Source organism: Peromyscus californicus, unplaced genomic scaffold, assembly GCF_007827085.1.
Source record: "Peromyscus californicus insignis strain IS unplaced genomic scaffold, ASM782708v3 Scaffold_15__1_contigs__length_86483966, whole genome shotgun sequence".
NCBI lineage: Eukaryota > Metazoa > Chordata > Mammalia > Rodentia > Cricetidae > Peromyscus > Peromyscus californicus.
In genome coordinates, this window is record NW_026294447.1 from 74,569,842 (window position 1) to 74,714,020 (window position 144,179).

Sequence of the window (144,179 nt, forward strand, 5' to 3'; positions counted from 1 at the left end):
GAGTTCTAGGACAGCCAGGACTACACAGAGAAACCCTGTCTTGAAAAAAAAAAAAAAAAGCCAAGCAATCAAGGCTATTGGTTACTCTCCACAACCTGAAGGTCCTATTGCTGAAGACCAAACTTACATATATCATCAAACACAGGGAAGTTGAGCTGGGGTCTGATTAGAACCATCACCCCTATTGACTAGCATTCAAGGTACTAGAAGGTGTTCTGCATGCTACCAGAGGGAAAAGTAACCATCAGTATCTCCCAGCTACGATCCCTGCAACCTACTACAACGGCCTGCCTGTAAGACATACTGGTGCAAGAGTGGTACAGATGTTAGAGGAGTGAACAACCACTTTCTGGTTAGCCTTAAGGCCCAGTCCATGAGATAGAACCCATACCTGACACTGATAAGGTGGCCAAGACCCTGAGACTAAATAAGCCACCGGCCTGGGGAAAACCTAAAACCACGATTCTGCTGAAGGAACGTGGCAGAAAAGTGCCTCCTAATGACTGCCAGACCCATAGATCAGTCAGTGCCTTCCATCAGCTCTCATCAGAGATGCTGTGGGATGGTCTGTATGTCAAATGTGTTGCTGATTGGTCAATGAATAAATCACTGATTGGCAGTGGCCAGGCAGGAAGTATAGGCGGGACTAACAGAGAGGAAAATTGAGAGAACAGGAAGCTGGGAGAGGAGACACTGCAGCCGCCATCAGGATAAGGAAGATGTAAAGTACCGGTAAGCCACAAGCCACGTGGCAAGGTATAGATGAATAGAAATGGATTAATTTAAGCTGTAAGAACAGTTAGCAAGAAGCCTGCCACGGCCATACAGTTGGAAACCAATATAAGTCTCTGTGTTTACTTGATCGGGTTTGAGCGGCTTGGGACTGGCGGGTGAGAGAGATTTGCCCTGACTGTGGGCCAGGCAGGAAAACTCAAGCTACACAGAGAAGCTGCTTCTTGCAGCAGACGGGAACTAACACAGACACCCACAACTAAACAACGTGAAGCAAGTGCTCCTTAGGAGCACTCACTCCTAAATAGGATGTCTTCACCAACCCCCCACCCCACCCCACCCCACCCCACCCTCCACAGGAGTCAGGGACCCATGTGGAAGAGGAGGCAGAAAGATCGGAGGGGCCAAAGGTGATGGACGGCTCCAAGGAAACAGCATCTTCCAGACACAACAGGACTGATGCATGAATTCACGGAGTCCTTGGTGACAGGCACAGGTTCAAGCCAGAGAGGGTCCCAGCAATAAGGGGGAGAAGTAGACATGGGCTCCCACCCCTGATCAAGAAGCTATCTACAATTAAAACCTGCTGGCAAAGGAAAAAATCCGTTTTTTCTAGAGAAGTCTCCCTGGGTATATTAATCACACACCTCAGGACAGGCCCATTTTCAGGAGGAGTTAGCCAACATAAAATGAACTCAATGGTGTTTTTGTAGACTTTTTGGTCTATTTTGCTTTGTTTGGGCTTTTTTTGTTTTTGTCTTATTGGTCTTTAGCTTATTTTGATGTTTGTTTTTGTGGTTTTATGGGTGTGCTGGATTTTTTTTTTTTTCTTTTTTGAAAGAGAGAGAACTTAAAGTTGAGTGAGTAGGGAAGTGAGAGGATCTGGGAGGAACTGGGGAAGGGAAAAACATGACCAAAATATAGTGTCTAAAACTTTTTCTTTCACAAAAAAAAAAAAAAAAGCCAAGCAGCAATGAGAAGTGTAGACTTGCTGAGGGTGGTGGGACTGAGACACACAGCAGTGCTCAACTCCATCCCTGCTCGGCCAGTTGGCCGGTCAGCACATAGCTGGATACATCGGTACCCTCATCTGCAGAGCTGGGGAGCGAATGACCACTGCGGGGGTCTGGCTTGTTTTTTAACACTGAAGTGAGTTCCAGGGGGTGAGGGATAACCACCTTCAAGCTGTCTTGGTAGAGCTAGTTTTGAGTGGTTTTCCATTCTTGCATCACGAGGCACCCTGGGGTTATGGGCTGAGTTCTCTGAGGCATAGATCAAGAACGTGGGCTGGAAGATAGTCATGTTCTAATCCATCGCTTCATAGCACTGTGACCTTATGATAAAGCACTTCTCAGTTTTGTTATTCATCATTATTGCAGTGCGGGGACAGACCTCAAGACTGTGCGCTTGATGGGCCGATCACCATCCCTCTTATGGGTTTCGTTGTTTGAGATAGGCACTTGCTATGTAGCCCAAGCCAGCTGTAAACCAGTATCCAGCAGTTACAACTTTGAGCCCACTTCATCAGGTGGACCAGCCTGCTACTACTGCCACTTCCCTATTTCTGCCTCAACCCCAGCAAGTTGCTGGGGACTAGAGGACTGAGTGTAGACTGAGCCAAGAATACACTCCACAGATACCTGGTTGCTGTCTTTTGTTTGACTCTCCCAATTACTTCTCCACCACACCTAAGTTCCTTTCTTTCTCTCTTGTGCCTGCTGAGTGACCTGACCATTATCACTTCTATAGCTTCTTGGGTAACAGGAATGAACCCCAGGAATGGACCCCTCTATCTATCTATCTATCTATCTATCTATCTATCTATCTATCTATCTATCTATCTATCTATCTATCCATCCATCCATCCATCCATCCATCCATCCATCCATCCATCCATCCATCCATCCATCCATCCATCCACTTATCTACCTACCTACCTACCTACCTACCTACCTACCTACCTACGTGTCACTATATATCCCTGGCTGGCCTGAGATTTGCTATGTAGGCCAGGATGGCCTCAAACTCAGAGATCTGTGTGCACCACCACTCCCAGCTCCTTGTATAATTCAGACCTCACTGCCTTCTTCCCTAAACTACAATTTTTCCTTGTGGTGCTAGGGCTCAAACTTCTGGGGCTTTAAGGATGCCAGGCAAGCAAGTGCTGTTCCACTGAGTCACATAGCCCTTGCTTTGTTTTGTTTTTTTAAATGGCAGGGTCTCACTGCATAGCCCTGGCTGGCCTTCAACCCCCAATCTTGCCTCTGCCTCTGAAAGGCAGTATTAAAGGTCTACAACATGCTCCTGGTCTTCCTGCAGTTCTTATTTCCCTCTAGCTTGCTTCTGCACCGCCAGCAGGTCTGTGCACCCTTGAGATGTCTATTTTCCCCCACATGTAGTCAACATTGGTTTTGTGTTCTTCGTGTTAACAAGTGCCTTCATAAATTTGCCAGTTTCTCTCTATCCCAACAGTCATCTCCCCAGCTTAGCAGTGTCTTATACCTCTAAATCCATTCTCTATATGCAGTTAGACTCATCTCCCAATCCCTTCAACTTTAGTTCTTGCTGAGACCTACCAAGGTGATTTCTATGCACGTAGGGTATGCAAACATCCCTAGTGGGCTGCTGAGGCTCCCCATTCTCCATAATATCTCCTTGTGTTCCAAGTCACTGTCCCCTCAAGTTCAGGGATAACTTCTTACACTGCATGTGCACATGGCTCCCTTTGTGCCTAAATGTGAGCTGCATCCCTGTCCAGGCTCACATCTATGCTCCTTCACACAGCTTAGCTGTATTTCAGTTCGAAGGATTTCTTTGAGTACCCCATCCCACCTCCTTGTAGGTTCCGGTTTATATCAATCACAACACACTTTTTCATTGTCTACTCTCCTGGCCCAATTGACACTCTATGCTGGCTCCAACCATATCAAGCTCCAATGTTCAATCCCAGCTTAAGTACAGTGGTTGGCACCCTGAAAGAAAAGATACTTGATCAAGAGACAATGGGCTTCCACTGATGATAGCTGGTGGTCCTTCTCCCAGGGCCACACTCCTCTGCACTGCCAGCAGTGGTCTGTGCACCCCCAAAAGCCCCCTCATCCAGTCAGTCACTAAACTGTTGGTTCTATATTCTTAATGAGTAGTTTATGAGTCTGTCTAGTTTCCTTAACCTTGTTGCCAGAAAGCCTCTTCACAGTACATCTCTTCATGAGCTCTTGCCCACATCTACTCTGTGTATGTGTGTGTGTGTGTGTACATACAGAGGCCAAAGAATGACATCAAGAGTCGTCTTCTATTGCTGTCCAGATTATTTTTTGGGGATAGTCTCTCACTGAACCTGGAGCTCACTAATTACCTAGACTGGATGGCCAAGCTGATTCTGTCCTCATTTCAGGATTACAGAATCACATCACTACACGCAGCTTTTTATGTGGGTGCTGGGGATCTGAACTCAGTTCCTCATGCTTAAAAACACTTTACCAATTGGTCTCTCTTCTCTCCTTCCTTTTGTGGTACTGGCGATTGAACCTAGGGCTTCTCACATGCCAGATAAGAACTCTAACACTAAGCTAGAGCTTTGCCTCTTATACCTATTCTTTTCAATCATCTAGAGTTCTGTAAAACTTTTTAGAAAGGACTACATCTCCCAAAACTGCCTTCATAAGAATTTTTATTATTATTTAGAAATGCAGTTATATACATAGAACAATTAAAATTAAATTAAACTTTGTACAAATATTAAAATACTATCTTCATACCCACTGCAATGTACAGGATACCAAAAAATATATATATAAAATAAAATAAAGCAAACCCAGATTGATTGACATCCTGCACAATCAATTATGCATGTGTTGTTTTAAACCATTACATGAGTACCATTCTGCAAAGGATCCCATAGTGGTGCACAACCTTAAGAAGCCAGGCTAGTGTGCATACAGCCATGCAGCCCACAGCCATTTCCTCTCCCTACTTGGCAATCTAAGTGCTCTATCCCCGCACCACACCCAGTGAGCTTTTTGGGGGGCGTGGGGTGGGGTGGGGGAGGGGCTTTGTTCAAAACTCTACTACATTTTCAACTGGAAATTAAGTCACACCTCAGAAAAACTGGCCCCGCCACTTTGGCTTTCCAGGGAACCAGCAACCACGTCACTCAGCCTAATATCTGCCAAGAAAATCATTCTCTAGGGCGCAGAAGACCCAGCAGGCCCCACGAGGAGGCTCCAGCCACAGTCAGGCGCAAACATACTTGGAACTAAGCTGTGCAGTAGACGTGCTATGTGTCCCTTCTAGCCCCTCTTTGCTCTGTAAGGAGGAGGGAGGGAGCAAGGATCTAGAAATGTTTGCAGCATATTCCATTTTCTATTCTAGAATGTTCCTCAGGAACAGAGGAGACATTGTTATGTAGGAAGCCAAGTGTTTCAAGAGCTCTGATGGGATTGGGAGGGAAAAGGCCAACTGCCACCTGTCCCCATTCGGCCACTTTACAAAGCAGGAAAAGTATACCTTTGTCTTGTAGCCTGGCTTCTCTACAGACTGTAAAGCTGGGGGTAGAGGGAGGAGGGCAAAGACGAACAGGGAAGACGGTGTTACTTTAAGTTCTCTTTGCAAATGGAGTGCTTGTCAAATGTACACTGAAATGCCTTATAAAAGCAAACAAACCCACCAAGTGGCCAGGACTCGGCCCATTTCACAGTTCTCACCCAGTGAAACAGGAATATGGAAATGTCACACAAAATATAGACCTGGGCAGACAGAGCCTACCTGTTAAACTAAGGCATGGAGGGACGGAATTTTCTATTTATTTATTTATTTCACCATTCTGGCCCTTGGAAATTGACAGACTGTGACAGCAAGTCACCAGGATATAAAACCTGCATTGAGTCAGCACAAGTGTGAAAAAGCAAAAACATCTCCCAAACCAAAAAACAAAATTAAAAAAAAACCACCTCTGTAGAAGTCCTTTGGTGCCGACTGCTTTTGGACAAGTCTGCAGGATGTCCCTGGAGGTGAGCCCAGCAAAGCAGGCTGCCTAGCTTCTTCCCACTTGCTCCAAGTTCCTTCCTGCCCAACAGCCTGGCACCTGCCACTGACCCTGTTTCTAGCCAGGCTCCACCTCAAGGCAATTCAGTCCCCCAGTCCCTCTGTAAGGTACAAAGTCCAGATGCCCCCCAAACCACAGCACATGGCTGACGGTTCGGAAATTGCTTTAGGAGAAAGAGAACAACACAGGAAGAGTCGCAGATGCCAGCAGCAGTAGATGGGAAACTCCAAGAACAGACTTTCTCGAAACCAGTGACAGGAGGGTGGGAACACGGCCTCATCCTCCAGTTAGATGGGCCTGGCTTGTGATCCCCAGAGAGCAGGTTAATGGATGGGGAGAGGGAAGGAGGCACCGGGAGGTTCTTTTACCCAAGGGCCGAGCCAGTTACCATGTAGCTAAACAAATCCAAAACAAAAAAGTGCAATCTGTTAAGAGGCAAAAACCCAGAGTAAAGATACAGAAAAGGGAAGGATCTTCCATTTTTTCTTTTAAAAACTCCTAGAGCAGAATTCAGATTTCTAGAAGAGCAGCAAGCAGAAAAGGAAGGCTCACTCGGAGGACTCCCACCCCTCTGCCCCACGTTTCTCTTGAGGAGGGTGGGCCCCACGGAGGGTGAAGGAGAGCCACAGTGGCTGCTGACAGCAACTGCTAAGAGGTGTGCACTGTCTCCATTGGGTTTCAATTTTCTAGTTCTAGCACCTTCTCCAGTCCAGGCCTAGCCAACCACACTGGACACTGGGCACAATAGACTGGCCTTCTGGGTGGGGGTGTGAGAGTGGCCAGCAGGGACAGCAGGCACTGCCCTTACCCTGAGAGGAAAGGAGATGAGGGTGGCAGGAAGGCAGGCATGCCAGGGACTAAAGTGCATTGTAAGTGGAGGCAGTGGGCAGTGGTGGGCTAGGGGACGGCATTCCCCTATCTGAGGCCACTGATGCCTGGAACTAACCCGTTAGGTCAGGACTATAAATACACTGGGCTTTTTATTATCTTTACCACCCCAGAGAGGCTCAGGGAGAAACATCATAGGTGCAGTCCAGGATTGGCTCTGACGTTTCCCAGCCTTGAGGCTTGAGGAAAAGAAAGGAAGGAAGGAAGGAAGGAAGGAAGGAAGGAAGGAAGGAAGGAAGGAAGGAAGGAAGGAAGGAAGGAAGGAAGGAAAGGGAAGGAAGGGTGAGGGAAGGAAGGGTGAGGGAGGGAGGGAGGGAGGGAGGGAGAGAGAGAGAGAGAGGAAGGAGAGAGGAAGGAGAGAGGAGAGATAGAAAGAGGAAGCGAGCGAGCGTCTAACGCCACATATGTCTTCTGAAGATGGCAGAAACCTGGTGGGGCTCAGCTACCCAGGTATTCAGTGCCATAGGAGGCCCAGCACAATGACTGGAGCACCCACCCCTTCAATGCCAGCACTTTCCCACTCCCGAGGCCTACTTCTCAGGCTTCTGGGTACCCACTGACCCACGATAGCTGGTAAAGCCAGGGGTGCTGGGAATCATTTCTCAGGCCTGCAGGACAGATAAAGAGTGGCTTGTCAGCAATGCTATGTGGAAGAGCGTGGAGAAGAGAGCAGAGTAGGAGAAGAAGAAGCAGCGGCACAGCGGGCCACTTCCTGGGCATAGTTACTAAGGCACATGACTGTGGTGAGGAGGATCCTCGGGACCTGGCCGGAGCTGCCCGCAGCCACGGGGGACTTGGCCTGTACCTCTTAACCTCTCCTCCATCACCACAAACCTAGAAATGGGCAAGCTGCCCAGACTGCCAAAACCCAGATGAGCTTTTGTTGGCATCTCAGCAAATCTTGGGGTTCTGTGGGATGCAAGGAAGCCAGAGCTACCTAGGACGAAGTCCAGGAGACAGCATGCAACTTCCCCTTATCCAGGAACAGAAACCCAGGCCAAGGCGGCCAACGCTGGAAGCAGGAAGTGAGAACTTGCATATTAGGAAGACAATCGTTATCTGACAACCTTCTTCCTTCCCATAGGTCTTCTGGGTGCTTCTTGGAAACTCCAAAGAGTCAGGAACCTGTACCCGAGCTGAACAGCTGAGTGCCGGGCAGGTTTGGCACAACTTCCCAAACCTTCTATCCTCAGTCAAGGAAGATGCCATCAGTGTCAACACACAGGGCAAGTTCAGGGGCCCACACTCTGGCCCCAATAAGAGTCACTCCTGCTTTGAGGGCCTGACTGTTCAATCTGTCTCTGCAGCCCCAGGTCCAGTCCCTGTGTACAGGTAGCGACAGCCACTAAGGCCTGTGGACAGCAACCCACCCGCACACAGGGAACCTGGACAGGGTGGGGGAAGGCACAAGTAAACACAGCGGTGCTCAGGCCCTCATGACTGTGGGGCTGCCACCAGAGAGCTGGCTGCAAGGGACCCAGTGGCTCGGGGGAAAGGGAGGGTTCAATCCAGCACATTCAGACATGTCCCTGACAGATGGGAAGGCTGGGCCAGGCAAAGAGCCAGGTCCTCCAGCTGTTCAGTGGGCAGATGGTGACAATCTTCCTTGAGTATCCAGCGGGATGGCCTGCAGGCCCTCAGGTACACACAGATACACAGGTGGCAGCTCAGGCATCCAGGTGGGGCAACTGGAGAGGACATGGTACTCAAACCCATAGAGGAGAGAGGATGGGCAGAGAGGAGAGACGATGGGCAGTCCTCATGCTTCTTTCAACAGGGGGATATCTGCAGAAAGATGGGGAGGAAAGGACTGGAGTTACCTAAGGGTGTCTCTCAATATCACCCAAACTCTACCTTAGGAACCCCCACACAGCCCCCACCCATTTAAAGAAATAAAACGTTCTGCTGCATACATCTAAGCTAGTCAGAATTTCTTGCTCTCTGCCTCATCTCTCCCACTCCCTTACGATAAAATCCCAATGCTGAGCCTGGCATTCAAACACCTTCTGGTCTCACCAACACAACCCTGCCTCTCTTTCTGCTGGTCTAGTTAATTCAATTCTCTAATCTTGCTCTAAGAAGCCACAAAGTCCTCCCCAAGTCCCAGTATGTCCTTAAAGCCACCTGCCATCTGTGTGAACCTGGACAAATCACTTTGTTTTTCTGGGTTCTGGTCTTCTCATATGTCACCAGAGGGGAGAAGGTTAGACCCATGTGTCAAGCTCCTGAGTTCCTAGGACATCAGTCTTAAGTATCTTGTTTTCTGAATACCTCATTATGGCATCAGTTCTTCAATTTTTATTTCACTGTTCTATTTTTGTTGTTTTGTTTTTTGAGACAGGGTTTCTCTGTGTAACAGTCCTGGCTGTCCTGGAACTCACTCACAGAGATCCGCCTGGCTCTGCCTCCTGAGTGCTGGGATTAAAGGCGTGCGCCACCACCACCACCGCCACCACCACCACCACCAGGCTATCATTCTATTTTTCAAACTTTATTTATGTTTTAAAGTGTGTGTGCATCTGTACACTGCAGGAAGTATGTGATGATGTGCATCTGTACCTACAGGTCAGAGAACAACTTTTCAGAATTCTCCTTCTACCATGTGGAGCCCGGGGATCAAATTCAGCTCATCAGGCTTGGTAGCAAGTGCCTTTACCTGCTGAGTCATCTTGCTGGTCTTATTTACTTTAGAGATAGGGTCTATGCACTTCAAACTAACCTGGACTTGTGGTCCTCTTGTCTCAGTCTCTGAAATGCTAGTATTGCAGGCCTGAGGCACCATATCTGGCTAGCACTACAATTATTGGTTCCATGATTTCTTCAATGCAGGCCCCACTGTCTTTTCAACTGATACTCCATGCAGCAGTGAGCATGCTTCCTCATTTGGCACCAAACACAGATGAGGCTTTCAAAGAGGTTTGCTCAAACCAGGTGTGATGACACATACTTTTAATTCCAGCAGAATATTTTTAATTGGAGGCAGAAGCAGGTCAATCTCTGTGGGGTTGAGGCCAGCCTGGTCTACACAGTGAGTTTCAGGCCAGCCAAGCCTACATAGTGAGACTCTGTCTTTAAAAAAAAAAGCCAGCACATGGTAGACCACTGTGATCAGAGACTTGGGAGGCTGAGGCAGAAGGACAACGGTTTCTAAGGCTATGCAGAGAGGCCCCGTCTCTGAAAACAACAACAAAATAACACAAAGGCCCCCAAACCAAAAACAAAAACAAGTAGCCATTAAGGAACAGGGAACCTCCTTGGCTCCTGAGGAAGGATAAAGGATGCCACGTGCGTGCCCTTAGCCACATCTCACAATACATGTGCCTGAGGGTCCAGGGTGCCTAACTGCTACATCCAAACTGGGTCAGTTATTACAGGGTCCTCGACATCTCTCTCCAACAAAGAGCAAAGAAGGCAGGCTACCGACAGACACATTTCTAAGTTAGACATAGACTCTATCCAGGACACCAGGATCTGTGAAGTTTCCTCTGGGATCTTTCAGAAAGACTGAAAGTGTTACTATCAACTGGGAGCTTCGAGGCTTTGTTTGGATCCTGAACTACACTGAGATTTCACTTATATGCTTTAAAGTGACAGATGTGAATTACAGTTCAACTCTCCAGGCTCCAGCAAAGGCAGACAGTCAGTAGGCAACAACCATTGCACTCTATGGCCAGTCTGACACAAAGGAGCTGGTTACCTGGGAGCCATCACAGCACTGTAAGGTTAAAAATGCTGGTTTAGAGCCAGTCATTCAGTTTTACATCTCAGCTGTCAATGACCAGTGATAAATGACAAGTGAGACTGGGACCCATTTTCTCCATCTGTAAAATGGGGACAGTCATAAATACCTAGCACTCACGGTCAAGCTTAACTGAGATGGACAGCAGAAGGAAACCAGCAATACACTCCTGTGTAAAACAAAGTAGCTGTCTTCTCTACAAGACATGCAGGCTACTATTTTCTCAGCAGTACACAAGTTCTCCTTGTTATTTTCTGCCTTTTATGAATACAAAACTTCTTAATAGCCCTATATCCTGTTGGTTTAGCAGAGCCTATGGCTGTGAATAGTATTAGACTCCAGAGCCATCAAAATTCATAGCTAACAATGAAGTCTCCCTAGGAGAGCCCAAAGCTCTACCTGGCATTCTGAAGACCAAATCCTACTTTGTAGGCTAATACTCTGGCTATTACCCCTTTTTTGGGGGTGGGGAGGGTGAAAATACACCAATTATCAGAGTGGCCCACAGGGCTTCCTCATTCTCAGTAAGGATTCCGACATCTAGTAATCCATGTTTAGCAGAGACGGCTTACCATCTGTGTACTCCTCTGATGTGAGGGACAAAAGGCTTTGTATGTCACTGTTCTCCGAGTCTGCAGTGTCTTTGTGTGTCAGCTGGCTGCTCCCTGAGCCGGCCACCCAGGAAGATGTGGTTGCCTGGTGCACCATCACAGTCTCTGAGCCCTGGGAACCCCAGGCTTCACACAGCCCAGAATGGCCCGGGGCCTCATCCTCTCCACCTGCAGAGGAGCAGGCCCCCTGGCCCTGCAGCTGCTGCTCCCTTGGCATGTTCCTCCCAGTAGGTGCAGACCCTTCCGACAAAACAATCTGTACTCTGGGGTCAGCCGGTGGCATGCAGTGACCAGAACTGCCATATACAGCTTCCTCGTATGAAGGGAGTGCAACCTGGACCCCATCCACCATGATGGAGACTTGGTCCCCAGAAACCCCCTGGTCACGCCTGTATCAGAAAAGAAAAAGACAAAAGAATCTGAGCAACACAGAGATGAATCAATAACATTGTTCCAACAAAATCCATCATTTTCCAACACTTATATGTCAGCAAGTAGGAAATGCTTTAAACACTTTAGCACACTGACTGGATCCTCCCTCACCTGAGTCCTTTCACGTAGGGATTCACCAAGCATGTGGGCTTGGCTCAGAGAAGTAGTGTAACTGCTTAGCAGTCAGAGAGCTGGTAAGGGAAGGACTTGGGACTGAATCCAGTTTTACATACTTCTAAAGACTTGTGTTCTTGGGCTGGAGAGGGTGGCTCAATGGTTAAGAGCACTGGCTGCTCTTCCAAAGGACCTGGGGTTTGCTTTCCAGTATTCACATATCATGCACAGACATACATGTAGGCAAAAAACTCATACATCTTGCTGGGCATGGTAGTGCGTGCCTTTAATCTCAGCACTTGGGAAGCAGATGCAGAAAATATAAGTTTGAGGCCTGGTGGTCTACAGCATGAGACTCTTGTCTTTAAAAAAAAAAATTATATATAAAATTGTGAATTTCAACACAAATGCAGGAAAGAACATGTGGCAAAGTTTACATACAGGCCCCTGCATGATCCAAAGGTGGCACTGGTGTACACTCCCACCGAGGTCGGGAACTGCAGCCCAGACATTCTGTGCCCAGACCAGTTCTTCCTACTGCCTCACTACCACAAGGATCTCACCACCGTGTCCTGACTTACATGGAAACCACTTCTCTGTTTTTTTTTTTGAGACAGGATATACACCACCACACCAGCTGATTTTGTTTTAAAGAGACATGTCTTGCTACTATTTAAGCTCAGACAAATCCTGAACTTAGGGTTACTTTACCTCAGGTTCCCAAGTGCTGGGATTACAGGCATACAATACTAGGCCTGGCTTACTCCCCCCACCAAATAATTTTTTTACTTTTATTTTACCTGCATGTGTGTCTGTGTGAGGGTATCAGATCTTAGAGTTACAGACAGTTGTGAGCTGCCATGTGGGTGCTGGGAATTGAATCTAGGTCCTCTGGAAGAGCAGTCTTAAACACTGAGCCATCTCTCCAGTCCTGCCTGGTTTACCTTTTATTTACTTATTTAGTTTTGTTTTTTTAAGACGGGGTTTGTGTAGCCCTAGCTGTCCTGGAGCTTGCTCTGTAGACCAGGCTGGTCTCAAACTCAGAGATCCGCCTGCCTCTGCCTCCCAAGTGCTGGGATTAAAGGCATTTGCCACCCATCACCCAACTCTTACTTTGTATTTAATAGTTTGACTATAACACAAAATCCTTCAACACTGGTTTAGCTTTAAATTTATATGTTTAGACATGTAACCCCTCTGGCTTCATTTTAGTGAACATTGTGAGATTTATTTACACACACACATTTTCTGGGGATCACTCTTGTTATATACACACTTTCTCCTCCTCTGGAACCATTTGAAAGGATGGTGAAGACACAATTTTGTATAAGCCTCAGGACTTCTTTCCCCATATAACTTACAGTGTTGTTACATTCCAAAAACTTAACAATAGTGTACTATATACAAACTTCCCAAACTGTCTGTAAAATTACCCACTGCTGCTCTGTTCTTTCTTTTTATCCAGAATTAAACATACTGTGCTGGCTAATTTTATGTCAACTTGACATAGGCTAGAACAGGGGTTCTCAACCTTCCTAATGCTGTGACCCTTTAATACAGCTCCTCATATGGTGGTGACCTCCAGTCATAAAATTATTTCGTTATTACTTCGTAACTGTAATTTTGTTACTGTTATGAACTGTAATATAAATATCTAATATGCAACCCCTATGAAAGGGTCACTTGAACCCAAGGGGGATGCAATCCACAGATTGAGAACCACTGTGCTGGAGTCATCTGAGAGGAGAGAATCCCAGTTGAGGAAATGCTTCCACAGACTGGGCTATAGGCAGTCCTGCAGAGTATTTCCTTAATTAGCAATTAATGTAGGAAGGCCCAGCCCATTGTGGAAAACAAGCTAAGCAAGCCATGAGGAGCAGCACTCCTCCATGGCCTCTGCATCAGTTCCTGCCTCTAGGTTCCTGCCTTGTTTAAATCTCAGCCCGCGCCTCCTTCAGTGCAGGGTTATGGCTGTGGAAGTTGGTCACAGCATCAGTGACCCTGAGACACTCACACTCTATGTTTAGTTGTCCTGTCCCTTTCATCTCCATTCATCTAGAGTCTCCACTGAGTTTATGACATTGACATTTTTTAAAAATTACAATGTGTATGGCTGTTTTGTCTGTATGCATGTCTGTGCACCACATGGGTGCAACACTGCAGAGGCCAGAGTAAGGTGTCAGATCTTCTGGAACTGGATTTACAGATGGCTGTAAGCCATCATGTGGATGCTAGGAATTAAACTTGGGTCTTCTAGAAGGGTAGCTAGTGCTCTTAACTGCTGGGTCATCTCTCCAGCCTTGAGATCCTGACAGTTTTTTAAGTGTTCAGGCGAGGGAAGATGTGTTCTTTCATTTTCCACACTGAGAGGCTGCTACAAGCTGTAGAAATATGAAGTAGGAATTCAGCTGACTATGACAAAGTCAAGGGCCTTCCAGAGGATAAAGCCAAGTCTTAAGGAGTCTTGGTGATATTGGCTTTTGAATATTAGCCGTTTCCTGCTATGAATTTCTCGTGTGCTACTGCAGTATATTAATCATTCTTTGGGCATAGTTTTTCCATATACAATTAAGGTATTTGGATAATAGTCACACAGGCAAGGCTTCCTTCTTCCTTCTTCTAGGCTTTTTGTTTCTCCTTTTTAGCATTAGAATCAGATCTCCTTTAGCTAGCATCCAAGGCCAGGGCCAGCTCCAAACAAAAAGCATTTTATCTGAGATACCTCTCAAACATCCAAGGACAAACGACAGACAGAATAAGCATTCCAGACAACCTGCTAGTCTCCTGAATTAAGGTAAATATCCATACAGAGACACTGCAAATTAAACTCAGACCCTCATTTCTTACACAGCCTTAGTGTTATCTTTAGACTTCCCTTTTGACATTCAAAACAAAAGGGCTTTTTTCATACCAGGTACATCAAGCTGTGACACAGGCTGCCTAGTTACCCTTGCCAAGTTTTACAGTAACAGTTACGGCTCCTAAAGAAATATAGGCAGTTTTATTTTACTCATGATCAATACTAACATTACAGACTCCTAACATTTTACCTAACCACTTCTAGGAATGTAGTTTAAGCACACAAATTCCCTTTTTTTGATATATTAACCGATTTTAGCTCTCAGTTGATCCCACTTCCTTTAACCACTCCCCTCTTGGGTTGTAAAAGAAAGCCTAACAGTCACTGCCTGAGGTAAACTCTTATCCGCTTTTATGACCCTGTAAGAATTCAAGCCTTGTGACCTTGCTTTGGCCAGAGAATTGCTGCTTTGCATGGGCATATAACTGAAAGCCTCAGAGACTTGAGAGAGGACTAGAAGAACTAGCTAAGATGAGGAGAGAGCTAAGAAGATGAATGAAAATAAGGAACGGAGATAGAACAATGAGAGGACATGAGAGGAAGGGGCAGAGAAGAGAACAGGGCTGAAGCTGTGCAGATAGATTTTTGACTCAGAAGAATAAAGTGTATGGACTAAGGAGTTTTGTGTAAGTAGATTCATTTGATATCCCTCAGATTAGTATCCCTGATGCTTGTAGTGTCTCCCCCTGGACTGGGAGAAATCTCGTCAGGGCAGGCACCTGAGGGGAATTTGATGAAAGGCATGTACAGATGCCAGCTTATACTGGCACTACCATTGCTCACAACTCTTGATTTCCTTACCTGCACCTGACAGACACAATCTACATTGCCCAATTCAAATAACATACACACTGAAGACAATTAGCATCCCTAAAAGTACCCAGAAATTGCTGAATAAAAAGGAAACTTAAAAAAATATTTTTTGCTGGGCATGGTTGTACATGCCTTTAATCCCAACACTTGGGAGGCAGCGGGATGCCAATACCTGTGAGTTCTAGGTTAGCCTAGTCTACAGAATGAGTTCCAGGACAGCCAGAGCTACACAGAGAAACCTTGTCTTAAAAAACAAAAGAAAATTAATTTATTTATTTAGTGTATGTTGTCCTCTGACCCCCACATGTACACCATGGTATGGCACATGTCCACTCACATAGTAAACATAAATAAATAGTTCCCTTCAAAATACCTCTCTAAGGGGGCTGGAGAGATGGCTCAGAGGTTAAGAGCACTGACTGCTCTTCCAGAGGTCCTGAGTTCAATTCCAAGCAACCACATGGTGGCTCACAGCCATCTGTAATGAGATCTGGCGCCCTCTTTTGGCATGCAGGCATACATAGAGGCAGAATGTTGTATACATAATAAATACATAATCTTAAAAAAAAACTCTTCAAAAATAATTGTTACTCCTCCTTTCTTCTAAACAAAACAAGAGGAAGAAGGAAAAATCATATTCCTATACAGAAATTAACTTGAGGGTAGTCTGTAGCTGTAAGTTCCAAATGTGGAGCATTTTATAGAATGTGGTTAGTCTGGACTGCCGTGCCTGAGAGCTAAGACAGTGACTAATGCAGGACTATGAATGAATCTAAACAATCTATTCTTCAAAGACATGAGGTACCCTCAAGAGTTAAGCAACTACAGAGGCCAAGTTAGGGCAGGAGAAAAGTCCCCTATCAGAGATATCCTCAGGACCATTCCCACTGGGGCACCACCATTTGCCACCTCATCTCCTGAGTCTAGGATGATTAATAGATAATATGCTATAAGAGAAAAAGGAGAATCTGCAGATAAGAAAACCCACTTCTTCTGATTTCAGAATGGTACTATGATCCTGGATTCTCACTACACATTAAAACTATCTGAGAAGCTTTCTAGAAAATGGTAAGGCCAGGATCCCACTCCAAACCGAATAAATTAGAATTTGGGGGAAGCCGAGGTGCACTAAGGATTAGAAACCAGGAGCAGGAAGAGGCAGCTTGCAAATACAACCATGTATCAGATCACTGTGCCTTAGCTCCAAAGTATCTCAGGAGTGATGCCAATGCTGCTAGACCCACACTCCAGAGACACGCAGAAATGCTACGGCTTTGAGGCCGGACAGATTTAGGTTCAAATCTCAGTTCTGCAATCATCCTGACATATAACGTGAATGCCTCAGTTTCTCTGTCTGTAATGTTCCCATCAGGATCAAAGCAATGTATGTGAACCAACAAGCACAGTGCCAGGCACACCCAGGAGTTTACACACAGCCGGACCCTCCTCTCCACTTCCCTAAGATACAGACTAGCAGAGGCTATAGGTCAACAGCTTCCTATAACCAGTCCAAGGTCAGTCTCACAGGGATGCTTGACTAACAGTGTGCTCACCTGCTATGATGGAAAGACTTCAGCTTTGGCTGCAGCAGTACAAACAGCACCACGAGGAGAAGAATGAGTGCTACAGAGCTGGCAGTGGAAGCCACTATGGACAGCGCAGGGACCCCGAGTGACGCGTGTGTTTCTTTGTCTAAGGAAACAAGTCATCACAAATATTTGGTACCCAGAAGCATAACACATGGCCTCTACAGATGATGTAGCCAAATATTCCCTACAGAATATAGAATATTTGACAGAAACATTTATTTGACAGCTGGGCCTTTTCGGGAAACTCTTATAAGGTGGCCTAGGTATTCCCTGAATAAGATATCCCCACCCCCACCCCCCAGATCAAGGGGTACCTAAACTCATTTAACTGGAGTTCTTAAAACACCAACAGCACGCTGGCGAACATCATTAAAGGGGCCACATCTTCCTACCACCTTGAGTTCCACCATGTTCCCCCCATAGAGCAGGATAATTAAGAAGTGGGCAAATAATAAGGTCCTGTTCTAAGGCCCTCAGCCTTCACTGTAAACCCCGTACTGTTTCCCACCCTCTTCTGAGGTGTTATGGGTTAAGCATGCTCTGGTCTTGAAGCCCAGGTGTGAAGCAGAGAGAAGGCCACACAACACACATTTCCTTTTAGGAATCTGCATTTTCCTGTCATGCAAGACAAGAAGAGGCAGAAAAGAAACAGAAGGATTCTGTACAGCTGGGCTGTAACTTCATAACAAAACTGTCACTTTCTATTCAAGGGAAAAATAAAATGGAGGAGACACTGGAAAATATGTTAGCACTGTGCTCGTTGTTCACTATGCTAGTAGACAGAACACAGCCTAAGGTCGTCAGCATCTGACTAGGCAAACAGAGATCCTGACATCAAAGGAATTTTACATAGTCAGGCAGATGCCTCAATAAAGACACAGAGCTTCTCAATGGTTCAGTGGAATGCAACGTGACATGCACCAGCAGCCCTAATGATATCCACAAAGACATGGAATACCAAAGAAAGAGAGACCAAAGTGCTTAACACAGCCAAGGGAGCTCTCAAGAAAGCATGCGCCATTCCCCAGAGACTGGGGAAAAAGCCAGCCCCAGGCAGCATCCCGTGTCACTTGTAGACTGACCTTCATTGAGATGACAGCTGACCTCCATGGCCGGCTTCCACTCGCCATCCTTGCAGGTCAGGTATTTGTAGTCGCCCTTCAGCATGTAGCCTTCTGCACACAGGTACTCGATGACACTGCCTGCTGTCAAGGGGTCTTTGCAGGGCCGGGGGTGGCAAATGTAGCCACCATTCTCTGGCTCTGGGGGCAGAGGGCACACTGCAAAGACAGAGGGAGATGGCATCACAATGAGGCTTTCAATGGGTATGTGCTCTCAGCAGCATGACCCTGAAATTTGAGGGGCATTAGAACCATCCTTGGAAAAGCCTGTTGAACTAGTATGGAAATAAGTTGTCACTGACAGAGGCTGAAGTGTACCAGTCAGTCTGGCTGCTTACAGCATCTCTCCTCCCCGCTGGCCAGCAGACTCCAGAAAAGTTCTGTACCTGCTCAATTTGGATCTGATTCTAACTGCGCCCACCAACAGTGAGTCAGACTGAGAGGGGATAAAACTCGGGCAACTCATTATGGCAAGTGTTAGGCTGTTTACAACATCAATGTCAGGAAGGACTCCGTGGTATAATCAAAGCATGAGTTTGGCTCCTGAGAAGATTTCAGAGAGCTTTCCTGGGAGGCTTCCCAAGCCCTGTGCACCTTCTCTCGTCTGCCAGGCTTCACTCGCCTCTGTCCCATAAACTCCACATTTCTCCTCCAGGCATGACAATCTAGTTTCAAAGTCATCTCATCTCTCAGGATTCTGTGCGATAGTTATCGTTTCTTTCCTCTGACAATGTGGACATTACATCCCACAAAGTGAGGCAACTTTTAGCCAAAATTAGGGTAGGGTGAATGTCAACTTGGGACCAGAGTCAGGTCCTCTGATTCTAACCCTGAGCTCATTTTCCCATGAGACACAATCCCTATCCCATGAGTCGATTGATTTGTAAAGCTTTGTGTACCAAGATCACTTCCTTTCACTCTCTGAGTCTGGTCAACTAAAGAGATGGCGAACAGGGTGTGGGTGTGGTGGGACTGTGGTTTAGAAAAGCTGTCATAGGATCACAGGAGCTGGAAGGTCTGAGCAGCTCTTAGGAGAAGGGAAACTATTTCTATTTCTGACAGATTACAGAACTGAATCCCAAGCCAGGTAGCGAAAGGAGGTGTGTCTAGCCACACTTGAGGTGTCCGGTGGGGGCGCTAAGGAGCCACTGAAAGGCTGGCCTGGGAGAAGGCAGCATGATCAGGCACTCATGACCTCCAACTTTCCAAATGTTTTACAAACACAAGATACAACAAAGATTTTTCCAAAGGAAATTCAGTTTTGCTGACTACATGCCAGCCTATCCTTGTATCACAGAGACATCTGTGTGGGAGTCAGAATGGTGGTTTCCTTTTCTCACTTCCTCCAACAGGCTCAGAGTGACTGGGAGTTACACAGGAGTGTCTGACTATCACGATAAGGCCCTGGCTCACTTCCATGTGAAAGCCCCACAGACCACATTCTGCAGCTGTACCCTTGCAGCCTCCCACTAGTTCTGACACAGAATGCTATTATGCAGGCTGACATCAAGTCTGGTGGGGGAAGGTACTAGATATAAAAAAGGTCCTCGCCCTCAGGCTGCACATCCCTAGAGATAGGTAGAAAATACATCATTTTCTTTTGTTTTGTCATTTAAGTACATTTATAATTTTTCGTGGTCATTTCTTGGGATTGAACCAGCGACTTGTCCATGTTAGATAGGCACTCTATCACTGAGACACTCCCATTTACTTTCCCATTTCATTTGTTCCTTTGGTAGTACTGAGAATTGATTTCAGGGCCTTATACGTACTAGTATATGCTCTACCACTGAGCTACAGTTTCAGCTCAACAATTTTTTAAAAGTTGCTAATTTTAAACATTGACAAAGGATCTAGAAGTCTGACAGCAACTATGAAACTAGAAGATGAATACAAACACGAGACCCTATCCCCTTGAAGGACACACTTCTGATATCCCTACCACACACCCAGCTCAAAGTCCCGAACAGGAGGGAAGTGAATGCAAACATTTCAAAGTGGTGGCTAGTCATTCAGGGAGCTGGCCAGCAAATCAGCTGCTTTACTATTTCATTTTCCATCTTCTGTTCAGAGTAGTAAGCCCCCACAGACCTTCTGACTGACTCTTGCTTCTCTGCAGACTGTATCTAATTGGTTCATTTCCTGGGCATAATTAATGCTGAACATTCTTCTGGGCAGCTCCTGAGAGTAGAGTAGGCAGGCCCACAGAGGCCAGTGTGCTTGGAAGAGGCTCTCAGAGGAAGGGTTAAGATTCTAGAGCCATGTCTACTCTGCTCCATGTTTCCCTCTGTAAATCCCATAAATAGATAGGATCTCAGTATATATGTGGCATAAAGTTAAAAAAATAAGATGTACAGTGAAAAGCCAGACATCTTCTTGTGCTCTGGCCAATCAGATCCCTCCAAAGACACTCAGCATGTAGTTTTCCCCTTATGCTTCCAAAAAATCTCCGCATGAAGACTTATTGTAATATGTCCCAAAGAATGGGATTCCTGCTTCAAGAGAGGGAGCGTTAGAGCAGCAGAAACAACAGCTTACAGGGGGCTCAGGACAACTCTGGGAGAAGCTGTGCCTCAGTGAGACTTCTTCTCATCAGGAGGGGAGGGGCAAGGGGAAGCAAACGCATTGAGATTGGAGAATGTGAGTTAAACCCAGAGAATCCAAAGTATCCCAGTTTAGCTGAGCTGATTAACAAAAACCTTAGAGAGGACCTTGACTCACAATAAGAGAGGCTTGTTCTATGTTTAAGATTCTTTATAAAAAAAGTTGAATCTAGTCTAAGGTGTATGGTGATATTTTATTTGTATTAAAATGTTATTTGTATGTTAATAAATAAAGTTGCCCGGGGGTCAGAGCTATTAGCAAGCCATAGGAAAGCAGGGCAGTGGTGGCGTACTCTTGTAATCCCAGCACTTGGTAGGCAGAGCTGGGTAAGTCTCTGTGTGTTCAGGGATACAGCCATTATTGGATACACATACCTTTAATCTCAATATCAATCATGGAAAACCTGGAGGCCTATACAGACAGGCCATGAGGAGGCGGTCATGTGGTTGGGTTTACAACCAATGAGAAGGCAGGACAGGAACTCTATATAAAGACTTTAACACGGGTAGCTCTGGTTCGGAGAGGTAGGACCACTGCAGGAGGAAGGGTAAGGTTTTAGCTCTTAGCTCTGACCTCTTGGCTTTCTTCTTTGCATTGGTTCTGTGTTTCTTATTTCTTATTTTTTTTTTTGAATTTTTTTTTTTTTTGGTTTTTTGAGACAGGGTTTCTCTGTGTAGCTTTGCGCCTTTCCTGGAACTCACTTGGTAGTCCAGGCTGGCCTCGAACTCACAGAGATCCGCCTGGCTCTGCCTCCTGAGTGCTGGGATTAAAGGCGTGCGCCACCACCGCCCGGCTGTGTTTCTTATTTAATAAGAAGGTTGGTTACATCTACAAAGGTGGATCAGATTATTTCCACAGTACAGCAAAAATAAACTTGGTATAAAAAATATTTTGTTAATCTATGAAAGTCACTCAAAGGCAGCAAGCTGGAATACAGCAGGTTCAGCATTAAGATAGTCAGACCAAGGTTCAAGGAAATAAAGAAGTGCCGGGCAGTGGTGGCGCACGTCTTTAATCCCAGCACTCCAGCACTCAGGAGGCAGAGCCAGGTGGATCTCTGTGAGTTTGAGACCAGCCTGGTCTACAAAGTGAGTTCCAGGACAGCCAGGACTGTTACAGAGAGAAACTCTGTCTCAAAAAACCAAACCAAATCAAAAACACCCCAAAAAAAGAAAATAAAGAGGTTTTAGAATGAAGGGTCAGCAAACAGAACAGGCAAGGTCACTTTGAGATATCAAGGGCACACATACACAAATATTGCTCTTTAGTCCAAAGAGGAGACTATGCGGAATGTGGCCACGGGCAAAAGATAAAGTATAGGCCTTCAGTGAAACCTGAAGTTCACAGGAAAGGGAAGAACATCCAGGAAAACCAAAACCCACAAAGCAAATGAAACACCCAGCAACTTCTGGGAGCCATGGTCCTGGCCAGGAGGCTGACAATTTATACCTCAGGTTTTCTTGGACAATTCCTCACTTAAAGAGGGAATTTCAAGCTCTGTTCTTAACCCTGGGAAGACAATGAACTCATCTGATTTGGTAATACTACTTAATTTTTAAGAGGAATAGAAAGCCAGATGACTTTACAGGGGAAAAAAATTCATTCTCCTAGCTGCTTCTACATTCTACTGTCTCCCACAGATACTTAGGCCCCTAGTGTTAAATGTTCTTTCTCCTCTAAGACTTTCTCTACAGCAACACCCAGCTCCATAGATTCTAAGTAAAGTAATATCTGAAATTGTCTTGTACCATGCCAAGTACATGACAGATATTGATAATTCTCTGTTTACTTTCACACTGCAAAGGAAACGGTCAAGGGGAGGGGCTAACCCATCAGAAGACAGTGTCTCCAGGGGAACGAACACACTGTGAGCATTCGGTGACCATCTCACCAGGCAGCAGTGGGAAAACACATTGGAGAGAAATGACCCGGCTGAAGTTTCCACTTTAGGGTCACCTTGACCTAACAGATTCCTCAAAAACCAACAAGAATTCTAAAGCCTGCCTTTCTAACTGTCCTGCTTTTGTTGTTTTGGTGTCCAGTCTTTCAGGAAGGAGACAAATTAAAACTCATTTTTGTTTTCTTGAGACAAGGTTTCTCTGTGTAGAAAACTCATTTTTATAATAGTTCAACAAGCAAAATAAAACTCTAGGAAAGACCTCGGGGAAACAGAACAAAGACTTGAACCCTTTCAAAACAAGTAGGAAGCTATAGAAAACAGGGGTATGCAGCCTCTGGGTCTTTAAGGGATTAGAGGTGAGAAGGGCCGGCATACATTTAAATATCTAGCGTATTTTCGAAAGACTAAATGAAAGGTTTCTGGCCAACAGCCACCAAGAAAACACTACCCTGTCAAACACAGGAGCCACAGGCTTAACCAACTGTTGTTCTGTGTTAACCGTTCACTCACAGGTCTGAAATAATACAGTTTCACACTAAAATCAGTGTGTTAGCATTTGGGATACAAATGAGCACAAAGAAATAGGTGTTTAGGTGATGGAGAGATGGCTCAGCAGTTAAGAGCACTGACTGATCTTCCAGAAGACCAGGGTTCCATTCCTAGCAGCACATAGGGACTGAGGATGGGGGAGGGGAAGAGAAAGAGGGTCCCAGGCCCAAGCATCAATTCTAGAGAGGTGATCACTGGAGCAGGGCTGAGGTAGTACTGTTAATGTCCTACTGAACTGTAATTCCAGAAAACAATTAGAGGTGTCCCTTCCCACATGTGTCCTTAGGAGGGCTGTAAAGACTGTAACAAGGCAGAGCACAACACTATGAATAGAGCCTAGGGTCCAAATTCCTTGGCTTGTTAGCAGTATGACCTCCTCCCTCCCCTTTCCCCACCATACACCCATCTCCTTTTTTCCTGGCTACCCCAGGTAAAAGCAGCTCTGTTTCATCATGTGTTCCCACTATGATTTCTGCCTTGCTACAGGCTCAGGTGACTGTGGACTGAAATGGTGAGCCCTTTCCTCCTGTTAACTTGTTTTTCTCAAGCATTTTGTCACAATAACAGAAAGCTAACTAACAGGGCTAGTAAAGGCTAATGTTAATGGTCAGCAGAGCCTTAGCGAAAGGAGTCCTTGGCTAAATATTGGAAGATAGGATTGTGGACCCAAAAAACAGCAGAAAGATCTATATGATGGTCATGAAATGTTATTAGGTGTGGTGGCCACACTCCTATAATTCCAGCATCAGGAGGCTGAAGCAGAAGAATTCTGAGCTCAAGGAAAGCCTAGGCTATACACATTGAGATGTTGCCCCCACCCCAAAAGCAGTCACATAAAAACCCAGCATTTCGCACAGAGGACCCTTTAAGGTTATTTAAAAGAGGACTTATTTATTCACTTGTCAAACTCTTTCTTGATACGTGAAGGTTCAATTTCTACTTCCAGTTTATTAGCAGCAGAGCCAGAGAAAAGAAAGACAAGGGGATTATAGAAAGTAAAGTTGTTCAAATATGCTGTTTTGTGCAGGAAGCAGTTACTATACACAGCTTTCTAGATGTACCAAGCACCTTGAGTTCCTTCTACATGAAGCATTTTACACATGAGGACAAGGAGACTCTTCTGAGTTGAGTGATTTTCTCCAAGGCTGACCTCTATGAGCCTGTTCAAAGGGAAGGTGAAAAAGCATCCCAGACAAGTTGGAATTAGAGCATTATAAATATAGAAAGGGAGAAAGGAGGAGGAAAAAAAGACCATCTGGTAGTGGTCAAAGGTTTCTGTGAGGTATCCTTCACAAGTTGAGTCTTAACAGCTTATGCTTACTGATATATGCCAGGCATTATTCTAAGGAGTTTACATGTGGAACTCCTTTATGTTTCAACACACACACACACACACACACACACACACACACACACACACACACACACAGAGGCACAAATTTGTCTTAAATATATTCATAACACAATACAGATGAGCAAATTAAGGAAGAGAAGTCAAGATACTTGTTCAATGCTAGCCAGCAGGTAAGGCTGGGACAAAATATCAGAGGGTCTCAGAGTCTAGCTTCTCCTCCAAACCTCAACCTGCCATAGGTGTCTCAGTGAGAAGTTCAACAACAAGGACAATTCGGACACTGCAAGCAGACACTGAGGTCATTTCTAGGCCTGTTTTAATATGCAAAGGTACTAAACTAAAACACCTCTGAGGTCACTTCTGACACTACAAAGCTGTCTGAAGTTGACTACATGGTTAGTTTATAAAAATCCTACAGCCAAGTGGTTTTAAATTGACCTCCGAGTATGAAGGGCTGGCAGCACCTTGTGTCCACGGAGGAAAGAGCTCCTTCAATGGAACAGATTGTTACCACAGGCTTGCTGTGGGAGCCAGAACACAGAAATCTCATTACTAGAAGACACCTAGGGCTGCTTCCCAATGGCTCTCCTGGCCTTCTGCATTACTGATCACCACTTGAGTAGTCAAAAGTCCAAATCAGGCTGCAGTGAGAGGGAATCAAGATGATTTCTCATGCCATTTGCAACCTTCTCATATAAAACAAATCTTCCAGCAGTCAGACAGGAAGCCCATTGTCCAGCCAGAATCTCTTTTCTTAGAGAACTTCCCACACACTGGGGGTCGGGCCAGCCTGCTATAGCGCAAGCCTTTCCCAGGACATGGATGGTGCTGGGATAGGAGAGCACAGGGAGGAACCACACAGACCAAGGCTGTCTCCCTGCATCCCTTCCCGGTCCCCATCATCTTCCCAAAGAAAGGCCTAGCTCAAGCCTTGCTCTGGGACATCAGCAACTGGCAGACAAGTCTAGCTAGAGACTGTCCTTGTTTTAGGACTGAACTCTGCCCCCCCCCCCCCCATCTCTTTTACAACGAGTAGCCTCAGAAGAAGGAGGAAAAGTATTTTCTTTTATTGCCTCAAACATGGCAACTCTTATTACAGAGAGAGGCACAAAAACCCCTTAGTCACTCAGAATAAAGTGTTGTTTACCTTGGCCAAGGGTCCTGACCTTAAAGCACACATACCCAGCTGAAACTCCCACTTTTACAAGGCTGTAGCTCCTGAATTCCTCTCCAGCCACTGCCAGAGAGCACAGGCTAGAATTTGTCAGTGTGGGTCTACCTTGTTTGTTGCCTTCAAAAGTTATCCATTATAGTCTTAGAAAGATCTATTCCTTGGTGTCCTCATCTAAAACAGGGGGATACAAAGGTATCTACTTCACATAGTTGTTGTGAAGATTAATTCCAATATATAGGACAAGTACCTGGTTCGGGGTCTGTTGCATACTCAGTGTTCAGTAAGCAGAAACTTTTATTTTTTCCCCGCTCTGTGTTCCTGTAACAACTTCATTCCTCCTGATAAACTACTACTATATTGTTTTTACATTTATTTTTCCACAGGCCACCCACCCTTCCTCCATTTCTCCACTAAGTGCCACAACCCATCTGTCCACACTACAGGATAGGGATGTGTTTTGTTCATGTTTGGTCCCCAATGCTTCATAAATAACATGACAGATAGTAAATACTTAGTAGAAAATGGTATGAGCTTGCAAAAGCCTGCCCACCGCACAAATCCTGTCTTGCTTCTAACTAGAATGGGCCACGTAATAAGAGAAAATCTCTCTGCAAGTAAACCTCTTATTCTCTAAATCGGCATCTAGCTAATCATGAAAATATACTGTCTGCCCAACAGGATCAGGCCACAAAGGATCAGAGCATGGTCTTAGATCTCAAACAAATGAATCTGAGTTTGACCCAAGGATCCACTCTGTGGCCTGTCAACTGCCCTGTTTTCCTCTGAGTCTTATTCAATAGCAGTATGTGGTTCTACCAGTGTGATGAGCTAATTAATAAAAACAATGTTCATGAAAATGCTTGTATCATGCTGCACATATAATGGGCACTAAAACATTTTTACATTTATTCCAGAGTAAACTAAGCCCCATATTTCTGAGTTTTGAATGGGGCAAGGCAAAGGCCTTACAGTAGAAAAGGACTATTTCAGAATTTGATGTTTGGAGAGCGGACAGGCAGAAAACATCAGGATGAAGCACTGTGGAAGCTGCTTCTTTGCTCTCTCTCTTTGCCCCATCTCAGCAGTTGCGCTAGCCCCGTTTCCACTCCCCCTTTCAGCTACAGAGCTTAGGCTGCACTTGGCTGACAAATGACCTCCATATGGCCTGCTACCCTTTTACCTCTTCTTGTTTTCACAGCTCAGGAGGGAGGGAAGAAGAGGCTGGCAGCTGGGCTGGGTCCTTTCCCCTTCCCACTGCTATGATTGCTAGAAGAAGGGGGCTAGGAGGGCATTCTCCTTTATCCTGCTACTCCAGGTCCAGGCCACCAGTCTCCCGGTTCAGTGAGCTATGCCCAGGACAGAAAGATGACCACAAAGATATTCTGGGTGTGCTAACATATTACTGTGCTACCTTTGGGTGATAGAGAAAGGTCAAGAGAAATCGGAGGAGTTTATATTTTTCCTCAGTAGCAATGGCTACCCAGTCTCATCTCCTCACCCTAGCTCCTACCTAGCTGTCTAATGGTATGCTTTAGCCCTCCAGAATCCCACCTGCAGGAGGACTCCATAGACAGCTGCTCAGACATTGTCAGAGGGTAACTGTGATAATAAACTGAGGGCTTCCAGAGAAAATAGAGTTAGAGGCCTGAGTACAAAGGTCAAAGTCGGAGCTTCATTTCCTCTACCATCTAAAAGCAATGTCTAGGCACGCCCACTTAAGAAGCATACACTTAAGTGTAAAACAAACAGTCTCTGTTGTCCCACGAGGTGCAAATGCCGAAGAGAATTAACATTTATCAACAGGCACCACATTGATCTTACTCAATTCTCCCACCCTACAAGGAAGGTGTAATGAGAAGTTAGTGAGACTAAAAAACTAAGACTCTGACAAATTTAGTAATGACCTGATAGAACATGGCTACTAAATCGTCAAATCTGTATTCAAATTCTGATTTTCCCTTATGTGCTAATGGAGTCTCCCTGATTACAAGATGTCTCAAAACAAAAAACAAAAACCTCCCCCCACTGCAATATATCACATGGGGATAAGAGACATGAATACAAGGTGCTGCAACTCCTGTCTAGAGTAGAGTGAAGATGGGTTGTTTGCTTGTGAACATAGAGGCCTCCTGTGTTCACATATCAGCAGGCAATATTCCCCAGCAAGGCGGGGGAGAAAAGGCAGTTCCCTTTACTACAGATGAACTTTTTTTTTTTTTTTTTTGGTTTTTCGAGACAGGGTTTCTGGAACTCACTTGGTAGCGCCTTTCCTGGAACTCACTTGGTAGCCCAGGCTGGCCTCGAACTCACAGAGATCCGCCTGGCTCTGCCTCCCGAGTGCTGGGATTAAAGGCGTGCGCCACCACCCGCCCGGCCAGATGAACTATTTAAAGATCACAGATACCAAAGCTACACCTTAGAGTGGTGGGGGCATTTTCAGAAGTGAAATGCAAAGTGATGTTCCCACTAAATGCAGAATACACAGGGCCACTGAGGTACTTCTACTGAAACTCAAACAGCCCTACCGTGTACCACCAGTGAACCAGGCAGTGCATGCTGCTTCCACTGGCTCACGAGGCACTGGTACTCACAGAGGCCTGGACAACCAGAACAATGAGGCATTCAGTAAATCCTAGTCATGGGTGGCCATAAAGCTCTGTTGAGGCAGTGGCTACATATCCTTGGTCTTTGAAAAGCACCCACAGGAACTAGGGGGTAGAGATCTGAACAGTGTTTTCTCAAGAAGGAGATGAGACTCAGTCTAAGACATACTATGAAGTGAGCTCTGTGCACTCTGCAGAGGGTGTGTGTCTGTCCACCCTCTCATGAGACAGGGATAACAGAATAGGAATGAGATGGAGGGTGCTATCAGGGGTATAGGCCTTGTCTTGTTTTTTTCAGAACCAAAACATCTCAGGAACAAGGCAATGAAAGTATATGGGCAGAAAGAGTCAAAAAGTACAACATCCCAAGATCTGGGTATTCTTCCTCTTCCACTTTACAGGACAGTGGTCTTGACCCTCACAGGGGTTGTATCAGGTATTCTGCATATCAGATATTCACATTGCTACTCATAACAGTAGCAAAATTACAGTTGTGAAGTAGCAATGAAATAATTTTATGACTGGGGGTCACCGCTACATGAGGGACTGTATTAAAGGGTCACAGTAATTAGATGGTTGAGAACCACTGCTGTCGGGGATGGAGTCTCAGCTTTAAATAATGTTAAGCCACAAGATTCTGAATCACCTTGTCTCACATATACATCACTATAAAAGCAGTTTGTCATGGTTTGATCTGCATGTCCCACATGGAGAATCTGTGCCAGCCGATCATGAACAGTGAGAGTATTTATATTGTTGTTGAGGGCTGTGAAGTCTTTTGTTTCTCTGTTGTTTTGTGCTGCTAAGAATTGAACCTAGGGCCTCATAATACTATTCAAACACTACCACTGAGCAGCCCAGTCCTGTCTGGTTTTGTTCTTGTTGTTCTTCCCTTCTGTCATCCAATGATGACATCCAACAAGGTGACCATCAGGCTGCTGTGCACAGGCTCAGAAAAATCCTTTACTCTTCCTATGCTCTTTCCTGGTACTCCTTGTTGTTCTCTGAGGAAGCCACACTTAGTTTTCATTTTAAATTATGTGTATATGTGTGTCTCTGTATGTGCAGGTGCCTGTAGAAGTGGTTGTGAGCAGCCAATGTGGGTGCTAAGAACCAAACTCAGGTCTTTTTCAAGAGCAGTAGGTGCTCTTAACTACTTAACATCTCTTCAGCCCCACTTAAGTTTCTCTCTCTTCTTTCTTTGAGACAGGGTCTCACCATGTAGCAGCGGCTGCCTGGAACTCGCTATGAAGTCCAAGCTGGCCTTGAACTATAGCCAGTCTAGTCTAAGCTCATGCAGCTTCCAAAGCAAGTGCTTGATCATTACCAAAGATCTAGGATTTGCCTGTTCTATGAGCCTGTACTTAAGTAGTCTGGCTTTGGAATGTGTCCCTTGACCATCATATGAAGCAACCTCAAAACGGCAATTTGTGAGCCTGCGTGGTGGCATAGATCTGTAATCTCAGTACTTGAATAGGCTGATACAAAGTTCAAAGTCGGCCTGGGCTACACAGTAAGATTTGGTCTTAAAAAAAACAAACATATACATACATACATTAAATAATCTGTCTGTATCTGATTTGTGAAACTTTGGGCCTAGACAAATTATACAGTCTCAATTCAATGTTTTATTTAGTATTATGGTTTTTGTTTGTTTGGTTTTAGTTTTTCAAGTCAGGGTTTCTCTGTGTTACAGCTCTGGCTGGCCTCAAACTCACAGTGATCCACCTGCCTCTGCCTCCTCCTGAGTGCTGGGATTAAAGGTGTTCATCACCACTGCCAGGCATAGTATTACGGTTTTTTGAGACAGAGTCTCTCTACGTCTGTCTGTCTGTTCTGGAACTCACTATGTAGACCAGGCTGGTACTGAACTCACAGAGACCTGCCTGCTCTGCCTCCTGAATGCTAAAATTAAAGGTATGTACTACAACACCTGGCTTATTTATTATTTTTAAGACAGGGTCTCACCATGTAGCCCTGGCTGGCCTAGAACTCTCTATGCAGACCAGGTTGGCTTTAAATCAGGCTGAAGACCATGACCCTGTTCCCTTCAGTGACTATTAAATCCTGAAAAGCCTTTTTTTTTTTTTCGGACTGGCTCGTCTAACAGTCCTGGTCAGGAGATATTAGCTGATGGAATCTCACCTACTCTGTGTCTACAGATGAGCCTTACCTACTCTATGTGTCTACAGACAGTAACATACAGATGCAACATTTAGTAAACAGAAATACTCTTTAATCTTATACCTTTGTAAAGATTAGATTTAATAAGCTTTATCTAGAAGACAATAAAAAAATTAAGAGTCTTCGTCCTATTGTTACTGGAAATTACTTTCCTAGCAGAAATTCCTTCATTAACTTAGAAATCATCTATTGAATACTTACTATGTCCCAGGGTAGTGCTACAAATTCAAGAGCAAATAATATAGCATCTCCTTGAAGAGAATCCAGTCTCTCCAGGGTTATAGACAGAGTCCTAAGTAGGTTACAGTAATAGTAACATCTCCTCTCTGTTTAAGCTTCAGAGTTCAAATAAGGATTACATGCATCCATCCATTCCCTTGAGGAGGTTTTACTAAGTCCCAAGCACTGTGCCAGGCAATGGAGGAAGGCAGGTAGAATGATGAAAAGGGCAGAGGCCCTACTCTCTTGGGGACTCCTGTCTAATAAGTGACCACAGCATAAATTAGTATGGGATACAAGAAGCTTTGAAAAAGGATTAACCCAATGGAGAAGTGATGAGAGGAGATGGAAGAAATCAGAGTTCCAAGTGGAGGGTAATAGGACCTGTGACCACAGGATAAAGGACCGCGACAGAGATAAGCAGAGCAGGAAGAACACACTGGGGGTGGAAACAGGGCAAAGACAGAGAAGCAAAAAGAGGTGGCTTGTGTACAAGAAGTAACAAATATGTCCAGTATTAGCAGGAGACAGAGATTTAGAAAATCAGTCTGGTAAACTAGGTGTTGCAGCATGTACCTTTAATCTCAGCACTGAGAAGCCTGAGCCAGGCTGCAAGTTCAAGCCAGCCAGGTCCACATAGTCAGCTCCTATCTTAGGGGAAAGCAGTACGAGGGATGTCAGGCTGGTGTCTGATGCAGATAATTAGGGAAGGCCCTAAATGCAAGACAGGAATGTGAACTTTTGGGTTCTTCTCCCAAGTGATGAGCATTCAAAGAATCCTTTTAACCCTAAAATGTAGAAGTGCACGGCTCATGGTAAAATGCAAGTCTGCTTTATGGTACCAATCCTCCAGAAGAAGCCAAGCGTATAAATCTGCTTACATACTCCTGAAATAAGTGCTTCCCGATGGAACTGGATGTGCAGGAAGGTAGAATGAGGAAAGGGGGAAGAACGGGGAAGTACATCATCCTGCTACTCAGGTTTGCAGGGGGACAGGAAAAGAACTGGAGGGTAATGAGAAAAGGAATATAAAGATGACTCGGGGTCAGTTTCTTTCCCAGGACCTGTCACATGGCAGCAGATGGAGTGCATCCCTAGAGGACTGGATTCCAGAAAGCAGCTGCTCCCCGTTCTAGTTCTAACAGCTGGGGTCACAGGTCCTCTTTGCACAAACTCATTGCCAGAAATCAATGGGTCCCATTGTGCCTGCATGTCAGACTCTCCTATCCCAGGCTTATGCCCTACATGTACTTGGAACAGAGGATTGGGAAAAAGGACATAACTTAAAGACTCCGTCTGTGAATTAATAGAAGATAAGAGAATTATAAAAGCCTAATTTTACATAAATTATCTGGAATTTTCTAGGAAAATGAGATGTTAATTGTCTCAGACTAAAAGAACGTGATCATAAAGCAGGGAGACAGAAGGATAGAGGATAACTAGATGAAAATCACTAAATGCCTCTGGTTCTCTTTTTCTTGTCCAATGCATTTTTTGCCTCCAACCAAAAAGCAGGCTAGACATTTTAGTATTAGAAGAGGGATTAAAGAATCCATAAAATGACGTGTATATACACAGAGGAGTATAACTGTATGATTACATAATTAAGCATATTAAAGTATTTATACTGCTGAGACTAAAAGCTCCTTCTCAAAGGCATTCCACCAAAGTTGAAGGGGGAAAAAGAAGATAGAATATACAGCATCTAATTGCAATCTTCCACAACGCCAGACATCCCCAGCTGGTGCCACAGCTGAATTCTCTTAATTAAAATCTTGTAACAGCAAGTAGGAAAGACACTGTATACATATCAGCTCTACTCAGTGACCGGGTAGGCACTGAAGAGGCTCCGAATACTATTACAATTAGAGATTTTTCTAGGACAATGGTAACCCAGTGTGGGATATTAATTAGTTTTTCCTAAAAATCTTATTATTTAAAGCACACACTTAACAACTCAATACTCACAAAACTGAGGACAAGGGCTAGAAATTAGAAAAGGTTCACAGTTTAGGAGTTGGTTGACTGTCTGATGGTCCTCTTGACTCCTCAAACTTGAGCCTTTTCAAGTTAGAGAACAATATTTGAACAGGGTAGCATTTATTTTAGACTTGAAATCATGGGTTAAATATATCTAAGTGGAATAAAGATGATAGAAATGAGTACATATGAATGAGTACAATGTGCAGCCATTAATACATGAAGAGGCTAGGTACCCACACAATTTATTTCAGTTCTGGAAAGGCCTTTTATATTTACAAAGAAGTTTTATTTCTGTATGACTTAAAGTTTTAGTAGAACCTGTCTCCCTACTTCCCGAATGGTCCCTCAATGCCACACAATGGACTTACATGTTAAAAGGAAGTCCTGTTCTCAGCCAGAAAAAGACACTAAAATGCCTAATTATACCCTGCCTCTTGACTATAACTGGGGACAGGACAAGTGGGTATTTCAAACAACAGTTCGTAGTTGTGCATGTGTTTTCTTCTTCATAGCTAAGCAGGGAAGCTGACTCACACTCAAGGAAATATTCTGCCCACACTTCCCTCCCCGCTCACCTCTGGCACATTCACTGACGAAATTCCAAATTTTTCAAGGATGTATGTCAACTTTATAAGACCTACCCTTTTTATAAGTGGAACCAGCAATTTCATTTACCATTTTCAGTTTAACCCTACAAAATAAAGGTTCAATTCTAAAAGATCTGCTGCAGAGTAGACAGACCAGCAACATAGGTCGGAGTATGAGTCTGCTTTCAAAGTATGATGTCGAGTTCTTTATCAGCTCCTGCAACTGTCCAAATTCAGAGGCATTTGGGTATTGATTTACAACAGACCAGAAAGCAGGTTGCTCCTAAATGTCCAGAAGCAAACTGTTCAGTTTTGCTCTGGAGGCCCTCACTTAGAAGAGCCCAGAGTCACTGTGATACAACTAGAGAAAATATACTCTTAGGTACCCTCAACAGCAAAAGAGGAATGTGGCTATGACCAAGGATCTCTGGCATTCAACATATACACCTGCATTTTCCAGAAAGCAGGCCTGTATCCATAGTCAGAGGTTTGCTGTGCCTCATAAGGAAAGTCAAGTTAGTCAGCGCCTATACAAGCCAGCTACTCTCTCATGACAGCTCATCCTGGGCTTCTCCAGCTCCTACACTTTGTTGAAAGACTTGTCAACTATGCAGATAAAGTCCTGAAGATGCTTCCAGTCAGGCATCCTGGTGGAATAGTATTAGGAGCACAATCATTTCTTCTCCAGCTGGGAGCAGCTCAGCCTATGGCAAACAGAATCAGTGTGCTCACTTCTCCATACAAGTGGACAATGTCCTCTGAGGTCAGTCCTTTGCCTGAGAAACCAAACAAAACCACTCAGCTGAAAAGGACACATATGTTTTAGGGCTGATTCTGGACTCTAGGCCTGGTGCTTCCTCCTTGAGCCCTTCCCGAGTACCCTCAATTTTCTCAGAGTAGGACAAAATTAGGCAAACTGCAAAGTTCTGTAACTCTGGCAGATGAGGGCTGTTAACTCAACCATGAGATACTTCACACGCAAACCCAAACAGAAGCTTTCAGGAGAAGAGAAAGAGTTTGCTCTTTAAGGACAGAAAACGGGGCAAATGTTAAAAACTCAGGGCTCGGGGTTGGAGAAATGGCTCAGAGGTTAAGAGCACTGCTTGCTCTTCCAAAGGTCCTGAGTTCAACTCCCAGCAACCACATGGTGGCTCACAACTACCTGTAATGAGATCTGGCGCCCTCTTCTGGCCTGCAGGGATATGTGCAGACAGAACACTGTATACATAATAAATAAATAAATCTTAAAAAACAAAACAAAACAAAAAAACAACTCAGGGCTCCTCCTTAGCACTTCTTTTGCCTTACAAGCCCCAAATTCCTTGGTGGAGCCTCATCCTGGCCTGGCAACAAATGGGGCTGATTTGCAAAGAAATGCTCACTTTCTAGCACTACAGGCCATGCCTTGGGTCTCTGCCAAGCACCTGAGCCAGGTCTGTAAGGGAGTGGCAGCTCTACCCAGGACCAGCAGCTGAAAGAGAAATGCATTCACTTTCTGTAGGAAATCATTTTACCTTCCCCGTTTCTATGAGGAATTAATATATTTTTGAGATGAATGTGTTTATGCTTGTTCATTCCTACAGAATCTCTCAATAAATATTAATTTTTCTAATTTCCATTTCTTACTAAGAGCAACAGCTACATTCTATTAAAAACACCTTCTTGCCAAACAAAAGTTTTATTAGCCGGGTGCTGGTGGTGGTCTCAGCACTGGGGAGGCAGAAGCAGGCAGATCTCGAGTTTGAGGCCAGCCTGGTCTACACAAAGAAACTCTGTATTAAAAAACAAAACAAGCCGGGCGGTGGTGGCGCACGCCTTTAATCCCAGCACTCGGGAGGCAGAGGCAGGCGGATCTCTGTGAGTTCGAGGCCAGCCTGGTCTACAGCGGGAGATCCAGGAAAAGCGCAAAGCTACACAGAAAAACCCTGTCTCGAAAAACCAAAAAAAAAAATAAAAATAAAAATAATAAATAAATAAATAAATAAATAAATAAACAAACAAAACAAAACAAAAAAATCCAGCTGGGCAGTGGTGGCACATGCCTTTAATCCCAGCACTCGGGAGGCAGAGGCAGGCAGATCTCTGTGAGTTCGAGGCCAGCCTGGTCTACAAAGCGAGTTCTGGGACAGGCTCCAAAACTACACAGAGAAACCCTGTCTCAAAAAACCAAAACCAAAAAACACCAAAACCCCCAAAATAAATAAATACATAAATAGAACACCTTTGACTTATCTCTTTTAATTTAGTCAAAACCCAAAGCTCCCCAAACTTCTTATTGAAAATTTGTAAGGGGATAGATACAAGGGAAGGCTGTTTCACTTAATGTTGGCTAGGGTTTTCAGAAACATTCTTTCATTGCCAACCATGTACGAGGTGACTGATGTCCCCAGGACCTGGGCAGTAATCTTTAGCCAAGCTCATCCTAAAATGATCACATTATGATAGACTCCACTGGAATTACTGGGAACTTCACCTCCACCTGGAGCAGGACCTAGTTAAAGCTTTACTCAGAGTGGTGGTACCCAACAGCTGATCACAAAGCCAGCAACCACCTAGGGCTTTAACTGCTAGGTCCCATGAGAGAAACTGGTACCACCACTGCACGTCACCCAAGACAAAGACAAAAGCAGCAGCCTTCTGTCAGCCGCCCCTCTTTCCCAACGCCTAACTTTAGCATTTCCTTCTCAGCTATGGGCAGTTGGCATCCTTTCTGCTACCTACAGAGGCACACTCCACTATGCTCTCACAGGCTAACCTTCTCCAAGTACATTTTCCCTCACGATGTTTCTTTCAGAATCTTTCAAATACTGCCAATTTCTTTCTATAAATCTCAGGGTTTCTGCCAAATATGTGCCTTTCCACAGTGAACTCAAACCCAAATCAAACACTAGATGTATCTTAGCATCTCCTTCAGAAATTTCCTTCTCTGAACTCGTCTCCAATCTTGACAACCAAGCACACAACCCTACAATATTATGTTCACTATTTTAAAGTGTGTGTGTGTGTCCTCCTTGTCCAGAAGCCATGAGTTACTCATGCCAGAACACCTACTTTCACCACCTGGAGCACATTAAAGCCACTGGACAAACACCAGACAGAACCTGTGTCCAGACGGCAGACACCTCTCATAGACAAGCCATGTGCTTAAAATACACCCAGGGGTTCTTGTTTTCCAGGGAGCCTCTCCTTTCTACAGGCCACTTCTGACCCAGTCCTAGCCAATGCTGAGACTTCTGCCTACAGACAGCTCATATTCCAACTTGCATCAAGCATCAAACAAAAGATTTCACAACCCCACCCTTGCTGCAGGCTCCAAAGCTCTTAAAAGGCACCCTGTTTTAACAAGAGGTGCTGTACATTTTTGAGAAATGATGAAGCAACTTCCCATAAGAGAAAGGAAAAAAAAGCCCCTAAGTGCAAAAATGGCTTCTTGGAAACCAGAACAGCTTCCCTGCCAAGGCAGAGAGAAAAGGATTTGACATCTAGGCCCTTCATCCTTGGCAAAGCTGCTATACAGGACAGAAGAGATGAGGCATGCAGGGAAAAACAGGAACTCTGTAATTTCCAGAATCCTAGCATAATCCGATGATGCATCTACCCTTCATGATCTCAAGTCCAGCCCCCTTTTCTCCTCTTTACATATCTTAAACAATGGATGTGGTCAAAAAACTTGAGTGCAAATGCAATCACATCAGAGATACATCACAGCACTTGTTAAATAAAAACAACTGTACAATGACTTTTTTTGGAGGGTGGTAAAATACTTTTGCTAGAGTCACACTAATTTTTTTTTAAGAGGAAAAAGAAGAGGGAGGGTACATTTTGCATTTCATATACTTGGTTAGATTATAAGGTGGTTTTCTCTTATTTTCTTTTTTATGTGCATTGGTGTTTTACCTGCATGAATGTCTGTGTGAAGGTATCAGATCCTGGAATTGGAGTTACAGACAGTTGGGAACTGCCATGTGGGTGCTGGGAATTGAACCTAGATCCTTTAGAAGAGCAGTCAGAGCTTTAAACTGCTGAGCCATCTCTCCAGCCCTGATTTTCTCACTTATATTAGAGTGGCTGGTTTCAGAGCAGGTACATGTATAAAACTAGAAAAAACAGAAAATTACTATCAATCTGCTTGGTATGCAAGGTTTATCAAATCCCCCATAATTTTACTTTTAAAACTACTATATTACTATGATATTGGAAATATTCTTCAATCAAGTAAGAAGAAAGAAAAACCATCACCCACAAAGGAAATTTCCCTCAGGTTCCTGTCTGCAACACTCCCCCACCCTCCCCACCCCGGTCTTGGTAACACTTTATACATCCATACAGCATTTGAGAGGGTTCCAATTCTACTTCTTTGGCATAAAACCTCTACCAAACCTGAGAATTCATTTTCATTTAGCCTGTTTGCCTGGGCTAGATGGCAGCTTGCAACACAGTGACCCCTAGCATTTTCCTGATGGCTGGAACATGTGACACCTCCTCCCCTTTAATGTCTCACTTATCTCATCTTTATAGCAGCTATTCTCAAGAATAATGAAAAGGTCATAAACAAGCTGCTAAAGAAAGCCCAACTCCATTGGATGTACAGAATTCCCACCAAGTGTCTCTGTAGGCCCCCTTCTCTCTAGTCCATCCTCCTCTACTGCCGCCATTTGGGCCCTAGACCATAAGTTAGGAGCTTCCTTTCTGGGTAACCACATGGATTCCTGCTACGAAACAATTTCAGAAAACAGAAGTTAATCTGCCTTAATTTTGTTACCCAAGTTTATTAAATTTTACTTTGAACGTTGCTGTACCATCCAGAATTCTTTCGCTGATTGGAGCCTTCCTTAAGGCAGCAGTAACTTAAAGACAACTCACACATCACTTTTTAAAATATACCAGATATCAATTATTACTTTTTTCTGTCGTCCCCCCCCCCCACCCTCCTCTGACAGGGTTTCTCTGTGTAGTTTTGGTACCTGTCCTGGATCTCGCTCTGTAGACCAGGCTGGCCTCGAACTCACGGAGATCCGCCTGCCTCTGCCTCCCAAGTGCTGGGATTAAAGGCGTGCGCCGCCACTGGCCGGCTCAATTTATTACTTTTTTTATTTTTTTATTTTTTATTTTTCGAGACAGGGTTTCTCTGTGTAGTTTTGCGCTTTTCCTGGAACTCACTTTGTAGACCAGGCTGGCTTCGAACTCACAGAGATCCACCTGCCTCTGCCTCCCGAGTGCTGGGATTAAAGGCGTGCGCCACCACCGCCCGGCTAATTTATTACTTTTTAAAATGAGCAGTATGTGTATGTACAGTGGGGAAAGGGAGAACTTAAGTGTTTCTCTGAGTCTGTTCAACGTGCCCCCTCCTTGCAGGCAAGCTACACTGAAAGACCATTTATCAGGATGTCTCTCCATCAGCTGCTTAAACTACAAGTAAAAAATCCTCTTTTCCTGCAGCTATTAAAAAAATTGGGCTGCAAAATGACAGGGGTCAACCCTATAAATAGAATTTACGGGAAAGAACTTGAGGGAAGGGTTAGAGATATATCATCTTTCTTCCTCTAACAAAGCCACAACTAAAACAAAGACAGAAATTAACTTGAAGGAGTTAGGGATTTAGTTCAGTCATGGTGCTTGCTTAGCAAGCACAAGCGCCACCCTGCCCCCACCCCCAGTACCCACGGCTAACTTGAAAGCTTTATTTTAATTGGACTGGCGGAGTTAACAGAGAGACTAAGGGAATCATCCCCTCAGAATGACACAGTTGAGTTTTGTGGGGTCTGAGAGACAAATGGAGAAGGACATATGAATTAGAGAAAACAGTGTAAGCAAGGCACAGGAGGCACAGGCCATGATGTATGATAGGGATGCAAGTTCTAGACAAAAGCTAGAAGGAAAGATGAGGGTTATGCTGCTATGGAATGTGATCTTATCATAGGTTTAATAAAACTGCTTGTGTGTAATCACTCCAAGCCTGAGATTTTAAGAGGTATTTTGGCAGCATAATAGAAGGGGATGTGTGGAGAGAGCAACGGAAATGATACTGGAGACAGGAAGACTAGTAAGAGGAATAAGACCTTGCATGTCAGCTATTTTCTTGCTTAGAGCGGGTTATCATTTGTGCCCTGCCTACAGTTAACCACCTGGCTGTGTGGCCACCTATCCACCCCACAGATACCACCAGGAATAAGAATACCAGTGCCTCTGGAATCTCTGTCACTGATAGATTCTGGCCTCTGGACAGCAAGCTACAAAACTAGGGATTCAAAGTGAAGAGTATGCATCACCTCAGGGATTCACTGCTATAGTCTGCAAAATGCCAGCTGTCTCTCTGTCTTTACAGACAGTCTGGAGAAAGCAGCAGAATCTCTGCACCCCTGCTCCCATCCCCACCCATATCCCATCTCCAGACCAATTTTATGTCGTGGGGGAAGACATAAATTAAACATTATTTCTAGTAATTGAAAGCCCTGGGAAATGGAAGGTGTCAGTTATAAAATATACTCTAAAACTTCTAGAAGAAAATATTAGAGGCTATCTTTATAAAACTAGGATAAGAGAGTATGTTTTCAAAAAAAATGGTTATTAGGGTGTGTGTACACAGACTGTGTGTGTGTGTGTGTGTGTGTGTGTGTGTGTGTGTGTGTGTGTACACATGTGCTACAGTGTTCCTGAGGTCAGAGTGGTTCTCTCTTCACACCAGGCTTGCATGGCAAACACTTTACCTCCTGAGCCATTTCATATATCCTGAGAGAGTATCTGAAGCAGGACAAAGAAAGCACATCCCAAAGAGAAAAAAATACTACCAAAAGCAACAGTTAAAACAGCGTTGGTTCTCAGACTCTTTATTCTCAGAGTTATTAAAGGCATCAGCAGTTGCGCGGGGGGGGTGGGGGGGGGGGGGTGGGGGGTGGGGGGGGGTGCGGGGGGTGGGGGGGGGGGTGGGGTGGGGGGGGGTACTATGCATGCATATGTAGGTGAGATGTTGTGGTGTGTGTCTGTAGTTCTTGCTACCCTGGAGGCTGAAGTAGCTAGGTAAGTCACTTGATCCCAGGAATTTGGGGCCAAACAGTCTGAGCAACACAGTGAAGGAATACCTCTTACAGGGAAAAGGAAAAAAAAAAAAATCAAAATCATTAAGGACCCTGAGCCACTAAAGCAGAAACTGTTTCCATGTAATCATATTGAAAAGTTAATTTATTTATAAATTCTTAAGAATCTCAGCCACAGAAAAAGTTAAAATAACTTATAAACTAGGAAAATGATAAAGAGAATAAATTAAAGTCTCATAAAGATTTCATTTCTTATTCATTAGATGGGCAAACACAATATAAGCTGTAACAAGTATGTTGAGAAATTGAGAAAAAAGTAATTTTCTTATACTTCAGTAGAAGCATAAACTACATAAAATAGCATAAACAACTATTTTGGAGAGCTAACTGATAAGATGTACAATGTAGGAGTCATAAACTTCCCACAATCCAACAGCCCTGCTGCTAGGGGTATATGCCCTGTATACATAGCTTTTCTGTTTTTGTTTGTTTTGAGACAGGACCTCACTGTGTAGTTCTGGTTGGCCTGGATTTTGTTATGTAGACCAGGCTGGCCTCAAACACAAATCTTACCTGCTTCTGCCTCCCTAAGGCTGGGATTAAAGTTGTGCACTATCATGCCAAGCCCTGTATATACATACATCTTAAGACACATGGACAAGGATGTTCTTTGCAGCATTGTTTAAAGAATGGAAAACAAAATACCTACAGATAAATCAATGACAATTTTATTTTATTAACACAATTATATATTACAATTATAATTTAGTTGTTAATGATAATTACAAATAAGTACAATGTTACAACTATTAAAATGTGAAAAGTTATAAAAGCTTACTACACTTTAAAACACATACAGGGAGCGGGGCAGTGGTGGCCCATGCCTTTAATCCCAGCACTCAGAAGGCAGAGGTAAGTAGATCTCTGACTTCAAAGCCAGCTGGTCTACTCAGAGAAACCCTGTCTCCACTCTCCCAGCCCCCCAAAAAACACTTTTGGGGCTAGAAAGATGACTCAGCAATTCAGAGCACTTGTTGGTCTTCAGTGGACCCAGGTTCAATTCGATTTCCAGCACCCACATGGTGGTTCACAAACATTCACACCTCCAGTTCCAGGGGATCTGACATACTTCTGGTCTCTCCAGGCACCAAGCAAGCATGTGGTGTACATATATACACACAGGCAAAACACTCACACATTAAAATAAAATGAACAAATCTAAAAATTTTAAACACACATAAAATCACTCTACATTACTGAAGAATATATGTTTAAGTGCACAAAAGTCTAGACCCCAGGTGTGATGACACTGGTCTGTTGTTTTATTTCTGAGATTGTCTCTCACTTTTGGGCTTGAGCAATTCTCTCAGCTCATTTTTCCAAGTGTAGGGACTCCAAGCACATATACTATCTTGTTTTGTTTTTAGTGTTCACAAATTTTTGGAGTAATGGCAGATTTAAAAGTAGCTAATATCTCAAAGATACTACATATATAAGTATTCTTTTTCATCTACAATATTTTTAACCAATAATTTCTTATATTTTCAGCAATGTTGCCACAACTCTGTGCAGTTCTTCGAGAACCAGGTCCAGGTGAGCTGAGACCAGGGCTTGGCCCCTCTAAGGGGCTAACTCTTCTTCAGCTATTGCCTCAGGTTACCGGAGGTGACCTGAACATTCTTTATAGATGGTATTTTGCAATGCCCCCAAGCTAAGACATATCATTTCTCACCAAGGCATCTGGGAACTTGAAAACTGTTTTCTAATCTTCAGTACCCCAGGTCCCATTTGGTCTCCAAGTACAGACAGAAATCTTAAGAACTCACTGAGACTGCCAAGTCCTATGGTAGACCTATTTCTACCAATGCTGTGACTGACCTTGCCCCTCTCCAAAACACTCTCATCTGAAAGCTAAGACCTCCGATAGGATCCATCAGAGTAACACAAGTAACTATAGGCAGGCTAGAACTTTGCTGAAAGGCCCTCCACCTCAATGGTCTACTATCTGCCTTTCAAGTGAGGCCAGCAACTGCCCCAGCCGCTGCAGTCAACTTTGTGTATATCCTTTCTTATCCTCTCCCCTACAGTCACTCCTCCCATTTCCAATTAGGCCTCATGATGGCAAGCTTTATGATGTAAAAAGCCAGATCCTTGATCTCTCATGCTTTCTGAAAGAAGGCACCAGAATGTTTTTGGATTAGTATCTTGGTGTGGTCTACCCTCAACAACTGCTGAAGAATGAAAGGGGAATGGGGGTGAAGTTTCTACCTCTGAAAGAAAAAAAAATGCAATCAGTTTCTTCAGTGAAGAGAAACTGAGGATCTGAGAAACTGTTTCACATTTTTATTTTCTTAAAAAAAGAATGTGAGTTGCTGCTGGTCTGCTCCTCAGGTCTATATAGGGGTAAGAATCTGATTTTAAAAGCACAGCAAGGGTAGAGAAGTGCTGGGGCAGATGAAAGGGATCCACCACTCCCTGGGGCACTGGGCAGGTGTTAAGCACTGTTAAAGTCCCTGTTAGAACTAATGGTATGTTTTTTTGAGTTCTTATTATAAGCATTCCTGTAAATAAGCAAAGATGGTAGGGGAATGAGGCAATGTGACAATTTAATTGGCAGCTGTTAAACTTTCTTTCTGCCCTGTCTACCTTAAAAGAACTGTCAGTCTTTTATAGCTAGCCCAACTATCTTATATCAACTCTAGCCATCTACAACGTTCCAGCCTTGAGAAAATTGCAGCTAATGACCTGGGATCCTAAAGGCTGAGCAAGGGCAGTTTCAAACAGTTTTTACCAGACTTTTTGCTATCACAGCCTCATTAAACTCTAGATGACCTTGCAAACCTAGGCCAGAAAGGAAGTACTGCTAGTGGCCTAGCACAGAAGCTGATGACTCGTGCTAAGGAGCAAGGTTGATTAGTTCAATAGACAAGCCTCAATGGCAGTGATTAGTCCAAGCACCTCTTCCTGGGCTATATAAGCAGGCTGCTCAGGCTCACTTGGTGAGCCAGTTGGAATCTCTCTCCTATGCTGCCTCCTATTAATTTTGCAGCACCAGGGAAAAGTTTCTCTCAAGTGGTCTTCTCTTGCCCACTTTTTTTTTTTTTTTTTTTGGTTTTTCGAGACAGGGTTTCTCTGTGTAGCTTTGCGCCTTTCCTGGAACTCGCTTTGGAGACCAGGCTGGCCTCGAACTCACAGAGATCCGCCTGGCTCTGCCTCCCGAGTGCTGGGATTAAAGGCGTGCGCCACCACCGCCCGGCTTCTTGCCCACTTTTAGTAGTGCAGGCTGAGAACAGTTGTATGGAGAGAGAGCCAAACAGTTGGCAGGACTAGCTGTGAAAACAGTAAGGTGGCCGGCTACTTGACAGATGAACAGTTCAAGAGAAACCAGGGCAGGAAGAAGGGACACAGAAGGAGAGAGATGACAAGTGAGGGCAGACAGATGAAGCTGAAGGACACAAGCAGTTAAGGAGCCAAGAGGAGAAAACGCAGGCTCTAGTTGCCAGAGGAGCTCAGCGAGTTGTCTAAGGGCTAAAGGTCTAGACCTTGGAACAAGAACAGAAACACAGGCCAGTGGTAAGGGCTAAGGAATCCTGATACCACAGCCTTCCTGGAAGCCGTAATGCCAGCCACAGCCAAGAACTGTGTGAGCATACTGTATGTACATCCCGCATGGTGAACATATATACATGCAGACTAAACATGAGTACAGATGAGAGGTTCTGGATTCAAATCTGTTTTCCAACTTCCTGGGACCACACAAGGTAACACTTGTAGAGCTGACAGTCTAACACCCGAAGCCTATAGGAGGACTGCAACAATGCAAAGTGCCACTTGCTCCTGCCTGGCTACCCACAATTTCTACACAGGTAGTGCCTTTAGACCCCTACCATCACTACAGCCCAGCAGACTGGTAAAAGCATCACCTCAAATGACATTGTTTTTGTAAGTCTAATGAAAGATGCAAGCAAACCTCAGCATCTTTCCTACACCCCAGAGTGCCAAGCAGTGAACTAATAACCAAAACTCCCGTTCTCTGAAACCTTCTGATCTGGGCCTGCCTTTCTACCAGCCCCAGTTAAGTTTCGGCTCTTCTCAAAGCTCTGCTAAACAGAAGCCATTCAGTGTGTGAACTACGCCAGAGAAACTAAGATTTTCTCTATCTTATCCTACCCCCAATTATACTGTAGGACCCTCCTTCCTGTGAGAGGACCCAGTACATAAACACAAATGATCCATGATACCCCAGTAGCTGGGGTAGGGAACATGCCTTCAATTCCAGCACTTAGGAGGCTGAGACAAATTTGAGAACACCTCGGGTCTCAAAATAGCAAAACATTTTACGTTATTAAAACAATACTAGACAATGGCATGAGAGGTCAGTGTTAAAAACAAAACAGACAAAATGATGTAGCACAAAAAATGTTCAGAGGCCTGGAGAAATGGCTTGCTGGTTACGAGCACTTACCGCTCTTGCAGAGGACTAGGGTTGGGTCCCCAGCACTCACAAGTCAGCTCACAACCACCTGTAATTCCAGTTCTAGGGGATCCAACCTCCTCTTGTGGCCTCCACAGGCATCAGGAATGCACATGGGTACATCCATCATGCAAGCAAAACACTCACACAAATAAAATAAAAATAAATAAATCTTTTTTTTTAAAAGTATTTGATTTACAATGAGAGGATCTGGGTTCAAATCTCAGCTTCATCCTTTATAAACTGTGTCATGCTTATTACAAAGATAACAATATAATAAAATATGCACAAATCTGCTCTACATTATAGTTGTGACAGACAGCTATCACTTTCTGTTATGTCTCTGGCTTCCTGAGGTGGTTTGTATTATTATTTTCTTTAGAGTCAAGAATGGAAAAGCACAGAAACTAGAACTACAATTGTGCAAATGTTTACAGGTGTTACTGCAGGCCCAGGGATCCCTGTGCAGCCAGCACCCTGCTGGAATCTGAATTGCTGAAGCTGCTGCATTCCCACACAGGCTAAAGAGAGGTACTGGGAACATGAACTGTGCATATCACATTCCAGGAGGTCTACAGATGTTGAGTGCTAAAAGTGAGTGATGAAAAACTTGCAGGTGTACTTCCTGGGACAAGAGAGAACTCTGTGATAGGACCCTTCTCCACCTGTCCCACCTAGGCTCCAGGTGAGCGTCAACTTAATCATAGTAACAGCCTCAGTTTTTGGAAATCCAGCCAAAGCCAGTCATTAAAATCACCTTCAAACCACACTTGCAGCAGATGAAAAAGCAGAATGAGGTACCAAGCTGCCTAGATTAAAGCAGTGTGGTAAGGGAAATGAGAAACAGCCAGGATTTCCAATTACTGCTAACAAGAGGGTGTTCAGAAGGGAGTAAATTAATGAAATCATCAAAAGACTGGTGATTTTACTTAAAATGAATGAAATCAACCTTAGTTTTTCCCTGTTTCAAGAGAGATCTTGGGCTAGTCAGTTCTTGAGTTCCCTGAAAGCTGCCCCAGCTGGATCAGAGAGGCTAGCAACAATGAACAAGGGCTGGGAAATCTTTAGCTCCCTTGTCACAGGGTAGAAAGACAGGGCCAGACAATGGTTCTGAGGCAGTATGTTAATTCCTTTCAAGTCAGAAGTCCTTTAGCTTGCCAATACAAACATCACTAGGCTCCAGCAGGAAATAAAGGCAGAAAACAGGGTCAAACTCAACTTGCAGAACAGCAAACTCTTTTAGGACAAAACATTCTGTAACTCATAGCTACCCAGAAGAACATGGACAGAAAAGAGAAGGGGACTGAGAGCCCTGAAGAGACACGCCACAGTTATTCAGGGTCCCTGGTGATCAACTTGTGTATGCTTCTAATACGCTCACTACATAAGCAGCTCTAACAGAATGGAAGGAATTACCATGAGTACAGGCGGTAAGGAGGGAAGGATGGAAGTGAACAGGCGAGAGGAAGACAACTGTACCAAGTTTTATTAAGGGAGAAACGACAGGGAAAAAGAAGGACATAGATACAATTTCCTGTTGCCACAACCCATCATAACACAGCCCACACTGTGCCGACAGTGGAGAATGTGGGCTAACAATCCCATGCATCCTGGAAATAAGAACAGATAATCAGCCTGTGAGGCATTAAGTCATTCCTCTCTGGAAGCAGGAATTAGGAAAGCAACACACACACAACTTGTTTTCACTTTTGGATAGCTAGTCTTTGAATACCATTCTGATTCAGTACTGCTTATCAACAGTCCTCACAGGAAAAATGCAAAGCAAGTAACAATTATCCTTAAGTTTCTGGTATAGGGAAAGATCTGTCTTATCATCACAGGCCATCTGGGCTAGTGTCCCTGGAAATGGGACTGGTGGCAAGTACCCCAGATCAGGTTCTTATTCCTTCATACCATAGAGCCCAAGCTGAGGAAAGGCTCCCTGTAATGCATGCAATACAGCCTTTTAGAGCTCAATCTGCCAGGAAGGGCAGAATAGTACTGGGAGGAAATGGTCACAGTAACCCAGGTCAGAGATTTATCAAGACCAACTCCTTTCTGTTGGATAGTTTGCAAGAGCCAGTTCAATCTGGAAGAGGCAAGACAAAGGCCTGCAGACCCTCCCTTAATATTTAGATTTTTCCTAGTTTTAAAATTAAGTTGGTGAGTAGATTCAGGATCTTCACATCTTTCTTTCCCCACTTGACCAAAATTTGCTCTTAAAAGGGTAGGATAGGGGGCTGGAGAGATGGCTCAGCGGTTAAGAACACTGGCTGTTCTTCCAGAGGTCCTGAGTTCAATTCCCAGCACCCACATGGTGGCTCACAACCATCTGTAATGAGATCTGGCGCCCTCTTCTGGCCTGCAGGGATACATGCAGACAGAATACTGTATACATAATAAATAAATAAATCTTTAAAAAAAAAAAAAAATGGGTAGGATAGGTTCATTCACCCCATGTGTAATTGGTGGTTCTTACCATATGATTCTCAGACCAGCAGAACTCAGGAGAAATGTAAAAATTTCAAACTTTATCCCAGATCTACCGAATGAGAAGCTTTGTGCAAGCCAATAGTCTACATTTAATAAACCCTGCAGAGGGTATGAACACTCAACTCTGAGAGTTACAGGTTATTTACTGGGATAGATAACCTGTAAGGTCAGCTCATCGGTGCCCTCACATGTAAGCCTCTTTACATGAGTGACATCTAGAATTTCTAGCCTGGAGCCCACATAACTGCCACTAAAGTTAGACTAGCCTCTCAACTCAGCATATTCTTGTGTTCTGTAGGTTCAAGACGTCACACAAAAGAGCTCACCATGGGTGGTGGTGCCGCATGCCTTTAATCCCAGCACTTGGGAGGCAGAGCCAGGTGGATCTCTGTGAGTTCGAGGCCAGCCTGGGCTACAGAGTGAGATCCAGGAGAGGCACAAAGCTACACAGAGAAACCCTGTCTCAAAGAAGGGGGGGGGGGGGGAAAGAGCTCACCAAGAGCTGAGCTTGGTGTGGTGGCTCACACCTTTAATCTCAGCACTCAGGAGGCAGATCTCTTTGAGTTCGAGGCCATTGAGTGCTCAAAGCAAGCAAGTTGAAGATGGAGGGTAGAAGCATGGACTTGGAAAGGAATCTGATGCCTGACCCCCAACCCCACTTGAAGGGCCTCACCTAGTTATTGATCAAGCAGGACTCTCCATACCAGCTTTTGGCTGGAGAGAGAGACCAGCTTCCAGATGGGTAACAGGTGGGTCAATGGACCTAGGCTTCTCTATGACTAGAGATTTGACATGAAGCCATCCTGCCCAAATCCTATCCATGGCAGCTAAGTACTTGTTCTTCAGCAAGACTGACACAGACATTCACTGAGGAAGAATACTACTCCTATCCATCAGGGGTTTCACCATGGAAAGTGTTATGGGCCCTCTGATAACACCCCGGCACACACCAGAGGAGAGAGTGGGTTTCCATTGGTGTATACCAGGAAGTCAGTACTGTAGTACACAATCCAACATCCCAGATACTGTCAACCAGAGCCTAAGAGAACAGAGATAAAAACTCTGCTGGCACCTTTACTCCACACACACTTTTCTTGGCCTCTTTTTTCTCCAGCTCACAACAGGACTCATTCCCAATAGGAAGACGGATTCAGACTCAACGCCCTGACTACAATTCCCTTCCAAGGTCCCCAGCAGCTGGCTATGGTCTGCCACCTCAGGTGACATACTGAAACAGTGATACTATTTGGAACATTTAATCTTTGCCACCACCGTACCTGGTGTGTGCAGTACCATTTCAACATTACAGACTCAACCACTGAGGGCAGAGTTTGAGAATCTAGTTCAAAATTACCAACCATGTTCATGGCTGAACTAGGATTTGTACCAGCCACCCTGGCTGAAGAAGCAGCATTCTTAACCTTCCCGTGCCATCTTGCCTCTTTTGCCTACAAAGTCCTGTTTGCCTTCAGGTCTCAGTAGACTTCTCTCACCCAGGAAAGCCTCACAATGATCACCCCATCTTTGTTATGAGTCCCTTCTATGTGTATTCCAGTCAGCGCTCAATCCCCTGACCAGAGCAGATGTCACATGGAACCATCACAGTGCACAGTAGTGCCACATCCTAGCCAAGCACTCACCACATACTTGTAATCAGAGTGCTGTATCACAGCTCTGCCTTCATCCCAGGGCAGGGTACTGCTCCTGGCTGCCACTGATCATCTCACAGGCTGACAAGTGACAGCTTCCATCACAACCCGGTTCAGTATCTGGCTCCCAGAAAGTCCTCCACTCCATTACACACCTCTTGCTGTGTCCCTCTCTGCCCACTTTCTGTCAACACACACTTGCTAAACAAAGGCCACAATGCTGATTATGAAAATACTAACCCCAACTGTTTCCACAGCAACTCTGGGTCTATTAGTTACTTGTCTTGTTGCTATGACAAAATACCCGACAAAGCGGCATAAAGAAGAAAGGATTTATTTTAGCTCACAGGTTTGAGGGACTAGTCCATCGTGGCTGTTGGCAGGAATGTGATGTAGCTGTTTATAATGCAACCAGTCAGCTGCAGAAGCAGTCAGGTCAAGCAACCAGTCAGAGGCAGAGAGCCAGGGGCACTGCTGCTCATTTCCCTTTCTCCTTTATTCAGTTCGGGAACTCTAGCCTACACAACAGTGCCACTCACATCTAGGGTGAGTCTTCCCACCTCAACTAGAAATTGATGTAAAAAACCCCTCACAAACACGCCCAGACATTTTCATGGTGATTCTAAAATCCCAACAAGTTGATAATCAAAATTAACCACCACTTGGTCATTAGAGTTTGGAGCAAGTTTCTAGGATTTTAATATAATGTATTATAATACATCTTCAAAACAGAGAGTTCAGGTCTTCTAAGTTCAGTTTCCTAAGTCTTATCAAACTGGCTGATCCTTTCAAATCAAAGACAGCCAAGCATTAGAATTCTATTCCTAAGAAAATGCTGAAAAGAAAGGACCAGGACTAAAGACTCTTGTTAATTCCACTTCAGCACAGACATACAGTACAGCCCATTTTTCTTCCTTAGATGCTATTAATTCTCTTTTCTGCTGCTGTGATAAAATATCATGACCACAAACAACTTAAGGAAGAAAGAGTTTACTTTGGCTCAAGGTTCCAGAGGGATGAGTCCATCGCGGTGCACAGGCAGTTGGAAGGCACGGCAGCAGGAGTAGGAAGCTGAGTGATCACACCTTTTACCTCAAGCACAAAGCAGAGAGAGGCAAACTGGCCGAAGAGTGAGGATGAACTCTCAAAGCATGCCCCGCCCAAGTGATGCACGTCCGCCAGCAAGGCTGCACGACTTAAACCTTCCCCAATAGCACCACCAAATAGGAACCAAGTGTTCAAATACCTGAGCCTTTGGGGAACAGTTCTCATTCAAACTCCTAAGTGGTAAGGGACAGGTGGTGTCCTATAAAAAAGGTGACTCTGAACCAGACCTTGTAGGATAAAGAGAAGTGTGGGAGGGCAGGGAGGCAGGTGGGATTCTAGCCATGGAAAGAATAGGATGAGAATAGGCTTCAAGGTGCTAATGTTCAAGTAAAGAGGAATAAAGACGCTCCTTAGCATGACCTTTAGGGACAAAGGCTATGTGGACAGAAGAAGAGGAAGCTGTGGGTAAAGATGTAAAGCCAAGTCTATTCAAAAGACACTACCCCACCCTCACTCTTCAGTGCGAGGAAGTGTTCAGGGATGCCATGGTTTTCACTTACACTCTTCTACTGACCTCTCCCCCCACCTCTGGGAACAATGAAGGTCTTCCTCTTCTTGTTCTCTTTCTTTTCTCTTCTCTCCTCTCCCTTTTCTCTACTCCAGAACTAATGGGATCTACATTGGACTTTAAGATCCCTACCCAGGCTGGAAATCAACCTATTCTACAATGGATTCTGGGATCTGACTATATCCTTTCGCCTCCACCTGCATTCCTGAAGCCTGAAAATATCTTCATGTGCTTCTAACTTCCATGTCAGAATGCTGGAGACAAACGCCTCAACCAGGAACCATAAACCAACAGGGAGGTCCCCATGCTGCTACTCCTCATGAGGCCTTAGACTTTCAGCTTGTCCTCATAGAGAGGACAACCCACAGTGAAGTAATTCCACCCACGGTGGACTTTTCCCCAGGACACACTTATGATTATTATTAGCTTAGGTATAGCAAAGAAACAACGTATAACTTTGCCACTGCTTTCAATAAGCTTAAGGGCAAATACATATAAAACCAAAAGAAAAAACAATAACTGAAGACAGACTTAAGTATAAATGATCTCAAAAACCAAAAAGCTCAGATAAAAGCTAAGAAAACAAAAGGGTTTCCTCTGTAAGGATATAAAGCAGAGAGCTAAACAACCTAAGAAAGTCTCTAGCTAACTGCAGGAATCGGCAAGTATGAATGACTGTGCACAGCTATCAAGGGCTGAAGTGAGCTAGAGTGGCTCCAAACATCACTGGGTCCTCTGCAACCAGCCTCCAGAAGTAGTGAGCAACGTCAAAGAGGCTCTTCTCCCACTTGACCCTACATCTCTCTGAACGTAGGAAACACAGACAGGCTGCCATCATGACCACTCAGTCCTTCTCTGTAGGCAATAATCTCAGCTACACTTTTGTGCCCCAAGCCATTCCTAAGTCAACAAGGCTGAACTATCACAATGCAAGCCAGTGACAACACATGTCCCAAGCCCTCTGGAGGAGATATGTGTCTACTACACCTGTGGAGCTGACCTCACCCTCTACATTTCATAAAGTGTTCCTCGTTACTCAGAATAGTAAAAGCTAGAGCAGATTTTGTAACCCTGCTGTACTCAGCCCTAACTTCCTGAAACCCACTTGTGCCCCACCCCCGAATAGTTGAAATGTCAAAAATACTTTCTACATTCAAAAAAGCTCCGTGAAAAAGAAAGACAGAAGAAAATTTATTTATCTTCCTTGTATTGCTGCCTGGAATTTTGAATGGTTAAACACTTGTACTTTAATATGTGGCTACTGGCAAAGCTAACAAGGCAAGTCAAACAAAGGGAAATCTCCATTTCTAGAATGTCAAAGAATCTAGGTAGGAAAGGAAAAGTTCTTATAACTAGAAATGCTGTGTTGGAAAGATGGCCCAGTTGTTAAAGTGCTTGCTGTCTACATGTGAAGATTGGAATTTGGATGTCTAGAACCCTTGTTAATGCTGGGTGGGCATGAAGGCCCACCTATTAACTCCAAAGTTGGAAAAGTCGAGATGGACTAGCCACCAGATTGGGATGCTATTGTTAAGTGAGGAGAGAGCCTGGCCCGATGAATAAAGTGGACAGTAATCAAGGAAGATGGCAAACATCAACTTCAAGCCTCCATGTGCATGTGCACTCACATACACATACATGTACACTACACACACGAGAAAATTTAAAAAGGAACACCAATAAACACAGGATATTCAAGTAAGAAAGGTAGAAGCCAGATGTTACAGGTCTGCTTCTGTGATCGCAGCTTTCAAGCTGTACAGCAGGAAGACTCAGGGTTTAAGGCCAGCCAACAAAGACCCTGTATCAAAAAAGGAAGACAAAAAAACAACCAAGCAGAGAATATAGAGATTATTTCTTTTTAATTCCAATTCTTCCAAGTATGTGTTGGGATCTTTCAAAATGTAATCCTTTAATTGTATCACTGTGCTTAGTGAAATAACTGTCTTTAAATGAAAATATCCTTGGCATTTTGAAACTTAACATATAAGGTTTCAAATATGACTCCCAAGCTCCTAACAAACCACAGCTCTAAAATGCCAACAAAATACAATCTCACTGAAGGAAAGGCTTACTCTCGTGAAAAGACACTAACAGCTCAAAGAGGCACCACCTGCGATTTCATAGGTATGTTAATCTTACACAAGATGCCAGCCAACAAGCGGCATCTGATAATTTAGACAGTTAAGGAAACTATAAGGGGTATAACTCTACTCACAACTGTACTTAATGGATTCAAACAGAATGTTAAAAGACACAGAAGGAACAAGAAACATCTTACCTCATATATGATTGGTCTGAACTAATCAGCTGATCCATCATAAAAGCTGAAATGTACAATGGCATCAACTGGTGCTTGAATCTGAATTCCCATAAGGTTGCTTCTCTGTGTGCCAGGCAACGCTCCATGGGCCCTATACATGCCATTTTATTTAATCCCTACAACGAATATGTGAAGTTTGGTACTATCATACACCATTCTGGGGGAATACAGAGTAGGGTCAGGAAAACTACTCCAAGTAACACGGATAGCAAGGAACAGAGGAAATACAAGCACAGATAACCTGGCTCTAGGATTCATACTTTTAATGACTACGGTGCTTCTCTAAAACAGAAGGTGGGAGGCAACGCCAAACGACAGCTACATATAATAAATACAAAGCTACACTACTAACCTCAGCGGCTCTACAAGAGCTACTACTGAAGGTATACACAGATTGAATTCATCCCACTAGTTCACACTTCTATGAAAAGAAATTGCTGAAACAATCCTCTTTTTTAAAAAAAAGTTTTAATCTTAACCTTAGCTTCTTGTGAATTCAGATCTCCTTGTGTGTAATTTGCTCAAGTGAGTTGGATGAACAAGAGCTGAGGAAAGCTACAATGAAGCTCTCATTCACAGGGTACCATGGAAAGCCTGTCTTCTGAACACTGCTGTCCCTCTGAGCCCCAAAGGTAAACAACAGGGAGGCCAAAGTCATGCCTATCTGACCATAGCCCTGGCACCCAGCCACAGCAACATAAGCCACCTGGAGTGGGAAGCTGCTCACACCCTCTGGAGGTTTATACTCCTGAGTGACAAAGAAGAATGGAATCTTCCAGTAGGTAGGAAGTAACACAAAAAGTTCATCTAGAAACCTACTCACAATCATTACAGACTCTGATTACCAACTCTATTTTTCCCCTTTAGCACCCTGTAATCTCCTTTTGATGAAAAAGATGGACAGGTAAGAAAAATAACCTCCAAGTTAACAAGTTAGACCAGAGTAAAAGGATACCATTACTGAACAGATGGAAGTTTGTGTTTAATGAGGATTTTAAACCAAATGAGATTCAGCCAGGTATTCAATTTGGTGGGCTCAGGTCTCATTTGTTAGAAAGACAGTACAAAGGTAGTAGCATGTACCTGAATGTTCTAAACATGACACAATTAGTCTGTGGAGAGTAATTTTTCAATGTCTTTTCATGACACAGGGTTCAACAAATCCAGTAATGACCTATCCAGCCTCCTACCACAATCCCCAAGTCTTTTTATAGTCACAGGTAATTACCCCATGGAGAGATTACATCACTTTTGTCAGTAGGGTTTGCAGCTGACAGGAAGATGCTTTGAGGATGTTTTGGGAACTACATCCTCATTTAGAAACACTTTGCTATGGCTCTCATTGTTCCTTTCCAAGAATAGAACTGCCTTGGCAAACCCTGTTCTAAACTCGAACCAAACAACCAAAAGCCATTGTGGATAAGAACACAACCTCAGGGGGAAACATGGTAACCCAGAGATGACTCCTGTATGATTTTTATCCACAAGGAAAGAACACAGACAGGGTCTTTATCCTATCATCAGAACAAGTCTCTGAAGGCTGGTCTGAGTCTTTTAATCAGGAAACTGAGAAATGGGTCCAACGACACCTACCATTCAGTACAGGTAGGCCGATGTCAGCAAAGTCATGAGCGGAGTCAGACTTAACACAAATCCCAGCCAGTTCCACCACATGCAATTATGTGTCCAAGCAAGCTACCCAGCACCCAACTCAGTTCATCTCTCACTCAATGTGGCACAGAAATGGTGTTCCTCATCTACGTTTCCTATCTGCTGCCCTACTGTCCCAGATCAGTGTACATTATCTACCTCCAGGTCCTTTGAGATTGGGAGGTAAGCCAAGGAGGCCTGCTGACACCTCTCTGGTACAGTAGTGCTTAGGGCCAAAGCCACATCTTATCACAGAGAACCTGGTTCTTAACAATTTCCATCTTCAACACAAACTAAGTTCTTTCCTTTCTTACTCTGCTATGTAGACATGCATGTGGCTGCTTTCCCCACTATCTTAAAACTGCATTTTGTGTGAACTGTGATGCTTAACATGGTCTTAGGCGTCATAGCAACATGGGGAGTAGGTGATCAGAAACAAAGATAATACTGAGTTTGTCAGTAAGTATTGTCAGGACAGGGAATACAAAGCAAAACTTAGATCTGTGCCAGCAGGCCAGCTCAATTGAGATCATCAAACTGTGCAAATGTGAGCTTTTGGGAAGACAAAAGGAATTCCTCAAGTAATCAACCCTTCCTCCCTGGTTAAATTTAACACCTGCTCCCAAATCACTTAATCAGGACAAACACTGACTCTGCATGTTCAGTTCCGTGTTTTCATGAGAGCAAAGGTGTTGTCTTCACAAAGTCTCCTGTGCAGTGACTCAATGGCAGGTCACTTAACAACTCTGTTGTTGTTTAGAAGTTACATCATGTTTTATATGTCATGTGCCCTCCAATCATTTTCATTAGTCTATACGACACACCAACCTGACATTTGTTTCTCTTTAGTAGCAGCATGGGGAGGTCAAGTGATTTGCTTAAGGTCATACTTCAGATTTCTTCAGATTAAGCAGACAGAGAGAGCTGGGAGAGACTGTCCCACAGCTGGGCCCTAGTTCCTCTCTGGTCCAAGAAAGGCAGTTTGAGTAGCATATATACAATTTTGTTTTTTGTTTTTTTTAAAAGGTTTATTTATTTATTATGTATACAGCATATGTAACTGCAGGCCAGAAGAGGGCACCAGATCTCATTACAGATGGTTGTGAGCCACCATGTGGTTGCTGGGAATTGAACTCAGGACCTCTGGAAGAACGGCCAGTGCTCTTAACCTCTGAGCCATCTCTCCAGCCCCCACAATTTTGTTTTTAATTCTGGTCTTCTCACAGCATGGTGTGACTGCAGAACAAGAGATGCTTCCTCTGCCATACCTGAAAAGGAGTCTCCAATAATCTTCTCTGCTTAAAGAAAAGAAAACAGAGGAAACTCTGGCCCTTGGTTAATGCTTCTCTAATATTTTTCCTAATATAATTCCAAATCCTGAGCTACAGATAAGAGGCTGGGTATGGTAACACACAGCTGTAATCCCAGCACTTGAGAAGCTGAAGATCACTAGTTCAAGGTCAGCCTGGCTACACAGTTGAGACTGCTTCAAAAAAGGAGGAGGAGGAGGAGGAGGAGGAGGAAGAGGAGGAGGAGGAAGGGAGAAAAGACAGAAGAAAGGGCAGGCAGGCAGAATGGCTATGGAATTGAAACCCCTCAAAATAATGAAAATGTACCCTAGAACTCTCAAGTGCCTCTTTACACATGATTCTTTTCTGTTTAACCTGAGACTATAGCCAAGACTGCACAAGATGTTTATAATCAAGAGACTAGGCTTGCCACCACTTTAGGAATTCTCATAGCCATGAATGTATGTGACATGTGAGCATGCCTATTATCCACTAGGGTACACTGGTAACAAGGCCATATATCTTACTAACATTCATTTTAAGATATCTCTGAGGGGTTGGGGATTTAGCTCAGTGGTAACCTAGCGCAAGGCCCTGGGTTAGGTCCCCAGCTGGGGGGGGGGGATATCTCTGAAATGGGTATTCAGGAGCAGCTACACAAACAAACAAACAAACAAAAACAGTAAGAAATCAAGAAGGTGGAGGTCTGGAGGAGATGGCTTAGTAAGTTAGGGTCACTTGCTATACAAGCTTAAGGACTGATGACCTAAGCTAGAATCCCTAGCATTCACATAGAAAAAGCCTATAAAATATGTGTCTATATTGTGGAGTGGAGACAAGGGGATCCCAAGAGTTCACTGGCTGGCCAGCTAGCCAAACAGAGCTCCTAGTTCAGTGAGAGGCGTCTCAAGTCAGTTAGGAGGAGGATGAAGGAGGAAGACACCAGATATCTTCTGGCCTCCACATGCATGAACTTACAAATTCACATGCATGTAACCACCCCCTGGCCCCACACACAAAACACACACACGAAGAGGAAGCAGAGGCTCTTCTTCTTGAAAGGAACTGCCTTTCTTTAGCTTCACTGTATCTGAGAGTCTTGGTTTTCTGGTGAGTATACTTGGCACACTGCTCATGGCAGGCATAGCCATGCAGGTGTGCTCTGGGTTTTCAGGCCAAAAGGGTGGGTATCACCCTCCCCTAGAAGTCACTTCATAGAGGGAAACATTGGCAGCAACTTGGCACACTGGATCTTAGTAATGGTGAAGGCCCTTCTCCCTGTCTGCACTCGGCTCCCAGATAATACACATTTTATGAGGAATAAAAATGACTTGAATGTTAGGGTTATAGGAGAGGAAGGAGTCTTTGCAACAGGGAGGGGAAAAATAGCTTCAACTTTTCCATTCTAATCTGGGTCCACATTATACACAGATAGTTTCCCCACATTGAAAAATAATAATCCCTTTATCTAGCCATTCTGAAACCTTGGGTGGAAAGTAGGGAAGGTGTTGAGTATGGGATGGGAAATGGAAGGAAGAAAGCATAGAACCAATAAAAAGAATGGTGGAGTGGGTGAGATGGCTTAATGAAACTAAAGGGGCTAAAGACTTCCGATACTCTGCTACCCACACTGCTGCTTAACATGCTAGGGCAGCTTCCAAGAGAAATCCTGGGAGGGGCAGGTTTCAGTAGTGTCCCAGGCACTAGTCCAGATTCTGTTCCTGGCCCGACCATTAGCTCTAAGACCTCAGGCAAATGTACCACCTCTGAAATCGGGCTGAGACTCTTACCCTTCCTTCTAGCTCTGACAGCTAGTTGTTCCATTCAAGCACATACCTACTGAGCACCATTTGTTCTAAGCTAACTGTGGGGAGTGGGGCAGGGGGATACAAAACTTCGGATAAAGAACCAAATCTTTGGTTTGTCTGTCTGATGCAGAGTCACACCCTGCAGCCCAGGCTGGCCTTGAACTCACGGACAGTCCTCTTACCTTGGTCTCCTAAATGCTGGGATTATAGGCAAAGAGCCAAACAATTCAGATTTGGTCTTTACTATATCCATTTAATTTTTATCATTATAGCATAAAAGTAGTCACAGAAAATATATTCAATAATGAACATACCATGTTCCACTCAAATCTTACTTATAAGCATTGAAATTTGAATTTCATATAATTTCTACATGTCACAAAATACTACTTTTCTGCTTCTTTTTCAACAAGTTAAAAATAGAGTTAGCATAGGACACACAAAGCAAGTAGCAAGCCAGGCATGGTGGACATACCTGTAATCACAGCACTAAGGAGTTAGAGGAAGGAGGACCTCAAGCTCAAGGCCAATCTGCATTACAGCATTATATCAAGTTTTTCAGACTAGCTCTGGCTAGATAGTTGGGGGGATTATCATGGGGGCCATAGCTTGCTAGCTTCCACTCTAGAGTTAAGAGCAGTAAGCAAGACAGCTATTCCACTATATTTCTGTACCTATTACTTCTAGAGGCCTGGTATAGTCAGACCTTATTTTCCTTTTTATACAAGCATGATCCCACACCATGGAGTCCTGATCATCAATGGTACTGGGGCTCCTCATGGCTAGGAAGGAAAGGTCTGACCCAGAATAAGGTGGAAGGAGGGGAAACAGAAAAGGAAGTATGTGCATGACAGGGAAGGCTATAATGGAACAACAGAATCAGTAACTATTTCTTTCAACAATTCAGAAGAATGTTAAAAGTAGGCAAACCTGCTCCATCATCAGTATATATGGGTAAAAGGGTAATAGAAATGGTAAGTAATGGAAGAGAAAGCACTGAGTTATGGGAAGTCCACAGTCACAAATAAGGTGCCTCATCACTGTTAAGGTCCTCTGTTGTGGGATGTGTGTACACTGTGTGAAGCTATATTGCTGTGATTGGTTTAATAAAGAGCTGAAAGGCCAATAGCTGGGCAGGAGGTATAGGCGGGACTTCTGGGGACAGAGAGGACTCTGGGAGGAAGAAGGGCACAGATGCAAGCCTGACATGGAGGAAGCAACATGAGTAGTATGAAGAGATGAGGTGATTAGCTATGTGATAGAATATAGATTAAAATAAACGAGTTAATTTAAGTTATAAGAGCTAGTGAGACAAGCCTAAGCTAAGGCTGAGCTTTCATAATTAATAAGAAATCTCTGTGTCACTATTTCTAAGCTGGCGGCCCAAAGAAAAATCCGACTACATTTGGCGCCCAACACACTGCATGTAAATCCACATAGGGCCTCAGAAAGTTGGAAGAAGAAAAAATGTTCCAAGTAGGCTCAGTGCTTGCAGCTCTTTTAATAGGGTTTATGAGTAGTGGGCAGCACACTACTTGGTGCACTACTCAGTGGTGGGAGATTAGGTAGAGCTGGGGCAGATAGATCAGCCCCAGGCTGGGGCTGAAGGCATGAGGTTCCGTTCTCACCATGTGCTAAATGGAGCTACGTCTAGCCACCACTTACCAGTTTAAGGTTTGGCTCACGTGGTCAAAGAATGCTGCAGGAGCTTAGTATAAAGCCAGGCCCAGACACAGAAAACCTCAAAAAACGTACAGTATGTTTAAAAGTGTGCTTAGATGCTAAAGAAAGAAAAGAAAATGGGTATAGACAGTCATAGAACAAATTGTTTAAAATAATAAAGCAAAGTCTTTAAAGAGAGAGTAAAGTAAAATAAAAAAAATAAATAAATAAAGCCACATAAAGATGGGAAATACACAGGGCATCTGGATCCCAAATGGTGCTTTGTTGACTTTAGGTTTTTTGAATGCTAATGAACAGAGAAGGACAGCTGCTGAGAGACCCTGGATTGTAGAAGGGACTGCTGAATTAAACCAGCCTAGATACTTTAGGGATGTCTTGGCTTCAAAACGGAAGTTGGACAATGTGTTGTGTTAGGGGAGAGGTTACGCTTTTGTTTCCATAAGAAACAAAAAGCTATGGATTCCTTCAAAGTTAATCGAGATCAGATTTGACTGGGGGAGACCTCCTGAGGATCTTGGCTACAGACATGAGGGAAAGAGCCAAGAAAGACTACAAGTCAGGTGATGTATAAACTGATCCCTCAACATGAGAACAGCTCTGAGACTGGATGAAACAGGATTGATCTTATTTGCTACAGAATTCTCATGACTTATTACTACATGCCATCCTGTCATATAGCATGGATAGAGGTTTGGTAATACAGTCCAAATGGACTTATAAAAGTTGACAGATGCCTTTTACCTGCTCAAACATAAAACAAACAAAAATCATCTTTAGTTCACTTGTACACACTTCCATACTTGTGTTAATATGGATATATATGTTACTTTTAAAAGTTTATATGTTTTCAGAAAAAAAGAACCAGACACCAATAAAGACAAGTAGTACAGGTGATCTAGCCTCTCAGAATGCCTCTGTTGCAGTTTCCTCAAAATTCTGTATCCAGAACAACTTCAATGTTGCTAGTTGAGATGGTTCAGCCTCACATACTACTCCAGTCAGGACTTCAGATAACCTCTATACTTTCCCATCACACTGAGACTAAACAACAACTAGCTCTCCCAGGACTTGACCATTATCCCAATTTTCTCAGAGTCCTCAAAAGATGCTGTTACCCCCAGACAACAGGAAGCAGTCTAGAGAACACGATGCTCACATTCTCAAGAGGTGGGGTGGGTGGTTTTTGGTCATTCAGTGGGTTATGAATGTTTTTCATCATTTAGAGGGTTGGTTACAAGTTGTTATTGGTAACAGTCAGAAAAAGAGCTGAACAAAGGAGATTAGATTCAGGGATCTCTTTCCCCTATAGTATAGAAATGATGGGATAAAAGGGTAGATTGTTGAGTCTACTTTTGAACAACCATTAGTCTCAAATATTTTACACTGATACGTATTTTTATATACTGATACAAATTTAAGGCTATTTTTGTTATCACACACACACACACACACACACACACACACACACACACACACACACTCTTCTACTTTTGTTTAAAGTATTGTACCCATGCAGCTCATTTAACAATGCAATGTAAATTTCTAGTCCTTGAAAGTTATTATTACAAACTATTTAGGATAATTAAGAAATACAGGCTAGTAGTCATCTAACAATCAAATCTGTGGCCATGTTAGGTATGTTTTCAAGGTCAAACAGAGATATATTTTAGACAGACGGATGGTCTTCAAACACTTCAGAGACCTACAGAATATGGCATTTAAGGTGTTTAATAACCTGAGGCTTTTCATGACAATAAGACACATCTGCTCCTGGCAGCAACAATTTACTTGAAAAAAGAATGATGGGCATTGAAGAACCTCTATATGGAGCTTGCTTTTATTGTGGCTAAGTTAGCCACTGGGCAAGAAATTGACCTTGCCTCAACTGCTAACAGTATGCTGTCCAAATTGGTCAAGCAGGACACAAAAGAAGGTAAATGCCAAACTTTGCCAAGACAAGGTAGGACAGGCCTTCAAAAATTTCCTACTTCACAAAAAAGTCTGTCAGATATTCTAGGCCTGTAGGACGTAAAGATAAATGCCCCAACGTTTCAGAAGAACACTGGATGACTGTCCAGGCAGCCAGATGTTGTTTCTTAGTTTTGGAAGTTGCTTGCTCTGTACTTTCTGTTTACTCAGGTAATAGTATATCCTTCTCAGGTCTTTGATGGGGTTACAGATTACACAGTTAAATAGTTACAGTTTTCCTTGTTACCAAATTCAGAAAAGAAACTCACAAAAAAGGTATAAAGTATATAAGGTTGAAAGACATAAAAGCTTAACTTATTTATCTAAGATAATATTTTAAGGCCTAAAAAGATAGTTTTGGGTTGGTAATACAAGTTAGGATAGAAAGTAAATTAAGTACAAAATTTTTGACTCACCAAGATAGAATAAATTGTTAGGATTCTGCCACTCCTCCAGCTGCATGACCACACATGCGCAGTTTAGTAGCCAAGTAAGGGGCCTTACGTCTTACATCATCCATGAGCAACGTGGTCACGCAATCTGCACATGCGTGGCGTAGCTCTGGAAGCCCACATGCGCATGTACAGGGAAATCCTTAAAAAGCTGGTCACAGACTCCTCCCTTCTCTTCTGCTCTCTCCACCTCCCCCACTCTCTCTCTCCCTGCACCTGTCTTTCACTGGCCTGGTCACTCTCTTTTGTCCCCCGCTTCTCCTAATAATGCTCTGATACTGGGTTTTGTTGTACCTCGTGACCTTTCTGCATGGTAATAAGCACTGCATTTAATTTAAAACCAACATAAATAATAAAATATTTTTTCTGAATTTGCCCAAATACAGACAGATTGGACATTGTAAATGTAATTCTTACCTGATAATTGTTCTTATTGCATATAGGTTTACTATGTTAGAATTAAAACCTTTCCTTTTTATTTAGACAAAAAGGGGGAAATGTTGTGGGGTATTTGTACACTGTGTCAAGATACATTGCTGTGATTGGTTTAATAAAGAGCTGAATAGTCAATAGCTAGGCAGGAGGTATAGGTGGAACTTCTGGGGACAGAGAGGACTCTGGGAGGAAGAAGGGTGGAGCCGTCAGAGAGACATGGAGGAAGCAGCATGAGCAGTATGAAGAGATGAGGTAACAAACCACATGGTAGAATGTAGATTAAAATAAATGGGTTAATTTAAGTTATAAGAGCTAGTGAGACAAGCCTAAGCTAAGGCCGAGCTTTCACGATTAATAAGTCTCTGTGACGTTATTGGCAGCTCAAAGAAAAATCCGACCATAGTTCCCTTCCAGATCAGCTTTGTGGTCCCTCTCCAGGGAACATGTCCAAGAAAACTGCCATCTAAGTCTTTCTAAAGAACTCTGGCAAAGATTCCATTACTGTTAAACATCAATGTTCATGTCAGGACTCACAGATACAGAGATAGTTCTGGCATATCATCCAATGGCCTGCTGAGTACACCCAAATACGTGTTTTCTGGAAAGGATGCCAGGTCTGGATACCACACAAAGTGAAGTAATAAGGGACTTTAGAGTACTGTCAAAGACAACCAGGATCAACAAATTCAAAATGGCTCACTCCTGAATTTTCAGCCTCTCTTAGGAACATTTCAGCTTATCATTCTCAATCAAAAAGCTCTTAGTCTATTACAAACAGTGCTGCTATGATCTTTGTGGTATGACTGAGCATTCCTTGGGTATATGCCCAAGAGTGGTATGGCTGGGTTTTGAGGAAGATCGATTCCTAATTTTCTGAGAAACTGCCATACTGATTTCCACAGTGGCTGTACAAGCTTGCATTCCCACCAACAGTGGAGGAGTGTTCCCTTTGCTCCGCATCCTCTTGAGCATAGACTGTCATTAGTGTTTTTGATCATAGCCATTCTGACAGGTGTAAGGTGGTATCTCAGAGTCGTTTTGATTTGCATTTCCCTGATGATTAAGGATGTTGAGAATTTCTTTAAATGTCTTTCAGCCATTTGAGATTCTCCTTTTGAGAATTCTCTGTTTGGCTCTTTAGTCCATTTTTTTAATTGGAGTGTTCAGTATTTTGATGTCTAGTTTAATCTAGATGCCCGTCAACTGAAGAATGGATTAAGAAAATGTGGTACATATATACAACCGAGTACTACTCAGCAGAGAAAAACAATGACAGCATAAAATTTGCAGGCAAATGGATGGAACTAGAAAATATCACCCTGAGTGAGGTAACCCAAACCCAGAAAGACAAACATGGTATGTACTCACTCATAAGTGGATACTAGATATAAAGCAAAGAACAATTAGACTGCAACCCACAGATCCAGGGAGGCTACATAGCAGGGGGGACCCTAGGATGACTGTGGCTTATAATAAGTTTTGGTTTTACTCAATTACTGGGCAAGCCTCAATGAGACATTTCACTATTAGGATAAGAATTTGTACTGTATCAAGCTGATAATACAAAAATAAAAAATAAATAAATAAAAGGGGGAAAAAAAGCTCTTAGTCATCAAAGTACAGACTGAGGAGCCAGAAGTAACCTTTGTTTAGCACATAAAGAAACTGAACTATGGGACAGTTAGGTGGCTTTGTCCAAAATTCAATGTTAGTGGTCGTTACCAGGCCCTATTTTCACAAAGATACAGAATCTCAACTATGTACCTGGTCTGAGAAGAGGCACAGAAAAACAAGAAAACAAAAACAAATAAAGAGTGAGCATCCTTAAGTGTTTACTATGCAATATATTAATACCTTTACAATCTTCAGTGAGGTAGGTACTGTTACTAACCCCCTCTGCAGCTGCGGAAGCTAGAAGCTCACAGTAACAGAGTGATTTGCTCAGGATCATAGGTGGTAGTAGGAATGGGCTCTGAACACAGGCAATCTAATCCCAGTCTTTTCCCTTCCCTGTATATCATATGTCCTGGATCCTATACCTCTCTCTTGCCTGAAGATGTCAACAGCTAGAAGAAAGGGAGATAATGTAATCACCAGCAGGTTCCCCTACCTCTTTCTATTAGCTCATTAGGCTCCAAAACACTAGCTCCCTCCCGTACCAGACTAAAAAAGAAAAAAGTTCTTCCCAAACTGCCCGACAAAAGGCAAGTCCCCTACCTCAGGCTCCAGAAGAAACACTGGTATACAGTCTTCTCCCCCACACAGAGAAGGCAGGTCTGGACTTACCAGAGGTTAATCCATCTCCAAACAGAGTGCTAAGGATCACCAGCTGAAGGAACACTCCATGCCGCACGGAGGTCACGACAAACGCTGAGCTGCTCTTTGGTGCTATCCTGCCATGGCACATCTTTTATCCGTCCAATGTTTTTTATTTATTTATTTATTTATTTAAAAAAAAAAAAAAAGACTTTAAAATCCAGAAGTAAGAATCCTAAAGCCAGCCAGGAACAGCTTCACCTGTAACAAACAAACAGACAAAAAGACTTAAGTAAAGGGAAAATTTCAGCCATAAGTTGGTTAGAAACAAGCACTCTGCAAGGAAGCCGCAATCCCACACTAAGTTGGAAGAATTCTAGCAACTGAATTCTTACTGCCAAGAGAAGAGAGAAGCACAGAAGTGGGTTTTCAGCTCCTCCTGGAGAGCTGCCAAAGCTTGTTGCCAGCTGTTGTCAAAATCTGGTCCAGGAGCCAGACCCTTGCAAAAAGGATCAGGACTCACCTGGACGTCACCTGCATGGCTAGCCAGGTCAGTGCTGCTTTCAGAGACTTCTTCCTGCTCTGCCAGGACCACTGACTTATGGGCTCCAGCAGAAAGCAGCTGCTGACACGGAACTGCTACGCCTATGTCACTTGGCCTCAAAGCAACTTCAGCTAACCAAAAGGAAAAACAGAGTGAGCACATGTCTTAAAGGAATAACCACACCGCCTAGAGAAGGAATGCAGCAGCAGCAGCCAAGGTCACAGAGGCCTAACCTGTCAGAGACTAAGGAGTCCTGAGGATCTGACTCAACAGCCATGAATCTCAAAACTATTCAAGGCTCAACCCATACACCTGTGACAAGACACCTGTGACCAGAGGGGTGACATTCTATTGACTATGCTTGACAATGATGGGGATGTGAAAGATAGGCTGTAGTTGCTAATTGGCCCCACCATCCACTCTGGTTGAGGCTGGCTTCTGAATAGTGGAAAGTATTATTTAGAAAAAAAAGAGAGAGAGAGAGAGAGAGAGAGAGAGAGAGAGAGAGAGAGAGAGAGAGAGAAAAGGAGAAAAGAAAAGAGGGAGGGAGGGAGTCAGGGAGGGAAGAATGAATCAAGTCACGTGTGGTGGCACACACCTTTAACCCCAGCATTCTAGAGGAAAAGGCAGGGAGATCTTTGTAAGTTCAAGACCAACCTAAGGCTCTTTTCCCTTGAGCCTTTAAAGCTATAGACAGAATGGTTCATGGAGAAGTCTGTATGTCTGTGCACACGTGGAGTGTGTTCACATTTATATGGCTGTAAGTGAGAGTTAGGATGCCCAGCTATGTCGAATATTTGCTCCTCATGGCTCTTAGCCCCAGTTTCCTCTGTGAAATAGCTCTGATGTAAGTTTTAGACTCAAAGTGCCCAGCCCTATTGAAGTCCTCAACTGTCACCGCTGTTATAGTCACCAATAAGACCTGAGCAGGGGGATCTTTAAGCTGCTTTTCTTGCAGATGCAAAAAAAAAAAAAAGGGGAGGGGGGAATGTTCAAAGTCAAAGATGTTAAAGGATATGCCCAGGGCCCTAACTGGCTAATGACAGATCAACAATGAACCTATGGTGCATCCACACTAGATAACCCTATGAGGCATTCTTTAGTCATCTCTTCAAAGCAACAACTGGGAACCATCAAGAATGCCAACTGCATGTGCCACACCACAGCACGTGCACAGTACATATTTAAGTGTTGAGTAGAGACATGTAAGGTAGTGCCTTAGGTGTTCTGCACATGAGTATCAGGAGTCAAACAATACTACCCAGAGGAGCTAATGCTCAGCTGAGTCCTAAATGATGTGTAAGATATGGGGGTGGGGTGGGGGGCAGAGTTACCATATACAGGTGAATCAGAGTACTCCTGGTAGAGGTTCAGAGGAAGGTTAAGACAAGGAGCTGACAATCTACTCTGAAAAGCAGGTAATACTGACAAGGACATTAAGTAGGGAAGTTACAAGAGCAAATTCCTTTTTGTAATTTTATTATTTTAAAATTATGTATACATGTGTATATCTATGTATAGATACGTGCATGTTGAGTGCAGAGGTCCGAGGAGGTCAGAAGATGGTGTTAAATCCTCTGGAATTGGAGTTACACACACTTGTGAGCTGCCTAATATGGCAGTTTCTGACCTCTGGAAGAAGTATCGGTAGCATGTGCACTCTTAACCCCTAAGCCATCTCTCTAGCCTCAATTTTATTTTGGAAGGGATTTTAAAGAATTGGTGGAGACAGAATATATATATATATTTGGTTTTTCAAGACAGGGTTTCTGTGTAGCCTTGGCTGTCCCGGAACTTGATTTGTAGACCAGGCTGTCCCTGAACTCACAGAGCTCTCTCTACCTGCTTCTGCCTCCCAAGTGCTGGGATTAGAGGTGTGCGCCACCACCACCCAGCTGACAGAAGATAGTCTTAACCTTTTATATTTTATATATAATGCCTTTGGAAGGCAACTTAATGATGTAAGGTCCAAAATAGTATATATTCTCTGACCTATTGATTCTAATTCTAGATCTGTCCTCAGAAATCACACGTGTGCAATAACATATACATGTGTAGGGTACTCGGAGCATTGTTTAGAAAGGGAAAAGACTGGAGCAACTGAAAGTTAAAAAGGAGGTTGGTTAAATTAGTTAGAGTATACTCAATAATATTGTTCAGTTGCTTAAAAACAGGGCATTCCAATCCTTGTTAATATGAAAGGTTTCTAAAATTAATGTGTGAAAAAAATTTGAATGCACATTTGTATTTTTTTTAATTATTAATTTATTTTAGCTTTTTTTTTTGTTTTTTTGTTTTTCGAGACAGGGTTTCTCTGTGTAGCTTTGCGCCTTTCCTGGAACTCGCTTTGGAGACCAGGCTGGCCTCGAACTCACAGAGATCCGCCTGGCTCTGCCTCCTGAGTGCTGGGATTAAAGGCGTGCGCCACCACCGCCCGGCTATTTTAGCTTTTTAAGATACAGTCTTTGTAGCCCAGATTGATGCTGATCTTGGTAGGTAGCCCAGGCTGGCTTCTAACTCTCCATCCTGCTGCCTTAGCCCCCCGAAATGCTAAGATTACACAAGTGTATACCATTATACACAGCCCAAGCTTGGGTTTTTAAGGGATGTATGTTATCCACTAAAAAAACCCTCAGGAATAATGCGTAAGAAACAATGCCTTGCTGGGTGGTATACACCTTTAATCTCAGCACTTGGGAGGCAGAGACAGGTGATCTCTGAGTTTGAGGCCAGCCTGGTTTACAGAGCAAGTTCCAGGATAGCAAGTGCTATGCAAAACAAAACAAAAACAAACAAACAAACAAAAGAAACACTGCCTTTAGGAAGGAGAACTGAGTGGTTAAAAATCAGGAAGCAAAAACTAAAATAAAAAATTCTTACTATATATATGCTTACTATATGTTTTCTCTCAATTTTCTTAAGCCCTGTACTTTGTACCCATATTAATTGTTCAAAGAGATAAAATACAAATCAACTTACTATAGCAAGACTTTCCTGTCTAGGGGCATCTCCAGGAAGAGTCCTTTCCTGACACTTCCTATCATGCCTATCCCCAGAACTAGCTCCTTGGAACCCTTTACTACTTCAACTTGAACAGGCTAGTACAACTATTTGTTTATCTGCCTCACCTTAGTGAACTGAGAGTTCCTTGAAGGCAGAGACTGTAAATCACTCATTTAGGAATCTTTCAGAGCTAGCAAAGACCCCAGCACTTGACAGGAGACTGCAAATGTTTGCCAAACTCTTGACTACTGTGGGAAGAAACAAAGAGTGGGGAAGTGGAGGAGTACAAGTTCCTGTTTTGTTCTGTTTCACCCACTGCTGGCTTCTCTCGAACTGCTGAAGCAGCTACCTGAACCAAGGACCAACGAAACCAAATACATGGTCAACTATAGAATGCAGAGAATGGTGGAAGAGTGAATTTTACAAAAACGGGGCGGGGGAGACATAAATGGAGTGCTATCAAGGGAGTATTTATGTAAAGGATGGTCAAGGTTACTGCTTCAGAAGTAAAACAGGAAAAGTCAACTTCCAAGACCCCAGAGTACCACCAGCTATAAGAAAACCCAGCTACTGTGGAGAAAGGGTCATATAGTAAATCAAATCTATATAAGGAATTATCTGCTTTAAACAGAAGTTTAAAAAGTCTTTAGTTGGGTATGGCTCTATACACCTATAATCTCAGAACTCAAGAGACTGAGACAGAACTGCTATAACTCCAAGGCCAGCCTGGGCTACAAATGAGACTGTTTCAAACATCACCAAATTGGAAGAGGAGGCATCACTTTCTTTAGTAGTGTAGCTACTAAAAAGTCATCCACACTCCTGTAAATAACTTCCGACCCATGGCCATGCAGGCAATCCTAAACTCAGTGGGTCAGGCATATGCATGTATATGTATACACACACACACACACACACACACACACACACACACACACACACACACACACACACACACACGGGTAGGGAGAGGAAGGAGAACATTTTAGCCCACACTTGCAGGTACAGTTATCACTAAGGGATGTCAAGCAGGGATTTACACAAGAAGGAACCTGGAGACTAGAGCAGATGCAGAGGCCATGGAGGAATGCTGCTTATTGGTTTGCTTCTTATGGCTTGCTCAGACTGTTTCTTATAGGGCCCAGGGGTGGCACCACCCAAGTGAGCTGGTCATCCACATCAATTATTAATCAAGAAAATGCACCACAGGCTTGCTCACAGACCAGTCTGGTGGGAGCATTTTCCTAAGGTTCCCTCTCCCCAAATGCCTCTATTTTGTGTCGGGTTGACATAAAACTAGCCAGCACAGTATCATTATCCCTAGAGAAATACTAGGACTTAAAATGTTCAAAAAGGGGGGAAGATCCATTGCACATCAGTATTCTTTTGGTAGGTTACTGACCATGTGATTAATTAATCTGTTTATTTTTGAGATAGGCCTTCCCTGTGTAGCTCACAATGTCTTTGAATTTACAGCCATCTTCCTGCCTTGGCCCACTGAGAGCTAGAATTTGGAATTACAGGCATGCACCATGGTACCACCTGTCTACATCCTCCACTTTCTAAAATATTTATTTTTATTACTTTTAATTATATATACTTGTGTGTCTGTAGGAAGTATATGCAGGTGCACGCAGGTCCCACAGAGGCCAGAAGCTTCAGATCCCTTGTAGTTAAGAGTTTTAGGCCGGGCGGTGGTGGTGCACGCCTTTAATCCCAGCACTCGGGAGGCAGAGGCAGGCGGATCTTTGTGAGTTCGAGGCCAGTCTGGTCTACAGAGCGAGATCCAGGAACGGCGCAAAGCTACACAGAGAAACCCTGTCTCGGAAAAAAAAAAAAAAAAAAAAAAAAGAGTTTTAGATAGTTGTAAGCTACCTGATGTGGATGCTAGGAATTGAACTGGTTCCCCTGGAAGACAGTATGGGCTCTTAACCACTGAATCATCTCCAGCCTTCTATCCTCTATTTAAAAGACAAAAACAAAACATACAATATGATTGAAAAGATATAACTAGAACAAAGCCTCAGCTTTCAAAGCTAGCACTCACCCACCCTCACAGGAATGTAATAACTGAAGTTACAGGTGGGCAGAGTTGAAGGACCTGAGCCTGCTTCTAATTCTTACTTCTGCCCCAGGCAGCAAGGCTTTCTGGCTTCTATTTCCATTTCTAGGAATGATTCTCAGGTCTCCTCTCAGCCACAGAATTCTTCCCCATTGTTTCTACATTTCTCTTTGTGTAATTCAGGTCTTCCTCAAGTAGTGCTTTCCTTTCAAAATATAGGGTAGGAGAAAACATGGAAAACCTGCATTCATTATTCTGGTTTCCTTTCTTGGGAACCCAGCTGCTGTCACCATAAGAAGCCCAATGAGCTATAGACGGCTAGCCCCACAAGAACACAGTGCTAGCCCTTCACATCTGTGAACTAACAACAATAAAACCTAGGGGACTGCATCCTGCAGAATGTGATGAGCACTCATTTCTGCCACTAAGCTTCCATAGTGCCCCTAAGCTATGATTCTAACTTTGGGGGAGTCACTTATCTCATCTTTGCCTCTTTCCTCCTTTATAAAGTGGGAGAGGAGTATTGTTTGCTTTGACTATCTCACTAGGCTCTGATAAAGCTTAGCCAGTCCAAAAAAGAAAAATGAGGAAAAAAAAATCTGTAAACTAGACCTAGGGCTTCTGTGCAGTTTTAGCCAGAATCTGCAACTGGAGCCCAAAGTTCATATGGCTTACTTGCTTGTTGTTATCATAAATGCTTCCAGGTTAGTGACACAGCCTGCTAAAAAGGTTAAAGGTGCCCTAAAGTCACCTTCAAATCTAGCTCAATACTTGAGAAAGCAGCAGCGGGTGGGGCAACCAGGAAACAGCATGCACCTGTTCTCTAGGCAGCCAGGCACACATCATCTTTGTCCATTTGTCCGGGTGCCTTGGAGAACACAACACCCCTGTGGAGAATGCCAGTTTTGCAGGTGTGTGTGTGGTTATGTCACATTGAGCTCTCCTCTCTGGAGTCAAAGGGCCCAACTCAGCAGGCCTTGACTTCCACATACTGGAAGGCTAGTCAGCTTCAGTTCACAGATAATTTTTAGAACAAATTATTCGATAAACCATGGATCATTTATCCATTAATCAGGAAAGGGAACTGAGAAGAGAAAACAAATTTGAAAGCTTTTCTCGTCTCAGACTAACATAAAAAGGAATGGAGAGAGTGTAAGAGAGTCTAGAACAAGATAGCGTATTTCTTTGACCAACCATTTACACCAACCCTCTCCTGCCTCATGAGAAAGAACAAAGACCAGTTCCTGAAGTATGATCAGAATGTAAGCAGCACATTACATTAAAGAATGTCATGATAAGAAGTCCAAAGTTCCCAGAGGAGAATAATCAGAAAGTGACTCCCCTTCCTTACCTCTCACCTTCTTAGAAGTGACTGCATAACATTCCCCCTTTCACTCCCATTCACCTGCAAACCATCGGGACCTCCTACCACACCCGACAGGAAATACAAAGGTTTTTGGATGCCTTCTATTTCTTCTTCCTCCTGTGAATCTTTCTAGTCACAAACCTATTTCCATTGAACCACTAACACTTCAGTGCTTCAACTGCCACAATTTCTTCTACTGGGGTTTGAGGAACATATGGCAGAAAATTACCTTATCCATTTCAAGGCAGATATGGTGGGGTGGCAATGGAGAGGGGGCTCGTCAAGGTAACCCAGGTTGGCCTTGAACTTGTAATGCTCCTGCATCAGCCTCTCAATTGCTGGGATTATAGCGATGCTCCACTATTCCGAGCTAAAAACTAACTTTATTGAAATTTAATCTACTCTTATAAAAATTACTCTCAGCTTTCCTCTTAAGCCACCTAAAAGTTACTAGAACACATCAGAGATTTTCTTGAATTGCTTTGATATTTTTTTATACCCCTGTGCTGCTCCAGAAGAATTGCTGTTGATACACTCAGGGCATCACACTTTCTCCCAAGATCCAGGCAAGCAGGAACACCAGTAGATACACTACCATATCCTCCTTCAGTCCTCTCTTTCAATCTCCAACCTTTCTTCTAGGACCTAGCAGCAGTTGGACTACAGCAGGGACCTGACACAGGAGACAGCTAGGTCTAGCTTCAGCATCAGGCAGTGGTTCTGACCTTAAGCAAGTCACCCAGTCTTCCCAGTGCATAGGGATGGACCTGGATGGTTCCCAAGGCCCTTTTAGGTCTAAGGAATTCAAAGTCCTCTAGAAGACACCCAAAAGTATTTCCTCCAAAAAAGTAAACCAACAAAAGTTCTAGCTAAAAGGAAGAAATGTTCAATCTGTCCTAGTAGATCTTTCCCCCTTCACCTTCCAAGACCAAACTGAAGTATCTACTGCCCTCTGCAATGCAGTAAACGCAGGAGAGTCTACTTTCCCATTGAGAGCTTAATCAATCCACCAGCACATCTGTACCCACCATCTAGAACACAGTGTTCCTGATGTGCTTTCCAAAGATAACAAACATCTAACAGAGAGAGAGAAAAAAAAACAAAACAAAATACAAAACTAAAAAGCCAACCTCCCCAAGTCTGGACACACAAGGAGCACTGCAGCACTGCAGGAGCCTAGGGAGGGGAGGGAAAATGCAGGAGGAAGGAGAAGGGGAAAGCAAAGCAACACGGACTCTGACAGGAAACAAGGAGAGCAGGGAACTCCGCCTTCTAAGTTTCTAATCTGTAGTCGGGAAGCCAATTTTTTCAGGGCAGAGCTTTACCATGGTCTGATAGGCTGACCTGTGACAAAAACGTCACTTCCTGTGCTTCTATTTCCTTATCAGTGAAAGGAAAACTGTTCCACTCAGTATCTCTCATGAACAGTCTGGAAGACCAGGCCAGAATCTCTGCTCTAATTAGGCGGTATTAATTGGGTGGTCCAGGGAAAGTCATTTTCGGTTCCCATCTGCAAACTGGATGACACTGATCCTACTGGACTATGTGTGGTGAAAAAAAATAAACACGAGCTACAGGGTGGATCTGAAACTGCAGACTTCAGTTTACGGTGGTGAGGGCCCTTTCTTCTATCATGCTATGGCTGATACTCACTGGACTCCCAAAGGGCAGCCTTTGCATGTGGTTTAGAAACACCCTGAAATCAGGCTCAAGGTCAATTCAGATTTTAAAAAATAAACAAAACGAAAAACAGCCAATGAATTAAAGAGAATCTTCCTCAACCTTAAACAAGGCTCTTTCTGAATGCCAAAATATTTTTAAGGACTCTTTACTAAGCACTACTGCTCCACAAAAAATTAAATACCTATTTGCCTGCTGAAGAGTGCCCTGCTCTTTTGTTTTCCAAATAACAGTTTTATCTTTGAACTCAGATTCACCTGTCTCTGCCTCCTGAGTCAACTCTATCTTGAGACAACCAAGTATATCACCCTCCTTGAAGCCACACAGAAACTACAGGTAATCACTGCATAAAACAGGAGAGAAGGGTCATATCAATCTTCAAGTTTTGACCAGGTAGCAAAACATGCTTGGCAGAAACAGCAGCAATTGGTTTCTAGGCCCCAGAGACAGATCCTTTGTCATCATACCCTCTTCATGATTCACAGCAGAGCTGAGAGGAACAGGATCCAATACTCACTTTGCAAATAAAGTTCAAGAAGGTGATTTGTTCAATCTGAACTCTTCAGGCTCTGTGTTTCCAGGTATTACTATACTGCAATTCAGCAAATCTTTATTTAGCTGTCTTCTACGCAAGGTTTGGGTAATCACAGATACCAAATGTGGTATCTTACTCTTAAGGAATTCACAGTATTATGGAGAAGTGCATGTTATCTCTAGCACTCAAATTGTTACTAGGACATTTTATAGTGCTAGGAGAAAACAAAGGAGTTAAGAACAAAGACTTTTGATGTGTATGGGGGGCGGGGTAAGCTGTACCCTGTACTTAAGTACACACTGAAGATGACACTTCTAGGGCAATCTTTAGCATGCAGAAACTACTTACCTGAATCGATCAAAAACAAACAAACAAAAAACTAACACACACACACAAAAAACCAAACAAACAAAAACAAAACAAAACAGAAGACTAAGTCACTAAAAAGAATGAAGAGGGGTACAATCTATTTTGTCTGCCTAGAATCACAGAAGAAATAAATACCTATCTATCTAAATAAGTCACAGGAAAGGAAATTTAGGAGCCTGATTTTAGTGTTCAAAGTAGCTATAGCTGTGCAGGAAACACCTCCTCCATGCCAAAAATAGCAAGTCCAAAGGAAAAGGCTGTTGCAGTTGTGTTTACTTTTTACCATCTATGTGGATGGCTTTCCAAAGGCCCTCAAGTGGGATGATATAAACAGGTCTGTGTCACTTCCTGGTTCTCAGGCCTTCTGCTACATTCCCAGTCTGTCTGGAAGGCTGCCTACTTAAAAATAAACTTTAAAATCTCACCAAAAACTCCAAACTTAAACCATCTTTCCCTCTATTTCAGTCAATTTCACTGAAATTAAATGGGGTAGAGAGCAAGAAAGAAGACAAAATATATCACAGAGAAGGAATCTTCAGTTCAAAATAAAACAAAAAAAGTGTGCCCAAAGGAAGTCAAAGACTTGGGTTCTACTTATGTATCACCTCTAACTGGAAGAATGACCTTGAGCAAACAAAAGCACTTCATCTCTGCACAAGAGGTGCTTCAGCAGTCATAACCCCAACATCTGAATAATCCAACCTGTCTGAACCTCAACTTCTTTATCTGCATACCTATTTCACAGAGCTTTTCTAAGTACTATATAGGGAAAGGAACACAAAATACTTGGAATAATGCTAGCACATTGTCAGTTATAAAAAATGGTAGTTACTATTACTGTTAGGGCTGGTGGCAGTCTCATTATCATCAATACCTATCATCATTAGTGTCATCATATTTGAAACAAATGGTTGAGACAGATAAGCGCTACTTGAAGAGCATCTCTGCTCCAAATCCTATGATTCTTTTTTACTTTCTCTTCTTTTTCTTCCATTTTTCTTTTAAGAGTGCTAGACAAGAAAGGGAGATAAATTAGGCAAAGCCTGACAAAACAAACATCCTCAGCCTCTATGTTGGAAACAATAAGAAACGGTCAACCTGGAAGGAAATCCACAAGTAAGTTAAAATGAGATATATCACTTTCCAAAATGGAAAGCCTTGTGTATTTTCTTTTATTAAACTCATAGCATTGTGACATATTCACCCATGCGGCACTCTCATGAATGCCAAGGACAACATTCCCCTCCCTAGGCCAGCAGAATCTGACTTTACCCACTTCACCTTTCACTACATAAAGGTTCCCCAGCAGCTTTTTAAGGAAGTCCTAAAAGATAGACAGATAGCACAGTATCCAGTCCCACATTTCTAACAGTGATTAATCCTACCACCAAGTTTTGTTGTTGTTTAAAGAGTCTTTTAACACACACACACACACACACACACACACACACCCCTCTCCTAGGAGCTGAGGGTGTAGCTCACTTAGTTGGTATAGGGCTTACCTAGCATGTACTGATGTATTGAATCCTAGCCCCTGGATTCAGTCCCTAACACTGCATAAAAACTGGCCTGACAGTACATACACCAATAATCACAGCACTTAGGAGGAAGCAGGAGGATCTTGAGACGAAGGTCATCCTCACCTATATTATCAAGTCCCAGGCCAATCTGGAACACACAGGACCCTATCCTTCAAAAAAAAAAAAAGAAAGAAAGAAAGAAAAAAGATTGGAGATTATTGGTGGTCTTGTTAGAAGCAATTTCATTAGCATGATACACATCGGTCATATGGATTTTAGCATGAATTCCAAGGGGGGAAAATGAATAAAACAGGACAAAATTATTAATTGGGAAGAGGGATTGGAAAGTGAGAAGACAGACTGGATGGCAGGTGTTCTAGTTGGCTTTCTATTGCTGTAACAAAACACTCTGACCAAAAGCAGCTTGGGGAGGAAAGGGTATGTTTTAGTTTACAGTTACCATCCATCACTGAGGGAAATCAGGGCAGGAACTTAAGATCATGTACAGCTACCCTTCTTATATAGCCCAAGTTCACCTCCTAAGAATGATGCTGCCCACATGGGCTGGGCCCCGTGCCCTCCTGCATCAACCATCAATCAAGACAATCTCCAGACATGGCCATAGGCCAATCTAAACAAAGCAATTCTTCAGTTAGGTTTCTTCTTCCCAGAGGACTCTAGGTTGTGTATAGTTGACAAGAAAAACTAACCAGCACAAAGGCTATTGGAGACTTGTGCCTCACAATTATTTTAGTCACAGCTCCCTGAACCATCCAAATAATAACTCAGAGAGCCCATTAGGAAGAGTCTCTCTGAACTAGCAGTTACAGCTGGCAAAATCTAGCAAGGGGCTTCTGGGGTTCTGTATTAGAGAGGTACCCACTTTTTAGTGTTTAGCAACAAAAAAAGCCTTTCCGACCCACCACATCTCCCCTGAGAGCTCTCTTTGGCGGGATTTATTAGTGAGAAAATGGACAACCTAGGGGTCTCTCAGGTACACAAATATGACTACAGTTTCTACTATTTTTCTCCTTCCTACTCATAGTTAAAGTTTAGCAGGTAGAAGCATGTTCTTTACCCCCATCTACTAACACTCAACAGCCTCAAGGAGGTAGCACTCAAGTCAAATCAGCCTCTGGGTCCAAAAAGTCTCCATCTTGTATGAGTTCCAGCAAGCCTCCTAAGTAAAGCATGGTTCTTCTGTCTTCTTCCTCACAAACTACTCAGATTTCTTGTGAGCTACAAAGCTACAGAAACTTGCCAACTGTTCCCTTTAATTAGTCCCACGCCACTGCCCCCAAAGACTCTACATGACATCTAACTGTATAAAATCTTTCACCAAGATGGATCCAATATGTTTTAGTTCCAACTGAAATCTTATTTCAAGTTCCTTCTAGGTGGGGTCTTCACTCAGGAACAGAGTGAATCTACATCAAGGGACATTCCCTTAAATATCTAAATGGAGACTTCGAAAGTAATCTTGAATTTGTCAAACTTCAGGCAAAGGCACCAAAAGAAGTCAGCCCCAGTATATATGAAAGGTAAAGAGGATCACAAGCTCAATGCCAACCTGGGCTACAATTCCTGTCAAAAACAAAACGAAACAAAACCAAACAACTTGGAAAAGACCCGCAGTGTCCTAGAAGACAGTGAGCTGGCAAGACGGCCCAGCGGGGAAAGGTGCTCTTGTTGCACAAGCCTAGTGAGCTGAGTCTGATCCTGAGGAAGGAAGGAGAATCCACTTCAGAGTTAGCTTCCTCGGACCTCCACTCACACGACATAAGATGCACACATGTGCACCCCCACACCCCCATACACACATACACAAAAACATAAAATTTAAAATGCAGGAATGAGGGAGTGAATAAGATCAAAATACACTGTATGAAATTCTCAAAGTATAAAAAATATCATTAAAAATGTTTTCTAAAAAGAGGGATTAGGATAAATACACAGCCCAAGGAAAAAGCATCTTAAATTATTGGAGATATTTGATAATTCCCCTCCAGGACAGGCTTCTGAACTCATTCCTACCACACTTTCCGAAGGGACTTACTGAGTTAGTTTATTGAACACAAACTGAGCACCTTCAAGTACTAGATTCCATGAGGGTGCAAAGGGTGAAAGGATGCGTTCTTTTTTTTTTAACCTCCTTTTTATTTATTCTTTGTGTCTTTCACATCACGCATCCCAATTCTACTTATCTCCTGTCCCCTTGCATCCACCCTCTGCTTCTGCAACTCCCTCCCCAAAATAAAACAAAATAAAATTTAAGAGAAAAAAGGAAGTAAAAAAGGAAGAGAAAATCTCGTCATGGAAGCTGTAGTGTGTAACTCAGTGAGTCACGCAGTAAACCCCTTATCCATACATCTTTACATGCAGGCATTTACCACAAAGAATCACTGGTCTGGTTTGAGGCCCCTAGTCTCTGCTACACCATCAACGCCGGGCCCTCACTGGGACTCTTCCTGGACATCCTGTTGCTACTCTGTATTGTGGAGATCCTGTAGCCCTGGGTCCACAGGACACCCTCTCCCCAATACTTGAGCAGATCACAGATGGGGTGGATGTTGGGGTAGGCCAACACATAACCCTGGTTCTGGGCCTAGGTAGTTGCAGTGTTGGTCAGTCCACCAGCTCTCCTGTCTTCACCACCAGGGTGAGCTCTCTAGCATTGCCCTGGCTATGGCTAATTCACCTCTTGCAGTAATGAGCAAGTTGGGAGGGGGGGGATTCTCTTGCTTTCACATCCTCAGGGTTGGTTCTCCCACACCTACATCTTCAGGGCCAGTTCTACTGTGCTGTCCAGGCAAGGTGCAGGGGCCACTCTCCTGAGTACTGCAGCTGGTGAGGGGCAGGGACAGTTCTCCTGCTCTTGGGACCTCAGGGCCAGCTCTCCCACCTGCCTCAGGCGTTGATGGGGGAGGGGGAAGAATGACTTCTCCCCTGCCCAGCCACATGAAAGATGAATAATAGGAACAGCTCTCCCAAAGCATGTGTTATTAAAGAGGTAACAGATCTCTGTATATTGTGTATGTGTAAGAAACACCAAGAATTACAATATGAAATAGAAAGTAAAAAGACATGAGAGACATGCCATCAACATGTCAAAGACAAAACAGGAAGGTGAGCTGCATCCCAGAAGAGAGAAGTGAACAGATAACTATAGGATCAAACAACAGTCTAATAACTCCTATGTGGCTTTTATGGTCATACAAATAGAGGTCAAATCCTGATTCTTGCTTCTCTTAGGACTCATGCATGCTTACTGCTTAACAGATAGGAGTTTTGTCACATATAAATTTGGAGCACCTCTGGGTACAGTGGTGCACACCTTTAATCCCAGAACTTAGGAGGCAGAGGCAGGCAGATCTCTGTGAATTGAGACCAGCCTGTTCTACATAGTGAATTCCAGGAGCCAGAGCTACAAAGTGAGACTTTGTCTTGATGAAGAAAAAAAAGAAAAAAGAAAAAAAAAAAAAACAAGCAAAGGAAAAAGTAGAGTACCAGCATTTGCTTCATAGAATTACAGAGTCCAATGAATAACTTTTTTTTTAAAGTTCAATATATTAGCTGGTATAGAGAAGGCAAGGTAAGACAAATAGGTCAGCCACGTAAAGACTTGAATACCCACTGAGCCGTCTGGACCTAACTAGTGAATAGGCAGACAGTTAAACATTTGCTGTCTGCTTATCAATTGTGACTTGTTAGTTCAACTGACTGTCTAGGTTTAATGGTACCATCTTCAGGAAGTACTAGAAGGCAGCTCCATATATATATACATATGTTACATTCATCCCAGGGTAATACCTGGAAGCACACAGTTGGTCTTCTAGTAAGAATGTGCAGCATCAGAATACAGGCAAAGTTACAGATTATACCATGTACAAGACAATACTGAGACATGCTCATTCTTCTGGACATAATGGGTGTTCAAGAACAAATTAACATAATCCGAAATTGAATGAGTTCTCAATAAAATATGTCTAAGTGGATGCATGTGTTAACAAGTGAACCCAGAAGGAAAATAATAGCTACCGTTAAAAATTCATCTGGGGTAACAGCCTGAGGGACTTCTACTTTATTTATGATAGAATAAGAGAGACTGGCTTTACTCTCTTCTGTGCGTGGGTGGGGGTGGAGACTATGAATGAATATGCAAGTGTGTATGTGCCATAGCACATGTGTGTATGTGCCATAGCACATGTGTGGAGTCAGAAGACAACCTTCGGGTTATTGGTTCTCACTTTCTACCTTGTTTGTGAGACAGAGTCTCTGTTGTTTTACTTCTACAGAGACTAAGCTAACTGGTCCATGAAGTCAGGGATTTTCCTGTCTCCACCTCTTATCTCCCCACTGGATACTGGGATTTCAGATACTTGTGCAACATGTCTGGCCTTTACCTGGGTTCTGAGGATTAGAACTCAGGTCCTCAAACTTACATGGTAAGCTCCCTTGCCCACTGGACCACCTTACTAGCACTTTCTTTAAACAGCTTGAAAAATAGATGAAACAATGGTTTTCAGACATTAATGCAGTAAACCTTCTGTGCTCCAGCTAGTGCCCTAGAGGTCTTAAGTTAAAGAGTACAGCAGAAAGAAACCAGAGTTCAGCAATCTTAGTGGGTGGAGCTGGGAATTTGGAGGCGGACAGGGGGTGGGATTTGCAAGGCAAAGTAACTGAGAAGGGGTTTCAAACACAAGAGCCTCAACAGGTGGTGGCAAACACCTGTTAATCCCAGCATGTGCCTTTAATCTCAGCATGTGGGTGGCAGAGGCAGGCTGATTTCTGAGTTCGAGGTCAGCCTGACCTACAATGGGAGTTTCAGTACAGCTTTTGAAACCCTATCTCAAAAAACAAAAAACAAACAAACAAAAAAGTAATAAGAGAAACTATCCTAAGTAAGATAAAAGAAAAGGGGAGTTTTAAAAAAAAGTGTTACAGGGCAGTATCAAATAGCCTAAGATAACTGGATTGAGGAGTGGAGAGTCAAGTGAAACAAAGAAATAATACTTTAAGGACAAAATGGTCAAAGATTTTTAAAAACTGATGGAAATTTTTAAGCCACAGATTTAAGATTTTCATCAAATCTCAAGAAGAAGCACCAAAAGAAAATACAAGGCACATCATCATCAAAATATTGAAAAACAAAGATGAAGAGAAAACTTTAAAAGCAACTCAGGGTGGGGCAAGGATAGACCCACTACATACAGAGGAACAAAGATTTACAGCAGACCTACTGTTAGAAACCAAGCAAGCCAAGAGGCAATGGAGGCTCCACCCTACCAGTAACAATTATGTGTTCAAATATTTTCCATGGTGCTTACAATTGAGCACAAAGATTCAATAGTCTGAAAAATATTTACAACTACAGTATCCTCCAAGAAGTGAAACAAGATGAAATCCTTTTACGATCATACTAAAGGAAATTACCTATGTCCTTTAACATCCCAACCTGCAACCCTGTGCCAGCTTACAGTAACAATGGAATACATTAACACACTAGAAATGAGTCAGAAGGTCCTCATCCCATCACAAAATAAAATCAAGTTAAAAATAAACATTAAGGAATTAGATCAACTAGCATGTCATGACAATGTCTTCTTCAAGTGTTAGTATGTATGATAGGCCTCTACAAATTCAGATAATTTTTTTCAGAACAGAACTGTTCTGTGAGCAGAAACAGAATAACTCAAGCTGGAATATGAATTATTAAGTTCTTAGCTATGCACTCTAGCCCAGGAAAGTACAATCTTATCACATACTCTGCTTTGGTGACTTGTTCTTTATGATCCAGCCCAGGGTCTACATAAGAGAAGGCATAAAGCTGGTAATTTATTTTTCCAAGAATGTTGGTTTGCTTTCTCATATCAATGTCTGGAGGTAATTCTGGCTGTCACAACTTGGGGAATGGTATCTAATGATTAGTAATACAACTGGTATCTAATGATTAAGGTCAGTAATACTGCTAAACACTCTACTATATTCAGCCAGCTACCCAAAACAAATAATTACTTGACCAAGGTCAAAATTCTGCAGTTAAGAACTATGGTCAAGTGAATAAATGCTGAGCTGAGCTGCAGACATACCAGGCGATCTATTGGTGGTACCAACTAGTATGAAGCCTGCTCACCACAGAAAAGCCTTGTATCCACCTTCAGGTTCCCAAAGACACATTTTTATCCCCTCTTCCTAACTCAGGGCTGTCGTCTCTCAAGAGAGAGGAGCTTCAGAGCTGGGGAGGTGGCTCAGTGGTTAACAGCACTGGCTGCTCTTCCATTGAACCCAGGTTCACTTCTCAGCACCCACATGTCAGCTCACAACTATCTCTAACTCCAGTTCCAGAGGCTCCAACTCCTTCTTCTGGCCTCTGTGGGTATCAGGTATACCTATAACACACAGAGATAGACACACATAAGGATAATGGAATTTTCCCAAGTTCCTGCCCTGAGAAAATTCCTCCCAGAGCTCTGGGAAAGATGCTATGTACGGTGTGGGGTATCTGAAAGAAAGGAATCTATGTACACTACACTCTTTTGTCCATTAACTTTATTCCTCTATCCATATAGCTTCAGTTTGTCCTCACATTCAGCTCCTCTCTGTGCCCAGTTTTCCTGTCCTCATAGTTTTAAAGCTCCTACGCTTTTGACCTGATCTTTGTCTGCTGTTTCTTCGTCCTCCATCTATCCTTCCTGGCTCCTCACCCCTAGCCCGGATAAACTCTACAAGAGATCTACTTTACCCTCTACAGAAAACCTCTGTCTTCCTCTCCTGTCTCTGGCCATGGTTCTGTGTCTGCCTGTGGAATTCTGCCCCAGTCCTTACTGCACCTGGTTATGCCAAAAGCCCTATTGTCCTCAGTCTCTCTGCCACGCCCCTAGGCCCGAGGGAAGGGGGATGGTACAAAGCTATGCATCTAGGAGCCTGCTTGTCTCCTAGGCTCAGTAGGAGAGTTACCTAGAAGTTCAGCAGGTCTGGGAAGCTTAGCTGTTTGCCAAATGGTCTATAGTATTTGGGCACACAAGAATTTCACAGTAGAAGACAGCTGAAATATTAAAAACTGGATAACACCAAATATTCCATAATAAATGGCTTGCCTCTAGAAAAATACCTTGAAATTTCTAGGTATAGCTTTAATATCCAACTGAATCTCTATAATATATTCTTGTGGCCTGCAAGACACACAGACAAAACATCCATACAAATATATATATATATATTTGTTATATATATATATATGGTTTTTCCAGATAGGGTTTCTCTGTGTAGTCCTGGCTGTCCTGGAACTCACTCTGTAGACCAGGCTGACCTTGAATTCACAAAGATCTGCCTGCCTCTGCCTCCCCAGTGCTGGGATTCAATTAATTAACTTTTGAAAGCAAGGGAGAGGAAGAGCAGAGCAGACCTTAGGAATGAAGATATACAGTTTGCTACTTCAACTCAGCCACTAAGTGTAACTCTAGCATGACATGACATTTTTCTGAAACTATTCTGTTAAGAGTTCCTCTGCGTTGAAAATTCTATTTAAAATCTAGGTTTAGTATCTGTTTACAATAAATCACAAAAAAGGGGGGAAGATTCCCATACTCTGTGAAGGTCAAAGTCAAACTCAATGAAGAAAGCATGAAAAAGTCAAGAGCTCAGATAAGAGGGAACCAAGGAAAGCTATCAGATACTGGCTAGTCCTGAATGTAAAACATGAAAATCTGTACCAGCCCGCCCTCCTCAATCCTTCTGATGGGAAAAACAAAGGCAAAAGAAGGACAAGGCTTTGCTATTCCCACTAAGGTTCACCCAAGCATAGCACTGGCATCACCTGACAGCCTTTCAGAAACATTAACCTCTCATCCTTCATCCCAAATCTACTCAATCAGAACTTGCACTTCCTAAGATTCCCCAGATAATCATCTGCACGTTAACATTTGGGAAATCTTGCTTTATAGTATGCTAACTTTGAGTCACTGCTCTGTTGCTTCTTCACCTAGGAAAAATAATGATTAGCCGGGCGGTGGTGGTGCACACCTTTAATCCCAGCACTTGGGAGGCAGAGCCAGGCAGATCTCTGTGAGTTTAAGGCCAGCCTGGGCTACCAAGTGAGATTCAGGACAGGCACCAAAACTACACAGAGAAACCTGTCTCGAAAAGACCAAAAAAAAAAAAAAAAATGTTTAATGTTTTGCCCAATTTCCCTTGATAACCCCACCTCCTAGTAGTTTACACACACCATTTTATGCCAGCTCAGAACCTCCAGACTCAAGATTACCAAGAGTGATGGGGGCACATTACTTTCCCCTTGTATTTTTCCTTCTCTGCACAAAGCTAAAGAAAGGCAGACTTGACCCACAACCTAAATTATAACTCTTCCAGGTAAGTAATTCAGCCTATACATATTGTTCGAAGATATCCCAAGAGGAAAAGTGGAAAGCAGGTGATGAACCTAAAGACACAAATTGACAGGTAGAGGCTCATCATTTACATCTGAAAGAGATCCTAAGTTTCATTTCTGAAGGTTTTTATTTTCCTGGTTTTTCTTCCTGCTGTGCTACTTTACATAACATGAAGATTCTCAGGGACCAGAGCAAAGGGTAAAGTACTCACAGAGTAAACAAAAACTAGCAAGTGTTCCCTAGAAGAGTGATTAGGGCGTATAACATGCATTGCAACAGAAGTCAGCGTTGAGGAGGGAGCCCTGGACCCATCCAAACAGTTAGTCTCTGAAAAAATAGGTTGTTGCTCACCCTACACCTCTTCCCCTGCTCAGATCACTCACAAGCAACATATGGCCCCAGCCCCAGGCAGATGGCTGAATATGGAGCGGACAAAACTAAGGCCCATCACTGCTTACAAGAGTGCCTGGGGGTTAGCACAGCTCAAAATCAGTAGCATTATTCAAAGTTCTCCAGCACCCACGGAGCTCAGAAAGAGTCTGGGTAAGGAGTTTGGAGTTAGGGGAAGACCCAGCACAGCTCCCAGGTGGCACTGAGGTATGCCGGTCTAGGGGGACCATTCATTTATTTACTGTGAATATACCACAATCCAAGCAGTGTGCAGCAACAAGGGAAACAGTGACAGAGGTGGTGACAGAAGACAATCTGTTCTTAGGAAGTTCACTGAAATACCAGGGTAAGGAAGTAACAGATGGCAATACAGTGAGGGAGGTGCTGGGAACAGGGCAAAACAGCGGTGTAAGCAAGGGACACCCAGAACACGGAATCCAAACCGACGCCTTACAGGTGTGTTAGCCAGACATAAATGAAAGAGGCAGTGAAAGGCACAGGGGCCATTCCAAAAAGAAACAATTTAGAGGCAGAAGAGAATCGGGAACTATCCCACCTTTGCTACTAGCATGAGACCCGAACCATTACCGCCTAAAATGAATAGTGGGGCCATCTTTTCATGTCCTGTCTATCCAATTTAATAGCAAACTGTGACCTCAGCATGAGTTGTAACTTGCCCAGGCATACAGGCCTTATGAGTACCTAAACCATGGCCAGAGCCCAGTTCTCTCACTCAACAGTTTCCTTGGGTGTTTCCCAATCAGAAGCTGGCTGCTGACTAAACCCTCAAGGACACAGAATCAGCCACAGGTCTGCTGCCCCTGGATTAGGTGTATTCGGAGCACCTCTGGAAGGGCTCTTACCCAGGCCTCTCTACCAGATGAGGAACTCAGTAACACTGGCCTCCAGGAAGGAATTCCAGTGTGGCAGGAAGAACTCATAAGGAAACAGAAGTAGGTACCAATCTGTCTTTTCAGGAAAGAGCAGCAGGCATTTGAAGCAGAACATAAGAGAGGCTGTCTCTGTCTGTGTAGGAACATGAGCATGTATACACACACACACACACACACACACACACACACACACACACACACACAGAGAGAGAGAGAGAGAGAGAGAGAGAGAGAGAGAGAGAGAATATTTTTAAAAAAATGGGATCCCCTGGAAATGTAAGAGCTGAGGGAAGTCCACCAGTACAGAACAGGAAGTGTATAGGCAAGCTTAATTAAGACTCCACAGCCATTCCCCAGGAGCCCACCCTCCTTGTCTGGCTGGTCACACTAACTTAGCTATGAGAAGCAATCACTATAGTGAAGCTAACCTTGGGGAGGGGGGTGACCTATCAGTCCAGGGGCCAAGGCCCTAGTGTCAGGGCCCAGCTGCCCTGTTCATCTCAATCTGTTTTCAATAGCAATCGCTCTGTGGTTCCCCAGCTCTCAACCAGGTTGCCCACTCTGCATCAGACTATGTGGAGGGTGGAAGAGAGCATTCCTTAACTTTTGGAGTTTAACTCTCTCTAGACTCTAAACAGACAGTAAGTACGGCTGTTCAACTGCCAAAGCGTAATTTCTCCTCTGCTTACAACAAAGCAAAATTACATGTCAACATTTGGCTAGCTGGTTAAAACTGTGTAGAAAAGGGGATGGTAAGAAGGCTCAGTTGGTAAAAGAAGCATGTTACCAAGCCTGACAACCTGAGTTTAATCCCTAGGACCCACAACACCATGTAGAAAGAATCGACTCCAGGTTGTCCTCTCACCTCCAGGTACCCTGCCCCATGCACACAAAAGTATTTTTTTTAATATCCAGAAAGAGGCGAATAGGGGTCAAATCTATTTATCTATTTACTACCCCATTTACTGCCTGGTGGTCATCTATTTCAAGACCTTGAAGCAAAGGTATGATGAGAACAGCCTTTGCTGCCTCCACTGCCCTCAGATTCTTCCTCTGACCACATACTCCAGTGCAATTGCCAAAAGACGGCTCTGAGGGCTGAGGGTGTAGTTCAGCACTTATGTATCATGTAAGATGAAACCCTGGGTTTTGTCCTCAGGACCACAAAGTCATTACAAAGGCTTTCTGATCCTGGCCTTCAGGGCCAGAACCAGCTGGAAAGAGCCAGGGCACGTAAACGGCCTGACAAAAGGACTGACTTGTGCAGGGACTGAAAAGCCACATTCAGGCCTCGTGTCCTGAACTTCTTCACATCTACCCTGAAAAGGCTCTGGGTGGAGGTGAGGGTTTATTTCTGTGTGAGATGACTCTATCCAGACTTCCTTCTCTCCATAAAAATCAGCCTCTGGACCTTGAACTCCTAAAAGGGAAAAACAGTTCTAATTTCCAGAACTTTTTCTCTGCTTCTTGAAACATATGAATGTTCCCATAAGGGAAGGGCAGCTAAGGGTAGGAGGGGATGACTACTGTGAGTTCCAGAGCCATTACACTTTTGCAAAGACTTCCTCAAAAGAGGCAAAATACCCATTCCAAACAGAAAACACATTTCATTCAGATTACTTCTCTAAAGTGTACCACTTTGGCAGAATACGTCCCTGTCCTTACATGACATTAAAACTCTCACATACAATGTATACAATTTTCTTCCTAGAAATAACTAGTTTGCTGTTGATTGTACACACACACACACACACACACACACACACACACACACACACTTGTATTCCCAATATTGAAAAAGAGACAGAAAAACTGTAGGTTTTGGCCAGCCTACATTACATAGTGACTTCAATGCCACTCTGGACTATACAATAATAACCTATTTTGGGGTGGGGGAGAAGGTACCTAGACATGGTGGCATATACGTTTAATCCCATTCTCAGGAGGCAGAGGCAGGTAAATCTTTGTGAGTTAGAGGAAAACCTGCTTGCTCTACACATCAAGTTCCAGGACAGCCAAAACTACATAGTGAAACCCTGTCTCAATAACAACAACAACAAAAAAAAAACCACACACACACAAAACCAAACAAACAAACAAAACAAAAACAAGAAAGGAATGAAGGAAGGAAGACAGATCTCCCAACTGATTTCTCAAATAATTAAATAGAACTTCTATACGACCCAGCTATTTTACTCCTAGTCATATATCCAGAGAACTCTATGCCCTACCACAGAGATATTTAAGTCCTCATGTTTATTACTGCTTTATTCATTATAGCAAAGAGTTGGAAACAACGTAGTTATCCATCAACAGACTAATGGACAATAAAATCTGATACACACATGGAATACTACTCTGCTCTTAAGAAAATGAAGTTTAAAATTTTGCATGAAACAGATGAACTTAGAATGTATAATATTAAGTGAAATCACATATCTCAGAAAGAAAAAGAATGCATATATGCTTATATATAGAATCTAACCAATAATGTACAAATACATAAACAAATGTACATGTGGAATACAGTATAACATAAAGAAAAGAGAATAAGAAGGCTAAATATAAGGAGGTCAGGAAGGATTGAATGCAGGTAGTGAACACAAATTATGAGAGAGGATATAAAGCTAACTGTTTTTCTAGTTCAAATTCTGCCACTGAGTTTTTGTTTTGGGTAGTACATAAGTGCAAAGTGTAAAATGTAAAGCTCCACAGTTTCCATTCTGAATGACTACTTTAACTGTATAGAAATCAGTTGAGTAATATAGACTTCAGGTCTGGTTAATTTTGGCATGTGATATTCCTATTTGCAATTTTTAATAATAAAGTTTATAAAAAATTTAAATTATTAAGAAAAGTAATTTTTACAAAGTAGTAATACTAGTTCACAACTCAATCGGTGCACCTGGTACTGTATGTCACCATCACCACCACCAAAGAACTAAACTTCACCACAAAATGCTGCAACATTTAGGTAAATTCAAGTGATCTTTTTAGGCAGAAAAGAACAGGAAGAGGCAGCAGCATTTTTCAAAGACACAGGATTCTGAGAATCACTCACTAGCTTATCCACCACAACATAGTAGAGTTGCCACTCCAAAGTCCATTTATAAAAATAAAGGATTGCCGGGCGGTGGTGGCGTACGCCTTTAATCCCAGCACTCGGGAGGCAGAGCCAGGCGGATCTCTGTGAGTTCGAGGCCAGCCTGGGCTACCAAGTGAGTTCCAGGAAAGGCGCAAAGCTACACAGAGAAACCCTGTCTCGAAAAACCAAAAAAAAAAAAAAAAAAAAAGGATCTATAGAGGTAGAGAAAGGTTTGGAGAAGGTCTTGTTGTGAGAAGAAAATTGACACTAGTTTCATTTCTACAAGAATGACGATTCCCTGAGTTTTGTCTATGCAACCACATTTTCAACCTCATTTCAGCAAACCTGGATATACCCAAGGACTTTACCTTACCTAGCTGAAGCTGGTCCCTGACCACAGTTGTTACCAAATGTTCCACAGTCTTGATAGTTCAGAGAAGAGGAGAAATGGGGGTGGGCATAATCAGTGATGCTTAAAACTCTACCCCCATGTCAAAAGTAGAAGGCACTACTTTAAATTTTATCTAAGACTCTATTATTTGAATTAAAAACCTAACATAGGCCTATAAGCCCCACCAGTGACAAAGCAAAGAAAAAAATGCTGTTTATACTTGCACAAGTTCAAATCTCCAAGCTGCCCAGATAAAGTCAATACAAATGTCAATAATACATATAAATAAATCCTTAGTCTAGCTTACTTGTGCTCCTATCTGGTCCCTGTGACTAGGCATCCTTCACACCTTCTACTGGGGTGATTCACCACAAAAAGAAACTGGATCAAACAGAGGCACTTGCTCTTACCACCATTCCAACAACCCTAGCACTGTTCTAGAATAAACTATTTTCCACTCAAACCTTTCAGCTTCTAGGAGAATCTCAAGGTTGGACAAACTCTTGAGATGCAAGTGTGACCCTGCCTGTACTCACCAGTTTCTCTCAGGTCTTGGTTCCCAGTTCTCAACATCCTAAAAACTCCTGGATGGCACCAAGTCTCCAGATCCTTGCTCTACCCTCTGGGTCACCTGAAATTGTTAAGAACCACACTCCCTGTTTTATCATGTCCTAACAACCTTCTCTATACAGCTTGTAAAGTGCACAGAAGGCACAGACCTCAAATCCACCGGAACTTTGAATAGCTAAGGAGGCTACAGATTCAGACAGCAAACCAAGACAGGAGGATCTATTTCAATATTCTATGTGGGTGCAATAAATGTTGAACTGTGAAGTATAAACAATGAGAAAACGAGGAAGAATAAGCAACAGCTACTTATGAGTTATGAACAAAATAATGAAAAACAATAGAGAACAAAGAAATCAATCTGAACCAAGATAATCAAAGAAGGCCTTCTAAAGGAAAGTAAAGAGGTTGAACATAAAAGCTTTGAAGGCTGAGAAAGTATAGAGAGGCAAGTCTGTCACAATGGTATAAAGCTGTAATCCAGCTCTTGGGAGGCTGACACAGGAGGATCACACATTTGAGGCCAGCCTGGGCTACATAATAATTCCACGTCTTAAAAACAATTAAAAAGTATCAAGAAGCAAAGAGGCGGGGGGGCAGGGGGGGAGGACGACACATAAGAATGTTGGAGCAGAACATTCACCTGAAGTTAAGCATCCTAGATGGGGAAAGTTCAAAGATCAGGGAAGAACAGAAAATAAATTCCATTCTAAAATCCTCAGAACAATTCTTACTGGTTTCCCTAGTTTCTGTCTCCTGGCAGGTTCTGGTTATTCCACGAAGTATTAAGCATTCAACTAACTCTTCAGGTAGGGCCAGCTTGGAAACTCACCCTTGGGTCAGTAGGCAGTGAGAAACAACTGTTCTCGAACAGGAAACCTGACCTAATCCAACTTCACAGCATTAACTAGAGGCCCCCCAGGAGCACAGGAAGGAAAGAACAGGGGTGCCACACCCTGACACACAGTTTTTATTCTCTTACCTACTCCCCTGAGATGCTAAGCACTGTGAAAGGGAGCTAGCTGACCCTGGCATGAGCAACTGCAGCACCCTGGAAGGCTAGTCAAAACACCACAAAAGAAGCCTCCTCAGGACACTGGTGACAGGAATCTGCTGAAGGTGGCACACGAAGGGCTCTGAAGGAGGAGCACTGGGCAGATCTAGAAGATTCAGGTTTCCATCTCCAGATGGTGCCATTATCTTCAGACCTCGATGCTTTGGCTCGGCTGACAGATGCCAAATGCTAAGGTCAGTCAGCTCAGCGCTCTGCTTGCTTCTGGGAATGGGGGTTACACATTCCATCCTTCCCATCTGTCTGTGGTTTCATATGCTAGCTGTGATTTCCTGTAAATCTTGTTTATAAGGGATCGATGAGAAGATAAGGACAAGCACAGGCAACTCCTCCGTCCATCACACTATGACAAACACATCTCAAGAGTCCTGCACTACAGTTACTGGTAACTCCAATTATGGGAAGAAAAGAAAAGGGGAAGGAAGCATCTTGCTTTGAAAGCTATAAAGGAAGTACCCTTCTTACACAATCAATTTCCCCTTTTGGCAGAGCCTTCCCAGAATGCATTTAGTGGGAAGGGAGGAGAACCAACAGTTTCCAACCCTGAGCCCTGAGTCCTGACTGGTTCCTGCACAGATGAGGAACCCAATATTCCTTACTTCCTTGCAATGTGCAAAATGAGTACAAAACCAGAAACCAAGTGTCAACATATGAGGCCAAAAATGCTTCCAAGTACACAGCATCCTTGAAAACTGGGTGACAGCCTTTCACAGTGACAACTCTGAGGGAGAGAGGACACACAGACACTGCAAAAGGCTTGTCTCAAAGTAGACCAAGAAGACTGAAAGTTAAAGGCCAGACTGGGATATAGGAAGACCTTGTCTTAAATAAACAAACCTTACTTATAACTTTTTTTCTTTTTCTTTTTGCTCTTTGAGGTAGGGTTTCATATATTTCAGGCTGGCCTGAAACCTACTTTGATTTTTTTTTTTTTTCTAAACAGTGTCTCTCTATGTAGTCCTGGCTGTCTTGGAACTCCCTCTGTAGATCAGGCTAGCCTCAAACTCAAAGAGATCCACCTGCCTCTGCCTCCCAAGTGCTGGGATTAAAGGCATTCATGACCAAGCCAGGCTTTATGTGATGCCAGGAATCAAACCCAGTGCTTCAGGCATGCTAAGCAAGCACTTTACCAACAGCGCTGTATCACTAGCCCTCAATCTCTGATTTCTAAAAGATTTTCAAGATCCGGGAAGAACCAATTTCAGATGTGTATCTTCACACAGGAAAAGTGCATTCCAGTACTTTTCTAACTATGAAATAAGCATAAGGGGGAAAGAGAGCAGATTGAAGGAAGAACAAAGTGTTGTTAGTTATAACGCGGGGAGTTCTCTGACATTTTCTAAACAAGTACTTCCCTCCCACCAGCAACAGATTCAAGCAACCCAGAACAGTCACACTGTATTCTTCCACACAGGGGCCTCAGAAAACTAAATCTAGGAGACGACCCAAAAATACTTGTTACTGCATGATTTTTTTTTTCCAGGATCAGGCCTCCTATGGATGCCAAACAGTCGTTTACAAGATCATGGCCTGGCTGTGTTAGTGGGGAGAGGGACATTTTGTCATTCTCTATAACTGAGGTGGTCATAATTCCATCCCAGGATACTCAAGATAAAAATACCATTATTATTATATTAACTAGCATTTGACTGCTTATCTGCTGGGCATGAATCTAAGCACTTTACACTTATTATCTGATCTAGCCCTCACAACCACCTTAAAAGGTAAGTACTAATTATTATCTCCTATTTTAGGCAGGGAAACCTAGCAGCAGAGGTTAAATAACCAGTCTAAGGTCATACAGAAAGAGATTGGGTGAGATTTCAAACTAAGCACTCTGACCCCAAAGCATGCAATCTTGGTAGAGGTATAAATTTGTTTCATGTCAGGTACTGTAAATTTTAAATGTTAACATCATGTTGGACTGAACAGATAGATGGCTCAGGGGTTAAGAGTACTTGCTGCTCTTCTAGAGGATCTGAACTCAGTTCACAGCAATGATGTCAGACAACCCACAACAGCCTGTAACTCCAGTTCCAGAGGATCCCAACACCCTCTTCTGGCCTCCTCAAGCACCCACATACATGTGGCATACACAAATGCATACACATTAAAAAAGTAAATCTAAAATAAAAACTGTAGATTAGGATGCACCTTCATAAAAAGACAAACAGGAAGTTCTAAAGTTTGTTTAGACTGCTGTATGCAGCTCTGCAATCTCCTGAGGTGCTTGGAACTTCAGCAGATGAGCAGAGGAAATCTTGAACACATGGATGCCAGGGACCCAACCATGAGAGCACTGACTTGAAGGGCTAGAGTGCTACAGTTTTATCTTCCCGTTTGTTTTTTTTTTAATTATTAGTGTTCAATACAATGAGTTTCATTATGACATTTTCATTATTATTGTATCTTGTCCATATTTACCTCATCACCACCTTCCCCATCCTCCATTTCGTCTTCTGATTTAGCACATTTTGTCCCCCAAAATAGTCTCCCTTCTAGTGGCCTGTGTGGCCTCAACCCTGTCCTCCACCCACTGTCAAGTACAATGACCCATTCCTCTGAAACCTCAGTGTTAACCACATCCCTGTCCCAGCATATGACTAGTCACTTGGAGAGACTCAACCCACAACAGCTCAGCCCCACAGTGTCCCTGCGTTGAGAGGGCAGCGCAGGGGTGTGGCCCACCAACCCCAGCCCAAACCCCACTCCTAGCGATGGTCTGTGCTTTTTAACAGTGTTAAATTATGGAAGCTCCCAGAGCCTTCCTTATTCCCTTGAACCTCTTATTTATACTAAAGTTCCTTGTTTGCACAGACAAAAAAAGTTCCCTTTCTCTGTTCATGTCATCATATGACCGACCATGTGATTATAAAACATACTTCAGGTGATACTCTGGGGTATTCTAGGGGGGTTCTGAAGCTGCTGCAAATGAGACGGACAACCACTTTCAGTCACAGACACCACACATTATGAAAGCCACAGCACTGACACATGGAGTCGAATGTACTGGAAATTCAACGATACTAATTCTGACAGCTCTAAAGATATGAACCTACCAGCATTTGCTTTTTCCAATGAGCCTGATTTCTCTAGAAATTAACTGCCAACGATGGATACTGCATAGTGATGATCCAATTCAGACATTCTTAATAAAAATATATACAGAAATGGCTAAGAGGGGAGGGCTTTTGTTGTTTTGTTTTGGTGTGGTGTGTTCTTTAAGAGTCTAAACACAAAGCGTATTGCTGGGGTCTCTGCACACTTTAAGGTTGTGCCTCTGTGCTTTAGCCAACAACAGTCAACGTCCATCATGTACTGTGAGCTCACATCATTACAGCATGTGGCCAAGAGTTCAGACAGCCTGGTTCTGCTACCTATAAGCTGTGCCAGTGCAGGCAAGGTTTTTAAACTCTTTTTAAGCTAGGCCTGGGGCACAGGCCTATCATAGTAGCTACCTGGGAGCCCGAGGAAGGGAAATGGCAATTTAAAAGCCCTGCCTGGGCTGTAAGAATGAATCAAGGCCAACCTAGGCTACTTAGTGAGACCCTTTCTCAAAATAAAAAGTCAAAAAAGGACTGGAGAGGTAGGGATGTAGCTCATTGGTAAGGCACGCTAGCATGCACAAAGCTCTGACTGCAATCCCCAACACTATATAAGCAGAGCATGATGATGCACACCTGCAATCCCAAAAATTGGGGGAGAGAGGCAGGAGGATCAGAAGTTTAGAGTTATCCTTGACTATATAGAAAACTTGTGGCCACCCTGGTATATAAGTTTCTGTCTCAAAAACAAACAAAATCCAGGGGGTAGTGGAGCACTCCGCCTTTATTCCCAGCACTTGGGCGGCAGAGACAGGTAGATCTCTGTGAGTTTGAAGCCAACCTGGTCTACAGAGCGAGATCCAGGGCAGTCAGGGCCATACAAAGAAACCCTGTCTCGAAAAACCAAAAACAAACAAAAAATAGAGCTAGGATGTAACACGGTGGTACAGCATTTGCCTAGCATATAGGAAGCCCTGGGTTCAATACTCAATACCATCTCCCCCCCCCCAAAAAAAATCTTTAAACTATAAATAAGTACAAAATGGTTACAAACAATTTCAAAGTTGCTGGGAAGATAAATTAATACATAGAACAAAACAGCAAGAACAGGGTCTACCACAAAGAAAGCTTTCAACAGTATGATGGCACATACCTGTAATCTCAGAATTCAGGAGAGTGAGACAAAAAACAGCGAAAAAACCAGCCTTGCTATGTTACAAGTTTGAAGCCACTTTGGGCTAAATTTCAAAATGCTGACTCAAAATGAACAAAACAAAAACATCGTTCTGTACATGTTGGCATTTAGTATCATTCTACCTTATTGTATTAATTTAGTTCTACATGAATTTGGTTTTTATGCACTTTAAATGTGATTTAATCCATTGTGACTATATTCAAGCCTTACAATACCCATGTAAGTTAGATCAGACTCAAAGCTTATAGACAGTTCCTGCTATAAGGAAAAACAACTAGGCAAAGGGTAGGAACTGAAATACACAGCAATCTCCCTCCTTAGTCCAGAGACCTGTCTCCATCATCTCTGAATACTCTCCACCCCTACCCCACACTATCACATATCCAATAAATCCATGTTAAAGTAGACTGACTGCACAGTTGTCAGGCTATGAACAGAACAACCCCAGCCCTGTAGCCAGAGGATGGGGAACAAACAGGATTCATCATTCCTGGGCATTCCTAGCCAGCCTGAACAGACAAGAGGGCTACTATTCCCAGGCCAGACTCCAACTCATTCCTGAGAGGGAAGGGAGCAGCCAGAGGTCACTTAGAGGGAAATGTCAGTATTGCCCCTGCAGAAATGACCTCTGAAGCAGCAAGGAATAAGGCTAATGTAATGGGACATTGTTCAGGCCCTCCCACCAGGCTAAATGGGGATCCATATATGCTTCAGAGGCACATAATGCTGCCTTGCTAATTGAAGGGGGAGTTGCCTTTTACAGAACTTAGGCCAGTCTATAAATACCAGGGACTAAAAGGTTTCCTGTGGGGGCTCAACTGCACCTCTCTAAATAGAGAGACTATCTGGTCCTCTACACCCCAAACAAACCCCAGGGAGCATCTCTCACAAAAGAACTGTCCTCAAATAGCGCACATGCACCCCCAGAAATATACCTCGACTCTCTATTTCCACTCTAGCCTGTTTTTATTGGCCTTTCCTTTCCATACCCTCCATCTAAACAATCCACTCCTAAATACCCTTGCATGGTCCTACCCTCTTTTCTTCAGATAATTGTTTTGCCTCTCTCTCCAGCTCAACCCACACTTCAATATTCCTATCCCCACAGACTTTGTCTGCCATGAAAGAAACACTGGCTCTTAAATCATTGCAATTTTAGTTCTAGCTGCAACACAGTAAATTACAGTACTTCATGTTACTGAGGTTGGTGTCCTGACCTATCCAATGAAACCAGATTGCCTAGGTCAAACACCCATCACAGTGCTACCCAATAGTTCTTGCCTTATCCTACTCCCCAGAGGACTGTCCTTCTCCCCTTACTCTACTACTCACTCAAGGTATCACACCTCAACACCTCACAGTCTTACCCTAAACGAGTGACATCACTCTGTGATGTTATCTCTGTAGTAGACACATGGTCCTATCAGCAACCTTCTGGTCACTTTGCATCTACCTCCTTAATCAGAAGGGATGGAAATGAAGAGTCACTAAGTCTCTATATGGTAAGAACAGACCTGCCACATGTGACCAAAACTCCTAAAGCAAGAGAGCACACAATCCCACATTTACAGGTTAATTTTATGGTCATAGCAAGAATATTAGTCAGTTTTATTAGAAATACCACCTGGTTCATTTCTTTAAAAAAAAAAAAAAAGTTTTAGCATTTATTTATTTATTTGTAAGAGGGGACATGAATATGGAGGCCAGAGGATAAACTATGAAATCAGATCCTTCCACTGTTAAGTAGGTTCCAGGATCAAACTCAGGTGATGAGGACTTTTGCTCACTAAGCCATCCTACTGGTCCCCATCTGGTTAATTTTTGGTAAGATCCGGCCATGAGTTTTCAGAGGCCAAGAACTGCCTATAATTTGATTCCCAAAAGGTAGACTCCTTTATGACAGCTCCAAAACATTGTGCCAGGTGTCTCTTCCTGGTGTCCTAAAGCCGCTTCAGCAAACTCATCATTAGCCTTGAAATAAACCCACAACCTGGTTCTTTTATAAGAACCTTGTCCGAAACTTTCAGTCATCACCCTTAAAGGCAGAATTACTTTAAACAGACTATCTTCAAAAACCAGATCAATACCAGAGAGAAGGGACAAAAGTCCTCAGCAACTTGTGCTTAAAAAGGGACTCTTGACAAAGAGATGAGGATGCTTCTCCTCTAATGATTCTTATTTTTGAAATGAGCTACCAGTAAGAGGTTCTCTTTCATGAGGCCTTCCAGAGCCTCCTAAGACCCAAGCCAAAAGGAAAGCAGACAGACTTGCCTAAAGAGGTACAGGCACCTCGATGGTCTGAAGTATGAAAAACTTGGTACCTCAGGGTTGGCCCTTAAACTTTTCAGTCACCAACAATAGGCAGATAACCATGGAACCACAAAAGTGGATTGAGAGGGAGGTCTTCCCCTGGAGAAGCTCCACCTGTCTTGTGCAGGCCTGTTGGGACAAAGGGGGAAAAGAATGTAAGCACAGGTTCAGTACTGTGGTGTCAGGGTGGCCAGCAGCAAGTGAGGGCAGCAGACAGACTAGAACGGTCTGGACCTGACAGAGTTCAGAAAACAAGGTAGATGTGGAAAGGGGAAGAGAGGAAACAAGTCCCACCCTTTAGTAACTCAGGATGTGGGGAAAATGATGAGGTCCAAAACTGGCCACAGTCCCATCAAACTTGAGCCGTGTTAACCCCTGGGGCCAGAACAGTGGTGCTCTACTATGCCCCTGTCCACAGCCCTGGCCAATACATACATGGACAGCTCCCAGACCTCCAGTTTGCCACAGTCCACACTGCAGAACAGGTGCTTCCAGACACCACATAGGCACCAATGCTATTTCTGCTGTAACCCAACATCTGGCCTTCAGAGAGCCTTCCTAAACACGAAACCAGGTGTGGTGGCTATAGAGCAAGATCCTATCTAAAAAGAAAAGGAGAAAATGAGGGAAAGAAGGAGGGTGTAAAGGAGGGAGGCAAAGTCACTTAATCACCCTGTGCCTCCCCTTCAGTGACTTTAAAGTGTAATTCCCACCTCACTTCAAGCCATTGCCATGAGAATAAGAGGTGACAAGACCGACGTCAGCTGAGTCCTTCCCAGGTGCTGGACACCAGGCACTTCCTGTTCTCACTGCATACAATCTCAAAACCCACGCCTGTGGTACATGCAATTATTAACCCCTATTTTCGGATGAAGAAGCTGAGGCTTGGCAAAAAGAATTACTCACAGCCACGTACTCAGAAAGAAAACTAACGGTATGAAAGCAAGGGTCAGCTGCTTTTATCATTTCTTCCTCAAACTGTTATCTGAGTATCGTTTAGCTGTCAGGACTGTGCCTTCTGTTTTAAAATATGTCCATCTGATTTTATATCAATTACATGAAACGTGGTTTTAATAAGTTATTCAAGTTAAACATACCACTAGTATAAAATTCAAGTAACACAGAAAAGTAGTTTAAGAAATTAGTTTAGCCAAGAGGATCTCTGTGAGTTTGAGGCCAGCCTTATATACACAGCAAGTTCTAGGACAGCCAGAGTTACTCATAAAGAGACCTGTCTCGGGAAAAAAAAAAAAAAAACAAAGAAAGAGAGAAGAGAACGAAGGAAGATGAAGTTAAAGTTTCTCTTATCTTTATGACCTAGAACTGCCTCCCGAGTAATCACTAATATGTTAATAAGCTAGCTACCTTTCTTGAGATGGTGTGAACATCAGTTCCATTTTACAAACCACTGAAGGGTCAGTTGGGCATAGTGCTGAATGCCTAGAATCTCAGCATTAGGAAGGCTAAGGCAGGAAGACTGCCAAGAGTTTGAGACTAGCCTGGGCCTCATAGTGAGACCTCATCTAAAAACAACTTTTAAAAAGACTGAAAATCGGCCGGGCAGCGGTGGCGCACGCCTTTAATCTCAGCACTCAGGAGGCAGAGCCAGGCGGGATCTCTGTGAGTTTGAAGCCAGCCTGGGCTACAGAGCGAAATCCAGGACCAGCACCAAAACTACACAGAGAAACCCTGCCTCAAAAAACAAAACAAAACAAAAAGACTAAAAAAATCAAAGTTCCATTTGCTCAAGATCATACAATTGGGAAGTAGAAGAGCTGAGCCTGAAGCAAGGTCACTTAAGCCCACTACCTTCTCTGCTGCCTCCTAGTAAGCACTGTCTTCTGAAAACAACTGTCATTTTCAAAGGACACAGGAACAGGGAAACTGTACCTGGCCCACAGCCAGTTTCACTCCTCCACTTTCCCAACTAAATGAGAAAGCAGGCAGGCTGCCCAAGTACATCTCTGGTCCAAGAGTGCTGGCACTCCTTCATATTCCTTCTATTCTAGGCTGCCACCGCTACCATGTCCTTACAGCACAGTCTCAACTGCAGCCTCTGGAAACAATACAAGGACAATGGTTTAGAGTCAGAGACCATGCTGGTCTCCTTCTGGTAATATCAAAAGGAAGTGTCTCCAGAAGCCTACATAAGCCCAGAAGCACCACCAGGCTAACAGTCCATCAGACGACTACAAAGGCACAGTCAGAACCAAGATTCCAACAATACCTAATTTGGGGTGAACTTGCTGAGCCACTCAAAATCCCCAGGGCAGTGTTTGGAAACTAATGAACTCAGAATTTCTGTTTTGTTTGACTCCTATCTGATGGTCTACCACATAGATTTTGAGATAGTATTTCTGTTTCTGAAGACTTTCCTCCTCCTCCTTTGTATTATATGGGAACATTTTTCCTTAAGATATTAAGGCTGTCTTTTCAAATGACACACATTCACATTTTTTTCAGATTTATTTTTATCGGTGTGTGTGTGTGTGTGTGTGTGTGTGTGTGTGTGTGTCTGTCTGTGGGCAAGTATGAACATGCCTGAGTGCCAGTGCACGCACAGGCCACTGTTGGTGCTGGATCCCCTTAGAGCTGGAGTTACAGGCAGTTGAGGACGCATAGTTGTTAGGTCCTCATCAAGAGCAGTACTGGTCTTAACTACTGTGTCATCTCCTCAGTCCCACACTAGAATTTTCGCCCCATCAATACACAAAAACATACTGACTTTGGGACTCCTGTGTTGAGCTAGGGGAACAGGAAAGGAGCTACTGCTATTACACTGCTGTTACTCAGCAAGTAAGTTTTATGGATCTGAAATCCCTGGAAGTTTCCATTTCCCAGCATGAGCAACCCATGTTAGATTTAAGGCTGAGTCAGCACCTCAATTATATAAGTACAGTAGCTCCTTCAGGGGAGGGAAGATAGAGATAGTATTTATGAGCACTTGCTGCTCTTACAGAGTACCTGGGTTCAGTTCCCAGGAACCACATGGCAGCTCACAACCATCTGTAACTTCCTCCAGTTCTAGGGGATCCAATGCCCTCTTCAGGACTCTGAGGGACCAAAGCATACAGGTGATATATATACATACATACAGGCAAAACACTCACACATTAAAAGTAATAATTTTTTTTTTAAATCTCAACTCATTGTCAAAGGTTCTGCTTTTCTCATTTGTATAATAGGACTAAAAATCATGTACAATTGTCCCTTGGTATTCACAAGGATTACTGGTTCCAAGATCCCTGTGGATACCAAAATCTGAGGCTATTCAAGTACCTTATTTAAAAACAGCACAGCAGTTACTTACAAATATCCTCCCATATGTATTACATCCTCTCTAGATTACTTGTAAGACCTAATGCTGTACAAGTAATTGTCATGCTGTATTATTTAGAGAACAAAAAGAAAAAAAAAGTCTACACATTGCCCAACAGAGACACATTCTTCTCCCCACAAACTGTCAATGTAAGGTTAGCTGAATCTACAGATGAAAAACTCCCAAGGTTGTGGAGGGCACATATGTTTTATATGAAATGTCCTGTGTGAGAACTTATAAAATGCAGGAAATTTTTGCTGCTAGCCCATAGAGTAAACCGAGGCAATTTAAAACACACTTAAGAGGTTTGCAATGTGTAAGAAAACACTGGAGAATTACTCAAATAATGCATCATTAGGTGTTAAACTGTGCTGCAAAGAATATGGGAGAGGGCATTCAGTAAATTCTTGTACAATTAACACATGAGTTGAGACGCATTACTTGAAAAATTCCTTACCTTAGCACCACCGTATCTGTATCTTCCCTATTAAAGGCGTCACCAATGGCTCTTACATTTGTTCATGCTACCACTCTCTATCTGTATTCCTAAAAATAAGCATGTACTTCTAGACAAATACACATAGGACAAATGAGAAGCACCAACAGAATTATTCGTTTCTGAAGAACAAAGAAACAAATCATCCTGTGTTAACTATTTCCTTATCTATAACTGAATTCACATTCATGTCAAATATATTTATTTCTCTAAGCTGCAAAACAAACGTATAAATTGGTTTTAGGGCATAAGTGATACCAAGGATTTTACAAAAGCCAACAAAACTATAGAAACAAAACCTGCACCTGCAAATTAGCAAATACACCTTTTTGTTTTCAGCCATAACACTTAAAGAACCCTGTAGTGTCTTTAAAAAATATTTTATTATTTTTATGTGTCTAGGTTTTGCCTGCATGTATGTCTATGAACCATGTATGTGCCTGGTGTCCACAGATGTCAGAAGAGGGTTTTAGAGCCCCTATGATGTAGGTGCTGGGAATTTAACCCAGGTCCTCTAAAGCAGCCAGTACTCTTAACTGGTAAGTCCTATCTCTCCAGTCTATTATAGTTTGTTTTTGACTGCCCTTGCTATATAGTGAGATCCTGTCCCTGAAATCAAATAAATAATGTAAAATATGAAGACGTGGGGGGAAATGAGAGGAGGAAAAAAGTATCTATGGAATACACACCACTTATCCTACCTATTCCCTTCTCCCACATTCTTACTGTTTTCTCTCTCAACAGAAAATAAAGGGCAGTAGAAAGCTTGGGACGCAGCTGAGTTAGAGGACACACATAGTATGCACAAAGCCCTGGGTTCAATTCCCAGTAACACATAAACCAAGCATGAAAGTACCTACTTACAACCCCTAGCACTTGGGAGGCAGAGACAAGAGTGTCAAGACCAGGGACTGGAGGGATTACTCAATGATTAAGAGTATTGGCTTCACTTCCAAGGGACCCAGGTTTGATTCCCAGCAGCCATAACAGCCTAAAACTCCAGTCCCAAGGGATCCTGGCCTCTGCAGGCACCAGGCACACACATGGTACACAACTCTTACTTATTTTTGAAATGGAGTTTCACCATATGGCTTCTGACCTCAAACTTGAAATCCCCCTGGCTCAGACTGAATAGACTGAGTTATAGACAAGGTGCAACTCCCCAAGGATTCTGCCCCAGGCCCCCTTTCTTCCTTCCAGGGTGACTGTAAACCCAATATACAGAAACCACTAACAAAGCCAGAACAATAAGGTTTTGTGTCTACTGTATACAACAGAGTTCTCCAAATTAACTCCTGGGTATTTCCCCAGACTGGTAACTCCATACAGGCAAGTATTGTGACTATTTTGTTCTCTTTTAGAACTGTACATATGGGCTGGGCACGGTGGCACATGTCTTTAATCTGGGGGCAGAGGTAGAATGATTTCTGAGTTTGAGGCCAGCCTGATCTACATAGCAAACTCCATAGAGTGACCCTGTCCCAAAAAACAAACAAACAAAATGTATATATGGCACCTAGCTGGTGTATTCACTTCATGCCGAATAAATAAGTTTACTTCCTTTTGGTTTTTGCAGTAACTATCTACCTGCCTCTCACCAGTCCAGAACCCAAACTGATTATCTGCTCATAAATTATTACAAATTGAGGGTATACATAAACAGGAAAAAAGATGGACCAATCAACTCTTAAAAAACTCAGAGCCTGTTTTCCTTGCTACCCTGATTTGTACCAAGTAAAATCCCCATAGGCTTAAACAAGGAAGAAGATGGTCTTCCTAGAGCAGAGCTTCTACCTGCAGATGGATGAGAAATAATCAAGGACTAACAGTAAAGGTGTCTACCAGTCAGCATACCATTCACTAATGGTCTAGAAATGCCCTGAGAACACCAACCAAATCAAAACAACAGCACCAAATATAAAACTTTGTTCATGAGCTTTCAGGAATGGGGAAAAAGAGAATATATGAGCTGTTTCTTTCCTAGCTGACTAGAGACATACTAGCTACAGATGTGTGTCCACAGTGTCTTTTAAGTGGGTGGCTAATTCCACACATCATAAACCCCAGGAAGTCACACCCACAGCTATGAAGGGGTTCTGTTGCTAATGGAAGGAAGAAAGCAGAGTGGGGAGGGGGATAGGTAATAAGTTAAGGAGGTGGGGGTGTGGGGTTCTTCCATAGGACTGCTGTCTCCCAATCTTCAAGTAATCCTACTATGTCAAGGATGCTAACAGCGCCTGCCACTGTCTCACCTGGGAGACCTAAGGAGAATAAACACAACAGAGGACATAACCCACTGGCCTGAGGTCAAGTAGCATTTCTGAATCACAAAAAAAAGCACAGCACAGAGGAAAAAAATAGTTAAGAAGCCTAGCTATCATGCAACTGTACCCATATTAAGAAAGCATTCCCGGGCTGGAGAGATGACTCAGTGGTTAAGAGCACTGACTGCTCTTCCAGAGATCCTGAGTTCAATTCCTAGCAACCACATGGTGGCTCACAACCATCTGTAATGAGATCTGGTGCCCTCTTCTGGCCTGCAGGGACTCATGCAGGCAGAGCACTGTATCATAATAAATAAATAAATTTAAAAATAATAATAATAATAATAATAATAAAAGAAAGCATTCCCTTGGGCTGGAGAGATGGCTCAGCAGTTAAGAGCATGTACTGCCTCCAGAGCACCAGAGACTGATTCCCAGCAATGTAATTGGGTGGCTCACAATAACCTGTATTCCAGGGTCAGAGAATCCAACACCCCTTTCTGGTCTCTATGGGTACCTGTACTCAAGTACACACACCCCTACACACACACACACACACACACACACACACACACACACACACACACTGGCGCTCTCTCCCTCCCTCCCTAAAATAAAAAGTCTCTTTTTTTAAAGTACTCATTCAAACATCATAAAAGCACATTCCTCTTTGTTGCTCACTATTAGACTCAAAACCACCACTGCAGAAGCTAGGGTAGCTCAGACGACAGAATATTTGCCAGCATTCATAAAGTCCTGGGTTTTATCCCTACTACTAAGTAAATCAAGATACAAGCCTATAATTCATCACTTGGGACAAACAGGCAGGAGGATCACAGTTCAAGGTCATCCTCAGATACTTGCCAGTTCCAGACCAGACTTGGTGACATATCCTGTCTCAAAAAACAACACACCATAGAAGAACATGAGTTTATTCAGAAAGAAACAAAACAATACGAGTCACAAACTTGGCTGGGGACCCATCCACTTTCTAAAGATAGGCTCAGGGGAAGACGACGAGAAACAAGACGACAAGAAACAAGACGACGACAAGGCGGTCATACTGGGGTAGGGGTCTGGCTTCTCCACTGACCCTTTCAAAGTAAGCTCTGAGACTCCATTTCTCCTTTTTCCTTTAAGAGGGAAAGAGGACTCAGACTTCCAAAGTCCCATTCTCCCAACTTCAATGAGCCTACACTTTCTCTTCATCTACTTGGTTTGTTGCACAAGAACCTGATGGAATCCAGAAACCTACCTACAGTCAAAAACTGTATGCCAGTATGGTGTTGCACAGCACTGTGGAGGCAGAGACAGGCGGATCTCTGTGAATTGGAGGCTAGCTTGATCTACATAATGAGTTCCAAACAGAGTTAAATAGGCCTTGTCTCAAAAAATAAAAATAAATAAAAAATAATTTGACTCTTCACTGGGCATCCTGAAACTCTAGGACTCAGGAATAAAATTTGTATTAACAGTTGGGCCTACTCCAAATTCCAACATTTTAGACAACGAACTCGGCCAGGTAAGTTGTAGCTGCATTCATGAATATTTATACACACACCTGAAGAACTTTCCGGAAGGATTAATCTTTGGCTTGGCTCCAGAAATGAGAAGGCTAACTCAAGTTGCCCATTTTTGTGTCTTGGAGGGCATGTGCCCTTCCCTATGTTTCTCTAGAAAGAAACTATCTTGACACTCTGATGATAAAAAAAAACAACTAGGTGGCCTGTAAGTGTGTAGTTTCAAGGGCTTTTAGTAATGATCTAGAAGCAAGAAAAGCAAAACCTGATGATTATGAAGGCTAGTTCCAAATAGGACAAGGGCGAAAGGAGACAAGCCATTACATTATTCCAGTACGATGGCTGGCTTGATGTAAATGCTCAGGATTAGATCCCATAGAGGAAATGACACTCTCAGCAGCACCATCTGCTCCTTCTGGTGTCTAGCCTGATCTTTTTTTTTTTTTTTTTTTAATTCAGCTGTAGCCAAAGTCCACCTGTATGAGGACTGTAAAAGCTGCCCTGAAGAGCACTGTTTCTCACATCTACAAATTCATTGCACTCACAGCCACTTCAGATCTTTCCCTACCTTACTGGTTAACTCCCCAGAAGGTACATGGAACCCAGCACAATTTTTACAAGGAAAGGAAAAACTTCTGAGAACTATGGATTATATTTAATAATGAAAGCACTGTGGCATACTGGGCAAAGACCTCTCTGCAAAGTACAATGACCCTTTATGGCGCACGCCTTTAATCTCAGCACTCGGGAGGCAGAGGCAGGTGGATTTCTGTGAGTTTGAGGCCAGCCTGGGCTACAGAGTGAGTTCCAGGAAAGGCACCAGAGAAACCCTATCTCGAAACCACGCCCCCCACCAAAAAAAAAAAAAAAAAAAAAAAAAAAAGAACTGAGGCTTCACACTGAAAATACTCTTCTTTTTTTATTATTCTGTCTGTCAACTCTCGTTATTAGGTTCTGCACCAAAGATCTTAGGGCAATCACAAGAGAAAAAGAACAAGAGATTTTGTTCTAACATTGTTTCCCTTAAATGGTTAACCTAAAACCAGAACTACAGATGCAGCCTTAAAATATAGCCCCAAGAAATGAACACACATGTCCACACAAAAACTTACACAAGGATGTTCTTAGCTGACTGTGGTGGCACATGCCTGTAATCCCAGCACTTGGGAGGCTGAAGCAGGAGGATCTCAAATTCAAAGCTAGCCTAGAATAATGACTACATTATTCACACATACACACACACACACACACACACACACACACACACACACACACACACACACAGACTATAATACATGGCAACATTATTCAAAACCCAAAGTGGAAGCAATGCAAATGTCCATCAGCTGATACAGAAGTATGGTGTGATATATCAATACAAAGAAATATTACTTGGCAATAAACTGGGACTGAAGCACAGATAAATGACACAACACCAATAAACCTTAACAATAGTCAATGGGGCTGGAAAGATGGCTCAGCAGTTAAGAACACCTCTGTTCTTCCAGAGGACTCAGGTTCAATTCCCAGCACCCACACAGTGGCCCACAACTGTTTGTAGCGCCAGTCCCAGGAAATCTAACACCATCTTCTGGCCTCCGAGGGTATTGCATGAACGTGGTACACAGGCAAAACATCCATACACATTAAAAATCAAAAAAAGTAACCAGAAGTGAAAGAAGCCAGTTACTAAAGACTACATACCATAATTACAATAATATGAAATGTCCAAGTAGGTAAACATACACAGAAAGTAGATCTAGGACTGGGGAGACTGAGAGAAATGATAGGTAATAGATTCCACTGAGGGTTGATGAGAGTAGTCTAAAATTAAATTGGGGTGGTCTTACACAGTCATGCAAACACACTAAAAGACAGTTGCACTGTATATGCAAATGTCTATCAACTGATGCATAAAGAAAGTAGTATAGACTGGGCAATGGTGACACATCCTTAATCCTGACACTCAGGAAGCAGAGGCAGGTAGACCTCTATGAATTCTAGGCCAGCCTGGTCTACATACTGATTTCCAGGACAACCAGAGCTACCTAGTGAGACCTTTTCTCAAAAACAAAAAAATCTTAGCCAGGTGGTGGTGGCACATGCCTTTAATCCCAGCACTCAGGAGGTAGAGGCAGGCAGATCTCTGAGTTCAAGGCCAGACTGGTCTACAGAGTAAGTTCCAGGACAGCCAGAGAGACCCAGAGAGACCCTGTCTCAAAAAATTCAAAAAATAAATAAAACAATCTTAAAAAGTGGTACATCAATACAAAGAAATATTACTCAGTAATAAACAGAATAACATACTATAACACGAACCTCAAAAACATGCTAAGTAAAAGAAGCCACACTTTAAATGGGTAGATTTTTATGACATGTAAGTTATTAGCCAACAAAGCCATTTCTTTAAAAAGTCACATGACAAAATATATGCTAAATGCCAAAAAAAATCTCCTTTAGCAAACTTAGAAAATATATATAACCACAAGCCATTTGAACTATTAAGGGTTAACCAAAGGAAAATGATTAAAGAATAATGCTGAGAAAAACAGAATTCAAAACTGGATGTTTAAGGATTACCACAAAGGATGTTAGAAACAGAAACAGAGAAAAGACGTGCTAGGTTGCACAATAACGATCTTTTCCCCCTGTATTCCAACCTTTCTGTAACCCTTTCCCCCTCAGCCTTTCCTCAAACAGTCAGCAGAGACAATTACAATTTAAGATGCAAAACAGGCAACCCAGCTCCTTGGTTCCCCTGTTCAGATTTCCACCCCACCACCACCACCCCCCCCCCACCCCACCCCCCCACCACCCCCAGCCCACCCCACCCCCACCCCCAGCCCACCCCCGGGGTTTCCAGAGATCTACTGAGAACAACCCAAAGGAGGAAGACCTGTACTAACACACAGCTATCCTACTCCCAAAATCCAGTTTCATTCACAGCCTCGTCAAAAACCCAAGCCTAGTCCAGCCAGGAGAACTTCAGCAACTCCTCTCCAAGCTTAAACTTCTGTGGGTGCAGATGAGTCACTAGTGGTGGTAAACTGGGTTTGGGAAGATTGGATACATGTTCCTCCTTGACAAAAGTTAGTAAGAAAAGAAAGAGTCCCTATTCAAATCTCTTGAGGTTTTGCTCCCAATCTCAAACTACAGGAGTAAAGAATCCTGAGCCATTTAACTTCTCAACATAAAAGATCCTGCTCTGAGTAATGAAGAACAGCTCATCACCACCTTTGCAGTCTGAGAAAGCACTGAGTCTGCTGCTGTCATGAGGAATCCCAGGCTAGCTTCACAAGTCAAGTAATGGAGCACTGCAAAGAATAAAAATAAAAACAAAACACTTAAATTGGTACTCGGGAGGGAGTATGGCGGGGCACATGGCTACCAGATAATTTTAGAGCTCTCTCAACACTGACCACAGTAACAGGCAACTACATCTGTTTCTGCTTGAGAGAATGCTTCGTTAATATCCTGTTTCGGGAGTACTGCATGAATGCTTGGCATGCAGCCTTCAGATGTCTCTGGGTGGGAGGCACATCACAGACAACACAGAGTCTGAACCCCTGCTCAGTTCTCACTACAGCTGCTCTACTCCCTGCTACTCTTATACCTAGTACCTTCACAGACTCAACTGTCCCTCTGCCTTGGGATTGAAGCAGCAGTGACCCAGCTCAGCACCACTTCCAGATCTACGAGGTACCTGGAGACCTCTACACACCACACAGAGGAGAACCAGAAGACAAAAGAACAAATGAAGAAACCTTGCTGGTTTCCAGCCAAAACAAAAAAAAAAACCTGGGAGGTGGGGGGTTGGTACATGACAGACAGGCACAGATATGAGACTAAAGACAGAAGACAACAGGTGCCTGCCAGACCCACATAAAATGTTTACAGGGCAGCACTCATGATCATCAACCAAAGGAACAATGAATGTCTCCTTACTGGAATCTCAGCCATGAGATCTTCATGCCCAAAGTCAGTCACCCCAAGGTTTGCCTGACGGCTTCCTGGGTCTCAAGATCCACAGCTTCAAATACTCTGTATCACAAAGCTTCTAGCCCCAACTCTAAGCTGCATTCTTCCTTCGCATCAGCAAGCAAACAGCCCTCCCACACCACAGTAGTTTTCACAGCTTTAAGTTTTTAAGTATCCTACAATGTGGCCATATACCTTATGAGCATCAATTTCCTAAAAGCCATTCGACTAGGTGAAGGCTTTATTATTACATATGTGGGTGCTGTGTTTTGGTTGCTGGTTGGTTGGTTTGTTTGGAAACGATCTCACTAAGCAACTCAAGCTAACCTTGAATTCAAAATCTTCCCTCCTCTTCATCCCATGGTTTGAATGTGCCCCCTAAAAGTTCAAGTACTAGAAAATCCTCAAAGTCATATATGAAGTCTATTTGGGACTAGAAGGCGAATAGATACATTGGCAGATAACTAGGATTAACGAGGTCCCGAGGGTGGGGCGCCCATGCTGACTTTACAAGAGGAAGAGACTCAAGTTACCAAGTTTGCTCATTTTACCATGTGATACCCTATGCTGTGTTATGATGCAGGACGCTGGTGCCAAGCTCCCCAACTTCCTGGTTTCCAACTGTGAGCCAAATAAGCTGCTCTTCTTTATGAATTACCACATCTCAGGTACTTTGTTACAATAACAGGAAATGGACTGAGACAGTGTTCCCTGCATAGAAGCAATTTTCAGAGAAACCAAATCTCTTATCACATATTGTTTCAATATTTGCCCTTAACCCAAATGTCATAATCTTCACATTCAAGTCGGCAACACTTGAATTTGTTTTGTTGTGGTTTTGTTTTGTTTTTCAAGACAGGGTTTCTCTGTGTAGCCCTAGCTGTCCTGGAACTCATTCTGTAGACCAAGCAGGCCTCCAACACACAGAGATTCGCCTGCTTCTGCCTCCCAAGTATTGGGATTAAAGGCCTGTGCCACCACTGCCCAGCAAGAAATTATTTTATTTTATTATTATTATTTTGTTTTTGTTTTTTTGAGACAGGGTTTCTCTATGTAACAGCTCTGGCTGTCCTGGAACTTGCTTTGTAGACCAGGTTGGCCTCAAACTTGATACAGGATTCCTTTATCTGTTCCTTTTCTCTATTCTCATACTGCTTGAGAGAATGCTCTCAGCAGGAATCCTGTGAGTTCAGGCAGATAGAAAAAGGGAAATGAATTCCGTTCATCAGCTTCGGCTAGACTACATGCCAATCCAAGAGCTCAGTAAAATGTTTAATGTATATATGGCAGACAGGTGAGACAGGTGGCCAAGCCAAGTGGGCTCCAGGGACCTGCCACTACCTCTCATCAAGTGTCACTTGGTAAATGGAAATAAGGGAAAACACAAGTACCGTATGCTCTTTGGCTTTCCTTCATTGCCAGCAAATGGTTCTGCCTCGTTCTCCCAGATCACCTGTTTGGTACTGAAATGAGGAAAATCAGGTTCCTCATTGGATTTTTAACTTTTTCTTTTCTGGTTTTCTTTTTTTTTTTTTTTAGACAAGATCTCACTTTGTAGCACTGGCTGCCCTAGAACTCACTATGTAGATCGGACTGGCCTCAGACTCTGCCTCCGCCTCCCAGAGACTAGGCATTCTCCACCATGCCTAGTCTCCACAAAACTCTTAAGATGTTATTGTTTATATGGAGGTGTCTGTGTGCACTCTGGAGCCTGAAAAGAGCATCAACCCCCCCTCCCCCCCCCGAAGCTGGAGTTCCGAATGACTGTGAGCTGCTTTGGTGCTAGGAATCAAACTCCAGTCCTCTGCAAGAGCAGCATGCACTCTTAATCACTAAGCCCTCTCTACAGCCCCCTAACCGAATTTTTAAGACACTCTATTATTTCTCTAAGCCTCCAGAGGATACCAGCAGTGAGCAGCTCTCAAGAGAGCTAAAGAACAGAAAAAGCACAAGGAAAAAGTATGAAATGAGAGCAAGGATACTGGGGGAGGGGGGAGATTTCGGTTGGTTTTTGTCATCTGATTTTGACACAGGGTTTTACCGTATGTATCCAGGCTAGCTGGAGCTCATGCCTCTCTGACCTCAGGCCTCCCCCAGTGCTGAGGTTACAGACACTGCACAACCAAAGGCAAGTTTTGATCTGAGAAATGGACCAGCATAACGTGAGCAAAATAGTAATAATAAACTTCTTTTTAAACAGGCTTACTTTTAGAAGCCCAGTGAAATGCTACCTTTGGAGGGTACACATGTTATGTGTGTGTGTGGAGGAAACCGTGAAGCAGGAACTGCGGCCCCAGCTACAGCAGAGGAGGAAATCCCCTGTCAGGAAGACGCATCATTACATAAGAGCTCCAGATCCATCACCACACCATGGAGACCAGCCAGACAGGCCGAGTGCTGAGGTCCTGCCACCGGCCAGGCTGCAGCACCTCTTTCTACCTGTCTTCCTCTTCCTTCAAAGAGCCTGAATGCGAGATTTGGAGAAGCTGGGCACAGCAGGTCAAACTGCCATCTGCTGGGTCTGCTCCCAGGACTGCACACCCTGAGGCTTTTCTATAGCAGGAGGTGAGGATTTGGCTCGTATATCATTTCTACTACATTTTCAAAGTCCCTCTGGAGATAGGACCCCCATCTACAGGTTTCAAACTCATAACTGTCCTCTCACTTAATGGGTACAAGTTCCCAAAAGAGGAAAATTACCACAATAAACCAAAATAAAATAAATTTAAACTTAGAATCAAGCCGGGTATGGTGGTGCACACCTTTAATCCCAGCACTTGGGCGGCAGAGGCAGATGGCTCTCTGTGAGTTCAAGACCAGCCTAGTCTACAGAGTGAGTGCCAGGACTGTTACACAGAGAAACCCTGTCCCAAAAAAAAAAACAAAACAAAACAAGGGGGAAAAAACTGAGCACCATGAAGACCTGTCTGGTTTCGGTTTTACTCATCACAGTAGCTCTAATATGAGGCACCCACTGGTATAAGCTGTGTATCACATGAAACAGAATGAAAAAAATTTTTAATGGTGAACAAGTAGTATTGTGCACACCGACCATAAATGTGCATCCAGGAGAGAGTTAGGGATGCTTATAATTAAAGAAACAGCCTCAAGTAGTGCTGCTTCAAGGATCTAGAGACTCCAGAAATTAATTTGTAGCCCTAAATTATTTAACGTGTGTGGCTTTTATCTCAACTGGAAAAATGAGGATAATATCCACCTTGCCTCAAATGTCATTAAATGAGATCCAAAGTGAAACTTGGGCCCGTGACATAGTTCAGTGGTTAAAAGCACTTGCCACCAGACCTGATCACCTAAGTTCAACCGCTGGGAGGCAGAAAACTGGCCCACTGCAAGATGTTCTTTGACCTCTGCACCAGCACCATGGTATGTACAAACACAAGCTCACACACTCGAACTCACCTACACCAAATAAATGTAGCTCTTTTAAGTGAAACTTTTTTTGTTGTTGTTTTAGGGGTTTTTCTGTTTGTTTTTTAATTTTCCGGAGCTGAGGACCGAACCCAGGGCCTTGTGCTTGCTAGGCAAGCGCTCTACCACTGAGCTAAATCCCCAACCCATAAGTGAAACTTTTTAGCACAAGCTTGGAACACAATAAACCCTCAAGAAGTTTTCCATATTGTCAACCGCTTTATGAAATTATTCCTTTACTGAGGTACAGGAACACCCTCCAACTCTGACAATTCTCATTTCTATTTGCATTTGCATCTACTGAGAAAGTGCCAAGCTCAGAAAACTAAGTAGTCAACTCCAAGGGCATGTCTCTACTAGTCTCCACTAGATGGTGACAATCTGGGTGTAGAATTCCCAGAACACAAAAGTGTGTGTGTGTGTGTGTGTGTGTGTGTGTGTGTGTGTGTATCAATTTTTTTAACTCAAGGGATTCTAACAGCAAAAAGCGAACTGATCCCTGTAAAGAGTGGAAAGACGCTGCAGATCTAGAAGGGAATAAATACCCATGGCTTAACTGAACTGGATCATGCCCCCGCACCTCTCTGTACAGCACTTCAAATCCCAGTCAGCAAAAGCAACAAAGGGCAGCACACAGCCTTGTCACCATAGAAGTGTGTGGCCACAACATTGGGCCTCTCTGTCGAGCCATGAAGTTCCCAATGAACTTGACTCCTCTTTTCCTGGGCCTCGCTGTCCTCCCAGTGCCGTTACAGGTTAAGTTTTTTCCACCCCGGTGGCTGCACAACCACAACCGTGAGGGGGCCGTTCCGACTCGCAAATATGTGTGACTTTTGCAAGGATTAAAAAAAAAAAAATAAAGTCTGTACCTAGTCACATTAACAAAAACAAAACAGGAAGTGGCTTCGGCGAGTGGCAGCCCACATAATAAAGTTTCTGCGGCTGAAGAGGCGAGGAGGCGCTGGGGCTCCCGAGAGCTCACGCGCACTGGCGAGCGGCTGGCTGCAAGATTTCCTCAGGAAACCCGCCTCGGCCAAGCCTGTCCCGCCGCGCCGGGCCGCGGCTTCTCTGGGCGGGAGGGCCAGCGCGGCCACACGGAGGGCCTGAGCCCGGCGCCGACCCCGATCCTCGGGTCCCCGACACCGCACAGCCAGCACGCCGCCGCCCTCAGAGCGCCCGGGGCCCGGCGACCTCGGCGCGCCTCGCGGTGCCGACAGCGGCCAGAGCCGGAGCAGGCGGCCGCGCCGAGGCCCGGGGATCCCCGCGGAGGTGCGCGCCCGCCCGTGCCCTGACAACCAGCCCCCGCGCGCCGCTGACACAAAGCCGGCCCCCCCCCCGGGGCCCCCGGGGCGGCGGTGGTGGTGACAACTCACCCGGGGAGTCCGCGCCGAGACCTCCGGGAAGGGGGGGGCGCTCGCAGCTCCCCGCGCCGCAGAACCCGCTCCGCCGCTGCACGCGCGCGCGCCCGCCCGCCCGGCTGCACTCCCGGTCGGGTCCCCGCGACGCCTGGCGTGGCCCTGGGCTGGCTCGTGCGGTCGGACGCCTACGGGAGGAGCAGGACGGGAGCCCGGGGCCAGCTTCGGAGGATGGAGCGCCGCGGCCGCTGCGCCAGCGTCACTGGCCCAGCTGTACAGGGAGGGTGGGGGAGGCCCCGCGGAGGGGGGGGAGGAGGGGGAAGGGAAAGGGGCGGGGCCGGGGCGGGGCCGGGCGCGCACGCAACAAGCGCCGGCGGCGTCGCGTCGCGGCGACCGCCCCCGCGGAGTCGCGCGCACGCGCCGCCGGCCTTGTCTGACACGCCTCTAGAGGGGATGGGGGGGGGGTGCCTTAAAGAGACCGTCGCTCTGACGACACTGGCTGTTAAATATGGACTCTAGTTCGCCACCTTTCCAGAGCGCCCTCCAGTTCTTTGACTGTATTGTTTGGTTATTATTTGGATGCTTTAATTACTGTCATTTGCAAAGAAGTATATTGCTGTTTAAGAGGCTCCTTCGCACACGTTGCCTGACCTATCTCTGAAGCAGGTTATTATCTCCCTATTAAGGATTACTCTAGGTTATGGTGTGTAACTTAACTACTTCAAAAGTGCCCCCGAGGGGTTAGGTGGGTGTGGAAATGTAGATCCAGCCATTTGGAATCTATAAAGCTGGGGTGGACTTCGGGAATCTTTTTTAATGGATGTCCCTAAGTGCTATTGCTGCGCACTCAAAAGCACCTGGTGGATCTCAAATTGAGGAAAGCTGACGTTCCAGCAAGGGCTGGGGGACCCGGGGCTGCAGGTATGGCCCCTAGCTTTGCTCTGTTCTCAGCACATCTCAGGTGAGCAAACTGTATACGGCCCGCTGTATCCATTTAACAGTGACCTCTCACTGCAGAGGGGTGGCCACATGATAGTGGAAACTGCGGCTCTTTGTGCCCATGTCCTTGTATTTGACCTGTCTCAAAGGTGTTTAATAAATGTTGAGACACTCCTTGAAAATCAGTGGCTCATAAATCAGGCAGACCTTTTAGCGGAGTTGCCCTATTCTTTTTTCTAGGCAAGTGCCCAACCTAGCCCCACTGGGAAGGAGGTGGGGTTTTTTTTGTTTGTTTTTTCCAGATGCCCTTTGAATAAAGCTACACCTCAGGGCCTTTCACCTAGAAAGCTTTCAAATAAAAGTGCTGTGAATTAGCACCACCACAGCACACCCACCCCCTAGAGAGCTCTTCCCCATGGGCCTCAGAGAAACCGGTGGTGTGTTCCACCACCTTTTCCTGTTTTGTCCTGGGAAAACTGGACACCTGGCATCCTGCTCACTTACCCATACTAATGGAGCTGCACTGCCCAGACCATTAAGGGGTTGAAAAACAGCCCGGCAGTATCTGGACATCCTGTAATTCCAGCACTTAGGAAGGAGGCTGAGGCAGGAGGATTCCAAATACAAGGCCAGCCTCAGCTACAAAGCAAGACCCTGCCTCAAAAAAGAAGATGAGCAATGCTGTAGGACTGTAGCATGCTTGCTAAAACTTGGGGTCCTAGCAGGAACACCCAAGAGACAAAGAGAAATGAACAGAGGAAAGAGTAAAGGAGAGACTGGAGAAAACCAATGGACGGATGAAAAAGGCAAGGGAAGAAAGCGGGCAGGCCCATACCGGAGAGGGCGGCCGAGACTCCAGCCATGTGTGGCAGTTTGACCATTAACAGGGGACCTCAGGAAGGACTTGCCACGTCTCACAGTGTGAAGTGGTATTATTATTGTTCACAGCCTACCAGAGTCCACAACTGAGAACAAAGTCCGCAGCACAGACTGTGTCCGGGACTCTCCGCAGTCTGGCAGAAATCCAGCCACACCACCACTCTGAAGAACTGACCGGCCAGCCTCCTCCCCACCTGCAGCAGATCTCTAACAAGCCACCACCTGTCACACCTCTGAGTCCTGCTCCCCCACCGGGAGTGTCCTTTTCCTGTGACCCTGCCTCACTTTGCAGCACCCTTCTGTCCCTCTGTGGTGCTTTGGTTTAGCTTCATTTACACATTTCTTTCCTTTTGCCTTGTCTTGCCAGGATCAGGACCAGGGTAAGATCCCTTTTCTGCCTTGTCAATACTGGCTCAGCAAGCTCTTCCCTCCTTCCTACCCCTCATAGCTTACGTACCGATTCTCCTTACAGATCTGGGTCAAAGATCTTCTTACATCCTGCTTATAATAAGTCTTGCTCTACTCTCCTACAAAACGAAGATGGTACTCCCTGGCTTAGGGTAAATTTTTGTTGTGGTTTGGTTTGGTTTGATTTATTTTGGGCGGGGGGTTGTTTTGTTTGTTTTTTGCCAATGATGAGATACCCTAAGATGGAGGTTAAGAATGCTTTGTGTTCCCACCCATGCTCACACAAGCAACCCTAAAGTAGGGCACACATACCAAAAAAGTCATCAAAGTAGGAGAGAAGTGACTTGCTGATAAGAAAGGGTTTGGTGGCTGAGGACAAGAGGATGATGGGGCGATGGAATATGATCAAAGTATATCATAGATATACTTATGTGAAATTGTGACAGAATAACTAAGGATGGATAATTTGGACTTATGAGATTCTCAAGCGTATAAGAGGAACACTGGTTTAAGGAGGAGGGTTTTTTTTTATTTTTAATTTAAATGGTGCTAGGGAGTCAAACCTAGGTTCCCACCTCCCTGCCCCACCAAGACAGGGTTTCTCTGTGTAGCCCTGACAGTCCTAGAACTCACTCTGTAGACTAGGCTGGCCTTGAACACACAGACATCTGCCTGCCTCTGCCCCTCCACCCCTGGGAGCTGGGATTAAAGGCGTGCACCATTACTGCTGGCTCCAAACCCAGGTCTTCATGCATGCTAGGCAAGCATCTTACCACTGCGCTATATGTCCTGGGCCTCCTGGCATTGCCTTTTCAGTTTTGGTTTGAAGCAGAGTCTATGAAGCCCAGGCTAGCCTTGAATTGAAGATCTCCGCTACCTCCTGAGAGATAGGAATACAGACATATGACATCCTATCCTCCAATTCTATTTAAAAATTGTTTTGAAGCTTTAAGGATGGCAAGACAGATCATCCAGGAAAGGTTTTATAAGCCTGATGACCTGAGTTTGGTCTTCTGAACACATTTGGAGGAAGGAAAAAACTGGCTTTCACACACACACACACACACACACACACACACACACACACGTAAATAAACAGTTATATAAGTATACATTTTAATTAATTTATTTTTTATTTTATGTACATTGGTGTTTTGGCTGCATGTATGTCTGTGTGAGGGTGTTGGATTCCCTGGAATTGGAGTTACAGACAGTTGTAAACTGCCATGTGGGTGCTGGGAATTGAACCCCGGACCTCTGGAAGAGCAGCCAATGCTCTTAACTACTGAGCCATCTCTCCAGCCCCCATAAACATACGTTTTAAAACCTTAAATTATCTTTTTTTAAAAAGATTTATTTATTTATTATGTATACAGTGAGTGTTCTGCCTGCAGAAGAGGGCACCAGATCCCATTACAGATGGTCATGAGTCACCATGTGGTTGCTGGGAATTGAACTCAGGACCTCTGGAAGAGCAACCAGTGCTCTTAACCTCTGAGCCATGTTTCCAGCCCCTTAAATTATCTTTTAATGTTTTATTTTGTTATACAACTCATCACCAATTCACAGCATAAATGTACAATTATACATCTAACATACACAATTGGAGGTTTTTAAAATACATTTACAGTATTGTATCACTATTACCATAGTCGATTTTAGAACATTTTCAGGACCCCCAAAGGACACTATGGTAAGTATGGAACCCAGGGCTCAGGGGCTAAGGCATGCTGACTGCCACTGCACTACATCGGTAGCTTCCAAAACGAACTGTAATGCTCTATATCTAGGCAACCTAATATCTATGCCAGAGAGGTTGGGCTAATCCCAGTGAGAAGGAGAAAAGCCAACCATGGCAGTTTGTCAGTGACGAAGGGGATTCCTGACTTGTGGCACACCTGGACTAAAGTTAGGACAGTCTTGGGCAAACCAGGGAAGCTGGTCAGTTCCTTTGGAAATGGTCCGGAGGCAAAGTATTCATTCCTTCCCCAGGAACCCAGCCAGGAGTATGTGGGCCCTCAGGCAGGAACAGAGAAGCTTAGCTCTCTGGGAGATGGAAAGTAGGGGTGGGCGGCTCAGAATAAGAGTGTGGCATCATTGTTGCAGTGGTTATGACATATAACAGCTGTAATGACAGCCAGTATTTATAGAGCACCTACTGTGTGCCAGGTACTTACTTGTTAGGAACTTTATCCCTGTAACTTCTAATTCTGGTAACAATCTTCCAAGTCAAGCATCTCATCAACATCATTTTACCAGAGAGGCTCACAGAGAGGTTTCAACCTACCAAAAACCACATAGCAGGTATGTTGCAAAACTAGAATTTGTCACTTGTCTGTTCCAAAGGTCGTTCTTTTGCACTGGGGGGCGGGGTGGTGGGGAGAAGCAAAGCATGCAGCCTCTCCTAGCCCTGGCCTGGGGGGTAGGGGGCCAACACATGACACAATGGTCCTTGTTTGTCTATCTGTTCTTCTCTCTCAAAGGGCATCTTTGCACACCAGATCCTCATAGCATTCCCACAAAATGAAGATTCATGACTATCCCCTATCTTACCCAAGGCAGCTAAGGTAAGGAGATGTCTTAGTTAGGATTTCCATGTCTGTGAAGAGACACCGTGACCATGGCAACTCTTACAAAGGAAAAACATTTAATTGAGGTGGCAGCTTACAGTTTCAGAGGTTTAGTCCATTATCATCATGGCCTTCAGGCAGACATTGTGCTGGCTACATCTTGATAAGAAGGCAACAGGAAGTGGACTGTCTCACTGGGTTTGGCTTGAGCTTATAGGAACCCTCAAAGCCTGCCTCCACAACGACACACTTCCTCCAAGAACATACCTACAAACACAGCAAACCAAAAAAGCCACACTTCCTAATAGTGCCACTCCCTTTGGGGGCCATTTTCTTTCAAACTACCACAAGAGACAACTGGCCTATTTCATCTCACACAGGCATTGGTTTCAGTTTCATGTTTTAATTCAAGATTTCTTGGGTAGCCTTCACAGTCCAAGAAAGGAAACCTATTTGACTCCAAGGGAAGTAGAAGTATTCCGTTGCTAAAGAAAGCAGAAGTCTAGTATGGATGGGCCATGGGGCCCCACCAGCCAGAGCTGAGAGGAAGATCCCATCCAAAGGAGGAAGCTCTGGGTTTGTGACCTCGCACTGTCATAAGGATGTTCCTTCCTGCGGCTTGATGGGAACCGAGAGAGCCAGACTTGATATCCGGATGTCTGGAGACAGCCAGTCAGATAGGACTTTGCAAAGCTCAAGGTTCAAATCACAATAACTAGAGCTATGTGCACCCCAACCCTGCCCCCATCCTTAGAATTTGCACTGGCTGGGCTTGGTGGCCCACACCTTTAATCCCAGCACCTAAGAGGCAGAGGCAGATAGATCTTTCTGAGTTTGAGGCCAGCCTGGTCTACACAGGGAGTTCCAAGACAGACAGAGCTACAAAGAAAAACCCTGTCTCAAATAAATAAAAATTAAATAAGAAAGAAAGAAAATGTGTACTGGAGTCTGCTTGGCCTGTTGGTGTAGGCTATGCCCCACTCCTGATTTTCTGAAGCACCAAACTCTAACCACATTTTTATTCCCAACACAGATCTGGTAATCTGAGTGAAAGGGTTGGACCCATTTTTCACACAAAAGAAAGGCAAGATAGAAGACATCCACTGGCCTGGATGAACTACACAATGAGACCATGTAAGGACGAAAGGAGAGAGAGAAGTGAGAAAGGGAGAGAAGAATTCAAATATGAGAGTCCATCTGTTTCATCCTCAGGTGGCCCAGGTGGTAACCCAGTGGGAGAAAAATGCCAGATCCTATCACAGGCACACGCCCAAGGCTGGCCAACCAGATCACCTTTGCCCAAGAGCTGGGCAGGACTCTGGAAGAGAGCCAGGCTGGAAGGAGGAAGGAACAGGGGGCAGCTGATGGCCTGAGGCCTTTGTAGCCACAGCCAACCCATGAACCTCACCCACACTGCTCTCGGTCTTCAGACACCACTGTCCCTTGGTGACTCTTCCTCCTCCGGGTTTCTTGATGGTTCATTGTTCCCGTGACTTAATGGAGAGAAGAGAGAGAGAGAGCTGTATGATTGGTTCAGCAAGTTCTGAGGTATCGGTGGATGAAGGAATGGAGTAGTCTCCTCCTTCAGATCATCAGGGGAGGGAGGCCCTGACAGCTGCCATACAGAGTGCTCACATGCTTACATGTGTAATGTCCTGGGTCCCATCCCCAGAGACAAAAAATAAAAATAAAAACAATTCAAGTTTCTAAGTGTATTGTTAAACAAAATTAAATCACATACAGAAAATTTAATAAAGTGTGATATTAGTGTGATACTCAAAATGTCACTTCTTAATCACTTTACTACACTGTACTCTTCTCTCGGCTTTCAAGTTTATCTGCATTTACTCTATCTGTATGTTGAGAATACTAATGCAGTACTTTTATGGCATCTCTTTCCAACTCCATATGCAGCATCACACTGACAGCCTCAAATCAGGGTGGAAGTATTTACATGAGAGAAACTGACAAATCCTATAATTCAGATCCCACCTCAGCACACACTGTCAAACATTTACTTCTGAAATATCGAATATATACACCTAACAAGAAAAATATTCAACAGTTTCCAATACTTGTATCTACAGATGTGAATGAATAGGAATGGTGGAAGAGGTGGACCCAGCACAGGTGGCCCAGGATTAGCCAAACTCACTAGCAAAGCCACTGGAGTGAATGAACGTGGGTAACAGGTGGATTACTCAAGGAGGCAGCCAGACCCTTGACACCTTACACATGACTAGAAAGGTGGGAGGTGGGCCCACAGAAGAGGCCAGAGATGTTTGGTGTTGGTCCCATCTGCCTCTCTTTCTTTTTCCCAATAAAGTTGGATCCCAAGTTACCATGGAAGATGAAGATGCCAGGTCTGAGAGGAAGCAGGTGACCTCTAGTGGTAATGAAAATGCTAGCCACAGTCTTCCAGCCTCCCAACATTATTCTCCTTAAACAGAGCACATCCATAGACTCTCCAGCACCCAGAACAGTTCAGCAGGAGCTAACAGTCATGGCACAGACAAACAGACCATGAGCAGAAGCAATTATTCAAACCAGAGAGCTTCGAGCATTGCCTCAGAATCTATGCCTTTTAGCAGAGCAAGAATCTGATGAGGCCCTTACTACCATAGAATGAAGAGCTATAGCATCATTGCAAGAAATAAGAAATGCATGCACATGTTCTCTAAGAGACATGTTCAAGAATGATCACAGCACCGTTATTCACGATAGAAAACAAAACAAAAACCAAAGACAACCCAAATGTCCACCAATGGTGGAATGGATTAATTGGTTATGGTATGTCTGTATGGCGACATACTATGCAGTGGATAAAGATTAAACAAACTTCCAAGTTGTGAATGAATCTCATAAATAGAATCAAAACTAAAAGGAGCCAGACATTAAAATGGATGCACTGTGGTTTTTGTTGTAAATCAAGAAATTGTAAGTGAGACTAAAATAAAGGAAAGACAGTTTTATTTGGGTGCAGAATTGATTTGCAAATCTGGGATGTGGGCTCAGTTCAGAAGCTAGGTGAGGTTTCACGTAAGGTAAGCAGAGCTGAGGTTTGCACAACACAAAAAGCATTCTTTGGGGATGATAAGGAGAACTGAGATAAGTTCTGTGTTGGGAACCAGAGTGGTAAGTCCTTTGGAATGTCCAGGTCAAGAGGCAAACCAGCTAATCTAGTGTCTGCAAAATCTTGTCAGATTCCAGAAAATTACTCTGACAGATTCAGTTCCCAGCATGACTCTTTATGGCAGGTTATTTCTGTCACAAAAATCGCAAAGGCTTAGGATGGGGGCTTTGTTGTTTTTACTGTTCTGTAGTCATTTTGACTAATCACTATTTATATCAAGTTCAAAGACAGGCAAAATTCATTTAAGGTGTTAGAAGTCAGGATGGCAATCACCTTTAGGGGACATTCTGGTTAGGATTGGACTATGGGGATGGTGAAAATACTGATACATGATCTCTCTACTGTAGCAGGCTTTGTTTTGGACCACCAGTCAGCTCCCAAATCATGACATGGAGACTTATTATTAGTTAGGAATGCTCGGCTTTATCTTATGCTCGTTTCTTGCTAGCTCTTTCAACTTATGTTAACCTGTTTCTCTTCATCTACATTTTTGCCGTGGGACTTTTTACCTTTCTTTCATTCTGTAAGTCTGACTGGCTGGTGGCTGCTTGGCTGGTGGCTGCTTGGCTGGCTGGCCCTGGGCATCTCCCTCCCTCCCTTTTTCCCTTGTTCTCTCTTCTTCTTTCATTCTCTCTTGAGCCTAGATTAATCCTCCTATTTATTCTCTCTGTCTGCCAGTCCCACCTATCCCTCTACTGCCTAGCTATTGGCTGTTCAGCTTTTGATTAGACCAATCAGGTACCTTAGGCAGGCAAGGTAATACAGCAACACATCTTTACATAATTAAACTAATGCAGCATAAACAAATGTAACACACCTTTACATAGTTAAAGTAATATTCCACAACACACTATGTAGCTCAATCTGGCTTAGAACTTGTGATCCTCCTTCCTCAGCTTCCCAAACACTGGGATTATAATTTTGTGCCATCACTCCCAAGACTCTTCTTTTTTTTCAGTGCTAGCAATGAAATTAAAATCCTTGAGCATGCTAAGTATGTTCAAGAAACATGCTAAGCTCTACCACTGAGCTACACATCCCAGCCTCATTTTGCCTCTTGATCTGGGTGCTAATTACACAGGCAGGTTCATTTTGGGAAAGTTCATAGAGATGCACATTTAAGATCCATATACTTTTTGAACCAGGCATCCTGGTGTACACTTGTAATCTCAGTAACTCATGAGGCTGAGGCAGGAGGATATTGCCGAGAGTTTGAGGCCAGGCCAGGCTACATATTAAGCCCCTTCCTCAATCTTTCCACAGGCCCCCCACCAAGAAAAAAAGTATATAGTTTACAAAAAAAAAGTTCAGTGCTCTACCTATAGATGAGAAGAGAAAGAGAAAGCTGATTGAATCAAGGCCACAGCAATCACTAATACAACCTGGCTGTGGTTTTTGTGACATAAATGCTTTGGGCATTGTTACTACTGGCTTCCTTGATTTTTGAAATGGTGAGCTCTTTAGTCAAGTGCTAAAATACAGCATGCTCTCTGGGCAGTTTACACATGTGAAATAAAAATGTCAGAAGGTCATTGTTTGGACTACGAGTCTACACTGATAAAGAGTCTACACTGGTCAAGAGTCTACACTGGTCAAGAGTCTACACTGGTAAGAGTCTACACTGGTCAAGAGTCTACACTGGTCAAGAGTCTATACTGGTAAAGAGTCTACACTGATAAAGAGTCTACACTGGTAAGAGTCTACACTGGTCAAGAGTCTACAGTGGCCAAAGAGTCTACACTGGCCAAAGTTCCAAGTTGTTAATCTGAGACTAAACTATTTGTCTAACTTTCCAAGAAACCAAGATTAAAGAGTTAGCCCAATTTCGCAAGCAGGCCAATTTCAATCAACGTGATTACAATGGTCCCTCTGCACAGTGATCTGTGCACATAGCAGCAGGTATTCTCAGTGAACCCAATGTTAAACAGTTAGGTTTCTACTCCTCCACTGACTGACATGAAAGGATTTTGAAATGGTGGCTCTTCTTTTTGTTGTTTTCCTGCTTTCTTTAACTCTTCCCTGTCTCCAAAGCCAACCTGTTCTGTTGGACCCCACGGAGCACTTACTCTACTTTGTGGAATGGAGTATGCCACCGCTGTAAACCTGAAAACACAGACCATTCAGATCTACAAGTGGAAACTTGGCAATTTTGTTCTTTGCTACATGACAGCTATATTTCTAATCATAACAGGATTTTTTTTTTCTTACATTAAACACCCAAAGGCTGGTTGTGTATCTGTAATCTCAGTATTTGGGTAAAGGTAAGTATATCATGAAATGGGTCAACCTGGGCTACAAAGCAATACCCTGTCTCAATAAAATAAAATAAAAACAAAATGAGGGCATGCCTGCAGGATCTATGCAACACAGGATGTCTCTATTGCATACTAATCAATGCTCTCTCATCTGTGAAATGGGGTCGGTGGCAGAGTATACTAGGGAAGACTGTGTGGAGATGAAATGATCTCATCTCATTAAAAACCTAAAACCAGAACCTGGCACACAATAAGCAAAAAATAAGTGTTTGCTATTATTTGTCTTGCTCTGGACTCTACCCACTAAACACCAAATGTGCTCTCAGCAGCAGCAGCAGCAGCAGCCTAAAACACTCCCCAGGGTGTCCAAACAGCCTACAGTGTTGGGCTTTGCATATATTGAATGACCAGAACCATCGAGCAAGGAGAAACACCCTTCATGCATTTGTTCACAAGAACGATGGAGACAGCTGGCACCAGGCCGGGGACTCAAGGTACTGACTGAGTAGAGAGACGAGACAACAGCTGAACAACAGGGTCAATATAGCCCAGTAGAACAGATTGTGTGTCTCAGGCCCCAGCTTCCACAGAGGGGTTTGATATGTGTTGTGGTTTGTTGTTTGTTTAAGCTTGTATTTAGTTGCAGTGAGAGAAAATGAGAAGGTTACATATTTTTAGAATCTAGTTTTTCTACCTGTCTTTAAAAAGTCTCAAGTTTGAATTGATATGGTCAGGAGCCCTGCCCTTTGTCACAACCCCTAACTGACTTTCATCCACGTTCCTACCAGATCTTTATAGACCCTGAAGCTTGGAGCCAATGCCACAGGTCTGTCTGATGGCCGCTGTGGAACCCTGAGGAAAACCAAATGCTTCTGGACGGAGCTGATAAGTGAGCCTTGAGTGCCGATTAGGAGGCAGATAAAGTGGGAGAGGGCCACGTGTTCAGAGGCTCACGCTAAGAAGTTAGACAGATGCTCAGGGTCCAGTCCCTCACCACCAGGCTGCTGCAGCATGGGCAATCTGACGTCCACTGTAGATGGCACACTAGCTCTCTCTGCTTCTTTGCACACCTGCTTGACAGCAAAGAGAGTTTAAAATCTGAATACCGAGACTGAGATGCTGTGGGACGTGGCTCACGCTGTCTTGGCACCTGGGCTTGCCCTGCACCATGCCTGTAAGGACCTTAGGAGAAGAGTAAGAAATGAAGAACAGGGCACAGCACAGCAGGGTCCTTAGAGTCTGGTGGTTAATAGCGATTGTCACTTGGCAGGATCCAGAATCACCTAGGAGACAGACCTTGGGCATATCTATGAGGGAGTTTCTAGATTAGGTTCATCGAGGCGGACGGACCCACCCTAAATTTGGGAGGCACCGGTCCACTGGCTGGGATTTTATGCTAAATAAAAAGGAGAAAGAGAGCTGCACATTCCTGACTGCAAATGCAACGTGACCAGCTGCTTCACACCCCCCAAAGCTCCCCTGCCACAATGGACTGTCCCCTCCAACTATGAGCCAGAACAAAGCTGTCCTACCTTAAGTTACTTTTGCCAGGTAGATGCTTTTGATTCAGCAATGAGAAAAGTAACTAATGTGAGTCCCCACAGGGACAGTCTGCCACAGCATCACTTAAGGAACCGAAAGGGCATCCCCATAACATGTCTACAGATTGACATCCCCTAGCTTGCTCCTCGAGCTTTGTTGTGCACACAGATCACCCAGGGGGCTTGTTAAAATGCAGATTCTGAGGTCTAGGATGGCACCTGTAGGTCAGTATCTCAACTCCCCATGGAGGCTGCCCTGCTTGGGCCTAAAACCTACACTTATTAAGAGCAGGGTTCTCAACTACAGCACTGTTGGCATTTTGGATATGATGAGTCCTTTTGATGAGAGTCAATTTAATGCTTCATGCAAACAGGTTTCATGCCCACCCAATTGTGGGAGGCTTAATCTTATCCTTGCCTATTACCTGATTTGGCTTGGAACCTAAAACTGTAGCCCAGACTGGTCTTGCTCCTCCTGAGTGCTGGGACGACAGGACTGCCTCACCACACCCAGCATGGAATTCTTCAAATACAAATATCTGTGACTTCCCTGGAAAAAAGAAAAATGTCAGAGCCTAAGGCTGAGCTGACCACATAATTTGTAAAGCATAATGCAAAATAAAAACATGGACTGGGCAGTGGTAGCACACACCTTTAATCCCAGCACTCGGGAGGCAGAGCCAGGCAGATCTCTGTGAGTTCCGAGGCCAGCCTGGTCTACAGAGGGAGATCCAGGACAGGCACCAAAGCTACACAGAGAAACCCTGTCTCGAAAAAACAAAAAAATAAAAAAATAAAAAATAAATAAACAAAAACATAGTGTCTTTGTTCAAAGAGCAAGAAATAGGTACTACTACTTCCTATACTGGGTCACACAATTTGGCCTTTAAAGATATTTACTCATTATGAAATAGTATGGGACTACAGGTCCCTACCACTATGCTCGCTGAATTCAGCCGTAGATGTAGGCTTACACGATGGTCTTTGAATGTTTCTGCTGACATTAAAAATCACACAAGGAACTAAAAGTAGCTTCAGCTTTGATGTATAATTTAAAGCATCCATTTAAGCATTCTCACTGTGGTTTCAATTACCAGAAAAATTAATTTTAAAACTGCCTTGTTAATAACTGGTTTAACAAGAGCTTCCCATGAAATTCCACCCATTGAACAAAATGACATTTAAATGTAATTTCTCCTATCCTTGAACCTGATGTCTTATTTATGCAGCCAAGGATAGAGAACCAGACTGCCGAATTGAGGGACCCAGCATCTCCCCCTCGGGTAGCTCCTTTCCCCTATAGTTGCTGCTGTTGTTCCTATATATGCCTAATCTAGGCCCAGTGCTTCGAGACTGTTTTGGACATAGAGGGCATGGAGGACACATACCTGTCATCCCAGTCCTGAGGAAAGAAAGAGGACTGCTGCAAACTCAAGGTCACTCTGATCTACACAGTGAGTTCCAGGACAACCAGGGATACGCTGGGAGACTTCGTTTCAAACAAACAAAGACTTTCACAAGCATAGGTGTCCCTATAAGGCCACCAGGTTCCGAGTCTCTGCCCTGTATGTGCAGCCACCTGGTGTCTTATCTCTATGGCTCACACTCATGCTTCAGGGCCTTACTGGACTTCACTGACCAAACACAGATCCAAAGACACAATTGGTAAGAGTTGAGACATGTTGGGTGTGGTAGCACGTGCCTTTAATCCCAGCACTCGAGATGCAGAGGCAAGCAGATGTCTGTGACCTCAAGGCCAACCTGGTCTATATAGGTGAGTTCCAGGCCAACCAGGGCTATTCAGGTGAGACCCTATCTCAAAATAGATAAATAAAAAGAGTCACTGCACACTGAAAAGAGAGGGTTCAGGGGTTAAGAGCACTTGCTAGAATTGGTTATCACCCAGCACCCATATCAGGCAGCTCATAAACACCTATATAACTCCAGTTCTAGGGGATCCAGTGTCTTCTTTTGGCCTCTAAGGGTATCTACACACATGCAATACACACACACACACACACACACACACACACACACACACACACACACACCCCTTAAAAAAAAGAAAAGAGCCGGGCGGTGGTGGCGCACGCCTTTAATCCCAGCACTCGGGAGGCAGAGCCAGGCAGATCTCTGTGAGTTCGAGGCCAGCCTGGGCTACAGCGCGAGATCCAGGAATGGCGCAAAGCTACACAGAGAAACCCTGTCTCGAAAAACCAAAAAAAAAAAAAAAAAAAAAAAAAAAGAAAAGAATTGAGTCATACATAACACGGTGTAATCCCAGCACTCAGGAGACAGAGGCAGGAGGAAGACAAGCTGGAGGCAACCTGGGCTATGTAGCGAGACCAGGTCTCCAAAAGGAGAAAATGTTGAGAATTTCAAGGTGGAGAGAACGAAAGCTAGGCGGGGCTCTTCCAAGCATGCAATCTACCACTCCGTAGGCTGCACGCCCAGGTACTAGCCGTTCCTGGTAATGACAGTAGTACAGGAGAGGATTCTGGGAGAGAAATCAACCCAAGAATCTTCAAGAGGTGGGGGGAAGCACAGAGAAAGGATCTGGGGAGACTGAGACTGTAAGGGCGGGCCAGTGTGGGTTTCCAGATCGACACAGATATCCCCCGTGCAGACCCGGGGAGACTGGCCGCTGTGCATCCTGACAAGGACAGTTTGTCCACAGGAGTTGCTGTTTCCTGTGGCTCCGGATGAGGTGACCATGACCCACTAATTCAAGGGTTCTGTTCTGTCGCCTGTAGCTCCCCACACCCTCTCTGCCTGCTATGGGAGGAATCCTTTCCTGACCTCACTCCTGACTTCTGGTCTTGTCAGCCCTCCCATGTAGGGAACATGATCTTCCTCTCCTGCCCTGTCCCGTGGAGCTTATTTGTGTGGTAGGGCCCGATTGTCTTTGGTAGTAAGAACTATTTTAAGAGAAAAATTAATTTCAGGATGACTAGAAATACATGAAAGCCCTTCTCCCAAAGGCTGAGAATAGGAAGAAAAAAGAAGGAAAACAGGACAAAGGGAAACTGGTTTTAAATGTAAATGTCATTTTCATTGGAAGCCTTCAATGAAGCCCCACCTCCCACCTCTTCTGGACTCTGGGGAAACTCGCTTTTGAAGTCACCAGCCAAGGATAAGCTGAGCTCTTAAGCCAAACAATGACAGCAAAGCAAATTCAGCTCATAGGACACCCTAGCTCCAGGCACACATTGCTAGTGACTTCTAATAAATCACGCCTGTGCACAAGGTGTCCATTAAAAAAGCACATTCGCATCCACGGCAACTCCACGAGGTGAGCCTGACTTTAGCAATGCCTCTCAGGATAAGAAAAGTACCCCACCCAACATCACCAGCCAGAGACTGCCAGCGCTAGGATTCACAGCCAGCCTTCCCTGCCTACAGACTCTTTCTACACTGAGATGTGTCTTTCCTGTAAAGCCGTCTTGAGCAGGTTAGAACAGTTGGCCAAGCTGATGTCTCACCAAGTATTCCTCAGATCTCCTGCTGTCCTTCTGGAAGTGGGGTGAAGTGTGAGTGTGCTGGAGCCTCATGCATGCTAGCCTGGTGCTCCACCACTGAACCCCATCCTACCCTCACCCCGACCTTTCTCTTTCATTGGCTTCTTCTTTGGCCCCGACTAGTCTACCTAGCACTTCAAACTGGCAGTAGTGGAATTTTAGGTGTGCCTTGGAGACAGATGTCTTCCAGTAGGCAGACCTCTCTGGTAACTTCTGAAGCGGGATGTTAGGTTGGTCAGTTGTACCTGAACGAATTGGCTTTGGGTGCAGATGCATTTATGGGTTGTGGTGCCCACATTGGCTCTACCAATTCTTTTTAATATTTTTCTTTTTTTGAGAGAGGGTTTCTCTGTGTAGCCTTCGCTCTCCTGGAACCTTCTTTGTAGACCAGACCTCGAACTTACAGCGATCCATCTGCCTTTGCCTCCTGAGCGCTGGGATTAAAGATGTGCACCACCATCGCCCAGAAGTTCTACCAGTTCTTAAATCTTGACACCTTGGCAAACTTCAGGCATTAAATAATTCCTGTTCTAAAAATAGGGAGGCTGAACACCAAGCTGGAAGAAGGACTAAGTATCAAGCACTGTGTGGCTGAAGTATAGGAAGAACTATCTATGTTTTGTGCATTTTGTGAGTGAGATGTAGGGGGGACTATGCTTTGAGAACTCATTCTGTAATTTAGATGCCGGAGAGCTATTCACACGGTCATTTGTTTTGTACGCTTTGTGTTAAGTTTGAAAAGATTTCCTGGGATTCCTGTCTCCCAGGGGAATGTATGGGCTTCCCCAGAAGTGCCTGACACCCGACCGTTCCTCTCTGCCTCGGTCAATGTCTTTGAATTTTTGTTCCGTGGTCTCTGGGGCCATCTGAGCCCCAGTCCATGCTGGCCACCCACCCAGCAACATCCGCTCCAAAGGTTTAATCTAGCATTTGAAAAGCTCCCCTCACAAACTCCCCAGCCCCAACAGCAAAGGGCAGCAATGTTTATGTGGCTTTTCCAGCAATGGCTTTGTACGGCCTACTGAGCAGCTTTGATCTCCGAGGCGCTGGGGAGGGATAAGAATGAAGGAAGAGACACAGAGTTAAAAGGAAGGCTTGCACGTACTTGCTCTGGATCCAGCCGTTCTACACAGCACCTGCTGGCTCTGTTCAGTCCAAGGAGCCAACAGGTGTGATTTACACATTTAACATTCAACTTTGATACGGACCCTCAGGCAGAATTCCTCATCAGTTCACAGCAATAAACTGTGGAATTTGGAGTTCAAGAGGGTGTCTCTAGAATGTACTTGATGACTTTTGGAGTTTGGGAGTGTCTAGGAATTTATCTTTCTATCTAGTTTATGGAGCATTTAAATATTATGGGATCAGATTAACAAAGACACAATTTCTGCCTGTGTTCTTTGATTTTATAGTATGATTCTGTAAAAATACCTATGGACACAAGGCTTTTGTGACAAGCTATGGCATGGATACTCAAAACCAATTGATTTGGCTAGGGATATGGCCCCATGGTAGAACACTTGCCCAGTATATGCAAGATTCTAGGTTTAAGCCTAAGTACCAAAACAAAACCACAAAGATAATTTGAGGGCCAGCAAGGTGGATAAAGATACTTGTCACCAAAACTGGTGACCTGAGTTCAATCCCCAGACCCACATGGAACTGATTTTACGAGTTGTCCTCTGACCTTCAAATAAGTATAGTGACACTCGCGTGCACGTGCTCTCATGTGGTGGCCCACAGAGGCTTCCTAGTGAGACCTGACTCAAGGTCAGAGAATCTGAGCTTGCTTTACCCAGCAGGGCTGCCTAAGGAGATGATTTGGCCACTGGCATGTTTACCAGGTGTTTGGAAGGGTCTCCATTTGGCTGTATGGTTTTGCCTCTCCCCTTGGCATATTATAAAAAGCCCTTTTGAATAAAGCTCTGGGCAGCTGGGTATTGACCCAGGGCCCTACGGAGCTATCCTGTGTCTCTGTCTTTCTTATTGTCTCCTTTTGTCTTTCTATTTAGTATTTCCTCATTCCTCTCTCCTCCACCCAAGAACCCTTCGATAGATGGGAGCGGGTCAGAGCTGGACTCTGGCAGACTTCCACACTCATACACACACACACACACACACACACACACACACACACACACACACACACACAAATATAATTTGTAGAAATAAAAGTATTTTTAGCCGGGCAGTGGTAGTGCACGCCTTTAATCCCGGCCCTCAGGAGGCAGAGCCAGGCAGATCTCTGTGACTTCGAGGCCAGCCTGGTCTACAGAGTGAGATCCAGGACAGGCACTAAAACTACACAGAGAGACCCTGTCTTGAAAAATGAAAAAAAAAAAAAAAAAAAAGAAGTATCTTTGATAAAGATCACAACAGCTTCGCAGAGAAAAACCACATAACATAACCTAGTGAATTCTGGTCCCACAAAACAATGTGCCAAACTCAAGGGACACTAATTCTCCTTCACACTTAGACCTCTAAACCTCCAATAGGACCTATGGACCCTCCTCTCTGGCCCAACACCCCAAAAGCCCTGAGACCTACTCCCACTGGGTCTCAGTGGCTGTCCTAGCAACCCCAAGTGGTCATTCTGAAACTCCTAGACTCTCTGCTCCTCACCCACCCCCTAAGACACCCCAAGCTTGTCCTCAGCTGCCAGCCTTTGAGATGTTTCATTCTCCCCAGAGCGCTTGCAGCCAAGGTTCTCAGGGACCCCGATCCTGTCTCCTTCAACCCTTGTAGTGCTGGCTATTTCAATGGATTCAAGAGTAGCGAACAGTCATCATCTCCGGCTTGTGGTTTTTGTAGATCCTACAAGACACAGGTGAACCCTCCTGGACTCTTTCATCCACATTCTAGAGGCCCCGGGCCTCCCTCTCTCTCTGGAACCAGCATCACCGGAGTGAAAACGGTACCAAGAAGAATTCTGAGTGTTTCTTTCTCACACAAGGACTTGATGGGTTGCCGGCACAACCTTCCTGCTGCCACGTCCTTAATAGCATCAGAATATCTCCACGAGCACCACGCCTCTTACAGACTTTAATGGTACGTACACATCTTCAGATGTCCTACTGATCCATTGGACAGCAGGTTAACAGAGGTCTTACCCTTAGCTTAGAGACACTCAAAGAACTGCCACCGCTCCAGCTGTCATATCCGCATGAAGACAGTCAGAACAAAGCCCGTGACAAAAGGAGCACTTCCCTGATTTGTCACTCAATTATTCCAGTTATATCTCACTGGCTATCTCTTATTTGCAAGGAAGGCGGGACAATGGAGCCTTTTGGCTGGCCACAATTCTACTCCCAATGAAGTCAATCAGGAAAGTATCTTTCCTTATTCAGCAAGATTATGGGAAGAATGGAGATGGGGTCTGGGGAGATGGCTCAGTGTGTAAAGCCACAAAGCATGAGGACCTGGGGTTTGGATCCCTAGAACACACATAAGACCAGATGCAGGAGCATGCTGTGCTCCTGTGTTGAGATGGGAAACAGAAACTGGAGAATCCCTCCCGGAAGCCTGGTGTATGCAGTGGCAGTCAACAGAGGATCCTGTCTCAAACAAGGTGGAGAATGGGGACCAACTCTTGAGCTTGTCCTCCAGCCTCCATACACATGCTATGGATTGCGTTTGCCTGCCCCCCCACATGAGCACACAAACGAGTGTGCGGAGCGGACGCAGGCGGGTTGGGCAGCAGCTGGCAGTCTCTGCCCTTCCGCGACTCACACTGTTTCTCTCGTCATTCTTATGCTAGTGGCATTTCAGGATTCTTGGACTTTGTAAAGATGTTGTGGAATTTATACCACACTCTTATGTAACATCCCCAGTGAAGTCTTCTGACTGACTGGTTGGTTGGTTGTGTATATGTGTGTGTGGCATATGTAGGTGCACGTATGTATGCTGATGCACATATACATCTTGAAGAGCACAGTATTTGGGACCAATCTGCCACTGGAAGTACCATATGTAGCTATAGTTTGGCTAGAAAAGACATATATAAATCTCCATTCTTGGTGATTTCTTCCTGCCCTTCTGAGGCTTGATGACTATTTATTGGCCTGTGGCACACCCTAAATGGATAGCAAGTTTATTGTTTTGTGCTTGACTGATGGCCCAGCAATAGAACACACCTCTGTGCCTCCGCCCAATAGGAGACCTGACCTCTGGCTACACCTGAGCAGGAAGGGCAGAGCTCAGGCTGGTGAGTGCCACAAAGTACAGAGGAAAGACATCACCCTACATGAGAGCTCGGGGTGGAGCTTGGTGGTAAAGCATTTACCTAGCATGTGCACAGCTCTGGGTTAAAGTTCTAGCACTTCAAGAAACAAATGGAGGACTAGAGAGATGGCTAAGCAGTTAAGAGCACTTGCTGCTCTCACAAAGGACCTGGGTTTGATTCCCAGCACCCAGGGGATCCGATGTCCTCTCACAGCCTCCACAAACACCAGGTATGCATGTGGTACACAGATGTACATGAAGGGGAAACACCTATACACATAAATTTTTAAAAAAAGAAACAAATGGAGTTAGCAAAGTCATGTGTGTGGCACAAATCAGTAACCCAAGCAATAGGAGGCAGAGCCAGAGGGATTACAAGTTTAAGGAAGCCTGGGCTACACAAAACGCTGTCCAGAAAGTGTCTGAGAATCTCAGTACTAGTGCTCTGTTCTTTTTTTTTATTATTATTTTTTAATTTTTTTTTTATTTTTCGAGACAGGGTTTCTCTGTGTAGTTTTGCGCCTTTCCTGAACTCACTTTGTAGACCAGGCTGGCCTTGAACTCACAGAGATCCGCCTGCCTCTGCCTCCCAGCTTGTGCTCTGTTCTTTAAAGACAATTTGTCCATACCTGCCTCTGAATAGATAGCAAGTATGCCCAAGGTGGACACGTTTCTCTGATGTCATCTTTAAGGAGATTCACGCCTGCAGCCATTTGAGAAGCAGGCCAGAGGGAATAGGCTAGAAGATCTGGAGAAGGTGAGGCTTAGGTAGAACTACCTGGCTGTTTTTGGCACCTAAACTAGCTCCCCACAAGTTGATGGGAAAGGGGGGCAAAAAGGAAATGGAAAGATATAGTGGTTTGACGCCGGGCAGTGGTGGCACACGCCTTTAATCCCAGCACTCGGGAGTCAGAGCCAGGCGGATCTCTGTGAGTTCGAGGCCAGCCTGGTCTACAGAGCGAGTTCCAGGAAAGACACAAAGCTACACAGAGAAACCCTGTCTCAAAAAACGAAAAAAAAAAAAAAAAAAAAAGATAGTGGTTTGAGTGAAACACCCCCCACCCCCCACCCCCACACACACATAGAATATAGATTTGATGCATGGTCATCAGGGAATGGCACTATTTGAAAGGATTTGGAGGTGTGGCCTTGTTGGAGGAAGTAGGCACTGGGAGTGGGCTTTGAGGTTTCAAAATCCCATTCCAGCCAGGCGGTGGTGGCGCCCACCTTTAATCCCAGCACTTGGGAGGCAGAGCCAGGTGGATCTCTGTGAGTTCGAGGCCAGTCTGGTCTACAGAGCAAGATCCAGCACAGGCACCAAAACACCACAGAGAAACCCTGTATCGAAAAAACCAGGAAAAAAAAAAGGTTTTGAATTAAACCTGTTTTTATGTTCAAGCTATCTGTGTATTATTTCTTCTGCAGTTGTACATAAAATGTTTTTACATTCACAAAAAAGGACAAATATTATAGAATTTTGTTACATGAAATATATAGAATATACAAGTTCATAGAGACAGAAAGATTAAACATTATCTTAAACTGGAGAAGAAAGGAATATAGAGCAATGATTTCTTAAGTACAGAGTTTCTGTTTTGCGTGAATGGAAAAGCCTCACAAATGGACAGTAGTATCAGAACATAATATCATTAATATAATAAATCAATACAATTAATGTAATTAATGAATATCATAAATATAATTATTGAATGAATACTGCAAATGTAATCAATGAATACCACAAACGTAATTAATATCATGAATGTAATTAATGAATATCATGAGTGTAATTAATATCTTGAATGTAATTCATGCCACTGAATTGTGAACTTAAAAATGGTTAAAATTGCCGGGCGGTGGTGGCGCACGCCATTAATCCCAGCACTCGGGAGGCAGAGCCAGGCAGATCTCTGTGAGTTCGAGGCCAGCCTGGTCTACAGCGCGAGATCCAGGAAAGGCGCAAAGCTACACAGAGAAACCCTGTCTCGGAAAAAAAAAAATGGTTAAAATTGCAAATATTATGTTCATTAAAAAATAAGGTGGAATGTAATCACCATACATTATATGTGTGTATGAAATTGAAGACAGTGATGTTCTAAAATAGAAAGTGGTGATGGTGTCATGGGGCTATGAGGATGCTGGACTAAAGTCTATTAAATTGTACAAACAGGCAAATTGTATATTATGAGAATTATTTGTCAATAAAGATTCTATAAAATGTAAAAACAAACAAACAAAAAATCCCATTCCAAGGCCAGAGTCTCCCTCTTCCTGCTGCCCAGAGACCCAGATGTAAAACTCTCAGCTACTTCTCCAGCATTATGTCAGCCTGAATGCCACCACGCTGTCTGCCATGATGACAATGGACTAAGCCTCGGAAACTGTAAGCCAACCCCCAATTAGATGTTTTCATTTATGAATTGCCGTGGTCGTGGTGTCTCTTCACAGCAATAGAACACTGAGTAAGTCATAACTGTTCTCGTCTTCCCACACACTTGGCCTCGCTAACTCCATTTGCCCTTACTGTCTCTGGTTCACAAAGCCTCCAGTGACCCAGACTGGGCTAAGTCCTCCTCTTCTTCCCTCTCACAGCCCGTACTCTTCACTTAATGAGCTTACAGAAATTGCAGTTTGGGCTGTTACAATGGGTGCATGTCTCTCCCTCTGTCCCCTCCCCCCCAGCACAAATCATCACCAGCTCTGTGGCTAAGTCTGTGTGCTCATCACCGAGTCCCAGGACTGGCCCTGTGCCTGTACACAGTAGGCACTGGAACACATGGAATACAGAAGAATGGGACTGCAGAGGCCCGGTGGGGGGGGCATTGCATCTCCTCCTCACTTCACGTGGATACACCACGGGCCTCTCCTGTTGAATAGAGAACACTTAGGTGTGGGGAGGGTGACACTTTGCCTGGGTATCTAGTTAGGGGAAGGTGAACCATGTTGACATTGTTCCACCTGCATAAGGGATAGCAGGCATTTCCCCTCCAAAGATGAAATCGTTTCCCTCCAAATCAAATAAAACTGATATGAACGGAATCAGTACTTACTGCATACCTACTCTATAACAAGTAACTGACTATTTGATATGATTTTCACAGCCACTTTACAAAGCAGCTACAATTTTTTTTTTAAGACAATGCAATGTCAAATGTCAAAACATTAAGCAGCTTGCCATGTTTGGAAGTATATACCGGTAATCTTAGTACTTGGAGGGTAAGGCAGATGAATCATAAATTCAAGGCCATACTGGGCTACATAGCAAAACTCTCAACATACAACACACACACACACACACACACACACACACACACACACACACATCACCCCCCCACACCACTCCCCACCACCTCCCACACCATACTACACATACACACATACCACACACATACACCACACACACACACACACACACACTACCCACCCACTCACCCCCCACACCATACCACACATACACCACACACCACACAAACACCACACACACACACACACACACACACACACACACACACACAGAACTGTATATATGGTTCTAAACCCATGCTGTGTCTAACTTCACAGCTTTGGTGGAGGAGGGCATCATGGCAGTCTCTCCTTGGTCCTCAGCCTCAGCGCTGGTGAAGGTGTCTGTGGCTGCTTCCTTGCTTGCCTGTCAAATACTGAGGCACAGATGGGGAGAACCTCTGAGAAAAGGAGGGAAGAGAGAAGTGGGACCACGTCACTGGCAAACTTGCTTCACAGACCGTTATTGAGTATGTCAAGCATTGGAGCTGGGAACAAAATGACATAAAGCACAGGCCCTCCTCTCATGAAGGTCACTTTCCAGGGCTTGATTGAATAAGAAAAATAGCTACAGTTTAACTCACATTCTGGGCGTCTAGGTGGATTGTCATTTATTCATGTGCACACACACACACACACACACACACGCACGCACGCACACACGCACGCACGCACGCACGCACACACACACACACACACACACACACACACACGCACGCACACACACACACACACACACGCACACACACACACACGCACACACACACACACGCACACGCACACACACACACACGCACACACGCACACACACACACACGCGCACACACACACGCACACACACACACACACGCACACACGCACACACACACACACACGCACGCACGCGCGCACACAAACACACACACACACACACACGCACACGCGCGCACACACACACACACACACACACACACACACGCGCGCGCGCGCGCACACATTTGAATGTCTCTATAATAAAACATTAAGTCTATAATCTCAGTAATTCAGGAGACGGCAGCAGGAGGATTATGAGTTGAGGCCAGCTTGGGTTACATAGAAAGCTCCAGGCCAGCTTGGGTTACATAGAAAGCTCCAGGCCAGCTTGGGTTAGGGAGTAAGACTTTGTCTTTAAAAAAAAAAGAAAAAAAAAAATCAAACCAGGTGCGGTGGCGCACGCCTTTAATCCCAGCACTCAGGAGGAAGGGGCAGGCGGATCTCTGTGAGTTCAAAGCCAGCCTGGGCTACAGAGCGAGTTCCAGGATAGCCAGAGCTGTTACACAGAGAAACCGAGTCTCAAAAATCCAGAAAAAAACCCAAAAACAAACAAAAAAGAAATGAAAGAAAAATCAAGACATTAAATTGTATAAATTGCAGCTCACCCAAATACTATGCATCATGAAGAGGTGCCTAGCCCAAACTGAAGACTCAGTCAATGAGGACCTCACTGGGATGACATTTGAAGTGAACTGTGAGTCAATTCCACGGCTGGAAGGAATGGGTATTGTCATCCAGCCCTCTTATGAAACTGACCTTTGGGTAAGATCCACCCAGTTGGATTGAAGGAGCTGGTCTGGTGTCAGGGCCTCACTATGGGCTGATGAGAAGAGTGGCGCCACCTGGAGGTAGGAGTGCAGAACTCACATTGAGTTCCCAGTCTCAGACTTAGCCCTGGGTCAAGTGACCCCAGGGGCCATTCAGCTCTGCCCAGGAGTCCAGCAGCAGAGAAATCCTCTCATTTCTAGAAGCAACTGGAAAAATAAAAGGCAACCTTCCCAAATGGAACAGAGGAATTGAGATTCCAGCTAGAGACATGGTTTGTAAGTACAAAGGAAACCCACCAAAAGAAAGTTGTTTGGAAAGTTTGCTCATCATTTTGTTCAAATTTAGTTAACAGTAATAATTGCCTTTCGTTATTTTGCCAGACATATGGGTATGCTGTGTTATGTGCTAAACTTATTTCATCTCATTTAATTCTCAGTAACAACCTTGTGAGATGTATTATAGCCCCCTGCCCCTTTTTAAAAGATGGGCAGTCTAGTGCTGGAGAGATGACTCAGTAGCTGCTCTTCAGAAGGACCGGGGTTCAGTCCCCAGCATCCACATAGAGATCCACAATCATGTGTAACTCCAATCTCAGGGATTCTCAGACACCATTTTCTGGCCTACTCAAGCACCAGGCATGCAAGTAGCTGACAGACAGACATGCAGGCAAAACACCCACAAACATAACAAAAATAAAACTATAAAATAAAAAGGCAAGTAAAGTCATTTATTGACAGAATAAACAGTTCCCTGTTACAGCCATTCTATAGAGGTCAAATGGCTGTTGAGAGAGGCTAAGTCATTTCCTCAAGGTCCCAGGGTCAAGACACAGACAGACTGGGCTTTAAACTCTGGTTATAGACTCTGTGCTTATCCTTATGCAACCTGATGGATACAGCCACCCAACACATTAAAAGTAGTTCTCATTGACCTTGCCTTTCTTCCACCTTTCTATTTTTCTTTTTTTTAAAGATTTATTTATTTATTATGTATACAGCATGTATGACTGCAGGCCAGAAGAGGCACCAGATCTCATTACAGATGGTTGTGAGTCATGCATGTGGTTGCTGGGAATTGAACTCAGGACCTCTGGAAGAGTAGTCAGTGCTCTTAACCTCTGAGCCATCTCTCCAGCCCCCTATTTCCTTTTTTTTTTTTTTTTTGGCTTTTTGAGACAGGGTTTCTCTGTGTAGTTTTGGTGCCTCTCCTGGATCTCGCTCTGTAGACCAGGTTGGCCTTGAACTCACAGAGATCCACCTGTCTCTGCCTCCCGAGTGCTGGGATTACAGGCGTGTGCCACCGTGGCCCAGCTCCACTGGATTGATTGCAATGGTCCCTCTAGGTCTCCTTGCTGACAGAACCATGATGTGGGATTTTTTTTTTTAAACTCTATGTGTGTTTGATATGTGTGCGCATGTATGTAAGTGTAGATGCACGGCACACATATGGAATTCAGAAGACAACCTCAGGTGTTGGTCTTTACCCTCCATCTTGTTGAGACGGAGTTTCTTGTCGTTTGCTGTTGTGTGAGCCAGGCTAACTGACTCAAAATCTTCCGGGGATGGTCTTGTCTCTGGGTCCCATCTCACTGTAGGGTTGCTGGAATCCCAGACGCGTGCTACTGTGCCCAGCTTCATGTGGGTTCTGAAGGTAGGACCTCAGATCCTCATGCTCACACGGCGAGTCTTTTACCCACTGAGCCACCTTCCAGGCCAGGCATGTCGGTTTCTGCCGCCCCATAGGACCCAGGCTTTACCTGCTTCAGACGTTTGATGGCTCAGATTGACCGAAAGTAGCTTAATAGCTCAAAATATCTTGATGCGGCCAGTTTCACAACACATAGAACAAGCAGAGTAGCATCACTCAGACCCCGTTCCTTCTCAATGATGCACTGGGCAGAAAGGATACATTTCTAAACAGCCGTGACCCAAAACAGACGAGGCCCGGCCTACCTGCGGGGCGGCTTGGAGTCCTTGCCAGTGTCACACCGAGCTGGAACCATGATGGGCTTTGAGGGGTTCTTCTTCCACTGGTGGCCTTTTCCTGTCCTCAATTCTGTGTTGTCCAATTTCCTATTTTGATTAGCACATATTATCTCTTTAAAATTTATTTTTACTTTATGTGCATTGATGTTCTTCCTGTCCATATGTCTGTCAGTGTGAGGGTGTTGGATCCTGCAGTCACAGACAGTTGTGAGCTGCCATGTGGGTGCTGGGAATTAGACCCAGAGGGTGCTGGGAATTAGACCCGGGTCCTCTGGAAGAATGGTCAGTGCTTTTAATCACTGAGCCATCTCTCCAGCCCCAGCACATATTACTTATTAAAGTATAAAATAAAACATGTCCTTTTGCCAAATATTAACTTTACCTGCTGGTTTCCATCTGAGATTTCTTCTTAATGCTTTAATCTCAAAAATTAGGAATGGTGAAATTTTAATCATATTGGTCTGGATCCGCGTGGGAGACCGAAAGCCACAGTAATTTAAACAGGGGAAGCTTAATTTAAAGAGGAATTAAACTAAGAAAAGAAAATGAACGCACACACACATAGAGGTCTAAAATCTTCCTCAGCCTTGGATCAAGGAAGGACACTGAAGGAAAGATCCTTCCTCAAGATCAAGGTTCAGGCCTTCTTGGAGAAGGTGATGTTGAAATCTTTGAGGCAGCAAAGATGTCTGCCTGATGCATGTTGTTCCACAGTTGTTGGACAAGGAAGAAACCGTTTTCAAAACTGCCGGTGAATTGAGGCTGGTGAGTCAGGACACCAGAGCAAGGTACAAGGCCTGGGGTGGGCAGTTTTTTCCTCAGGAGGGCGAAGGAAGGTGGTCCCCAAACCCAGGCATCACCAAGGGACTGTTCTGGAGAATTCAGCTGGAGGAAGGTGCCACAGGAAGTCCCCATGCTGTGTCACTAATCAGGTGGCAAGAACAGGAAAAGGCCAGTAGCCAGGAAGAATCAGGAGAAGCCCCTTGCCTGCGCCAGCTCTTCCCTCTCCGGTGAGCCGGCACGTGAGGGATTCTCGAGTGGGAAGTACTTGCTCTGTTTTTCCAGGACAGGTACTGCAGGGTGTGGATTCGGAACTGTAAGTTGATGACTGACCCAAGTTGTTATCAGTCATTAGAACAGGGTCTGGGAAACAACTCCACCAGGAGCCTGATAATAAGCAGTTAAAGCTTTGTGAGTCATGTAGTCTCTGTCAAAACGACTGATGTTGGGCACTGTTGTACAAAAGCAGTACAGACAATATGTAAACAAATACGTATGGCTGTGTTTCAGTAAAACCTGATTTACAAAAGCTGGCAATGGACTAAGCCAACTCCCGCCGTGGAACTTCAGAGTAAAGAAAAACAAAACCAAACCTCTTCTCTGAAAAAGGGGAATATCTTGAGAGGGGGGATGAGTAGGGTACACAGAGCCGAGGAAGAAGAGGGAGGCCCAACAAGAGAAATTTAGGGTTTTTGTTGGTTGCTTGCTTCTAAGAGAGGGTCTTACAGCTTAAAATCCTCAAGCCTCCTGCCTCAAGCTCCTGAGTACCAGGATTATGAACACCCCTGAAGGCAAAGGGAATTTAAATAAAGATAATGATGTGTACACTGCATGGGGGATTTGTTCTTGCTTTAGTCTAAATGAGTAAGTTACTGCATTAAAAGGCCTAAGAAAGAACCCAATAGATTATGTTTAAGGACTGGTGCAAGGCAAAATAAATCTGTATTAAGAAGATGAGAGTCAGAGGGGTTTAAAAAAAAAAACTTGTCAGGGGGCTAAAGAGATGGCTCAGAGGTCAGGAGTCCGTAATGCTCTTCCAGAGAACTTAAGTTCAGTTCTGCCCCACAACATGATGTGTGGTGGGTGGGGCACAACTGCCTATAACTCCAGTTTCAGGGGATCTGTTGCCCTCTTCTGGCCTCTGCAAGGGCACGTGCATGTGCATACACACACACACACACACACACACACACACACACACACACACACACACACACAGTATATATCCACACACAGCATGATAGAGCCACACCTGACAGACCACCTGTCTGGCTCTTAAGTCCGCCTTCCCTCACCATTACGGCATTACCATCGTGGGCAGGTGGATGTTGCCTTCTCTACTGTGTCACAGAGAAACTGGGTGTAACATTCTTGATCTTTGGCAGGTAGAGAATCTCCCTGTGATGGACACCAGCCCTTCACCTCTGTGTAATCCCAGCACTTGGAAGGTAGAGTCAGGAAAGATCAGGAGTTCTAAAGCATTCTCAGCAAATTTAAGGCTAATTTGGAATATATATATTGGTTTGACCATATCTACATGGTTTATCAAAATAAATGGCATTTACCACTGCTCAGTAAAAATATGTTTGCTTATATTGTCTTTGTAGTTCTGCAAGATAATTCAATGGGATTCTCTGCAAAGAGGAAAACCCAGACATGGATATGTGACTTGTCCACCCCACTCATCAGCACCTGAATCAACATCTCTCCAGAGTCACAGTTCAATGTGGAAGTACAAAGCATGGCATTCACTTCAGGATTAGACAGAACCTGGTCCAAATCCCAGCTCCACCTCTTACTAGCCATGTGACCAACGGCTCCTTTTCTATTTCCTGCTGCATGTCTTATAAAGCCTTTTGTAGACTTTATTGCATGGATGCTTGTTCAGCAAACATCCTTGAACAATACGGATAGCAGCTCCCCCTGGTTTAGAGGGAGGACGTCTTTACCAGTCAGGATAACTAAATAATCCCTCCCTTGGGACAAAGCAAGACCATGTTTGCTATTAGCTCCTGTGTTGTTAGTCTTCACATTGCTGTGGCCGAATATCTGATACAAGCCACTTCAGGGGAGAAATACTTATTTTGATTCCTGGTTTGAAAAGGCGTACAGTCCACCCTGATGGGAAGGCACTAGTGACAGGTCTCATTGTGTCCATAGTCAGGAAACAGAAAGGTACAAATGTAAGAGTGTTGGTGCTTAGCTCGCACCCCCTTTTCTGTCCCTTTTTGAGACAACAAGGTCTTTGTAATTCAACACAGGTTAGCCTCCAAGTCAATATGTAGTGAAGGATAACCTTGAACTTTCGGATTTGCCTCTACCTCTTGAGTGCTGGGATTACAGGCCTGTACTATCATGCAGGGCTCTAGATGATGTTAGAGATCAAACTCAGGTCTTTGTGCAAGCCAGGCAAGCACTCTACCAACAGAGCTACACCTCCACCTCCCACTCCCTTATTTCATTCAGTGCAGGACCCTAGATCATGGGATGGTGCTCCCACATTCAGACTGTGTCTTCCCTCCACAGCTGAACCTCTCTGAAAACGCCCTTACAGACACACCTAGAGGTACATCTCTAGGTGATTCTGAGTCCAATCAAGCTGATGATGAAGATTAAGCATCACAGCCCCCTTTGAAAGATTAGAGTGCCCCAGATGTAACATATGCCCGTTTTGTGTGCAGCATCCACTTAGTCCCACTCTCCCATCAAGAAAACGAACCTCATGTTCTTTCTGTACATGAGCAACAAAGTCTTTTGTTTCTGGCCCAGGAGTATCATGTCTTCTGCCAGCATCCAGGCACCATGGAGGCTAACTTGCTAGCTTGTAGGTAGGATACAGTTCAAACCTTACAGCTCTTAACATCATCACGGAAGAGTCAAAGGATCAATCCCTCCCACTTCCTCAACCACCATTGTACTTTGGCACGTGCTCCTAGTAATTTGGCTATTTGATTCCAGAAGAAACCCACATAGACTTCTGCAGCCCTTAGCTCTGGGTGCACGTTCTTCTGAGTGCTCTGCTCACACAGCACACTCTCCTGCTCCATATTGGTCTCATCCACACATCTCTTTTTCCTTTCAAGTCCTACTGACGATGTCCTCTTATCAACCCATCTTTCCTCCTGGGTGATCTCACTCATATTATGGGTTTTAAGAACTGTCTTAGTTAGGGTTTCTGTTGCTGTGACAGAACATCGCAACCAAAGCGACTTGGGGAGGAAAGGGCTTATTTCCGCTTACAGTTCTACATCACAGTTTCATCATCGAAGGAAGTCAGGGCAGGAACTCAAGGCAAGAACCTGGAGGCAGAGGCAGCGGGGGAGTGCTGCTTGCTGGCTTGCTTCCCAAGGTTTACTCAGCCTGCTTTCTTAGACACCCCAGGATCACCTGCCCAGAGGTGAAACCACCCACGACAGATAGGCCCTCCCACATCAATCACTAATTAAGAAAATGCAATGCAGTCTTGCCTATGGAGCAGTCTAGGGGCACATTTTCTCAATACAGGTGACCTCTTCTTAAATGACTCTTAGCCTGTGTCAAGTCAATTTAAAACTAGCCAAGACAGGAACCTAACGTAGGTGATGACATCCTCAATCTAGCTCCAGTCCAGACCTCTAATATGACTTACCCAGCCCCCTGGAGAGCAGCCTTCCTCTCTCTCTACTCAACTGATGGAGACGGGGCAACTGTCGGACACCGGCATCCTGTACCAGGTAGTCCTCTCCACTGGACCCACTGTCTTCCCGTGACACACGGCATCTCACTATTCCAGGCAGTCGTCCTTAGTCCCTCCCTTTTCTTCACACCCTAGAGCCAAGAGATCTTTGAGTGTTGTTCTTTCCCTCTATTTACAGAACCCCCCTCCTCTTTTCCTACTATCGCTCCCTTTCTGGTCCCACCATTCCCTGGGTTGGGAAACTGCAGGGCCTCCCTCACTGGGCCTCCTTAGTCTTGTTGGCCTCTGGGTAGCCCAGGCTGGCCTTGAACTCACAGAGATCCGCCTGTCTCTGTCTCCTGAGTGCTAGGATTAAAGGCGTGGGCCAGCCGGCTCCCTGTCAGATTCTTACACAGCACAGTTCACCATACTCTCTTAATGCTACGTCTC

The 144,179-nt window shown here is 44.1% G+C and overlaps 1 protein-coding gene across 2 annotated transcripts; it reads right to left on the reverse strand.

Annotated features, from left to right (window-relative positions):
• Positions 1-4,385: 4,385 nt before the first annotated feature.
• Positions 4,386-113,291, reverse strand: Susd6 (sushi domain containing 6). 2 transcript variants are annotated; one of them, XM_052739434.1, is made up of 7 exons: positions 113,022-113,291; positions 96,654-96,771; positions 64,260-64,490; positions 17,905-18,102; positions 16,787-16,925; positions 10,976-11,403; positions 4,386-8,449 (listed from the first exon to the last, which is right to left on the reverse strand). In XM_052739434.1, the coding sequence occupies exons 3-7, from the start codon at positions 64,378-64,380 to the stop codon at positions 8,424-8,426; spliced, it is 912 nt and encodes a 303-aa protein (XP_052595394.1). In that variant the 5' UTR covers positions 64,381-64,490; positions 96,654-96,771; positions 113,022-113,291; the 3' UTR covers positions 4,386-8,423. The 2 variants fall into 2 exon arrangements, with proteins under 2 accessions (XP_052595394.1, XP_052595395.1); XM_052739435.1 differs by lacking the exon at positions 96,654-96,771.
• Between the last annotated feature and the right edge of the window lie 30,888 nt (positions 113,292-144,179).

Excerpts from the sequence above, each read along its gene's own strand:
- Susd6 (XM_052739435.1), bottom strand. The coding sequence starts at position 64,380 with ATGTGCCATGGCAGGATAGCACCAAAGAGCAGCTCAGCGTTTGTCGTG. Across the intron at positions 11,404-16,786 it reads AAGTCTTTCCATCATAGCAG|GCGTGACCAGGGGGTTTCTG; the intron begins GTGAGCACACTG and ends TTTCTGATACAG. Across the intron at positions 8,450-10,975 it reads ATCAGAGGAGTACACAGATG|ATATCCCCCTGTTGAAAGAA; the intron begins GTAAGCCGTCTC and ends ATCTTTCTGCAG.